A 142,530-nucleotide genomic window follows, 5' to 3' on the forward strand; every position below is an offset into this window, starting at 1 on the left:
TTAGAATGTTTTTTTATTAAAATATTAAATACCACTAAAACAATTACTGAGCATTCAAAACTGTATATTAAAAAGTTTTTTTTCAGACTTAGCGTATTTACTATTTACGTAAAACGTTAATTGTAGCTAGTATAATTCTATGTAATTATGTAAACATCAACTCAATTGTGTAGTAATTCTTTTATTATTTAGTCGAATAATTAGCAAAAAACGGGCTCTAAAATTTTAGTCATCGGGTCATGTTATTTTGCACAGCCACGAGTCCTTGTATTTAATTGGAAATTAAAGTTACAAGCAGACCCGACTTATCTGAATTAAAATGCAACTTAAGTATAGCCATTATTTATCATGCGAAACAAAACTAAGTGTGATATGTTCTGCAATATTAATTTAAATGTATTACAGTTCGTTCACTCGCATTACGCGATGATTTCTTGTTAACGTTAACATGGTCAGTTATGATGTAATTTAGAACCGATTCAATACCAAAATGAATATACGAGTTTACTTACGTTCTAAACAATGAAGCATTTTATTTTGCTTCAATTTTTAAGGTATCCTGATACTGATGCTGCAGAAGTACGATTCACAATGAGTATCACACATATAAAATTAATTCACAAAAAATCGTAATATTAAACTTGTTGTGCCATAATCTACATAATCTACGGCGTTCCGTCATCCCACTCGTTGTTTAGAGAGAACGATACAAATGAGCAAATTCACGATGCGATAACGCGATATCCATGACACGATGCGAGACCACGATTGTCTATATAAATTTTGCGATATTGCATCGTGTTCTTGCAAGTTCGCATCGTGATCAACTTATCTCGCAAAGCTTTTTGGCGCTGTCGACCTGTTTATGAAAATGGATATCACTTAAAAAACGATGCCAAAGATCGATATTCCTAAGCGACGTTGCGAATGATGATGCGAGATTTCGGTAAAACGATTCGAGAGCACTATAATAAGATCGCGATTTCGTGTCGTATTCTTGTTACCTTGACTGATTATAGGTCGGGAAATATGTAACAGATAATTGATCGTTTATGGATAATAATTAAAAAAGAAAACATCGAACGCATGCAAAATAAGCGTATTTAAATATTGTTTAAGATACATCGACCTTTCAAACGGTCGGCATTTTCCAGTAAAGGCGAGTTGGGATTTCCTTACCAATGATCAAAACACAGCAAAGGCATATATTTTTGCAAGCATTTTACCGGTACTCCTTCTTTTAAAATTTTTAAATCAATTTTAAAAGTATTAAAATGGTCTTAATACAGCACATTTACAGTGTCCGACAAATTTCTTATTTTTCAGGTAGCCCACTGGGCTACCAATAAAAATATTTATTTAATGTGAAAGAAGGTAAGTTGTTTAGACATATAAAGGTTCAATTCAGTTACCCTATGTCGCGTACATACAATCGACCTATTGGTTGTTTATTTTCATCCTTATTTGTTTCCGTTTATTAAATTAAATTTATTCTGAAAGAATTTCAATTTCTGAGAATTTATTTAACTAAAATGGTCGCGAAGAAGTGCCAATTAGAGAGATTTTTGTGTAACCACATACCGAGCTCTTAGATTGTGTTCCACTACCGAGTTCGTTGTTAGTAAAAACAAATAATAATAACAACAATATATTATAATATAAGGAAAAATGCCACGCCCCTTGGACATGTTTTTCAAGCAAACGTAACCATTTTCGAATTCATCCATGATATCAATAAGACAAATCTTCTGACCATATTTCATGAAGATTGGACAATAAATGTGGCCTCTAGAGTGTAAACAAGGTTTTACTATAGCCATATTAGGAAAAATGCCCATTTTTTATCAACCAAAGGGCATCATTTCTGAACTCGTCCAAGATATTATTGGGATGAATCTTCTGACCATGTTTCATAAAGATTAGACAATAAATGTGGCCTCTAGAGTATTAACAAGATTTTACTATAGCCATATAAAGCCATATAAGGAAAAATGCCCCGCCCCTTGGAAGCCATGTTTTTCAAGCAAAGGTTACCATTTCTGAACTCATCCAAGATATCATAGGGACAAATCTTCTGACCAAGTTACATGAAGATCGGAAAATAAATGTGGCCTCTAGAATGTTAACAAGGTTTTACTATAGCCATATAAGGAAAAATGACCCTCCCCCTGGCGGCCATGTTTTTCCACCAACCGGCATCATTTTCGAGATGGTCTAAGATATTATTGGGATGAATCTTCTGTCCAAGTTTCATGAAGATCAAACAATAAATGTGGCCTCTAGAGTGTTAACAAGAATGGGGACTTGTATTACCCCCTTTTCAGTGACATTTAAGAGAAGTCGTATTTTTATCGATTGTCAAATATAGTTTGCATTGTTATGCATTATTATGTAAAAGATAATATCTTCAAATGTACAATTGTTCGTTGTAATACTCATTTATTGTTGCGTTAACACTGTACTGTGTGGAGTGGAATGCCCTCAACCCCACACATCTATTCACGAGGATAATAAAATATACTGAACGGGAAATAATATTTTCTAAACCCTCACGAGCCTATAGTATGTAGGTATTACAAAAAATGCGTGTATCCGTCTTATTTTATTCAGATTATTCACACAAAGCACAAGAAACCAATATAAAAGCAAACACATCCACAATGGTTTATGTGATATGCTAGTAATTGCATACATAAATAATACATATCAAATTCAACTTTTTAATGTCGTTTTTTTTCGGGAGCTTGCTATTTTAGAAGTTTTTATGTTAATTGAAATAATTTCCCATCATCTCAAAAATAGCTTTGTATTCCTTATTCATACACAAGTCAATTGACTATAATGCATCATGATTCAGGAATAAAATCAATAAAAAAAAAACGCTATTCAATATAATTTGGTAAAACTATATCGGTTGATCAAAAGAGGCCTTCATATATAAAAATAACTTTTCTACTGTTATTACGGTGATGCTGGAGAAAGAATGGTAAAACTTGTGTCGATTCCTAACATGGCTTCGTAAAGGTTATTTGTTGTAAATGGACCGTGCTATGTGTAAAGGGGGTTTCATGCATGTGCGTAAAGTGTCGTCCCAGATTAGACTGTGCAGTCCGCACAGGCTAATCAAGCACGACACTTTCAGCTTTTATTTTATTTTACGCTTAAAGATAATTTCTTCTTCGCAGAAATCTAGTTTAGGCGAAAAGTGTCGTCCCTCAATAGACCGTTCCATAATTTAGTAATTACCCAATTATCTCCCCTGAATACTCTCCGCGTCCGCCATTACACTACTGCCAAACAACCGGTAACATATATAAGAGAGCACCGATTATTCAACGGGTGGATTCTTTCTTTTTGTAAAACTTGTTTGTTTGTCATGCAAATTGTATGAAATAAAGTTTTTCTGCTAGAGGAGATGTTAAGTTAGTGTTATAACAGAAAAATGTTTGAAAAACGTGCATTTTTTTAGGTATTTGTCTAGGAAAATAAACACGTTAACACATTAAAAAAAAACATTTAATTAAACTAAATGCAATATTTATCATTTGAGTATATGCATCAATCTTAAAATCGCGTAATCCTTTGCATTCCAGTGTTGAATTGCCCGTTTGTTCTGCATAATCCGATTATCTCGTTTTGATCAGATATTATCCAGACTTAACTAACAACATGGCGTCATCCCGGGGTGTCATAAACCACACTGGGTGGCAGATGACAGTCTGGTCATTAAACACAATTGATGATGCCACCATGTCTTCTCTTTCTGGTAGTATTAAGCAGTCATTTGGTTTAATATTTTACCTCCGACATACTTAACAGTTGCGTTCATTAGATATGTTACATATTGTACAAATTAAAAGTTTATCCAATATAGAATATCAGAAATTGTACACCGTAAAGATACTAGCCCGTTTAATCCCTGGTTTAGTTTATATAAAAAAGTATTTGATAATTATAAAATTTACCTAAAAACATAACATTTAACGTATTAAGCGGGTATCGGTTAATTAAAACTACGTCATTTCGTATGAAGATTTAATGTTACGGCAATGCACGAACGACATCATAAAACAAGAAATTACATTTGACACAAACGGGGGTAAATATTGTTTAAAAAAAATATTAATATAGATATATGTGTGTTAAAATGTTAGATATTTGCCACTCATACTCACTAGTAACGAGTTTTCAATATACATGAATACACAGTTCAAATTGCATCATGTAAAGTTGTGTTTTTCAGTTGTATGTTTATATTCCTCAATAGCGTCATTCTCTGTACAAAACCCATCAAATTAAAATTACATGTTAATACTGTCATGCACTTCGCTTTTAATAGGGCTTTGTAGTACGTTTATTTTCAATGCACCCCTTATACTTTCTATTACTCACGTGTTTATCACACTAACGTACTCATGCAATTCATAATTATATTTTTATAATTAGATGTATTACTATTGTAATTTATGGAAGCTTTTCTGCAAAAAATATTACGGCTTATGCATAGAGCTCTTTGTTGTGTCAAATTGTCGGCCTTTCAGTCTTCAGATAATCTTTAATTTGATGCTTATGCCGCGTTTTTAAAGTTGCAAATAAATGTATTAATAAATTCGTTTGGGGCTTAATAATATATTTTTGAAATATTATTTAGGTGTTTTTTTTCGGAGTTTTTTTGTGTGGATTAATTGACTAAACATTTGGTGTCGTTATCCATATGTTTTGCGTTACTTCAAAGACCTATAAAATACATTTTTTAGTATTTTTTAGCTTTATAGCTGTTAAATGATTCACAGATGAAAATATAGATATATCACATAGATCACATTCTCTTCATCTTCCGAATAATCACATAAAAGATCGTCAAGATCAATATCACTCTCTCATAATAAAAAGCTCGTTTTTTAACGTGACAAAATTCCATAATTAAATATAAATCCAAACCACAATTTTTTATCTTTGATATCAGTTAGAACAAGAAAAATAAAGGAAGGCGTATCAAAAATATCATACTTAATATAATATGTTATGATTTTGGAATGTAGATTTTTACCACATGAGACCAATTACAAACAATTAGCGGTAATTAATTGCGCGAGAATCTTTAATAAGTATTAATTAAAATATAAACTGTTTGATGTTGCGGCTATTAAAATCAACACAACAATACATGCGTGAATTGTTTGTGAAACGTTAAAAGTAACAAGTCTAATCAAAGACATAGTATGAGCGACTGAACCGGCAAATTTTCGCCGATGATTACCACTTCATTACAGATATAAAAAAAACAAATACACGAAAGCATTTTAAACATTTTATTTGTAACAATCAATCTCAACTTCAAACAATCATTTAAACAACAAAAATGTGATAATCGCCTCACATTAATTCATTAAGTAATTTATTTATCCGACAACGGTTAAGCGGGTATTCTCTACGTTTTTGGCTTTTGGAATCGCAGTCTCGCACCAGTTAGCAGCAGTGTAATGGCGGACAGTCACGTGACTGACAATGTGGCGGCGGTCAATTTATCGATTATGGAACGGTCTATAGCCTGACACTTATCGCACATGCTTGCATTAAACCCGTTTTTTCACAGAGAACGGCTCAAATATATATTGGGCACTAACTAAGTTATCACTCAATATTAATAAGTGACCATTTATCAAAAAAACAAGTGTTCCCGAATATTCGCAGAATAGAACCTTTCAAGTAATGCTCGGTGTATTTTACAAAATGAATAAATAAATGTATTATCTGTTGAATTCGACAAGCAAACGTAGAGTGAGCGGTATACACGCTATGGGCAATTAGCTCTAATATATACATAACCTTTATAGGTAACATTGGCTTTATGATATTTTTCCTTTAAAGAAAGTATTTTCTTAGCAAAAATCTAGTTTCGGCGGAAAGTGTCTTTCCTGATTAGCCTGTGCAAATTGCTGAGGCTAATCTGAGACGACAACTAACGCACATGCATGAAACCGCATGTTCACAGAGCGAGGACCATGTGTAGTTAATTGCAATGGATTCACTACTTTTTACATTCAATATTATAATAAATACTATTGCATAATAGGCTTGCTTTCAAACAAATAGGGTTTCGTTTTAGAAAACTCGTACGAAATGACACCAACATTATTAGTAAATTGAAGAAAAAAAAACATAATATTTATTTAGGGACATACCACTACTTTTATGTGAACCTTACATATTAATGTACGCATGCAATATAATATAATGTATTGTTTATTGTCTTATTTATAACTGCTATTAAATATAAGATAATATATACTTTCGTACAAGTGCATGACAGGTGTTATGTTAATACCATTTGATTGGTTTGTAATCGATTGTATAATATATTGCAATACACATATAAAACAATCAAAATGCGATGCATTGTAAACGTTGGATTTTATGTTTCACATGATTGCTTCTATATTGAAAAGAACTTACAAAAAGAAGAATGTTGTCATGTTGCCTACATTCACTTTTCACACATTTTGAAAGGTTAAATTGAATTAAATATTCAACCGGCAATTACAAACATGTACCACCTTTCCGTTTTCGACCGCCATACATACGTTTCGAATACTTTAAAGTGGGCATGCACGATTTTGTCAAATAATTAAGAATTTATATAAAATGTGTAAAACACTTATTATACATATATTCCAATAGAAATTAAAATAAAAGCTAAGAAGATCATGTGTCAAAAAATGCGAAATAAGCCAGATATTTAATTCTGAAATCGAAAATGTCTGTACAGTCGGAATCGCCAGCATGTATATAATGCATGCACGATGTGAATCTAAATTTAGTTTTACGGATCATTTTAATATCCTGCAACGATATCTTTTCATACGACACACGAACACTAACTTCGATCCTAATAAAAAGACGCATGCTTCGGTTATTGTAGGAAAATGTGTACGAAATATCTTCGTCCCAATCGGCTCGGGCGGTAATTTGTCTTTGCTGCATTTTATGAAATTCGTATTCAATTTATAATTTTTCTTGCCTATTTTGTGTTATTGTAATATATTTTTATCAATATACGACCACTTAACACATAGAATAATTGTGCATACCCACTTTAAAGCTCTAAAAAATAATTGCAGGAATGAATGTTATGGATCTGACGTTCATTAATATTGAAGACAATTCGCAATTACATAGTCCGCCAATCACGATCAGTATTTAAGTCGAAAAGCTACTGATTTGTTTTGAAGTAGTTGGATGTATAAATGTTCATGAATTATGTTTCATATGCTGTGTAGTCCAGGTACTAGCTTTTATGCCATTGTATATTGCCATTAAGACTTGTATATTGGACTAAATTAACATTCTTGAAAACATAACATATACACAAGATTATAAAGCTGGTAAGCAAGTATATGTTTAATTGATTTAAATTAACTTAAATTGTCAATGACGCGCTTTGCAATAGTTTGCCAACACACCTAATATGAATATTTTCTACGTAAACACACCATACGATGTCGTCGTCATTTATTGCATCATTTTGTAATGCTTCATCATCACAAAATGCATAATTAGGGATTGTCTGCTACGCTTAATTATATCGATATTGATATAAAACACGCTTTGAAACAACTACTCTCTATGTGTTTGAGTGTTAAATGGTTCGAATGTCCTCCTTTACATGAACGTTGTGTTCATAATGATGAACAAAGAACAGTGATTAGTATTAAATTGTTTTAACAAATGATTATCTCCGTAGACGTTTCTTTTTTTAAAGTGTTCAATAGATTTGAATTTTGTTTAACACAACAACAACAACAACATTTATTAGCTGTAAAGCATAACAATTGCTTATTTGCCAAATGCAAAATACGTAAGTGTGATGACATGGATGCTAATAATACCGAAAATTAAGTAATGGTAGAAGTTAACAAAGATTTAACTGATTTACAACATATGATATGTTCCTTTAACATCGATAATGATAGTTTCTAATATAAAACTAAATAGGTAACATTACGTTAAATTTAAAATATCTTGTTTTCGAACTTCGAAGTTTATTCTTATATTGGAATATTGTTTTAAATCGTAGCCTTACTTATCTAGCTCTGTATTTGTATGCAAAACCTTATACTGTTGTTAAATTTGATTTTTTTTAATAAATACACAAATCATACTCAACGTTTCCAGATATACACATTCTCATATTTGTTTTATAAACAGTATTTAGAAGTAAACTGGCATAAACTAAATTGCGTTATCGTTAATATTACCTTTATTATGAAGTGCGAATATATCCATAATGTGCTACACACCAATACAGCATACGTATTTATAGGAAACTGAGTATAAATTGGCTGTTATATTTTAAGTTCAATGCATATGCGCATAAATTGGTGGTTATTTCTTATGTATCATTTATGTGATCTCAATAGGTTAGATAAACACGAATGGTTGAACACTCGTGTACGAGGACAGCCAAAATATAATAACGCCTTATAAGTGGATTTCAACAAAACACGATTGATGTGTGACAACATTATCTTCGTGGTGGTATGACAGTTTGAATTGCAAAAACATCTTATATTTAGCGGTTTGTATAGTAGTTGTTAAGTGCAGGGCAATAAATTGTAAGATACTTAAAAGGAAATGAGAAATCCAGTAGCCCGGTAGGATTTTCACATCATTAAAGTGTTGATAGCATCTGAAATTGTCGCTATTAAAATAAAATTAACTGTGGCTACACAAAGACGCTGTCGCCGTCGCACATGACTTCTACCTGCTAATATATCTGATTAATCATAATATTACAAGTTTTTTTATCATATTATTTCGTCTATTCGTTTCAGCCCTCTTGAACGCGGTGAACCTTTGAAATGTTGATCCATCCTACATCGTTCATCGTCCATGACGCTTTCAATATTGAACAAACATACTTCAATTAATTAACTAAAATATAATACCAGTTTGATAAGTATTAATACCAGGTCCCACAAACTTAAATAACAAAAGCTTATTTTATAACCGTGTATTGTAATAAACACATGCACAAAGGTGTCTACACAATCAGGAAACATGTTTCCTCATCAAATGCCTCAAATCAACTTAAGCTTGATAAAGATGTTTATTATAGTAAACAATGATTCAACCTAATCAAAGTAATAGTATGTGTCAAAGAAATTTTGATTGAAACATTATCACTTTAGAATTATGTAGAAAGTACAATATATTTTATTTTTCGATTTTAATATTTCTTAAATATTTTGTCGCATAGTTTAAAATTATATCACCACTAACATAGTAGTCATTTTGTAACCAATAAAACAAAGTATGTTGCCACTAAGAACCGCGCCTGTTTTTAGCAAAACTAAAAAAAAAACGCAGTCAAAACTTCGTACACTTAAATCGTAGCTGTATATTAACGATTAGAGTGCAAACACACATATTGTTATATCATCAAAATAGTTTAATGCATACATTCCAATATATCATACAATGATCGTAAATATATCAGGGTATCATATGAGCGTATGTATATGTCAGTCATCATCATTCTAGGCTTAGATGCTAGCAGGCGCTTGAAAATGATGTATGTATATTTAGTACATACATGGTAACGTATGGAGATGCAACTCACTTCGCATAATTTGTGTGCGCGTAAAGTAATAGTCAATCAAAAAGTAATACTAAAGACCAATGACAGCTTGCGGGAAAACGTACGTACTTAAAAATTGGTGTTATCTTTCAAACAACCGTGTAATAAAAATAAAAATATTTGGTAGCCCATAAAATTTTCCTACAAAATTATAAGAGGCAGGTTTTCATCTTTATTTTATTTCTTCATTTACATATACATAATATGTATACATACATATACATAAAACAGCAAGTAGTCTGATGTACACAGTCAATATCAGAACAGAACAGAACTTTATTTGTTTTCACAGGTTACAAAACAATGACATTTTGTAATAACATGTGAGCATATGTATAAGATAATTACACAGATATCAAACAAACAGTATTATATACGATAAATCATAGTAGATCAATTGGGAAAGTGGTTGTCATGTGAAAATTCTCCAGTAGAGGGTCAGTAACATAATGGTTATTTAAACAATATATTGTCTACAAACAAAAGAAAATTTGGGTTTCGAACCCGTAGGTGTTGGATAATTAATAGTTAAGTACGTATGTGAATTCGTTCTAATTACAAAATAATGTATAGTGATCACCAACAACAACATTTGTTATAATAGTACTTCTACAAAAGTAACACAAACAACAACATTAAATAGTTAACAGTTAGTGGTGGAATATTTATGTGGATACACTCCATATTAAAGAGTAGGATTAATGATTTACAACAACAGCGTTAGTTATAATAATACTTCTAGTAATAGTAACAACAACAACAACGACGCTAATAATGATAGTAATACTGATAATGATGATACTAGTAATCATGATGATGATCGAGATGACGACAATGGTGATGGCCATGATGATTATGATAGTGGTGATTATAAAGCTAGGAAGAGCAAATATTACGATTACACTTACCATAAGACAGGGAACATAGTTCTACCATTTTTTATATTATTATTTATTTATTTTTAATCATTTTTTTTACGTGACATTTTCTTTATTTAATACATACAAGAACATGCATTCGAGTAGTGAGTTTTAATTTTTGCAATATCCATTTTTTAATGTGATTTTATGGTTGAACGTAGGTAGGTCTTCCTAGTATAAATAGAGTACTCTCCCGTCTAATAAAATGAGGGAGGGTAACCGTCGGGGAACTATTAAGCAATTAAATAATTCGGTTAGACGTTTATCAGGAATTTCAGTTCATAAAATGTAAACGGTAATAAGCGTACAACCCTCTATGGTGCCCCTGCGTTGTGTGGATTGTCGATAGAAGCGATAACTGGCATTTCATTGACGGGAGTGTTATATAAACGTGATGAGACAGTGTAGCGTAATATTTCATTGATGGATGAGTTGGACTGTTTGTAAACGTAATAGAGTGGAACTTTTAACAATGGCAATTGGATTATTTCGTGCGCCATAGCGAGGTAGGTTTTATATTATTATGTGGGTCATTAATTTTAGAGTATTAGAGGTATACTTCTCAAAAGAAAATACTGTGTCTTTAGGTACGTGTATGCAACTATTTTATTACGAGCGCCGAAAGGCATTGATTAAGTGTTTCATAAATAAAGCTGTGTTTTTAAGTGTGACAGGATTGTTAGTGCACATTAAATCATGGAATTTAATGACGTTTGGACGGAGCGTATAATTAGAAGGGATTAATTTTGTTCTTTTTTCTTTGAAGTGAGGACATAATAAAAGGTAATGCATTTCGTCCCCAATGTCGTTTGTATTACAGAGGTTGCACTTTCGATTCTCATGGGGTATGAAGTTTTGAGAAAAGCGGCCAGACTCAACTGGGAATAGATGGTTGCCGGTGCGGAAATGCAGCATACTTAATCGTAGTGATTGAGGTAAGGCTGTAAGATAATGTTCAAAGTTGGTATTATTTTTAAATAATCCATACATTTTGCCTTTAGATGAACATTGTATCTGCGCATTCCAACACTGGATAAACTGATCAGTTAAAGTTGTCTTGACTTGCTTATGTATGTTATTTGTCGAAATGTTCTCTTGCTGTAACCATAAAAATGAAAGGCCAGTAGAGTTTAAGATGCTGGCAATAAAGTTAGTCCATTTATTGTTTATATGTGAGTTTATCATAAATTTATACATCAAAAAGGAAAATTTAGTGTGTCTGCTTGTTATTATCTTGTTCCAAAACCTTATCATTCTTGTTTTTATAATTATATCCAGCGGGTATCTTCCAAGTTCTGCATATAAGCAATATCTTGGCGTAGATTTTTTAACTTTAATGATTCTTCGTAGGAAAGAACAATGGACATTCTCGATTATGTCTAGATTCTCATATCCCCATACTTCACAACCATATGTCGAAATAGGGACTATAGTTTGGTCAAATAGTTTGATTTGCAGGTCAATTGGTAAATTAAGATTATTTATTTTTGTGAACACGTGGAACAGTGCCTTGTTGGCTTGTTCTACGAGATATTTTCTACAATTTAAAAAACTTCCAGATGAAGAGAAAAAGACACCTAGATATTTGTATTCTTTGACTGTTTCGAGCAATTGGTTATTTATGTAGAATTTATATTTGGAGGTTTTAGTTGTCCCAAAAACCATAACTTTAGTTTTGGAATAATTGACATTTAATTTCCAAGTTGTGCAGTAGTTATAGAAGCAATTCAGTTTGTTTTGGAATTCTTCTTCATTTTCACCGAGGATTATGGTGTCATCTGCATATAGTAAGATAAGTAATTTTAGGAAGTGGATGGCATCATTTATATTAACTTCTAGACTTATTCCATTATTCCAATATCGTAAATTAATGTTACAGTACAGTCACCGTGTACTTTAATGTAAATGTACCAAAGAAAATCATATGCTACATGTAGATATTACATGTATGTGCACATGTATGTGTACTTAAATTCGGACAGCACGTTAAGTCGTAAACGTAAAGATGATCAATACGATTGACTCGTATGGTGTTAATCAATGCAATTGCCCTTTTTAACAACAAATACCGAGTTTCAAGAAATCAAGAGTATTAAATCATGTATTTACTTGTGTCCGACTTTAAGTACTGTCCGAATTTACGTATTGCATCCGTATGTTACGACACTTGTGTGCAGTCAGTATACAATACAATAATTTTTTCAATAATGAAGGAACTGATGCAGCGTAACGGTAACGATACAGCGTGTTTACATGATATTTTATTTAGAGAAAATGTCAATGCCAAATAATTCGCGAGATACCCCGGTTCTTTAGTTGAAATTCACAACGAAACTTTTAATGGAAATAAAATGATCTTAATGTTGTATCGCTACGAAATTTTTATTTACAAATAAATACACCCACGCCAATTTTCGCGCGCTTTTTATCAGGACAAAGAAATTCATTTCTTAAATGTAGAATTTTGTAACCTAAAATAGCTGTACACAACGCGTGCAAACCGTGGCAGGTTATTTACGCATGTTGCAATACAACGGTCATGATTGGGAGCTTATTTCATCATATCTTTAAATAGAACCATATGCCGAAATTCATTTGACACTTTAGAAAATTTCAAACGTTTGTGTTTATGACTCTTATCGTCTACATTTTTACAACAACAACAACAACATATTACCCACCCATAATTTGGTTTTAAAAATACAAATCGGGCATATATGGGATTATTAATTAACAGTCGATTAATCCAATTATTAATTGACAATGCAAACTAATTAGCAGGTGTTAACCGCGTTCACAAAGTTGTCATTAATATTTATTTTCGGTTTCATTACCGTTTTGAAGAATCCGCTATTGTTTTGATTTATTTAATATTTGGCGTCCTTGGATATTTAACGACATCAAAAACGTTGTCGCTATTACTCATTGTTGCGGTAAACAAAGAATTCCAAACTGCGAAATTATGTTGCATCATGTGCGCCAACTATCCAACCGGCTCTCATTATATTATTAGCAGACGACAAATGTTGATTCTGATTGGATGATTGAAATACACTGTTACTGTTTAAGACATTACCGCAAGTGATCGGTGACTGATTAGATAATTGATTGCACTTTGTTATCGGATTATAAGCAATACACAGTGTACAAACACATGGTCAGCGTGTTTATTCTACGTATGTATGTCAATAAACCGGGCTACCGCTCTTATAGATTTATAGTAGCCCGGCGGGCGTCAGCTGGAAAATTTCAGTAGCCCGATGACAAATTTCGGTAGCCCCCGGGCTCCGGGCAATGGATTTGTCGGACACTGTATATATATATATATATATATATATATATATATATATATATATATATATATATATATATATATATATATATATATATATATATTATCTTCACAGTTTAATAAATTTTTACTTTTGTTCGCCGACAGAACAAATAAACATAAGTACCATGGCTAATCACTCAATTCTTTTCAAACTTTGATAGTTTAGGAATCTCTCCTTTGTTGATTTCCGGAAACAAAAGATGTCAGTTTTGCTCATTAGGATTCCGTGTGTGATAACCAGCCCAGTGGGCACCCAACGTTGGTGCAAAGTTGTATTTAAGTTGCATTCAAACGTTGCAGTTTGGTTGTCACAATGGTGTCTATGAAAGTTTTCCTGACGTGTTTTTCCCAACGTTGCAGCAACGTTTTTTTTTCAAACGTCTTTTAAACGTATTTTCCAAATGTCATTTAATATATTTTTAAAAACGACTTTTTTTTTAATAAATCCTTTGAATATTATTATCCCATTAATGATTTTAGTATGTATGCATGTGCTGCGATTTGAACTGCCGATAGGCGTTTTTTTCTATTGTTTTCATTTTTTTTATTCAAATGAATTATATTTTATATAGGGGCATTCAATAGCCCCATATTATGCTAAAATCGTGTTCTCGCATTTTTTCTCGCATATTAGACCATTGCAAAAAACAAGGGCGAAAACACGAGATTACGATGCGAAAACACGAGATTTCGATGCAAGATCGCGATATTGTTATCGTTATATCGCATCGTGATCTCGCGTCATGATCTCGTAGTCTAGCAACGAATAAACGCTCATTCGTACCGTATTTTGGAGTTCTTGAATTGCAATCCAGAGATCGAAAATCCAAAGAATGAGTGGCTTAATGGAACGCGTATTCAAATGTTTTAGCCTTATCAGCGTCTGCTCAGCCAATCGTAAGCGGTTTAATTGTTACATGTTTAAATGAATGCTATTTCTGCCGCTACATTTATTATTTTATTTTACTGAACTAAATATTTATCACAGTTCTTCATGTGTGAATATAAATACATACATATTTTAATCAACACAAATTATCGATACTGTCTAAAATTGATAAACAATATTGGGTTGCACTATTATTAGTAGGTTATTATTAATAAACATACGAGTTGGTATAGTTAACGGATTTAATTGGTGAATGAAGAAAACTGATTTGTTTTATTGAACTGAATTCCCAGATCCGTTTCCATTCACTTCGAAAGCATATTTAAGTCAAATATGAATTGTAGTATAAGTACGGTAATTTAAGACAATATGAATTAGTTTTAGTCAAATCATAACGTTTAAGAAATTTTAGTGTTGTTGGATGAAAATAAGAGCAATTTTATATGCTTAAATGCTTTGTATTTGATGTCAATACGTGCATCTTAAAGCAAGAGGGCATGAAAGGCCCAAAGTCGCTCACCTGAGATAACAAGATATTATTGGGAAAAATCTTCTGACCAAGTTTCATAAAGATCGTAAAATAAATGTGGCCTCTAGAGTGTAAACAAGGTTTTACTATAGCCATATAATGAAAAATGCCCCGCCCCCTGGCAGCCATGTTTTTCAACCAACCAACATCATTTTTGAACTCTTCCAAGATATTATCGGGATGAATCTTCTGACCAAGTTTCATGAAGATCGGACAGTAAATGTGGCCTCTAGAGTGTTAACAAGATTTTACTTTAGCCATATAAGAAAAAATGCCCCGCCCCTTGGAAGCCATGTTTTTTTCGACATAATTTTTTTCGAACTCATCCAAGATATCATTGAGACCAATCTTCTGACCAAATGTCATGAAGATTGGACAATAAATGTGGCCTCTAGAACAAGGTTTTACTAAAGCCATATTGACGAGTTAATTGTTATTGTTTGCATTCGGGATTTTCCGCGCATGCGCACTGACTGGTTGGCAAAAAACAATGGTTACAGAAACGTAAAATATGTATAAAGGGCATTTGTTTAGTGAATAAATTTGATACTAAAACCGAAATAAACATTAAAACTTTTAAATAATAGTGCAAATATATCATATTTGGTACCAAATAAATGTATATTCACAAATAAAATGTCATCTTCATAAAAATACGAAGTAGTTATAATTAAGCATATAGAGTAACCGTGTTCGGAAGACCAAATACTGACAATTCCACAAGACAAAACAATAAATTAGACGTATTCTTCCTGATAATAAGACTTGATTAAATTATATTTTAACACTAATAAAACATATATTAAATTTATTATAATTATATGTGGTGTGGATAGTGGTAATTTTCATCAGCGATCGATAGCGTAAGAGGCGCATTTGATCAATTGACCAGTCGCCAAAATATCGATCGCTCCGCCCACATAGTCACGTGGTCTAGTGATTAGAAAACTCCGACAAGGAGATCGCAATTATAGCGGATTACGTGAGGGAAATTTTATATTTGTAATGATGTATTATGCTCTCTTCTATAAAATAAATTATTAAAGCCGCACACTAAACTTAACTGCTTTGTAAAACGTTAATACAATCATAAAAACTTTAGAGAGAAATGGCGTAATCAAAATAAATGAGTTAACGGCAGACTGACTATCAGAAACGTTTCTTATACATATTATATAGGGAGGTGATGAAAAATCCGTTGTAAAAATAAGCATTTATTTCATATTGATTTTGAATTTGTATTCAACCGTCTGACAGTGAACCCGGTGGCTATTCATATATAATTTTGAAAATATTTTTATTAAATTCAACTGACATATCCATATCATGATGGGTTTTTTGTTAATTAAAAATGTATAGATCTTTGTTTTATTGTGTTATTTTAAAAAAGACACCGATTTTTTTTTTATTTAGATATAAATTAAATTTTGATTGTAACCATAATTTAATACAGGCCTGATTTCGTGGTTTCATTAACAGATAGTCTAATATGCATTTTATTACATTTATGTTTAATAATGCGAACCTGTTACATTTCACTATCAAAAAATGAAATGTTGGTATTACGGTGCTGTTCACGAACATTCGAATTGAATACATTTAGCATTTGCTTATTTATAACAAGATGGCCCTTATATGTTAATTGCAATTTTCACATTTCTCCCCGTATCAATATATGTTGTATTAGAAATGTTGTTGTTGTAATATAAGCCGTACATTTTACACTTGAAGTCGCTTTAAGCTGGCTAAGCCGCGTTGAAATCACCTTTTTGTTGTTTTTACTTTAGTTAAAACAATATATTAGTTAACAATTTATAATGATTTCCCTTGTTTATGATTCACAGAAAATAAATATATAATTGGAAATCATTTAAGTAATTAAATAGTTTTCTTTTCTTGTGTACAGTACCTAACAATGCCTTAATGTTCCTTCATTCTGAGATCCACGCAACATACTGTTATTTATTAATCATCGACAATTATGCTGAGATTAATAAGCACGCGTGGCAATTATTATGTTGCCCAAACTGCTTGATAATATTGTGCATCAAACGGTAAAACACGTTTTATAGAACACACACCTGGTGTGGTTAAACTATTTATTGTGTTTGTTTTCTCATTACTCGTTCATATGATCAAGAAATAAAGATAAAATAATAACCTTTTATAAAGTATGTATAGTACCTACAATTTTGAATAATGAATGCATTTATTTAATTTATTTAACAAAAGTAGTTTTTACCCTTTTGTGATTGCTTGTGTTCATGATGGTGTTTCGTAGGGGTGCTGGACGTTTCGTGCCACTACCAGTTCGTGCCACTGATATTTGTGTAGACTCCAGTAATGTAGAAACTTTACACGTAGATCTAATAGAGGAGTTTACTTTTGTCGGTACCCGTTAAATACCTGAATTGCGTAGCAGTAAAATTTAACAATATTTAAAATGTATTGTTATTTAACAATCTATTCTTATGATTAAACTGGCTAATCGATATAAACACTAGTTCCTGTTAATCCATTTCCGAAAAATTTCTCCATTTTTGTTAATGTTAAAATATTTTCATTGTAGCAACTGATCAGTATTTTTTAGCTTTAAAATTTGACTTAAATGATTGCTCAATATGCCGAGAGATGACATGGAGGTATCGTAACTTATGTTTACTGACCCGACACTCGTCTGCAACATGTGGTTTATGCAGAGATCCAAGTATAGGTCCCAGGGTTTATGACACCATGTTTTCTTTGTAATTGTCTGGACAGTATCCGATCATAGAACAGAACAGAACAGAACAGAATATTTATTACGACTTGTACATAGTACATCGTCAGTGTTAACCATACTATAATAGATATATCAATAGGTCATGTGAAAAGTAAGTGATAATACAGAATTTAGTAATGAACATATATAAACATAATACATGGCAGTAGTGGGAATACTTAAAAAACAGTGACTACATTTTACAACAAAAAATATGCGAAAGGGTGGCAATCAGCTATTATGCTGTTAACATATATGAAAAGGGACTAAATACAAATTAGTCATTTTAAGTATTTAATTTGCGCTGTTATGCTATTTAATAGAAGGAAATAGCCAACATATATTGCACTGGCTATATAAGGCAGCAACATGTATAATGAAACATGTCTGTTACACATTTATAGAGATACATTTTTAGTTCCGTACAATAAATGTTAACAATAGAGTTTCTAAAAAATAAATAACATAAAGCTATACATAGGTATTGAGCATTATGCTTATTATATTAGAAGTATTTGTGCAGATTTGATATAAAATATTATATACATACCATTTAACAAATTATTGCACAAACAAACATACAATAGAACCGGCGGATATTGGCACTCAGTTGGTTGTATTTGTATTCTGAACAATATTCAATATGGACTTTCTGATCAACAGTGCTTCTTTAACAAAAACAGATAATTTAATAGCTTCTTCTTTTTTACACAGTCTCATAAGGCTTAGAAATTTATACACTGATGGTCGCTTGAAAAAATAAGGTTTTATGTATTTTTTCCTGATATCGTTATAACAAGGGCATATTAAAATAAAATGATATTCGTCCTCTATATCACGTGAGCTACAACAAATGCAATATCTTTCTTCCCTAGCAATTCGATTAGTACTAAACCTACCCGTTTGGATTCTTAGTGGGTGACTAGACATTCGTAATCTACATAAGTAAAATCTGAGACGTTTAGGTAAAACATCTAGGTATTTTTCATATTCAAACGTTAATTTAAATTCTTTGTACAACATTAAAACAGGACTTTCAAGCGAGCGTAACCAATCTTGTTTAAAACAATCTATGACTCGGCATTTAAATTCAGCCAAGAAAGCGTTTTTGTTAATATACTGATAATTTTCGAACACGTATGCGAACCCATAATCATTTAGGAGATGTTTTACATTTGTTACCCAATTTCTTTTCCCGTTAATACAATCTTTGAGAGCCTCGTTATAAACAACATTTAATATAATATTATCACTGTCTTTGATATTAAACCAATATTTAATTATTCTAATGTATCTATGGATATAGAGTGGATATCTGCCCAGCTCACCATAGACTGCAGCAGAACACGTATTGCTGTTTACTCTTAATAGTTGTTTACAAAATTTAAGGTGAATTCTTTCTATTTCCTTTGATTTGGTATAACCCCAAACTTCACAAGAATAGTTAAGTATGGGTGTTACAAATGCATCGAATAGTTGGCAAAATATTTTGGGCGAAAGGTAAAAGTCGTTGCATTTGCAAACTAGAACATTTAAAGCTTTTAACGCCTTTCCATTGAGATGTTCAATGTTTTTACAAAAGTTTCCAGTGTAATTAAATACAGTACCTAGGTAGTTAAAATCATCAACAACTTCAATTGGCTGGCTATTATAGGTCCATTTTTTCGATTGTTAATAGCGCCCCACGTTTTCGAAAGACCATTATTTTCGTTTTTGTTATATTTACAGTTAGACCCCACGTACAGCAATATGAATACAAAAGATCTAAATGTTTCTGAGTTTCATCAGGAGTTTTACCTATAATAGCCATATCATCAGCAAACAACAACAAAATCACAATTAAATCATCAATACTTAAGCCTGCATCAATATTGTACTGCAAATAAAGCTCTAAATCTTCAACAAATAATGAAAATAATAGAGGTGACATAACTTCTCCTTGGCGTAAACCAATAGCGTAATTAAAGTATTCAGAATAGGAAGAGCATAATTTAACACAAGATTTAACTTTTTGGTACATGTCTTTAACAATTCTAAGTAGTTTCCCATCGATACCAGTTTTGTACATTTTTAACCACAGTGCATTTCTATAAATAGAATCAAAGCATTTCATCATGTCCACGTATATTACATAGAGTCTCGTATTTTGATTAAGATATTTTTGGACAAGTGAATGTAAAATAAAAATAGGGTCTACTGTTTTACGAAATCCGAATTGCGCATCCGAAATACTGTTATTGTCCGAGCAGAAATTTTCTATACGTTTATTCAAGACTGTGGTAAATAGCTTAGACAGGCAACTAACGAGAGTAATACCACGATAATTATTAACATCATCTTTGTGGCCTTTTTTATGTAACGGAATTATCAAGCCTTCCATCCAGCTTTCTGGGTAGTAACCTGAATTTAAAATACCGTTAAAAAGATCACATAAATGACTAGCAAGGATATCAATACATTCCACGAAATACTCGTTTAATAATTGATCATTGCCAGGAGCTTTGTTACGCTTGAGCGATTTAACTGCACTGTGAATTTCACTTACGGTAATAGGCTGGTCAAATTCAGTATTACATGTGGATAAATTATTAAAATCATGATGTGTACAAAAATATTCCGCGTCTTCGTTGTAGCAGTTAGATAAATCATTACTCAGATTAGCAAAGTGTTCTTTAAATGCATCAATAGAAATACCAGCATAGTCTGGTTTTTGCTTACTTTTAAAATATTTCCAGAATTCTTTGGGTTTACATCTTTTTAGACCTTCAATTTCTTTCATTTTTTGTTTGTAACTGGCATTTTTACATTTTCTTACGATTTTCTTGTAAGATGATTTACGTTCTATTAGGAGTACCCTATTTGCGCTATTTTGATCTGAATTGAAAATGCGTAGTGCTTGCATATATGATTCTCGCGCAGAATGACATTCTTCATTAAACCAATCTGCGTGTTTTAGAACAGTATCCTTTGAGAAAAAAGGTTTGTTATTGAAAAGAAAGCACTTAGAAAACAACGGATTAGCCACGGCCCTAATAGTTTCAGAAAACTCTTCAACAGTTTTATTTATAGATTCCCTGCAAGAGATATCGATATTTTGGGTAATATTGTTAAAACGCGGTAAAAATCCTATAATGCCTATACGAAAGCGCTCCGCGTTTGCCTCGTTCCATTTGTATTTGATTTCGCACTGTGGATTATCTTTCTGAGCAGGTTTTGGGCATAATAATGAAAAACGCAACGGTGCGTGGTCACTCCATTCATTAAATGGTTCAATAGTAAAATCATTGATAAGTGAAAAGTGGCGTTCATTCATTAAAAGATAGTCTATAACAGAACAACCGTTATTCGAGCAAAACGTGTAATTACTTGTATTAAAAATTCGACCATTAACAATACGTAAAGACGAAGATTTGCAAAGATCTATCAATTTAACACCATGACTATTATGAACATTATCGGCTGAGGCCCGTACGGGGGTACAATCAGGGACATAGTCAGGGTCGTCAAATGAATTATTTACATAATCATAAGGAATAAAATCACATTTTGTACCAACTCTACTGTTTAAATCGCCACATATAATTACACACCCAAGTGAATTAAATACAGAAATATCATGTTGAATAGTATCAAATAAATCAATGTTAACAAAATTATTGGCCGGCGATTCCTCTCCCCAAATATATGCCCCGCACAAATACACATCTTCAACAGTATTAAAAAACAGGTGATCTAATTTAATCCAAATAATGGTGTCATGGTGATTTTTAACAATTTTGATGCCATCTTTTAAATTATCTTTATACAACAAAATAATACCTCCACTATTTCTTCTTGCTTTACGATTTTGAAACTTTCTATAAAAATTGTGTGAAATGTAACCATTTAAGGAAATTTTACTTTTACAGTTGGTCCAGGATTCATAAAGAAAGCAAATGTCGGAATTAGCAATAATATTTACAAATTCGTTAGATTGTTCTTTCTCCTTAGACAGTCCATGAATGTTCCATGAGAGAATCGACAGCTCACCCTTAACGTCCCCCTACTCCCTGACCGGTTGGCCGTCCACGTACAGAGATAATCGGTTTGTGATAACAAAGGTGCAATTAAACACCGGGATATAAATGCTTCAACGAAGAGTGTTACAATTAGTGTGAACAATTAGATAATACAATTACATTAAACAAGAGAATTTATTTAATGTGAAAGAAGGTAAGTTGTTTAGACATATAAAGGTTCAATTCAGTTACCCTATGTCGCGTACATACAATCGACCTATTGGTTGTTTATTTTCATCCTTATTTGTTTCCGTTTATTAAATTAAATTTATTCTGAAAGAATTTCAATTTCTGAGAATTTATTTAACTAAAATGGTCGCGAAGAAGTGCCAATTAGAGAGATTTTTGTGTAACCACATACCGAGCTCTTAGATTGTGTTCCACTACCGAGTTCGTTGTTAGTAAAAACAAATAATAATAACAACAATATATTATAATATAAGGAAAAATGCCACGCCCCTTGGACATGTTTTTCAAGCAAACGTAACCATTTTCGAATTCATCCATGATATCAATAAGACAAATCTTCTGACCATATTTCATGAAGATTGGACAATAAATGTGGCCTCTAGAGTGTAAACAAGGTTTTACTATAGCCATATTAGGAAAAATGCCCATTTTTTATCAACCAAAGGGCATCATTTCTGAACTCGTCCAAGATATTATTGGGATGAATCTTCTGACCATGTTTCATAAAGATTGGACAATAAATGTGGCCTCTAGAGTATTAACAAGATTTTACTATAGCCATATATAGCCATATAAGGAAAAATGCCCCGCCCCTTGGAAGCCATGTTTTTCAAGCAAAGGTTACCATTTCTGAACTCATCCAAGATATCATAGGGACAAATCTTCTGACCAAGTTACATGAAGATCGGAAAATAAATGTGGCCTCTAGAATGTTAACAAGGTTTTACTATAGCCATATAAGGAAAAATGACCCTCCCCCTGGCGGCCATGTTTTTCCACCAACCGGCATCATTTTCGAGATGGTCTAAGATATTATTGGGATGAATCTTCTGTCCAAGTTTCATGAAGATCAAACAATAAATGTGGCCTCTAGAGTGTTAACAAGATTTTACTATAGCCATATATAGCCATATAAGGAAAAATGCCCTGCCCATTGGCATCCATGTTTTTCAAGCAAACGTAACCATTTTCGAACTCATCCAAGATGTCATTGAGACCAATCATCTGACCAAATTTCATGAAGATTGGACAATAAATGTGGCCCCTAGAGAGTTAACAAGGCAAATGTTGACGGCGCATGACGGACGACGCACGACAGACAAAAAGCGATCACAAAAGCTCACCATGAGCACGTTGAGGTCAGGTGAGCTAAAAACACATTTTCCGACAAATAGTGTGTTTGCTTCAAGATAATTATTTTATTTTATGCCAAAAAACCCAATGAACATCCACGCAAATTTTCAATAGCTTTCATGTTCTTTTGTTACCTTCATAAAAAATTATTCAATAGTACGTAGTTGAAGCACTTAAACATTGTAAAGTTTGTAAAATATACAGATACCTTTATCATCGCTGTGCTTTTAGGGGGGTACGGACATTAGCCCTCTCGGACATAAGCCCCTAGGACATTATCCCCTTCAAAAAAGTGAACGCTCGGAGATTAGCCCTCAAGTGTTTTAAAACGTTAATAACTTTTTTAAAGTAAGTACTTTTATTCCAGTTGTTTAATTTATATGTAAATACATACAATTATTTATATGTTGAAGTCTAATACATATATTTTTTCAATATATAGCTTGTACCACACACGTAAATTTTAGTGTTTTTTAACAATTTCTTTACTATTTTACTTTTACCATTGTTGGTTTATTAATTAACTATGAAGTATTTTTTACTTTGAAAGATGTTCATATTTTTGTTTCTTCTTTGACTACAAGATACAATGAAAATTGCATATTGAAAGTAAAACATGGTTTTATATACATATACTAAGTGCTCTGTTTGTTACTAAACATCTTATAATTTCATCTTGATATTTATATCATTTTCTACCTTTTAATTGCATTTCATTTTTAAAAAGATAAAATTAAATGCCTAAAAAATGATTTTAAAAATAGGTAGGAGCTAACGTCCTAAGGGGCTTTTGTCCTAGGGGGCTAATGTCCTAGGGGGCTTTTGTCCTAGGGGCTATTTTCCTAGGGGCTAATATCCGAGAGGGCTAATGTCCTACACTCGCTTTTAGGATTCACCGTGTGTTATTGGACTAGCCAAGTCCATTTATGGACGGAAATTCAACTGATGAAAATAAAAATATTACCTGTGGGCGGCTTTAAACTTTGTCGATTATAAACCGCTATCTGGTTGTAACATGTAGCAAGCTTTTTATGAAATAAATACTCATCGACAGTCTTGAAAACAGATGAATAAAAAACTAATGTAACTACCAAACAAAACTTTGTTGAGGACATATACGATGTAACATACCAAATATCCGGGAAGTTATTTTTAATATCTTAATATAGGTAACTATGAAGTTATAGAATTTCTAAGTCAGAAAAGGAGCATTGCTTTTGTTATTTTAAATAGGATGATACAAATGGCGCTAGAACAATTTCATATCACTAGTAGCAATCCCTTAATTCTTTGGTTGTTTTTGTTTGAAAATTTAAGGTGAATGTTGGCGGAGGGACAAACAGCCGGACAGACGTCAATGGCGATTGAAGTACATTCACGTTACTTTGTAACAGGGTGATATTTACACAGCGATTGAAGAACATTCACGTTACTTTGTAACAGGGTGATATTTACACAGCGATTGAAGTACATTCACGTTACTTTGTAACAGGGTGATATTTACACAGCGATTGAAGTACATTCACGTTACTTTGTAACAGGGTGATATTTACACAAACGGTTTGAATGCTCTTCGAATCAAGTATAGCTCTAAATGTGTGTGTGTGTATATCAGAGTTTATTTTCAGGTCCTACCTGCCTCTTCACGACGTATTTGCGGCCCAACTTGCCAATGTGTGTAGCTCTAAATATGTTTCAAGTGACCATAAATACGATAACGGTACATAGGCATAGGTTAAAATCGCCCAGATGTAACAGTTTTGTTTTCATTGGTTGAATTTCCATGCTGACTTGGGCATTGACCCAATGCACAAAATTTCTGATTATAATTAATTCATGAGAACGACGCTTTTCTAGCTAAATCACAGACATGGTCGATCCAAATAGCATTCTGATGGTAGGCATCTGTATATTTCACCCTTTGCATGCTGGGAAATCTGTCGTCTGCTAAAATGTCGTCTGCTGAATTTCTAAAATTTGCATTTTCTTCGATTTGTTTCAAAGAATACTATCAGAATAGCAAACAGTTTGGATCCTGATGAGACGCCACGTTTTGTGGCGTCTCATCTGGATCCAAACTGTTTGCAAAGGCCTTCAAAATTCGGTTCCAGCACTGAAAGGGTTAATTAACTTTATTCCGGTAAACAGGCTGGACATTTTCCTCCAGTGCGTTTTTGCCTATGTGTGATTAGTTCATGATTTACACATTAAAACAAGATAAATAAAAAATTAAACCTCAGATCAGCAAAGGCTGTGCCTATAATAGGTCTCGTCCAGAAAGGATTATCAAAAGTATGCAAAAGTTATTTATATTGATTACACAATTGCAGTTAGATAACCTCTCCATAATTAATAACAAGAGCTGTCACCATAGGATGACTTATGCCCCCTATAAACGCTTGATAGAAGTAATGAGCTTTTTTCGAAACCTAAACGCAGATTTCGAAACCTAAACGCGGACCCTCAGTTCAAGGTCAAGGTCACAGGGGTCAAAATTTGTGTGCGTATGAAAAGGCCTTGTCCGTATACACATGCATACCAAATATGAAGGTTATATCTCAAGGGACATAGAAGTTATGAGCATTTTTCAAAACCTAAACGCAGATTTCAAAACCTAAAAGCGGACCCTAACTTCAAGGTCACAGGGGTCAAAATTTTTGTGCGTATGGAAAGGTCTTGTCCATATACACATGCATACCAAATATGAAGGTTATATCTCAAGGGACATAGAAGTTATGAGCATTTTTCGAAACCTAAACGCAGATTTCGACACCTAAATGCGGACCCTAAGTTCAAGGTCAAGGTCACAGGGGTAAAAAAAAATTTGCGTATGGAAAGGCCTTGTCCATATACACATGCATACCAATTATGAAGGTTATATCTCAAGGGACATAGAAGTTATGAGCATTTTTCGAAACCTAAACGCAGATTTCGAAACCTAAACGCGGACCCTAAGTTCAAGGTCAAGGTCACAAGGGTAAAAATTTGTGTGCGTATGGAAAGGCCTTGTCCATATACACATGCATACCAAATATGAAGGTTATATCTCAAGGGACATAGAAGTTATGAGCATTCTTCGAAACCTAAACGCAGATTTCGAAACCTAAATGCGGACCCTAATTCAAGGTCAAGGTCACAGGGGTAAAAATTTGTGTGCGTATGGAAAGGCCTTGTCCATATACACATGCATACCAAATATGAAGGTTATATTTCAAGGAACATAGAAGTTATGAGCATTTTTCGAAACCTAAACGCAAAGTGTGACGGAAAGACGGACAGACATACGGACGCACAGACGGACTGACAGACGGACGCACAGACGGACAGTCCGATCACTATACGCCCCCTTTTCTTCAAAAGGCGGCATAAAAATTTGACCAATTTGATTAATGTTCGATTTCAACGCTGCATACATTATTGCAAGAAATGTTATGTTAGAAGTTTTATAAAGCTACGCTGAATAAAAACGTAAATATATTGAGATAAGAATACATCAACAATTTTATACATAACAACCATATGAGTAACACTCACATATATACATAAATACATATTTATTTATTTTTGTTTTTAATTTTATTAATACATGAATCATTTCTCAGAACCTATATAAAAATACATCACACTAAAAAAACAAAAATAAATACACAAAACATCACAATTTTAACCTGTCCAAGATCATGTTTTTGATCAACTTATTTAATGACACCATTAAATCACAGTCCCTATGTCTCTTTCCCAGTTGTCAGAAGATTCAGAGCCTTGGTAAGATTGTCTATGGCAGTGTTCGCGTCCTCGTACTGTAACGCGCTGCTGGCAAATTTGCACAGTTTCATGGCTCTTTGATACTCCTGGGTCCCTAATTGCACACCCCCTAGAAACAGGGATCAGTAAGCATAAGCAGAGAACAACAATTTTTTAAATATCATTATTCAAGTACTGGGCCCTGACCTATCAAAGTACTTATGGCACGTCTCAGTTACGACTGAATTATGATCTTACAGCAATCAGACATGTATGATCAGTATGTTCTTATTGAAAGGAAATTAACATAATTACTAAAAAATAAAAAAAAACAAGTTGTTGCTTAGTTATTAAACTTCTTCTCAAATTGCATCGTTACTTAAATTTGTCATAAAATGTTTAGAGATTAATAAGATGGGCTCCTGGTAGTTAAATGTCTGATAGTACAGGGCGTAATTTAAAAGTAATCATATGTTGAAAAAGAGAAGGGAAAATTGAAGGAACTTTTATACTTTTGACAAACTTCACTTAGACTGTAATATTAAGGTTTAAATAATTACAGTAAGATTATAGGAAACACTAGTTTTAAAATATTGCCACTTCTAATATTCCTTTCATTCCAAAAAAATTATCATCTACTCATTAAGGTTATGCAACTGTAAAATTGAAAGTGATATCAGCTCATTAGATAAGGAGAAGTTAAAACCATAAGCTTCAGACATCTTTATATCACATACAGGGGTATGGGGTAAAACCACAAAGAGCCATCATTTTTCAGATTATTGTCACATCCATAATTCTTTTTTTTACAATCATCTACACCTTAACATCATTAAACTGTGAAAACATAAGTGTGATCCTTCCAGTAATCAAAGAGGAGTTAGAAACACAAGCTTTGGGACATATGGGTAGACATTAGGGCAGACAAAAAGAAATGTAAAATGCCCCTCACCCCCACTTTGTGGGCAAATTAATATGGTATACTTTTAACTATTATTCCATAAAATACTAAGCAAACCTGTTGGTTTTGGTGGCTTCCAAGCTGTAGCAGCAGGCAAGGGCTGGGAGGGCAGAGCCTTGGCCCCGTGATTGGGCTCCTGTGGGGTGGTGGGTGGGGCATGGGCTCCAATTGGGGGTCCCCCAGGGATGTGACTGTTTGGTGTGGGCAGATTGTGGTTGCTGCCTGTGGGGCTTGGTATATAGGGGCCGGTCTGGGGAATGTAACCACCAGATGACGGTCCTGGATTTTGGTGTTGTTCGAAGCCTATCGCTCCTCCACTGGCTTCAACGCCACTGTCACCAACTTTAGGGTGGTAAATAGAAAAATAAAATAATACATTATTATACCTGTGTAGCTCACATTCAAATAAAATTGTGTATTTTGCATAAAACAAAATAGCAATATAGAAATAATTTTTATTATACAAAATCACCATATTCATTAGCAATATTAGCAATTTTAGACATGATCATATTTTATCAAAAATTGCCTGGCTTGGTACAAATACTACTTTTATGTATTATATGGCATTATGAATGTGCAGTGAATAAAATCCAAACAAACAATAATTTTGCTGTATTTAAAATTCATGAAAAAAATTACATCAAACTTTTAATGATTTGCTTGTTTTTACTCTATGTTGACCAAAAAAGTAATTTCATTAGGACTCTAAGTTCAAGGTCAAGGTAACAGGAGTCAAACTTTTTGTGTGTATGGAATGGCCTTGTCCATATACACATGCATACCAAATATGAAGGTTATATCTCAAGGGACATAAAAGTTATGAGCATTTTTTTAAACCTAAACACAATAGTGTGACGGAAGGACAGACAGACAGACGGACAATGCGATCACTATATGCCCACCTTCAGGGGCATAAAAATGATATTTAAATTCTAAACTTTGTATCTTATTGTACATGGTATTGTAAAATGAAGTGTATATTGTTTTGTAAATTGTTTCGCATTGTATTGTATATTGTATTACATATTGTACTTCATTTGTATTGCAGTGTTGTTGGATTTTATTGCATTGAATTAAATTGAGCCACGCTCTGTGAAAAATTGGGCTTAATGGATGTGTGTAAAATTAAGACGGAAAGAGTCATCCCTTATAAGCCTATGCAGACTGTATTACGCGCAGTTTTTCAATAAATTGTACTAAATCACCTACAGTTAAAGCCCCCCTCTTCCCCGTCCTCTCCACCCAGCGGGCCAGGTTCAGGGGTTTCCCCATTCTTTAAACATCGATGAATATATGCTGCTTTCCACTTGGCATATTTGCGATTCTTTTCAATCTGTATAAAACCATATAAGAGAGATAGGAAAATGTTACATGTACATATATTTAGATTACCAAATGACAGTTACAGGTTTTTTTTCTCCACTTTTTGGGAAGATAGCCCATGGCTTTGGAATTGGGAATTTTATCGGCATTTTCATGAAATTGGGAAAATAAATTCATTAGCCTTTTTTTCCACACGAAAAGTCCACTAATTAGGGAAATACTAAATTTGATTTAACTCTTTACAATCATTCAAATTAAAAGAAAAAAAATCATATAAAACTTTGTTAGATGTAATTGAATTAAAATTGAGATAAAATACACATAAGACTATTTTGTAAAAAAAAATATTATTTTTTTTTTTTTTTTTTGAAATTGGGAATTTTTTGCCACATTTTGGGAAAAAAGTATACTTTTTGGGATTGGGAACATAGCCGAATTTCGGCTATAAAATCGGGCCAAAAAAACCCTGAGTTATTACATCATTTTCACGGTTGTTTAACCAAAAACAAAACTTTAAACTTTATGACAAAACTGAATGTACATTGCAATATTTGAGAAAAGAGTCAACAAGACAGTTTAGAATTTATTGTTTATTTCAGTATGTCACATTATTCTCTATAATGGTTTGATGCTCTTAAAATTTTACTAAACAACAAGCTACAAAATGAGTACTTGTTATTAAAAATTGCGAACATTTTTTACAAACCGGTGAGAACAGTGATGAAAGGCAAATATTTCCAGTGATACATGTAGCTTTTATCTCAAATGGAGACAAAATACTTTAACAGAACTTCTTTTTACGTTAAATTTAATAATCTTTAATAACAAAACTTACATCTTCACTGAGCTCCCCAAAGACAGAAAGGGTGTCAAAAAGCATGCCAGCTGTGTAGAAAGATTTCACTACATTCCTGTAAAAATAAGGTATAAACATGAATTCACATGTGATCACAAAACTCAACAAACAGACTTACAACATTACCAAATCATTCTTGAACATTTTAGTGTAGACAAATACAAAAAAATAGTAGATAAAGACAAACAGTAAACAGTAGTTAAACAAACCAATAAACACAACCCAATATTTAGAGAAGAAAAAAATCAGATTCTTGAAAAATACAGTTCTCATTTTAATTGCAAAATGTTCGTCAAATCAAGCTTGATAGTTTTCAATTTATAGTGCGTAGAGGCCAATAAACAAATAATTTTTAATTCATATCGATGGAGTTTAAAATTCTATAAACAAAAGTTTAAATCAATATTTATTATCCAAAAAATAATGATAAATCAGAAAGGCTATAAACAATATGTACCAACATTTAAAATTTGTGTTAATAGTACTATACATATCATCACAAAAAAATAGAATTACACAAAGTGAAGTGAAAAAGGCTTTTGCAACCATCATAAAACCAGAACAGCCTGCGAGTAACTAGTTCAAGTTTTATGCTGTTTGCTGCTCATCAGTATCTAAGGGTTAGAAATGAAGCCTTTAAAACTTGAATGCAGTAAGAAAGGTCTTTAATTAAATATAACTTTCTAACTTCTAACTTCTAAGGGACCACAAAGGGTCAAAATAAGTGGTAAAGGGTTAACTCATAATGTGTAATGTAGACACGGGACAAACTTGTTAAATCTCGAAGCTCTGTCTTCATTATCAGCATAGAGGAAGACCTTCAAGGCATAGCTTTCCATGTGAGCCTGGCCAACCACTTCATTGTGAATCGCCTCGTTGTTTACTTCCTTCTTCACCTAGCAACCAAAAATCATATGCCCGATTGTTTTCAATTTCTGCGGTTTTCTTGATGTTGATTGTCTGTGTGTTGTTGTTGTTGTTATGTGTTGTTGACTTTTGTGTTTCTTTTTTTTTTTTGGAACAAATTTATGCAATTTCACTATTATCTGTATTATTTTCATGAAGATTCACCACACAAGAAAATGTTGTTTTTTTCTTATTTTCTCAACTTCAAGGCTGCTTCTCACAGAAAGAATTAAAATAAAAATATATTCAGATACAAATAAAACAGTGAAACTGATGGATGCTCCTGAAATGATGCTTTGGCGATATATGGGTCAATTGTGCAGGAAAAAAAGGTGATCTTGAGAAAATCTATTATTAGCCTCTGTGACCTTGACCTATACCCCAGTGACCTCAAACCTCATCAAAAGGTAGAGGTCCATGCAAGGTACCTACATGCCAAATATGTAAGAGATAGGTAAAATATTTAAGGTGCAATGAGAATGTAAAAGAAGTGTGGCGGAAAAAAATCTATTATTAGCCTCTGTGACCTTGACCCCAGTGACCTCAAACCTCATCAAAAGGTAGAGGTCCATGCCAGGTACCTACATGCCAAATATGTAAGAGAACTGTAAAATATTGAAGGCGCTGTGAGAAACTGTATCAAAGTATGAGAAACTGTAAGAAAAGTGTGAAGGAAAAAATCTATTATTAGCCTCTGTGACCTTGACCTTGACCCCAGTGACCTCAAACTTCATCAAATGGTAGGGGTCCATGCAAGGTACCTACATGCCAAATATGTAAGAGATCGGTGAAATATTGAAGGCGCTATGAGAAACTGTAACAAAAGTATAAGAAACTGTAAGAAAAGTGTGAAGGAAATAATCTATTATTAGCCTCGATGACCTTGACCTTGACCCCAGTGACCTCAAACTTCATCAAAAGGTAGAGGTCCATGCAAGGTACCTACATGCCAAATATGTAAGAGATCGGTAAAATATTGAAGGCGCTATGAGAAACTGTAACAAAAGTGTGACGGAAAAAATATATTATTAGACTCGGTGACCTTGACCGCAGTGACCTCAAACCTCGTCAAAAGGTAGATGTCCATGCAAGGTACCTTCATGCCAAATATGTAAGAGATCGGTAAAATATTGAAGGCGCTGTGAGAAACTGTATGAAAAAGTGACGAAAAAATCTGAGATAACAAGATATTATTGGGACAAATCTTCTGACCAAGTTTCATGAAGATCGGAAAATAAATGTGGCCTCTAGAGTGTTAACAAGGTTTTACTATAGCCATATAAGGAAAAATGCCCCGCCCCCTGGCAGCCATGTTTTTCAACCAACCAACATCATTTTTGAACTCATCCAAGATATTATCGGGATGAATCTTCTGACCAAGTTTCATTTAGATTGGACAGTAAATGTGGCCTCTAGAGTGTTGTCAAGATTTTACTATAGCCATATAAGGAAAAATGCCCCGCCCCTTGGAAGCCATTTTTTTCAAGCAAACATAATTATTTTCGAACTAATCCAAGATACCATTGAGACCAATTTTCTGACCAAATTTCATGAAGATTGGACAATAAATGTGGCCTCTAGAGTGTTAACAAGGTTTTACTATAGCCATATATAGCCATATAAGGAAAAATGCCCCGCCCCTGGTGGCCATGTTTTTAAAGCAAGCTGCAACCAAAACCATTTTCAAACTCATCCAAGATATCATTGGGACAAATCTTCTGACCAAGTTTCATGATGATCGGAAAATAAATGTGACCTGTAGAGTGTTAACAAGGTTTTACTATAGCCATATAAGGAAAATAGCCCCGCCCCAGTGGTGGCCATGTTTTTCAACCAACCGGCATCATTTTTGAACTCATCCAAGATATTATTGGGATGAATCTTCTGACTGAGTTTCATGAAGATTGGACTATAAATGTGGCCTCTAGAGTGTTAACAAGATTTTACTATAGCCTTATAAAGCCATATAAGGAAAAATGCCCCGCCCCTTGGCGGCCATGTTATTCAAGCAAACGTAACCATTTTCGAACTCATATAAGATATCATTACGACAAATCTTCTGACCAAATTTCATCAAGATTGGACAATAAATGTGGCCTCTAGAGTGTTAACAAGGTTTTACTATAGCCATATAAGGAAAAATGTCCCGCCCCCTGGCGGCCATGTTTTTCAACCAACAGGCATCATTTTCGAACACGTCCAAGATATTATTGGGATGAATCTTCTGACCAAGTTTCATGAAGATTGGACAATAAATGTGGCCTCTAGAGTGTTAACAAGATTTTACTATAGCCATATAAGGAAAAATGCCCGCCCCTTGGCAGCCATGTTTTTTTAGCAAAGGTTACCATTTTAAAACTCATCAAAGATATCAGTGGGACAAATTTTCTGAGCAAGTTTCATGAAGATCGGAAAATACATGTGGCCTCTAGAGTGTTAACAAGGTTTTACTATAGCCATATAAGGAAAAATGCCCCTCCCCCTGGTGGCCATGTTTTTCAACCAACCGGCATCATTTTCGAACTAGTCCAAGATATTATTGGGATGAATATTCTGACCAAGTTTCATGAAGATCAGACAATAAATGTGGCCTCTAGAGTGTTAACAAGATTTTACTATAGCCATATATAGCCATATACGGAAAAATGCCCCGCCCCTTGGCAGACATGTTTTTCCAGCAAACGTAACCATTTTCGAACTCATCCAAGATATCATTGAAACCAATCTTCTGACTAAATTTCATGAAGATTGGACAATAAAAGTGGCCTCTATAGAGAGTGAACAAGGCAAATGTTGACGTCGCACAACGGACAACGCACGACGCACAGCAGACGACGCACAAAAGGCGATCACAAAAGCTCACCATGAGCACGTTGTGCTCAGGTAAGCTAAAAACGTGACGGAAGTAAGGACAAACTGGCAACTATATATGCTTCCCATATATATATATATATATATATATGTATATATTTGGGGAGCATAAAAATATTAAAATACAACTTTTTAAATAAGCACTCACAAACGCAATTGCTATATTGTGAAGTAAGACATTCCAACAAAAGGTCAAAAACAAAACTACTGACAGGGCTCAACATTAACAGTTGTCCTAATGCCCCTGGCAAGTAAAAGTTGTCACTAGAATATAAAGTAACTTGCCAGGACTCTGAGTCCGGGCAACATACTTTATATTCTAGTTGTGCGCCCGGGCAAGTGCAAAAAAGAACAAAGCATTTAATTTAGACTTTAATTAGACTCTAATTGCTTTACCTGTAATCATTTTGTTAAATGTGCAAAAATAAAAAAGGTTTTGTGGTGTATCATTTTGATTGATTCTTTATTAAAAAATATGAGGTTAACAGTTAATGCGATATTTCATGTTTAAGCAAATGGATTTACATTCAGGGCAAGTAGTTTTTCTAAGTACTTGCACGGCAGGGCAAGTTGGTTTTTAGGTTAATGTTGAGCCCTGTACTGATGAAGGCAATGGCTGAAATATGTGTAGTATTTCAATAATTTAAATAAACAGTAAACACCAACCTTATCAAACAATAAAACTAGCGTAGAAACATTTACCTTCTCTAAATAATCCATCAAAGCTACATAAAACATTCGACATTCTGGCGACTTTTTGTCAATTTCCATTCCACTTTGTAGTGCATACAGTCTACCTAGAAAACCAATAAAAGACAATCAACATCAATTTAACAAAGAACAAAATCCAAGTATTGTGCAAGTAAGCCAAGAGATGAGGTCAATATTTTACTGCTTTTTTATTATTTGCTATATATTTTTAGATTAGAAACAAAAATTATTAAATCAATAAATGTGATGTGACATGAAGTGTATCCGAAAATTTGTCTACTGCTTAGACCCACAAAAAAAGGCATGTCGTCAATCAAGCTTCTAAGTATTCTCGTACAAAACCAATGATCAACAATTTATGAAAGATTTAATCAATCATTTAATACACATTTACTAAGAAGTTAAGTAGCCTAAAAACTTTGGTAGTTATGCTAAACATTGTGTTTAAACTTTTATAATGAAAAATACACAAAATTGAATAATTAAGCCTACAACTATAATGAACCTTAGAATCAATAACAAGTTACTGTGTGAACCTTTAATATTTTTAAATTCAAAAATTATATTTAGCTATGGAATTGAGTGATATCATCATCATTCATCTGCAAGTGTCAAAACTGACAGAACACTTGATTTAATTGCAAAGTCAACGTGTAAATGATAAGTATCTTTGTGCAGAGTTAAAAAAATAAAAATGTTAGATCAATTGACACATTAGGAAGTTTTTCCATAAATTTTTGACCTAACGTATATCATCAATTGAAGAAGTAGCTTAATATTGGTTATACCAAAACATGTTTATCTATGCCTATTGTTTCAACAATATAATTGGTCATTGGCATTTAAGATGTTCCAGCAAATATATCGCCCTTCGCATTTTAACTCTCATTTGTTTAACTAGCACACTATTATGCTTTTGGCTTATATAAACCAAACAAAACAACTATTTTAAAACGGGTTGTTCACATTAATGTACGATATCATGACTATTAGTCATTGTATCCGAAAATATCAATATCCGATATTACGACAATTACGAAAACAACTACTTAATTTCAGGCTTACAATAATACGAAACCACCGGATCCCTCTTGTCATGTTCTGTCGCAGTCTTCAGGTAATGCTGAATTTGTTTTAATTGCTGTGGAAGCGGAGGAAGCCCCGCACCAGACATGATTTATGAAATTTTGCAATGTTTTCGTTTTCTCGTGATTGTACTACACCGTACATTGTAATTCAAGGTTACATTACATCGATTTTGTTCGCAATTTGTCACACTCCACTGTGAAAGGGACTAGGTAAAATCGAGTAATAGCTGGGGCATCTCCTTAGAAAAATCTGAGTTTTACATAATTAATAATGGCAAATATAAACGACTAGAACAAGCTATGTATCAAAAGAAAATAGTTCAAATTTGTCGAGCATTATGTGAACAAAATCATTTTATAATTTAATACCTGTATATTTGACACCTTGAATGTTTACTTCGTCTTGTTGACCATACTATTGTGGTTATTCTTGTATGTATATAGGTTGGATATTTTCTAGTTTCTTCTAAGAAATATCTGAATTTTACATTATTAATAATTGCATTAAAAAATAAAACTAGCTATGTTTAAAAAGAAAATAGTTCAAATATCACGTGCATTATGAGAAAAAATCATTTTATAATTTGGGGCCTGTATATTGTGTACTTGTTGAACGTTATAATAACATTTCGCTTATTCATTATGTTTATTTGTTAGATTATGTTTATTACAAAGCATGCACGTGCAGCTGGTCATAGCGATGTCCACGATCAAGTTGTCTTAAATCATGAGATCGATTCCTACTTGGGGTTTTCTTTTTTATTGGGACAAATATCCTTATTTTCTTGGCTCAAGTTTCTCATTTTGTATTGTTCAATTAATACTCATGTGGTTTAAAAAATCCCGTTCCATATGTGCAGTTATGATAGGTTACATTTATAATGTAATTGTTTCTCAAGCAAATGGATAACGAAAATAAGGATCTTAATTTAAATCATATGACATCTGCAACTAAATTAGTTCACCGTCATGCAAACATATATTTCCTAGTAGAGTTGTTCTCCCGTGCTTATATATCGACTAATTTAATGAAACAGGGGTTATGTGGATGCATATAAACAGGTTTTACTTTTAATTAAAGGCGCTGAACCAAAATGGACAATAACGGAAACATTAATGCGTTACCGGTTAATACGCGAAATCATCGGATCATATCGTTATATAAACATTGTAAAATGCGGGACATTTCGAGTATTCCTAGTGAAAATGTCAACAAAACCACGCAAGTAAGCCAAATAGTGTTGTTCACGGAACAAAATGGTATATCAGCTAATGTTAAACGCCAATGTGACAATAAAACAGTGTATCAGTACGAATGGAAAAAAGAACCACAAAAAAATAGGCAACTACAAAAACGTGAGCATTTTTGTTTAAAAAGCGTCGCATATTGATTTCATCGGATAACAGATTAAACGATGACTACTTGCACAGGATAAAGTCAAGTTATACAGCACGGAATAATACACGAAAACAAATGATATGTATTAAGATTTAAACCTGTTTTTTTTAATATGCTTTCTGCTTAAAATTGCATATCGTGTGTGCAAACGTTTAACACGGTAGTTGAAGTTGATGCACAAGTGCATATTATGTGTCTGTTCGCATTGTATCTTTTTACATTTACTCTGTTTTGTTGAATTTTCTTTCAAATAGGACTTGTGCCAACTAAAAGATAGATTATGAAGATTTTTTTCGGAAAGCCTGATATGACATTAACGATGGTATATTGTATGTGCGTGCGTCCGATCGACCTTGCCCCACCTAGGCGCCTTGGATATTGTAATTCATCATGCATTTTTTTTAAGCTCACCTTGTAAGGAAAGCTTACCTTTTAAGAAAGTCTTGCAGGTATTGCACAATAGGTAGAAAATCACTCATGAAATGTCATTTGAAAAGTACCTGTCTTGTATTTAACTTACACTTACCTGCAAGTTCTTGACATTAAACTTTTATTCTTAGGCGATGATTAAATTGTTGTATTATGTTTGGGTGTTGTATTTTTTTCTTTTCAGAAAAAAAGAAAGCTGATTCACTTTTTAAAGCGTGCAAAGCGACAACTAAAGTCTGAACGGTCTGAAGTTAGTAAACCGCATAAAGTCGCAAGGTACTGTTTGCCAATACGCTAATACCACAATTTTGATTGATCGAAGATTGAAGCATCCGATTTCTCATCTTGGCCTAACAAAGCATCAAATAAAAAATTAAATATAAAAACATTCATATGTTTGTCATAAATATTGTTGATGAAAAATGTCCCTTTACAAGAACATGCTTTCTAAAACAGAATTAAAAAAGAACCAATTTAATGTGTTATCTTTACAACCAAGTTTCAATAATCTATTTCAGAGCAGAGTAAAAACAATCATCCTGTCAGATAAAATGCTCATTGCCGACGGTGAGGAATACATTTAACATACATAATATATACATTTGATGAGCATGCAACCAGTTTTAGTGGTTGTAGTGGTTGAATGGTAAATATATTATATATGTTGTGACCATTTGTTCTTGATCTAAAATCTAGACATTCTTTCAGTTTTTACCATATCAGTAACATTGAATGTATACCTTAACCGTACTCAATTCTAATATTTTCGTCAATTATTCGGTACATTATTTAAATAATTATCCAGGCGAGATCCATCAATTGACAGATACAATATTTGTTTTTATACAAACTAAACTGTTCTACATTATGACAATCACTTCCCAAGAATTATGTTACATTCAACAGGAATCTGGCTCAAAGGTATGATGATCTGTATTTTACTATCGTTTCCACAAATTTAGTGCATGAACGGTTGGCACGTGTAGATTTCCACAACGGATTGACGTTTTTTCTCTGATTACGAGCCTCAAATGTTCTGAATGAATGCCCTAGTAGTTCATTGGAATTATGTTTGGGTGAACATGCAAACTTTAACACATGATTGATAAACTTACAGAACTCACCTAAACGTGTTCTTATATGATCCAGTGCCGTTAAGAGCATTTGCCAATAACGCAATTAATTCCGGTATTGTCCGTTTCGGTTAGGCGCCGTGTAAGTTATCTAAACAAACAAGACCATCTATCCGCCCTATTTTGTGAACTTCGTGTTAAATTGAGTTTCCCCTAATGTAGAGCACGATAAAACCCTTTCAATAGAGTACTGGGTCAACTCAGCAATATCTTCGCCTAAACTGTCGTCTGCGCTACATTTAAGGAGTGAATAATGAACGGTAAGATGCTTGTATTGTTTTAAGCAAATGTAGTTTCATCGTACGGTTTTGATACTAAAAGGTGTCGGCGCATCCTGGCACTTTTTTGAATTAAAAAAAAATAAGTGTAATTATTAACAACACTGTAATATTTAGAATAGTGATAAATAATGATAATAACAGCAAAAAACGTTGATTAAAAAAGTTTAAAAGCCTCGTGAATCGAACCCGGAACCTCAAGATGCAAAAGCGTCATTATTACATCTGCACCACATGGTCATTTTTAATTGCGGTTAGGTATAAGCACTGGTATCTAGTGTTGACTTTAAATCAAATTATCGTAGTTTTACGCACATATTCGGAGACCGTTCGAGGTGACGGGGATGTTCGCGATAAGGCGATAGTACACTAAGTTTATTAGAGGGTAATACCTTTAACGGGTTTTCGTCGTAGCATTCTTAACCAGGTTTTTGCATTAATTTACCTTTACAAAGAGCCGACAAAATGTTTGAGAAACATTTTCCGCCAGTAGTCCCGAATGAATAACTGGAACTTTCGCATTTGTGAATAATAACTTAAAGGGACCTTTTCACGTTTTGGTAAATTGACAAAATTATTTAAAACAAGAAATATCTTTAAAAAAGATATACGGCGTAAATAGTTTAATGAATGAGATCAAGGATAGCGAATGTCTTTTTCTGTGCAGTTCTTTGCTGCATCACACGCAGTACGGGATGTTACGGGGAGTTTTCGCGGCTTATTTTACATTATAACATATTGCTGGTCATAAACCTATAGATACAAAACAGAAAACCAAAAGAAGAATGGAAGTGAAATTTAAACATATGAGTCAACCGGCCACACGAGAAGTATCCGTATTTATAGGCGCGTTCTTCGAACAAACCTGTTTTAGTGGTTTGTCGGGCATTGCTATTTGATTCGATTATTAACAGTATCAATTATCATCGTGCAAATGCTTAAAGTGATATTATTGGCATTTTGCACTGTTGAATTGAGCTGAAAATAATTAACAGGTCAAAATAGTTAGTTAAAATGTGGTTACTGATTAATTATCTGCAACTCACCTTGCTACCAGTTGTTTATAAAAATATATTTTATATTCGATATTCTTACGTGACCCACCCAGTCCTGTAAGCTGACATGATCCGTAAAACAATTTCGTGTCTTTGTGTCGTATGAACAAATTTGCACTAAAACTAAATTTAGGTTCAACTCTAAACGCATGATCAGTTGTCAAACGAAAGTACGGTTGATATTCAAATGCATTATTTTTCTCTTTCTGGTATATTGTTTTAGTATGATGATGCTGCATTAATTAATATAAGTGTATATGAAGTAGAAACATCAAAAATAATCAACGGTTGCGATAGACACCTATAAACTGTTACATGCTCATAATATCACTTTAGTACATTAGGCAATATGGACTAATAATTATTGTTAAATTTATCAACAATAATATTTATCATTGTATTGTTGAAAACACATTAAGAATCTATTATTTACATACCATAATTATATTGCTGAATATCTTCATTTAACATATTTCTGGTCTAAAGAAAATTCCAGGTCACCTAGTTCACGGATAGCGTCTTTATTATATAACGATTATTTTACTGGCCGCCAACTCCGGTGATGACCTGTATAAAAACTCTGAATGTCCGCGAATTGACCCGATATACCTCGCGGGTTGAAATGCAATGCTTTAAAGTGAGGCCTCGCTTCCATTGCTCTTTATACTTTTACATGTTAACATGTTGACAGGAATAAGGAAGTAAGTACTAAACATGAGAACATAGCCTTTTAAGTATAAACGCTCTTGCGCTGGTAATACTCTGAAAAAAAAGTGGTACGCACAAACTGTATTGATGTCGAGAATTGAGTGTAAAACTGTTCTATCTATTAAGCCTTTTCATTCGAGATAAAATTGTTTCATACAGTAAAACAGTGTTACAAAGACGCGGATATGTTTCCAATGTTCTGGTGGTATACTCAAATCAGCCAATGGAATAAATTAAGTGTATTCATTCGTACCTAGCCGCGGGAAATTTTATTGGAATTTTATTGGACACTTACAAAGGTCAGGCTAAGGTGAAAAGCTGGCTTAAGACAGCTTACGCCGAACAAATTCTCGTTGTAGTTATATATTTGTGAGGAAACAGTTGTACTGAACATTTACCATGCTTTAGAATATAGATAATATGCATTTTTCAAAGATTTTAAAACCTGAAAGTTATAAAGCGTTACAACGCGAAACGATTGAATAATTTGGAGAGTTCTGTTTTTGTCGTTATATTCTGTGACACTACGAGGATTGCTTCTTAAAGGATAAAATACACCACTCTTTGAATGAGCACGGATGGCCGAATGGTCTAAGCGTTAGACTTTTACTGGGGTCAGTGGTTCGAGCCTAATTGAGGGTTCCTTTTTTCTTTCTTTAATTCTATTTTTGTTTTTTACTAGAACTTTTTAGATCCAATGTTTACATTTATTAATATAAGCATTTGATGGCAAACTTCAAGACATGACAAAATATGTGAAAAGGTCCCTTTAACTAAGAAAACTAGACAATGTTCTATTGTCTTTAAAAAGTGTTCAATTATAATATGAAAAACTGGTTTGAAATCTTTATTGTGTAGTGTAGCATAAAGATGCACGCCATTTAGAAATCCACCGTACTTCTGTAGATTTGTTCTAACGACGGATAAACACATGTTAGGTTCTGCTTCATGTAAGAGTAAGCGGGATTATAATAACTCACGGTAATAATGTCGAAATGTCAACATCGGAGCCTAATTAAGGTGTACTGTCAGTTCGCAAAAACATATTCAGGTCTTCAAAGCAATGTATTTACATCCATATTTGAATGAAGGCAAAATGCGATATAAAGACCATATACAGATGTATTATGTTGATTAGCACGATGTCATATATGAATACTTGTGGAGTCGCTGAACCAATTCTTATTATTATCTGGAGTGCTCAACGCATTTTACAAACAATCTTTTTTCCCCAAGCTTGTTTTCAAAAATTGTAGTATTTGTTGTGCGTTTCCATTCTCGGATTAAAGGGGCCTTTTCACGTTTGGGTAAATTGACGAAATTGAAAAAAGTTGTGTCAGATTCGCAAATTTTCGTTTAAGTTATGATATTTGTAAGGAAACAGTTATACTGAACATTTATCATGCTCTAAAATAGCCATTATATGCATCTTTTGACGATTTAAAAACCCGAAAATTATAAAGCGTTGCAACGCGAAACGAATTAATAATTTGGTGAGATCTGTTGTCGTCGTTATATTTTGTAAAACTACGAGGATTGCTTATATAAAGTATAAAATACATCTAGTATGTTATTCGGAAGAATGGCCGAGTGGTCTAAGTGGTAGACTTTTTACTCCAGGACTCAATGGGTCAGTGGTTCGAGCCCTGCGGAGGGTTACCTTTTGTTTGTTTTTTTTTTAAATTTTATTCTTGATTTTTTACTGGAGCTTTTTTTGTATCCAATGTTTACATTTATCAATATTAAGCATTTAATGACATACTTCAAAACATGCCAAAATCTGTGAAAAGGCCCCTTTAAGATTGTAAACGAATCTCTTACCCGCTGAATAATATACGGATGTAATGGCATATTATCGGGCTAAGAATTGTACAGAAAAGCATACGCGACATTGGCACAATTCTTTGTTTTTATTGACGATCATTTTCAACCACGAACAACAATTAACATCAATGCCGTATATCTTTAAAAAATAAACAATTATTGTTATATGTAGGTGTGCATGAGGTTGTTTATATTTCTCGCGTGACATTTTAATAATGAAGTACGTGTACAGTGTAAAACGTAACTTATTAACATCGTAACTTTTTGCGTATGAAATGGTACTCATGTGGAAACCAATTTGTGAGATAAGGGTAACAACTTAAATTGTCATTGTAAAACGGGCACAGGTCTGATAGAAGCGCTGGCTAATGGCGGGACCCTGGTGGTGGCGGAAGGATACATGTGGGAAATCGAGAGGCGCGGCTATCTTCAGCTTGGGAACTATCTACCGGAAGTCGTTCTTGATCATCCGGAAGTGATCAAGCAACTCCACGAGGAATTCGCGCATGCCGGAAGTGACGTCATCGAAGCTTTTACGGTGCGTGTCTAATCATCACCTATCAAGAAATATTATCTTTCTCAACACAATGGCATTTCAGTTGGTTTTGTTTTGAATATCGCATGCGTATTAGATTTATATCGCATTCTGTGTAATATCATCTGTTTATGATACATTGTATATAAAGAAAGAATTGAACTATATTGTGGACTTATAAGCACAACTCTCTTCTCCATCAAGACTTCAATTCCAGTTTTAAGAATGGACTAAATACTAAATCGAAGATTTTTCTTGCCAAATATGTTTAGAACGTTACATGTTAATTCCAGTACTACGCACATAGAGAGATGTTAAAGCTCCGAGGCCGGGAGGAGGATCTAGAAAAGCTCAATCGCACGGCGCTCAAGATGGCGCGAGAGGTGGCGGACAGGCACGGGAAACTCATGGCCGGTAACGTCTCCAACACGCCTCTATACGAGCCGGATGACCCGAAGACCCACGAGGTCATCTACGCCATGTTCAAGGTACCTCTCTCTAAGTACGGTATCCTAAAATTGATTTTTAGTCCCCTACCGGTTTCACCGGAGAGGACTTATGGTTTTGTCTCCGTCCGTCCGTCCGTCCGTCACACTTTTCTGGATTCTGCGATAACTTTAAAAGTTCTTAATATTTTTTCATGAAACTTGGAACATGGATAGATCATAGATGGCAATATGGACATTATGCACGTCATTTCATTTCGTTCCTACGTCAAAAAATCTGGTTGCTATGGCAACAAATAGACTAGAAATACTGCTGAAAATGGTGTTTTTTTCTGGATCCTGCGATAACTTTTAAAGTTCTTAATATTTTTTCATGAAACTTGAAACATGGATAGATGGAAATATGGACATTATGCACGTCATTTCATTTCGTTCCGACGTAAAAAATTCTGGTTGCTATGGCAACAAATAGACTAGACATACTGCTGAAAATGATGGTTTTCTGGATCCTGCGATAACTTTAAAGTTCTTAATATTTTTTCATGTAACTTGGAATATGGATAGATGGCAATATGGACATTATGCACGTCATTTCATTTCGTTCCGACGTCAAAAATTCTGGTTGCTATGGCAGCAAATAGACTAGATATACTGCTGAAAATGGTGGTTTTCTGGATCCTGCAATAACTTATAAAGTTCTTAATATTTTTTCATGAAACTTGAAACATGGATAGATGGCAATATGGACATTATGCACGTCATTTCATTTTGTTCCTAAATAAAAAAAAATGCTTGCTATGGCAACAAATATATATTTTAAAAAATCTGGAATTTCTGACAATGGTGGAGCCGGTCGGGGACTTATATTGCTTGACAATAGTCTTGTTTAAAATACTTTTTTAAGTACACAATAGCATATGAAACAACGAACTATCTCGTCAAACAGAGTCTGGCTTATTATTGCTAGAACTTATATCCTGGTAAGTACTTTAATAGCATTAGATTAAATCAAACAAATTCCGTTATAAAAACCGATTATATGGACGACATGCCGAGCGGGCGGACGGGTGATGTGCTGCCGTAAACAAGTTGCGTCAAAGTTTAAGTTTCCTTTCATTCTAGGTATAGGTCATCTACATTTGTACTAAACGAATTCAAATGGTTCCGCTCCGTTTCACGCAATGGAAGCAAGAGATAACAATCAAACTATGTAATCAATTTTACCATGTTTGCCATCTTGAATTTTATGTTAGGTCAATATTAGGCCTATGCATATACGCACAAACTGTTAAAACATTCAAAGATCCTTCAAAACTTAAAATCAGCGAATACTTCGTAAAATAATGGTAACCCATAAAAAATTCAGTATTCCTTATAGTAACAGCACAAGTTTCGACGCTAGGTCTGGTTTGGTAACATTGATTTTACGAGATGCAAAATGTTCTTGTTGTTGTTGTTAAAATATACTAGTACTCAATTTGAATTTCACGCGACGAGATCTGAACATTTACGAGCTAACGCGCGATTGGCTTCTGGCAGCGTATGAAGCATGACGTAGTTCTCATGAATAATCATTACCGGTATGTTATTACTGAGCGGAGCTCAATCGAGGGCATCATGCTCCTAGCGATTGAGAAAGCGAAAAAAAGAGAAAAGAGAGCGTGCTAAAATGAAAGAGTATGTGGGGTAACACATAACTGAATGGAACTGAGCAAAGGAATAAACGGGATTTTGCCATAAGTTTGAAGTTGCCCGTTATTTATTATATTAGCGCGCGGACCTTATAGAAAATACAGGCAAGTTCGCTACAAATTGTGCAAATTAACGCAAACCGAATTAATCCGATCCTGATTCGAGATCATCCGTAAAACGAAGCAAGATGACATCGTGAAACGATTGTTAGGTTCTAAAAAGTTGCAGAATGTATTTTAACGTTTTTATACCATTCTTGTTTAAAGGTCGTCATATTAATTGTAGTTATCATTCGTGTGGCACTTTTTGTTGTTTGAAGTCTGTACATAGCAAAATAGTATTGGGAAGTGGCTATTGGTCTTCAAGTAATTTTGTCGATTACATTCAAAGTGTTGGCTAAAGCTTATTTGTATTGTTGATTTTTGTTTAGCATAAAGTATAGTCATAATTTATATGTACAAAGACCTAAAGCGTGTGATATATTTTTTAATCCATCACATTTAAAAGCACTGACTTGTATTTATCTGGCGTCATAATTATACATTTTCTTCTTAATTTGATATCCCCAAAGAGATTACTTACGCAATAATCAATCATGGAAAAGCTCTTGTTAAAAAATACAAATATTTGCTTACTTGTTCTTGTCCGCGCAAATTTCATTTAAGCAATATTTTCCTTAACAATATCATGATCAATGGAGGAAATTTCATTTGAAGGTCACTTTCGTAAATGACCATATGCAACTTCGCATGCAGGCACAAATAGTTTATGCCATCCTTCTAATTAAAATGTTCCCCACTTTATTATGATACACAATATTTGTTCAGTCTCACCAAAATGCATACATTTTTTATATCTACATGAAACTTCTAAACTACGTCACCTACATTCACTTGTTCATGTTTTTCCTTCAGCAAAATAAAATCTCCGTGCGTTAATGATTTTACATTACAAACTAACCCGTCAATGCTTTGATTTCATACAACCAATTTGATTATCATTACTTTGACTGCATATTATTAACTCACCCGTCAATTCTTTGATTTCATATTACTATCTCGCCTGTCAATGCTTTGATTTGATAGTACAAACTCATCCGTCAATGCTTTTATTTTATCTTGTTCATTCACTTTTTATCTTCTCGCATTTCGAATTACTTTATCACCTGTCAGTGCTTTGATTTTATACGTTATACAATAGTTTAATTTTAAATACTCGTCATATTTCAGGAGCAGGTTCAATGGGCGGTGGAGGAAGGGGCGGACTTCATCATCGGAGAGACGTTCGGTGCCTACGGGGAGGCGGAAATAGCGCTCCGGGCAATCAAAGACTGGGGCAAAGGTATCACCAGAATGCAGAATGGCTTTTTGATCCGCGAGCATGTTAAACTCTGAATAATAAATCGCGTTTTAAGGTCCGCTAAAGCGATTTCTGATGCTTTGTAGACAACGTATCATAATATCAACGTCATTTCTAGGGCTTCCAGCGGTCATAACCATAGCCGCCTATGTCCCGGAGCGCACCACCGACGATGTCCCCTTACCGGAAGCTTGCAAGAAGCTACAGGACGCCGGTGCGGCGGTGGTTGGTCTTAACTGTTCCAGAGGACCGGAAACGCTCATGCCTCTGATTAGGGAGGTTAAAAAACTGTGCACGGTATGGTTTGTGTGTGAATTAATTTGTTTTCTTCATTCAATCATTTTTCAAGCTTAATGTAAATATGTGAACATTTCATGTTCTTTACATACAGTGTTCTTGGTACGGTTTAAAACGGGTGTGCGACCGACCCTCACACATCAATTGAAAAACCAAAAATAACATACATGCATAAAGAACGGATTTTTAGTGTTTTCTTAGTATGATACCAACTGCATGTTTCTTGTCCTACCCAGGTACCGATAGCTGCACTGCCGGTTGCATACAGGACAAATGCAGAGGAGAAAACATTCTTTGCATTGCGGGACCCGAAGTCAGGTATGCCATAATTATAAACCGAAATTATTTATAAATGAAACGACTAAGGTAAACGTGTTTTCTTAGCAAATTTGTATAAGTGTTAGATCGGTTAGAGCTGGTGAAGCGCAGGAGCGCAAGACTGTCAAGCAAGGTGTCTTAAGCTCAATCTGGTCATGCAGTATAACTTGTATGGAGATTGGGCATGAACAACTTTTTATGGCCAGAGTTTCCCCCTACTTTTGATGTACAAAGTTTGTGTTATTCATACTGATTTCAGTACTTTAGAAATTTTCATGATATATAAACTTGACCCTCAGTATTTTGAAAATCAGATTTAAATATTGGCAACTTTCTGTAATTCCTATCATGGATATAGCCAGGGCATTCGTCAGTCACCTGCATACGTACATTTACGAACGCCCCGTATAAATAATACAACGAAAACAATGGATTCTAGATGTTTTCTTTCCCAGGCAAGCGCGTTTATCCGGACAACCTTGACTGCGTGCGCTGCAGCCGCGAGGACGCCCGAAAGTTCGCAGAGGAGGCGCGTGCCGCGGGCGTCCAGTACATTGGCCTCTGCTGCGGGAATGCGCCGAATCTCACGCGGGAGCTCGCCGAGGTGTACCGGAAGGAGCCACCGGCGTCGCGGTTCCGGTCTCGCATGGAACTCAGTATGGTGTTTGGTGACAAGGCCAAGGAATACGGAGCCGAGATGTCCACGACGGCGAAGTGGATGACGGGCGATGGCTTATAAGTTGGCGTTGTTGTTTTTGTTATTGTTTTAAATGTGCAATTCAAAGTTGTTTACCTTTGCAGGCAATTATTTGCTACGATGCAAGATAAGACAAATTTGAAGATTTTTTGCCGTAATCCAGTTTGCGCTGTTGTTGTTTGTTATCTAAAACAGGTTTCATGCATAATAAACATAGGTAAACGTAAATGCCGCTGTTGGTTTAACCCTCTAAGAATTTTCACCATGCTCTTGTTTTGAATTTGACCTTTGAGTGTGACCTTTACGAAACGTGAAAAGGACTTGCGCGACATGCCACTTAAAAAATAAAATTGCTCGATGAATGACGAAGTGAAAGACAAGGCAACTGTATTATGACCAAATTTGACCCTTGAGACCTTGATCTTTGATGTTGGGAGACGGATGTCATATTCGATACGCCGTCTTCTCATGGTAAACATTTGTGGTGAAGTATTTAAAAATTGACCAATTAACGCCAAAGGTACAGTCTAACAAGAGGGCCATGATTGCCCTGTATCGCTCCACTGCTGAAAAAAGGCTGAAACAAATATTCTCTGCATGTGCAAATACTTAAATATAGGCCCTATTTAAGCACATGTACACTTTTGTGACCCCCTGGGCTGGGTCAAATTTAACCCCAGGGGCATAATTTGAGCAACCTTTGTAGAGGACTACTATATCTCACTACATGTACATACAAAATATGGTAGCCCTAGGTCCTAGAGTTAAGGACAAGAATATTTTTGAAAGTTTTCACAAAATAAGCAAGATATAAGCGTATACTGTATAATGTTCAATTTTGTGACCCGCGGGGTCAGGGTCAAATTTGACCCAAAGGGCATAATTTGAACAAACTTGGTAGAGGACTATAAGATGTTACTGCATACCAAATTTGGTAGCCATAGTCTGAATGGTTTTCAACAAGAAGATTTTTAAAGATTTCACAAAATAGGCGCTTTATAAGCGTTTATTCAACTTTGTGACCCCCTAGGGCAGGGTCAAAGTTGACCCTAGAGGCATTATTTGAACAAATTTGGTAGAGGTTTATTAGATGTCACTACATACCAAATTTGGTGGCCCTAGGTTCAATGGTTATGGACAAAAGTCTTTTAAAGTTTTCACAAAATAGGCCCCATATAAGCGTATGTTCAGTTGTGTGACCCCCCGGGCAGGGTCAAACTTGACCCAAGGGGCATAATTTGAACAAACTTGGAAGAGAACTATAAGATGATGTCACTACATACCAAATTTGGTAGCCCTATGCCTTATGGTTAAGGACAGAAAAATTTGTAAAGTTTTCACAAAATAGGTACTATATAAGCATATTATCGATTTTGTGGCCCCCAGGGCAGGGTCAAATTGGACTCCTTGGGCATAATTTGAATAAACTAAGTAGAGGACTATACAATGTCACTACATACCAAATTGTGTAGCCCTAGGCCTAATGGTTATGGACTAGAATTTTTTTTAAGTTTTCACAAATTAGGCATTATATAAGCATATGTTCAATTTTGTGACCCCCGGGGCAGGTTAAAATTTGACCCCAGGGATAAAATTTGAACAAATTTGGTAGAGGACTATAAGATGTCACTACATACCAAATTTGATAGCCCTAAGCCGGATGGTTATGGACAGGAAGATTTTTGAAGTTTTCACAAAATAGGCCTTATATAAGCATATGTTCAATTTCGTGACCCCCCGGGGCAGGGTCAAATTTGACCCCAGGGATAAAATTTGAACAAATTTGGTAGAGGACTATTAGATGTCACTACATACCAAATTTGATAGCCCTAGGCCCGATGGTTAAGGACAGAAAGATTTTGAAAGTTTTCACAAAATAGGCCTTATATAAGCATATGTTCTATTTTGTGATCCCCCGGGGCAGGGTCAAATTTGACCCCAGGGGCATAATTTGAACAAACTAAGAAGAGAACTATTACATGTCACTACATACCAAATTTGGTTGCCCTATGCCATACGGATATGGACAAGTAGATTTTTAAAGTTTTCCCACAATAGGCCTTATATAAGCATATGTTCAATTTTGTGACCCTCGGGGCTGGGTCAAACTTGACCCCAGGGGCATAATTTGAACAAACTTGGTAGAGGACTATAAGATGTCACTACATACCAAATTTGGTAGCCCTAGGCCCAATGTTTATGGACAAGTAGATTTTTAAAGTTTTCAAAAAATAAGACCTTTATAAGCATATATTCAATTTTGTGACCCCCAGGGCAGTTTCAAATTTCACCCCAGGGGCATAATTTGAACAAACTAAGAAGAGAACTATTACATGTCACTACATACCAAATTTGGTAGCCCTATGCCATACAGTTATGGACAGAAAGATTTTTAAAGTTTCACAAAATAGGCCTTATATAAGCATATGTTCAATTTTGTGACCCCCGGGGCAGGGTCAAATGTGACCCCAGGGGCATAATTTAAAGAAATTTGGTAGAGGACTATTAGATGTCTCTACATACCAAATTTGATAGCCCTAGGCCCAATGGTTATGGACGAAAGATTTTGAAAGTTTTCACAAAAAAGGCCTTATATAAGCATATGTTCAATTTTGTGATCCCCGGGGCAGGGTCAAATTTGACCCCAGGGGCATAATTTGAAGAAATATGGTAGAGGACTATTAGATGTCTCTACATACCAAATTTTATAGCCCTAGGCCCACTGGTTATGGACGAGTAGATTTTAAAAGTTTTCACAAAATAGACCCTATATAAGCATCTGTTCAATTTTGTGAACCCAGGGGCAGGGTCAAATTTGACCCCAGGGGCATAATTTGAAGAAATTTGGTAGAGGACTATTAGATGTTTCTACATACTTAATTAATTTGATAGCCCTAGGCCCAATGGTTATGGACGAGAAGATTTTGAAAGTTTTCACAAAATAGGCCTTATATAAGCAAATTTTCATTTTTTGTGACCCCCGGGGCAGGGTCAAATTTGACCCCAGGTGCATCATTTGAACAAATTTGAAAGAGGTTCACCCCAGGAACATTCCTGAGAAATTTCATCAGAATTGGACGAGTAGTTTAGGAGAAGAAGATGTTTTAAGGAAAAGTTAACGCACGCACGACGGACACAGGACCATGACATAAGCCCCGCAGGCCTCTGGCCAGTGGAGCTTAAAAGCTTTGAAACACATACTTTTAGCTAAATCGAGCTTTCTACAGACACACTAAAGATAAACAGCCCTTTTGCGTTTTTATAAACAAAGAAGCGTAATAAGGCAGCGCATAAAATTGTATAAAAAATAACATTCTTAAAGCGAGATATTTTGTCACTCGCTCATGTTAAGTGCTGTTTACCAAAACTGTGCACAAAATTAAAATCAAGTAATAAGAAGACATAACGTTATAAATAAGTTTTATTTGTAACAATTGTTATAAAAAGGTTATATAAGCAAAGCATTTTATAAACATTCAAGGGATTTCATAAGACGAATAATTCCAAAAAAAGTGCAAATCAAAACAATGTCATGAAGTTTGATATACAATCTGCAAAACAAGCATGTACATTGTATAAACAACTTGTATAAGGAAAGGTGTTTGTCCATCCTTACACAGTAACTTGGTCGTTTGAACGTCACCATCATGAGTACATTGATTGTGTATACCATTATATGCTGTGCGTGCATTAGACTCATACTGACACAAGTGGGCTCGAAGGGCGGGCTAATTATTTCAATGAGATTTGAATGGAAAAAAAAATACATTGACACTTTGAAGACAGAAGGTAGTATTCCAAAACAAAAGCTGTCCAAAGACAGCACGCTAAACTATTCATCTTCTTTGATTGAATAATGTCCATTTTCTGTCATGACACCATATATTTTAGCCACAAAAGACATATTTGAAGTTCAATAATGTAGCAGTTATATAGTTACGGTAAAATTGATGATTAATTAAAGCTGACAATTTACAAATAAAAAGAAAAGAAATGTGACTGCCAAGAAACTAATTTTTCAGCTATGAAGCAATAATTTTAGTTGAATGAAATTCAGTTTGAAGAAAGTTCGGCATGAACACCACCCAATAAACACATTAAAGCACAATATCTCCATAAGTAATTTCGCGAAAACCTGTTTTCTATTATGTAAGTATCAATGACCTTAATCCCACGGGTCTAAAATGATTTCCCAGTATAGGTCTGCATGTTCGATACAACAAACAACATGTTATGTTATGTACGACAAACAACATAACAGCACAGCGCCTTGATCCAAACTAAAGTTAGCGAGCCAATAACAGTGACCTTTACCCTACTGGTCACAAATGTGATCTCAATCTGCAAGTAAAATACATACACACAAAATTTAATTTCATAAAATATCTCCATCCTAACTGAACATATTGAGCTTAGTCTTTATATCTATTAAAAGCAATAATGACCTTGACCTTGCAACTACTGGCTCTAAATGCAACCAAACGCTAGGTCTGCATTTCAACTATAAATAGTAGTAGTTGAACATAAAACACTTATTCGAATTTTCTTAATACTAAAAGTTCAATAAGGGGCATAATACAATTCTGCTCAAGTGCAGCTAAGAGTAATTGGCCTTGGTCGATGACCTCACACATCTCAAGTCATGTGTAAAGTTTCAATTAAATATCTGTAGTACTTACTGAGATATGTACATGTTATGTGCAAATTTTTAAATGAATTTCAACTTGCATGCAAAATTTAGTCTGACATATAATTACAAAGTGGACACACTCCCTCTTTAAAGCAGGTCACATGTACACGTAGGTCTTGGCATAACTATATAACTTGCCAGTCAGAGTTAAAGGACTTGGTAAGTGACCTCACACAATGACCCTGAACATATTTGTAAAGTTTTGAGTATTAAGCTTCGTAAAAACTGTGAAATACAAACGTTGCACATTGAGCTTATCCAGAGCATTACCCCGACCACATTTTGGTGAGTCATATATCTCAAACTATTCAAAGAATAATTAAGCTAAAAACTGAATTAAAGTAAAGTCCTATTGGTTAAATGAAATACTCCAAGTACTTCACAACATAGACACTTTGTAATGGACCATGTTCTGAAAATATGTATGTACTCACAACCAGTTAAAAAACAATAGCAAACATGGTTAGATAATTTTTAAGACGCTTATTTTTATATTACCGGTATGCATAAGATCTAGTGATAAAAAAGTGTATATGAAGAAACAATTTTAAAATGAGCATTGTGCAGCAATCAAATAAGAAGTTTTTTGTACTTCTAGTATGTATTGCACGCTGTACATAAATAAAGAACATCTTAATCGACAATAAAATCAATAATTTACACATATAATCCACAATGAAGTCAACTATGTATAAAAGATATCCACAAAGAAGTCAACAATGTATACAAAATATCCACAATTAAGTGCACTAGAAATTGCGTTTGCTGTCAACTGATTATGGCAGTGCCATAATCAACAAACAGAGCCGCACACACGGCAAGCGTATACAAGTAATGTAATGAAACAAACACAGCCGCACACACGGCAAGCGTATACAAGTAATGTAATGAAACACAGCCGCACACACGGCAAGCGTATACAAGTAATGTAATGAAACAGAAATGGTTAATCTCCACAAAACATGATTATATTTGTAAAAAAATCCTTGTATAAAAATAAGGCATGAATCTCTGTCACAATTTAAATATATATCCATTTTGATCCTTTACGCAAATATATTGTATATCACAGTCTAAACATGTAGAATTCATTGTTGAAAAAATATAAGTATCATGCAGAAGCATTCAAGAAGACAGAGCTATATAAAAATGATAAATAAAACAACTATTTATCACATACTATGCCTAGTTTCACTTTGCCAATATTCTTATCAAATATATATATTAACAAGACAATGTTTTTCTTGGACTGACCAATCTTCTTATCAAGTTATTAAGTTGAAATAACAAAAAAAATGTTCTCATTTTGTTCAATGTTGCAACAAGTTTGGTGTCATTATATGGCAATTGCGGGTGGTACCTGATATTAATGGTGTTCCAATCACACTCCCAGAAAGCTTTATTTCAAATTGATCCCGATCAATGTTAACAAAGGCTTTACAATTGTAAGATCAATGTCCCTGGAGGTTTGATGGTGCTACAATGTCATTATCAATGATGAAAACATCTTAATGGTTGGACAATTAATTTTGCCAGAGACTTGATGGTGCAACACTGGCACCGATCAAAATTATCATAGGCTTGATGGGGCTTCACTAACCCTCGTCAAAGTTTTAATAGGCTTAATGGTGCTACACTGTCACCGATCAATGTTGACAAAGGCTTGATGGTGCTATAAAGATACTGATCAACATCGCAGAATGTTTACCGTTTGATGGTTAAAAGAGCGTTGCCCTTGCAGGTGTGATGAGGACATCTGGATGCTGACTGAATATCGAAAAAAGTTACACAGCCACAAATCAGTGTGGCCAAAAAAATGATGGTTGTTCACATGCCATTAGAAATTGTACATAAAAATTAATGGACTAACACAATCAATTATCCAAGATGCCTAATGCTTGATGGTGATACACTGACCCCGATCAAATCTGCATCTAACTGCATAATATACAAGTAGTATTTCGTATTTGTTGATCTTTCAGTCATTTAAACTCACAAATATTAGTGCATTATCTTATGTTCTGTTGAAAATAATGCATGGGCTGTTTTTGTATGAGAAAGATGAACTTCTTAACACATGGCACCCAAGGGCAATGAGCTTATAAATATGAATATGATAGTATGTTGTAATCACAGCTGATCTGTTTGCGTTGCTGATGCTATCAGATACACCATGACGAACGCGGCCACAGCCATGAGAAGCACGTGTATCACAAGAACACGCTGCAAAAACGGGGTATTGGACTCCACCTGAAACCATGAGCATGCATGTACATATATTAAGTCTGCAGTTCTAAACCTTTTACCAAAAGATATAAACAACTACAAAAAAACTTAATACAAACACTTTTTTTTAGAAATAAATACATTTACAAACTCTTACAAAAACAATATAAAGATTGATCTATTTGCGAAATTGCAACAACTATTTTCATTCAGATATTATATGCATCGACTTACACCTGTAATGCATCTTATGAACAAGAATCCCCTGTATTGAGTACTTGATACTTAGACATTTACCTCAGTAAAAACACACACAGAATTCTGTAAGTGTACACTGCATTTGTGGGAAATAAGGTTTTGCAAAACTCAAAATGTGCTAAATGCTGCTAGAAAAATAAGCCAATATTAAAGCAAATGTGAACAAGAGTTCCGCGGTCGGAGATGACCGCATTGAAGCCGGATTTTTGATTTAAATGACAGGAAAGTACCTTTCGTGTTTTTGTCAATGCAATACTTAAATTACTGAAATATTGTTCAAAGGTCAAAATGAAATGTAAGTACTTTTCAAGGCATGAGCAAACCTTGTGTAATGTTTTGAATGCATGCATATACATGAACAACAATAACATTTAAGGTCACAAATATGAACTTGAATTGACAATTAGGAAAGTTTGATCTCAATTTTTTTATTAGCAAATTAGTAACATATTGTTTGAAGTTTCCATCAATTTCATTATCAAATGTAAGAACCTGGCCAACCTTTATGTCAAGTTTGAAGACTCTAGGTACAAGCATACCAAAGTTATAACATGGAATAAGAACTTTAACATTTTTACCTACCAAAGTTATAAGAACTTTAACATTTTTACATTCAAGGTCACAGTGACCTTGACCTTAGAATGAATGACCTTGAAATGACCAGTGGTCATCTAAGTGTGCTTGCAAACCTTCATGTCAAGTTTGAAGACTCTATGTCCAAGCATACCAAAGTTATAACAATTTTAACATTTTAACATTTAAGGTCACAGTGACCTTGACCTTCAAATGAATGACATTGAAATGACCAGTGGTCATCTTCTAGTACTGGCCAATCTTTATTTCAAGTTTGAAGACTCTAGGTACAAGCATACCAAAGTTATAACATGAAATAAGAACTTTAACATTTTTACATTCAAGGTCACAGTGACCTTGACCTTCAAATGAATGACCTTGAAATGTCCAGTGGTTACTTACTAGTTCTGGCCAACCTTCATGTCAAGTTTCAAGACTCTAGGTCCAAGCATACCAAAGTTATAACAACTTTAACATTTTTACATTCAAGGTCACAGTGACCTTGACCTTCAAATGAATGACCTTGAAATGTCCAGTGGTTACTTACTAGTTCTGGCCAACCTTCATGTCAAGTTTCAAGACTCTAGGTCCAAGCATACCAAAGTTATAACAACTTTAACATTTTTATATTGAAGGTCACAGTGACCTTCACCTTCAAATGAATGACCTTGAAATGACCAGTGGTCATCTGTTAATCCTGGCCAACCTTCATGTCAAGTTTGAAGACTCTAGGTCCAAGCATACCAAAGTTATAGCATGAAATAAGAACTTTAACATTTTTACATTCAAGGTCACAGTGACCTTGACCTTCAAATGAATGACCTTGAAATGACCAGTGGTTACTAACTAGTTATGGCCAACCTTCATGTCAAGTTTCAGGACTCTAGGTCCAAGCATACCAAAGTTATAACAACTTTAACATTTTTTATATTGAAGGTCACAGTGACCTTGACCTTCAAATGAATGACCTTGAAATGACCAGTGGTCATCTGTTAATCCTGGCCAACCTTCATGTCAAGTTTGAAGACTCTAGGTCCAAGCATACCAAAGTTATACCATGAAATAAGAACTTTAACATTTTCGAGCACGCCGCCACCCCCGCCCGCCCGCCCGCCCGCCCGACAACATCAATCTATAAGCCGAGATTTTTTCGAAAAAAATCCGGCTAATTAAAACAGTTGGAATACTGAGAGGTTCGAATATGGTATTTGTTGGATTATGCAATCCTTAAGTACCTTAAGAACATTACGGGTAGGAAACAAATTGGGGAAATTGTTGATATCAATGGCTCGCACCTTTTGGACATTGACCGAGGATCCAGATGTTTTAATGGACCGATTGTTATCATTCTGATGAATGGAATAGTATATTGAACGCATCTGAAGAGAAATCTGACAAGAATTGAAAGAAATGTTAAATCCTTCAATGCATTCGCTAAGTTAAGTTAGAATATAACTTTTTTTACAATGCAGTGCTGCAGATTAATCTTTAACCGCAAAATATATCATTGAAATTATCAGATTCCTGTTGTTGCCACACAAGAGCATGACACCATCTTTAAAGAAACCCTTGTGTTATTGAAAACAAAGATAAGTGCTTCTTACGTTAACATTATTGGTAGATTATTCCTAATTCGTTTGGTCGTTGTGGAAGTTAGGTAAGAAGCAAGTCAACAACAACAAACAAAATCTAGTGGTTCAATAAAGGGCTATATTTTGACAACAAGATTCTTTAATGTGACATTTCACCTCAATGCATGATCTTGATCTTGAAGGTATACATCTAGTTCTTGTGCTCCGCAATTCGTCTTATAATAATTCACAGAAAAACGGAAATGCCACGAAACCAGATTTACATATATTACAATATTAATTTAATTTTCAAATGTATGTAAGGCACAAACATACACACACAATTTCAGCGCAATTCCCAGCTATGCTTGCATGTACGCTATAAGTATGCAAAATTTCAGAGCAATACCCCAATTAAAATGCAAGTTATTGAGAGGAACAGTATAACACTCCTTTTTTAATATAAGTGACCTTGACCTCAGCATGGAATCCTAGGCATGTAAGCTGCATACATACACAATTTCCGCACAATGTCTCCATTCAAATTAAAGTATTAAGCAAAAACAGATCTTTTACTATTTTAAGTAAACATTACCTTGAACTTTAACTTACTAACCAAAAATGAACTGCCATGCTAGGTTTGAATATTAGCATACACAAAAAATGTCAGCACAATACCCCCAATAAATATGTAATCAGAAACTATTTTTCAACTTTTAGTACCAGTGGCCTTGACTTTGACCTGACTTGACCCAAATGCCAAAAGCTACTTATACAAGAAAGCCTGTATCTAAACTGTTGTAAGTTATTAAGCTTATACCATTTTTTGAACCTAAAGTTACATTGACCTTGACTTTGACCCAACTTGCTCCCAAAACAAGTCAAGTTCAGGTCTCCCTTCAAGCTTCCTATGTTCAAGTTTCATCATGATGGGATGGGTTAATGCAAACTTAAGTGTTTGACTAAAAACAATATGTTTGCTGTTTTACTATTTTAAGTGGTTTATTTTGTCTCTCAACATACAGGGCATGGGGCTTGTAGTTTTTCTAAAACAAGAGGGCCTGAAAGGCCCAAAGTCGCTCACCTGAGATAACAAGATATTATTGGGACAAATCTTCTGACCAAGTTTCATGAAAATCGGAAAATAAATGTGGCCTCTAGAGTGTTCACAATTAAGGTTTTACTATAGCCATATAAGGAAAACTGCCCCGCCCCCTGGCAGCCATGTTTTTCAACCAACCGGCATCATTTTTTAACTCAACCAAGATATTATCGGGACAAATCTTCAAGTTTCATGAAGATCCGAAAATAAATGTGGCCTCTAGAGTGTAAACAAGGTTTAACTATAGCCATATAAGGAAAAATGCCCCGCCCCCTGGTGGCCATGTTTTTCAACCAACCGGCATCATTTTCGAACCCGTCCAAGATACTATTGGGATGAATCTTCTGACCAAGTTTCATGAAGATTGGACAATAAATGCGGCCTCTAGAGTGTTAACAAGATTTTACTATAGCCATATATAGCCATATAAGGAAAATTGCCCCGCCCCTTGGCAGCCATGTTTTTCAAGCAAAGGTTACGATTTTCAAACTCATCCAAGATATCATTGGGAAAAATCTTCTGACCAAGTTTCATGAAGATTGGAAAAATTCCGAAAATAAATGTGGCCTCTCGAGTGTTAACATGGTTTTACTATAGCCATATAAGGAAAAATGCCCCGCCCCCTGTCGGCCATGTTTTTCAACCAACCGGCATCATTTTCGAACTCGTCCAAGATATTATTGGAATGAATCTTCTGACCAAGTTTTATGAAGATCAAACAATAAATGTGGCCTCTAGAGTGTTAACAAGGTTTTACTATAGCCATAAATATAGCCATATCAGGAAAAATGCCCCGCCCCTTGGCAGCCATGTTTTTCAAGCAAACGTAACCATTTTCGAACTCATCCAAGATATCATTGAGACCAATCTTCTGACCAAGTTTCATGAAGATCGGAAAATAAATGTGGCCTCTAGAGTGTTAACAAGGTTTTACTATAATAGCCATATAAGGAAAAATGCTCCGCCCCCTTGCGGCCATGTTTTTCAACAAACCGGCATCATTTTCGAACTCATCCAAGATATTATTGGAATGAATCTTCTGACCAAGTTTTATGAAGATCAAACAATAAATGTGGCCTCTAGAGTGTTCACAAGATTTTACTATAGCCATATATAGCCATATAAGGAAAAATGCCCCGCCCCTTGGCAGCCATGTTTTTTCGAACTCATCCAAGATATCATTGAGACCAATCTTCTGACCAAATTTCATGAAGATCGGACAATAAATGTAGCCTCTGGAGTGTTCACAAGGCAAATGTTGACGGCGCACGACGCACAACACACGACACACGACGGACAAAAGGCGATCACAAAAGCTCACCATGAGCACGTTGTGCTCAGGTGAGCTAAAAAAGCAAGGAAATTGTGTTGTTCATTTTTGCTAACAAATACTATAAAATTGAGAATTAAAGTGTTTCAATAATATATTTATTACTTATAAGGCAGATATGGGTGATTGAAATACATAATTTACTTTTGTTTCTTTGGAAACCTGCTATTGGATTCATAGCTCCAAGCAAACCATCAGACCGAAAGTGCCATTGACTGGTGCAATGCTTCGAAGACGATTCATATCAAAATGTTATTTGCATTACTGAATAAATGTAGAACTTACAGTTGTGGAGGAGGAGTCTGCCATGTTATTGAACTTTATATAGCCACTCTTCACTGAAACACAAACAGATGTATGGAACTCAAATTTAGTACAACTTAAAACTTTGTATTTGAATACATTTATTATATTAAATTAAGCAAAATAACTTTTTCTTTCACAACTTAATAGTAAAAATTAATTAATATCTTGTAGCAGTGAATGCATCTACGCTTTTCAATATTTTGATAAGATTTACACATATTACCAACTTAAAATGGCTAATCACGAACAAGAGTTATTTGGAATTTTAACCAGACCAGTCACTTTAGAAAATATAGACCATGTAACTTTCATGACAGTTAACACTTCCCTCGTGTTATTATGGATGGGTCGGACTCCTAAAAAAATAAAACATACCGTTGTATTGTTTGCATGAACCAATTTACACAAGTGTACATCAAGTTAATAGCAAAAAGCTTGTTCTTACCTGAGCTCTGTCTCTTGTTGTATATTTCCATTGCAAGGTGTACTAAAACGAACACTCCGACGTATACGCCCATCACAGCCATAGCCACGTTGCTGTTCACGTTGGCCTTTGTGATATTCACACCAATGAATATGGTAATAACTGAAAGAGTATAAAACAAGCAAAACATTTCAATGTGATACAGGTAAGAGAATGCACTCTGAATATTGTTTATAAAAGAATATTTAACACTTTTATGATTCAAAAGAACGAAATGTTTCAATATATATCATACATTCACCTAAATTTATGAATTTATAAAACACATAAATTATTTTTAAGACCTCCACATGTTGACTTTTCGTGACCAATTTAGCCCCTGACCTGCCAATATATGAGCACTGGTTCCCACAAGGAAGTGGGCCCAGTTAAACAGGAAGCGGTACTCGCCGTCAGGAGCCGGCCGAATCAGGGCCATTAGAGGCTGAAACATATTGAGGTCTCTTTGAAAGTAAAATGGGGAACCTTTTGTAAGAAACTATAGCCCTGTCACAAACATGACTCAGAACACCCACACCTTTTTCAGTTATGTTCAAAAGCAAATAACTCAGCTATGAGTGGATTACTGGATACGTCTTTACTTCATGATGATTACATATTTCAAGTTTCAATTACATTGTATATCAATTGAGAAATGTGAGAATGGTTAGTTTCACTAACTGATAATTTAATGCGGAAAAAAAAACGTCTAGCAAAGTGACTACAATATAAAGCCTGCCAATATGAGTTAATGGCTGTTAAATTTAACTATGTTTAAACATCGATTTGTTTTAGTGTGAAAGAAATTAAGTTTTACAAATCTGTTGTTGGTAATAAAAAAACAATATGAGTCTACTGTTATATTTTAATCATTATTGTTTTTTGCTTGGAAGCCAAATTAAAATCTTTCATGAAATGATGTCATGTAACCATGATTTGTTTTTTTTAATCTTTATAATGTTTGTAATTATTATAAGTCAAAACACGTACATTGAGCACAGTCAGAGCTGTAACTATGATGCCCAGTATGGGGTGTGCCTTTGTGAACGCTTTACCAGGAGCCGCCGCAACCTATATAAAACAACAACAACAACATTTATTAGCACTTATGCACACAATTTTCTTTTCAGCAATATACACAATAACATAATGTAATTACATAGATTATAAGAATCATGAAACTAAGGTTATGATAGAAGGTAACAAAGACAATACCAGAAATAAAAGGGCTTATCAAATGGTCCATTCTCTGTGAAAAGGGGGTTAAATGCATGTGACTAAAGTGTTGTCCCAGATGAGCCTGTGCAGTCTGCACATGCTAATCAGGGATCTTTCCGCTTAAACTTGATTTTTGCCAAGAAGAGACTTTCTTGAAACGAAAAATATCATAAAAGCACATGCATTAAACCCCCTTTTCACAGAGCACCACTAAAATGATAAAGTTTATGATAAAGAAAGACGAGGGAATGATGGAACAGCTTAAATGACCTAATGAGATATACCCTCTAAATCTTTGAGTTTCCAAATAGCCATGTGTGCTTGTCTCATTTTATAAACACGGAGATTTAGACTTATATTATGTGTAATATACTTGTACCTCATTTTCATCAAAAAATATAAAGAGATACATTTCCATGCAATATTCTGGGATTAGTACCGGTATCCCCGAAAATACTTATGTAAATATTCCAACTCAAGTTTGACTTTTTTCAATTTTTGGCTTTCGATTGACCATCTTGTTCATTGGGGGTATACATTTTTTTCAATTTGAGTCTAACAAAACCCAGAGTTTAAGCAAGTATATATGACTATATCAAAAAAGTGCTAGGCTAAGAGGAAACTGTTATCTTTTAATTTAAGTTGAAATAAAAAATTGAGCAAATTCATTATACTCGGTTAAGATGTATTAAGGCGACCTACTCACCTGACTGTAACCGCCCACCTCGATGAAAATGACAACGAAGGCAATGATCACACACAGGGCAGCGCACAACATGAATGAGCGGTGGATCTGAAAGCAACAATAATGAGCATGTATATATATCACTGTATCTGGTCACCTGGGTACCGTTTTACTAAGCAACTTACGCAAGTCTTAGACTTAAGCACATATTTTAAAATAATTTAATTTCATTTATTTCAGATTGAGGCAAACTAATTTTTACTTCGAATGTAACATTATATTATGAATTTCATTTCAAACATACCAAATTTTAATGTAGCAAGAATTTAAAGGAACTAGACTGAATTTAAAATATGTGCGTAAGTCTACGATGTGCGTAAGTAGCTTGGTAAAACAGTACCCTGATCATATGGAGTTAAAGTTAAAGTGAAAGGTGTCATCCTGCATTAGCTTATGCATTTCAGTTCAACACTCCATCAATCATACAGACATGGTTGAAACAGAAATCTGCATAAAAGTGTCTGTTCCCCTTCTGATCAGCCTCAGTAATCAATTTCGACAAGTAGTTCAATTACATAGGTGTGTGAACTCAAGTGAAATTTGTCGGGGTTTTTGGCATAAGAAGTGGGTTCACTGCAGTATGAATAACACGTCAGCTGAACAAAAATTATATGTACATTTGCCAACATTTTTAATTGTATACTGGTACTAGTATACAATAAACGTCTTTTGCATCAAACCTCGATCGTAGTTGTGGTTCTATAAATACAACATGGGCATGACCACTAGTGGTACATACAGCAAACCAGTACTTGACCCCACACATGGTCTCGGATTCTACGAGAGATTTGCAGTGCCTGGCAACCAGTACGCCCACACTGGAGAAGAACACCCACGCAATTACCATCAGAGAGGCTGCAAACAACATCAAGATACATTCATTCAAGGATGCAGGCATAGGTATACTCAACACAATCAGTTTATAATTGCATTTCACTCTTTGCCACAAGCAAAAAAATGTTTTCTCTGATCACTCGTTTGATAAAATAGAAAATCTACTAAATTAAAAAAAGATCAAATACATAACATAGTTTAACAGAATGGTTTCCATTCATCAATGTGCTTTACATGCTAGTTTACTATTGAGGGATCACCAGGTTTAGCAATCAATACATAAAAAACAAGAGATGCGTTCGTTAGAAACACAATGCCCCCTATTGCGCCGCTTTGAAAAAAAAAGTTTGTTTTTTTTGGACCTTTGACCTTGAAGGATGACCTTGACCTTGAACTTCCACCACTCAAAATGTGCAGCTTCATGAGAACGTCACTTTGAAAAAAATAAATAAATAATTACCTTTGACCTTGAAGGATGACCTTGACCTTGAACTTCCACCACTCAAAATGTGCAGCTTCATGAGAATGCCGCATAGAAATTCTTTTTTTTTTTTTTTGACCTTTGACCTTGAAGGATAACCTTGACCTTGAACTTCCACCACTCAAAATGTGAAGCTTCATGAGATACACATGCATGCCAAATATCAAGTTGCTATCTTCAATATTGAAAAAGTTATGGCCAATGTTAAAGTTTTCGGACGGACAGACACCATATATTTGACATTTGACCTTGAAGGATGACCATGACCTTCACCTTTCACCACTCAAAATGTTAAGCTCCATGAGATACACATGCAGACCAAATATCAAGTTGCTATCTTCAATAGTGAAAAAGTTATGGCCAATGTTAAAGTTTTTTCGGACGGACGGACAGACTGACATACACACATACACACATACTGACATACTGACTGACGGACAGTTCAACTGCTATATGCCACCCTACCGGGGGCATAAAAAGTTATGGCCAATGTTAAAGTTTTTGGACAGACGGACAGACGCCATATATTAGACATTTGACCTTGAAGGATGACCTTGACCTTCACCTTTCACCACTCAAAATGTGCAGCTCCGTGAGATGCACATGCATGCCAAATATCAAGTTGCTATCTTCAATAATGCAAAAGTTATGGCCAACGTTAAGTTGTTTTTTTTGGATGGACGGACAGACTGACATACACACATACTGACTGACGGACAGTTTAACTGCTATATGCCACCCTACCGGGGGCATAATAAAAGTTACATAAACGTTTAATCATCAGTTTCAATTAAGAATGTTTGTTATTTTGATCGGTATAATCATAAATTTCCACTAAAATCAATATCTACAAAATAATATCAGCACAGTTCTGGATTAATGACTTAATAAGAGAAGGTAAAACAAGTTGAGACCTAGACTTCAGTTGTAACAGCAATAGTGTTTGAAATTTACATTGTCCAGATCGAGTTATTCCTCACATATTTTATTTATTGCTTGTTTTTATTTTCAGAAAAAAAAGGAATAAAACATGCATGAAGAGTATTTAAATGATTTACATCTATATTGAGTTAGGACATAAAGTACTGACCGTGTAACTTGACCAGACTGGACGTGGTATCCCCGGTATTGGGCACAGAGGCCTCTGAGAAGTTCACCCTATATTTGCTGACCACCGGGATACTGGAGTGTGGCTGAAGAGCACCTGTATGGTCAAGTGAGTTATTATTGCAGCTTAACCATTCCCGACTAAGTACCATGCCCGTTTAGACTTATGAGACAGGTTTTGCTGGTTAGCAGTTTTTAATTAATTCAGATTCCCATCATATATGCCATACACTTCACAGGAATGTTATCTCTTAACTCTTTCAGTGCGAGAACCGAATTTTGAAGGCCTTTGCAAACAGTTTGGATCCAGATGAGACGCCACAGAACGTGGCGTCTCATCTGGATCCAAACTGTTTGCTATTCTGATAGTATTCTTTCAAAAAAATCGAAGAAAATGCTAATTTTAGAAATTCAGCAGACGACATTTTTGCAGAAGACAAATTTCCCAGCATGCAAAGGGTTAATTTATCTCACCATCATCAAAGCCAATCCACATGGAATAAACTGAGCTTGATTACAGCATTGGTGGAATAAACTGAGCTTGATTACAGCATTGGTGGAATAAACTGAGCTTGATTACGGCATTGGTGGAATTAATCTGGTTAGTGCAGAACAGTGACATAATACAATTGGTTGATTTTTTCATAACGTCAAATGACATTTATCGCCGTTTTTAAGTAATGGCAGGATAAACAGAATCACGTGAAATAGTAATAAACAGTAATGTTTATTTGCTTGAAATCAAACATGAACCATCCTCTAAGTCTTGTGAGTCAGGCTTTGTAACCCCCATTAAACAAACTGAGATATATTTTACATTAATACTTTATGCGTAAAGATATATTATAAGATGCTAATCATTTTTTTAAACTGAAAGGGCCAAAGTCGCTCACCTGAGATACAAAGGAACTGACCAGCTCAATTCAGCCCCAAGATATCATTAGAACAAAAGTTCTGACCAAGTTTCATTAAGAGTGAACTGTAAATGTAACTTTTAGAGTGCTAACAAGGTTTTACTATAGACATATAAGGATAAATTCCCCGACCCCTAGCAGCCATGCTTTTCAACAGACGGTTCCTGTCAAACTTATCCAAGATATCTTTAAAACAAATGTTCTGACCAAGTGTTATGAAGATTGGACAATAAATGTCACAATTACAGTAATTACCAAATTTCAATATAGCCATATAAGGAAAAATGTCCTGGCAGATATGCTTTTCAACTGACCGGAACCATTTTCAAACTCTTCCAAGATATCATTTGGACATATCTTCTAACCAATATTCATTAAGATCAGACAATGAATGTGGCCTCTAGAGTGTTAACAAGGTTTCACTATAGTAATATACAGCCATATTAGGAAAAGTGCCCTGCCCCATTGCTGCCATGTTTTTCAAGCAACCGGAACCATTTTTGAACTCGTTCAAGATATCATTAGAACAAATGTTCTCGGAGAACATTTGTTCTAATGATATCTTGAACGAGTTCGAAAATGGTTCCGGTTGCTTGAAAAACATGAAATTAAATTTATCCTTATATGGCTATAGTAAAACCTTGTTAGCACTCTAAAATTTACATTTATAGTCTGTTCTGACCAAGTTTCATGAAGATTGGACAATAAATGTGATTTTAGAGTGTTAACAAGTTTTCTATTGCTATATAAGGAAAAATGCCCTGCCCCTTGCAGCAACGTATTTCAACCAACAAAAACCATTTTCAAACTCTTCAAAGATATCTTTGGAACAAATCTTTTGACCAAGTTTCATGAAGATAGGACAATAAATGTGGCCTCTAGCGTGTTAACAAGGTTTTACTATAGCAATAAATATAGCCACATCAGGAAAAATGCCCCGCCCCCTGATGCCTACGTTTTTTCAACAGACCAAAACCATTTTCCAACTTTTCCAAGATGTCATTGGGAAGCATGTTCTAACCAAGTTTCATGATGATAGGACAATAAATGTGGCCTCTAGAGTGTTAACAAGGTTTAACTATAGCCATATTAGGAAAAATGCCCCGCCCAATGGTGGCCATGTCTTAAACCAACCAAAATAATTTTCAAACTCGTCCAAGATATCATTGGGACCAGTCTTCTGAATAAGTTTCATGAAGATGGGACAATAAATGTAGCCTCTAGAGTGTTAACAAGATTTAACTATAGCCATATATAGCCATATTAGGAAAAATGCCCTGCCTCTGGCGGCCATGTTTTTTAAACAACCGTGACAATTTTCGAACTCGTCCAAGATATCATTGAGACGCATCTTCTGATCAAACTTTATGAAGACTGTGGCCTTTTTAGAGTGTTTACAAGGCAAATGTTGACACTGCACGCCGGACAAAAGGCGATCACAAAAGGTCACCTGAACACAATTATCTAAAAACATTTCTAAAAAAAATTATTTAAAAAAAAATCATGATAAATCATATTCTACTTTGAAAACCATTATACATAACCATTTTAGACATTTGCTCTCTGCTTGTAAACCCACCTTGCAAGAATGGTCCAGTGCCAACCACAAGGTACAAGAGTTCCGAGAGGTCCCAGAAGTTTGAGTCGTTGGCACTCCTCTGACGGACGTACGAACAGCTGATCTCAGAACCAGATACAGAACTGTGTATCAATGTTAGGCCAAGCTTCGGCTGCAAATATGTACACTGTGACTGATGACATTGTCTGTATTGTTTTCAAAAATATAGAAGGGGGGGGGCCATTGTCTGGATATATATTTTTTAATTTTTAATACGGAGGGAAAATAAAATTGTGTAATCAATGATTATATATTTTGGATTACACCCTTAGATCACACACAATGACACAAAGTCTTCGAAAGTTTTAAGTGGCTGGTTCTCTTCAATGTTTTGTTGTTGACAGTGTTTTTACTGTTAGTTTTGCTTTGCTGCTTTTCTTATTGTTATTATAAATGTCTTTGGTTTTGTTAAATCAACCATAATTTTGGTGGTTGTGGCGTTGTTGTTGTTGTTATTTATGTTGTGAGTTTACAGTGGGTAGATTATAAATGCATATCAGATGCTTAAATACTGTGTAGGTTTATTTTTAAACAAGAAAACAAGCCTTCACTTATCTACACATTTTTAACATGCATAAATGTTATTTTCATTACAATTATGTATCTTGGTAGAAAGGATGCTGATCAAGCACGGGTGGTTTGTGTATAGGTATGATAATAACAAGTAAATAAAAAGACAAATAATATAAAAATGATGACAAAGAACTTTTCTGAAAAACATTACTGTCACATGTAAATATTATTGAGTCACATTCCAGGAGAATTTTTCATATAACTAAAATATTCACAGAACCAGTGATACCATAATATGTTGTTAAACTTTTATAATATTTGTCATTTATTATGGTCGTTTTACTACTTTAGTATCAAACACACATTTAACCAGATGTGGCTCATCACTCAAATCCTTCACTTACATTTGTATATGGTATGTTCTGGTGGTCCACGTTATGGGACGACAGTATGTCGACAGCCTGCGCCTCGTTGGTTACACAAGCCGCAACGCTTGTTTTATCCTGAAAGAAATAAGAGGATTAGTTTATTTTTAGGCTATAAAGGCTAATAAATATTTTTGTGTGGTGTTTCATATCAGTAATGGGAAAAGGGAATAAATATTTTCACTAAAAATTGTGTCCCTAAATTGAGAAGGATATTTAGAATTGTTTTCACAATCATTTCTCCAAGATGACTATTTGTTTGCATTAAACAAAAACCCTAAGCAAATAAAAACAGATTATTTGACAGGTATTGAACCCACAAGTACTTATTACCATCTTCCCTGTTTTCGAAAGGCCAACAGCTACCCATAATGAGGTCGTCTGCTGCACCATCATCTTAATATCAAACTGAATATCTCCATTTCGATTGGTCAAGGGCGGTTGCCATGACACCAGGAAGTCACACCCACTCGGACATTTCGGGAAACAGCCGATGGTTTTACCACATTGAGCATCGTAAGGTATTTTAGACCCGGCCTGAAAAAAGGACATAGATGTTTTAGTCGATTTACTTTTTCAAATTTTCAGGCTGTTGTTGTGCCTTAATTGTTATTACTGATGTTGTTGTTCGTGTTATAGAAAGCACATGAACTAATGAAATAACGTGATGCTTTGTAAAAATCATCTTAGAGGCAAGATTTTATGAAATGTATGTATACATGATATATATATAAACAAAATTAACACTGGTGTAAGTCAACTATGTAGTTTTGGCGTATTTACTTTGAAACTAGTTGTTCAACTAAATAGATTAAAGATATATAATATATTGTCTACTTGTTGATTTAATATTTTGTTTGACAAACATTAAAAGGAAAAATATTTGTAAAACAATTGAATAATCGTGACCATTAAAATCCCTGCTTTAAAAATGGATTTATACTGTAGTAGTTAACTCCTGTGTTGTTGTCGTCATGTGTTGGGTGCTTTCTGTTGATTGGTTGCTAGGAGGCGTACTTCCTGTGTTCGGTGGTGTTGTGTGACCGTCACATCCGGGATTGTCAATGTGCTTGGCACAATCCTCCAAGACAGCCGAGAAAATACGTAGCCAGTATCGGCTCACGTTATAGGACTCCACCACTGTCAAACTAGCGTAACAAAATTAATAAAGAATACCAGATTAGTGTTAAAATGTTATTCTAACACGGCACGCGACTTGTTTTCTATAGACAAAGAAGAAAATCAAGTGTGGGTTATTCTGCAATAACTTATGGACGGCGCTTAATATTTCGAAAATAGTTCCAAATAAATAAAGAAAATATGGCAGTAAAATGCACGTGCTAAAACCCGCTCTAAAAAATATGTAATAAATGTAGCATGTAAATAAATGTAATGAAACAAAAAATTGTATATTTGGTGATAAATGGCATAACCACGCCTACAAAGAATGTTAATTGTTAGGAAACGTAATTCAGAAAACATTTATAGCATGTCAGCTTTTCAGTAGCATCAATAAACTTGACGTCATTCAGTTTCTACAATTCCACGATTCAATGTAAGTGACGTCATTTGCAAAATATTTATGAATGAAAACGACGTCATGTGTTTGTACAATTCAATGACGTCACTAAATAGTGAACTTTGTACTAAGAAGGGCGGAGTATTGAAAAAAATAGTTCACGTCCTAAAGCTTGAACCAAATCAATCAGAATCGTGTTAGAATCGAAATAATATTTTTCTATGATGGTTTGTTGTCGAATAACCCACAGTAAGTTGTATAGATGCGTGTTATCAAATCACTCGTGCTTCGCACTCGTGATTTAATTCCTAAGCATCTATACTCCTTTCTGTGGGTTATTCGACAACAAACCATGATAGAAAAATATTATTTCTTAAACATATGATCTTGTTAAACATTTCAAAACAGATTAGACGTTGATGGATTACATCATAAAATGCAAGCACATAAGAAATAGCCATGTTTGTGTAATATTCAACTATTTGTTTGTATTCCAGTAATTAAGTTACAAAGGAACTCCAGATATAGTTTAAAATTATATTTCAAAGTTATTCCATTTATAAAACGTGGGATCCACACATATTGTCATCAAAATTTTGGTATAGACACTTCTATACTGCAACCTGTGGCTGGATGAAAACAACTAGAATGAAATAAAAAAAATCAGCAGATGTAAGCCCATTGGTTCAAATTGCTTCAACAGAACAATCGCTAATAATTACATAAAGATGAATCATCTGCCTAGCTATTGTGTAAATAATAAGCCCAAATCAGAGAATACAAAATTACCGGAAGTTGATATCGCCAACAGAAGCAGGTGGGGCAGTCCAACTGAAGTTCACAGACGTCTTGTTAGTATTACTCACATGTGTGAGGCCTTGCTTGGAACCCTGGTGATGAATGCCAGAGAATTGCTGTTTTTTATGTATTACTGTATCATGATTATGGCATTAAGGTTAATTCTTTAAACATTCTTTGTTGTAGTATCAAATCTGTATTCAAGTGTTTTAATAAGCTTTGAGCATACATTACGATGGGACTATGAAAAGGTTCAAAACTAAACCTGTATAAAAAGAATAATTATTTTAGTTTTTTTCATAAAAGAAATTACTATATACAATAAGACAAAAAAAGAACACAAGTACACTATTGGGATTTTTTTGGCGAAAAACCAATAACTTTAATATCAAGGAAGAATTATATCGCACATTTACAACATAATACATGCACATATAAAAATTAGATTTACAAATGTACTTCTTTAAAAATGTCATCCTTTCCAGGAATTGCTAGCATGCATGTTTCACATTTTTAGCTGCATAGACTATAAATAAAAATTGTTTTAAGACACATATTTGTTGCACTAGTGTAACCATGAGTTTGAAATCCACCTATACCTCACACACACCACATACTGGTAACATGCTCGCTGAAACTGCCAATCAGTCCCATATTTTGACAGACAATCACTTTAATGCAGTAAACAAACACTCTGGTGCCAGACTCCATTGGTCACAGGTTTTATCTTCCAATCATTCCTAACCTACGGATCATCTTTCCAATGAGACATTTAATGGAGGTGCAGTGAACTATGTGCTTAACATCAGGCACAAAATTACCTAGGGACGTCTCTTAAATATGATGTCTTCCGATTTTTGCATCCGATCTCAGTAACCCCAACTATTGAGTCTGTTAGGATTATGCGTTGCAGATTCTTGATTACAATGTATTTGTAATCATACTCATACACACATTTAAAGACCAACCAAAATACACACATAAAAACATGAACACTCGCCCAATAACACACACACATGCACACTTACGCATACATGCACACACAACAGATAAAAACATTTAAATGAAGTTAATGTTTACCATTCCGCACTGCGTCTGGGTATTGGAATCAATCACACTGAAGGTCCCGTAAGGGTCTGTGGACGATGCGTCCTGGAGACGGGCCTCAATCAGGAAGCCCCTAAACAGCACACCCGTAGGCGAGTAGATGGTCCCTTTGAAAGATCATAGTTCATTGTTAACATTGTGGACAATGATGGGAAAAAGCACTGTGCTCTGTGAAAAGGGGGTTTAATGCATGTGTGTAAAGTGTCGTCCCAGATTAGCTTGTGCAGTTCACCCAGGCTTATCAGGTACGACACTCTCCGCCTAAACTAGAATTTTGCTCAGAAGAGACTTTCTTTAACCAAAAAATATCATAAAAGCATAAAGCATCATCCCTGATAAGCCCAACTGCACAAGCTTATCTGGGACAACACTTTACACACATGCAGTAAACCCCCTTTTCACATAGCACAGCCCATCCTTATATCTAATCAGTCCATTCAAAAAAACGTTGTCCCACTTTTGTATATGAAAGGTTGTTTCAGTCAGATAATGGTTTACTATGGATAAAAGATTTTTTAAATGTTTTAGCTAGGTTTGAATCCTGAGAAAAGTGGGGTATTCCAAACATCTAGCAAAATCCTGATCATAAGTCATTTCAGTTATGAAATTGCTTTTTGTTTATTTCCACTAATACAACTGCCCGTCAAGTAAGTGTCAACCTAAACCTTTGTTTAAATGTTTGCTAAATATGATCATATTAACACAATTATTTTTTAATAATAAAAAAACAATATGTTGCAAAGCGATACAGAATATTTTTGTCATTTTACAACCTTATAAAATTGGAATTTGGCTTGTGTTCAGTAAAAAAAAAGATTAACAAAAAAAGATACAGGTTTGGTCCTCCAACCTACACTTCATTTTTATGGAGATTTTAGTAGGAACACACCACTGATTTTTTAGCCTCATATATCATTTTCAAAGCCGGATATTTTAATTGATTTTTAAATGTGTTCAATTTGAACAGGGCTATAGATAACAAGCCTATTTGCGTTATTATGAAATTAAAATAACCAAAAACATAATTAAATTCAAAAAAGAGCATACAAAAACGCAAATACAAATATAACAAGGGCTGTTTGTAAAACATGCATGCCCCCCATATGGGCTGTCAGTTGTAGTGGCAGCGATTGTGTGAATACGTTTTTTGTCACTGTGACCTTGACCTTTGACCTAGTGACCTGAAAATCAATAGGGGTCATCTGCCAGTCATGATCAATGTACCTATGAAGTTTGATGATCCTAGGCCTATGAGTATTCTTGAGACATCGTCCGGAAACAATTTTACTGTGTCGAGTCACCGTGACCTTGACCTTTAACTTAGTGACCTGAAAATCAATAGGGGTCATCTGCGAGTCATGATCGATGTACCTATGAAGTTTCATAATCCTAGGTGTAAGCATTCTTGAGTTATCATCCGGAAACCATTTTACTGTGTCCGAGTCATCGTGACCTTGACCTTTGACCTAGTGACCTGAAAGTCAATAGGGGTCATCTGCGAGTCATGATCAATGTACCTATGAAGTTTAATGATCCTAGGCATAAGCGTTCTTGAGTTATTATCCGGAAACCATTTTTCTAAGTTGAGTCACCGTGATTTTGACCTTTGACCTAGTGACCTGAAAATCAATAGGGGTCATCTGCGAGTCATGATCAATGTACCTATGAAGTTTCATGATCCTAGGCATAAGCGTTCTTGAGTTATCATCCGGAAACCATTTTACTGTTTCCGGTCACTGTGACCTTGACCATTGACCTAGTGACCTGAAAATCAATAGGGGTCATCTGAGAGTCATGATCAATGTACCTATGGAGTTTCATGATCCTAGGCGTAAGCGTTCTTGAGTTATCATCCGGAAACCATTTTACTATTTCGGGTCACTGTGACCTTGACCTTTGACCTAGTGACCTCAAAATCAATAGGGATCATCTGTGAGTCATGATCAATGTACCTATGAAGTTTCATGATCCTAGGCCTAAGCGTTCTTAAGTTATCATCCGGAAACCATCTGGTGGACATATATACGGACGGACCAACATGAGCAGAACAATATATCTTCTTCGAAAGGGGCATAAAAACGTAATTTCCGTAAAAAAACCTTGCGTCACAAAACGCAATTCTTACGAATGCCGGGTGTATTTTTAAGACTGGTTATTTTCCGTACAAAAATGTACCGGATAGTTTATATGCCGTCCTATGAAGAAAAGAAGGCAGTCTTTCCAGTGGTTATCAATCTTTGGGGTATTATTGTAATTATTCGTAGACCCGTCAGATTTCTTCTTTCATTTTCAAGGTATTCAACCCAAAATGACCAGAAAACGCTTTGAACAGCCATAACTTCATCAATTGTGCAGCGATTTTCACGAACTCGGTCTTATTCAACGCAAAAATGAATGAACTTTGATCAGAAATTCAGTAATTGCTTGTTGTTATGTACAGGTACCTTTTTGAATTCCATTTGTATAAATTATACAGTAATCTTTCAGCCTTTGTAGATTTTTATTATATCATATATGTCATTCCCTAAATTACCCAATTGAGTTAAAAAAAAAACGGGGTTGAAAAACCCAATTAAGCTCAAAAGTAGGGGGTGAACATTTTTGCTAAAACTCTATTGAAATTACGAAAATCCTATTGTTGTCAAAAACAGGGGGTGAATAACCCAATATACCCCAAAAGTTATCTATAGTCCTGATTTGAATGACTTCCCTCTTTTTTCAGTGGAGAGAAAAACAGGCACATTGTTAGAATTAAGCATTCACACACAAAAATTGGCCCGTTTTAATTGCAATGTCTACTAATATCCAAAGTCCAAATCCTAGGAATATACATCCTTTATTAAACTTCATTTTTTATGTTATTTTAATCTACTCCAGAAATATTTTTTTAATAATAATGCTATCATTTACATGTTACAATAAAATACAAACATCTGTGAACAAGTCTCTTTAATGATATTGGAGTTTCATTTATCCTACATGTATAGTAAGAATATGTTCACACATAACTTGCCTTTGATTTCTGAGCCTGGTTTGTAAAACGTCTGAGTGATCTTGATTGCAAATGGCGGTTCACCGGTAGTGGTCGTTGGTGGATGGTAAGGTCTCATCTGCTCGCAGGCCACAATGGGGGCACCCGTTGGATAGCCGGTCACGTGATAGGTCATAGCACCCAGGAGAATAGTAATCAGAAACTGAAAACAAATCAGTATCTAAACAACAGGTCATTAAAATCGAAAAAAAAGCTTAAATGTACAGTAAAAAATTCACTTCTGGAATTTTAACTCAACTTTTGTTGACGCCTCTTAAAACTTTAAAATTTGAGTTTACAGTACTTTTTATACAGTAAGTGTTTAGCAAACAGAACAGTCACAAACAGTAATAGTTGGAAAGAAACAATATTTAAGTTAAGAGTACATATTTTACAGGGCTCTTGTAAAGAGGAGTTTCCGCAAAACTTCATATGTTGATGATGATATAATGCATATTGTTAATTTATTAAACTTTAAACAGACATATCCATATGCAAGCCTATATTTGTGTACATGCTCCTTAACTGATTAATTTTAAGAAAACCATGCAGGACCTTTATTTGATGTTTCATACACAATATTAAAGCTCTGGGAGGTGGGGTTTAAGAGATGATTTATTAAATATGAGAAAAAAAGCGGAAAATGTCATCCCTGATCAGCCTGTGCGGACTGCATAGGCTAATCTGAGATAAAACTTTACGCACATGTAATAAACCACTTTTTAACAGAGCACGGCTCATATATCTTTTTAAAGATATTTTACTGTATAAGTCTATATTACAAATCAGGTTACAAATGGGGCTTGGCAAGCTTTGAAATCAGGGGCATCATTTGAAAAAACCTTTTTAAAGGATCTGTACATGCATAAGGTTTTACAAAAAAAAATGTAATCCCCATCCCCTGTGATTTCTGAAAATTAAATTTATTTAAAGATACCCTATTATCTTTTTAAGTCCTTAACTTATTTAAAGAGAAAATACTGAAAATAAGCAAAGCATTTTCGATTAAAGCTATTCTATGGTACGCATCAAATCTGACCAATTTGAGTAAAATTCAAATCGGTTGCATTTACAATATGCATGATGTTGTATTTCTTTGTGTTTTAAACATTTTAATAGGACAAAAGACCCAGATATGCACATTCAGAGGTCAGAGAAATGGAATTGCCGATAAGCCACACCCACTCAATAGACCATCACATGACAGATATTGAAACTGAATATTGATCTAGAAAAAACCTCCCGTAATTACTCATGTTTTCGGACACTTCAAATAATTTTTTTTCTTCGTGTCCCAAAACTCAGATACGAAAATTATTCACAAGATACAGGTGTCCGAAACTTGAAGTGTCAGAAAATAGCGTCAATTGTATCAACGACTACCGGTAATAGCATGCGCTTGTAAAATACCATGCTTAATTTATTTGACAGAAAGTTACCACAAGGTTTTAATTTGACCAACGAGTTAAAAGATGAGCATGTGATGTACCGGTACTCGCTAGTATGAACCTGTAACTAACGCAATAAAAAAAGCAAACTATGAATTCTTTGTTTGTTCATTTCCGATAGTTGTTGTCTAACACCTTCCATTGTTAGTAAAACTTGCAATAGGGTGCATCACACTTTGAAGCGTTTAATATTTGTCACAGTTATTATCCCCTGCCATAGGCGGAGGGATATTGTTTTGGCGTTGTCCGTCCGTCCGTCTTTCTGTCCATCCGTCCGGAGCCATATCTTGGAAGTGCTTTGGCGGATTTCATTGAAACTTGGTATGAGTATATATATCAATAAAAGAATGATGCACGCCAAATGGCATTGTACACCATCTGTTAATAACGGAGTTATGGCCCTTTGTATCTTGAAAAAAGACTTTTTAATATAAGCTTAGAGCTTTATCTCCATTAACACATGAGCCAGAGCCACGAAACTTGTCTTAGTTGTTCTCAATCATCTGGGGGTGCTTCACATTCAACAACCATAATCCTAGGGGCTAAGGTAAAGGTCACACATTGAGGTCAACGGGTGTTTTCCATCCGTCCAGAAAACTTTTGTGTCCAGAAGCATATTGGCGGGGGATATCAATTCAACGAATTTGCTTGTTTTACTGAGAAGGGGTAGTACCGTTGCGGTAGATAATTGAACTGTTAATTGGCACTACCCCTGGTAATTGTCATAACGCTTATGCTATCGGGCGAAACCCTTGTTTAATACCGGTTAACAAGGTTATTTACCCAATAACGCAAATGTAATGGTCTGTTGCCCTTAGGCATGCGCCTGTCATGTTTTATGATGTTAATCTGGTTGTAAAAGATATAAAAAAAGGACCGAAAATTGGTAAAATAGCGCTGTAAAATATACTGTCCGAAAACTTAGAGACATTAATTATGGACGAAAACTCGTGTGTCCGAAAATTAAGAGTCTCGAAAAATAATTATTTTTGCTAAAATAAGGGGTGTCCGAAAACTTAGAGTGTCTGAAAACAGAGAGTAATTACGGTATAAAACAAATTCTAAATATATCCATCCCTAAAATTGTATTCATGTCCAACAAAAGCAGATTGTTCGTCATACAATTATGAATCTAGATTATTACACCAGTTAGGCAGTATTGTATTGTTCAATGGTATATACGGAAACGTTATAACCTATAGCGGAACAGAAAAGTAGTATTGAATAGGGCGTTTTTTTGTTTTTGACGAAAATGACATTTTCAAATAAGCAAATTGTATCACGATCATTCAATTTTATTTGCCATACAACTGAATGTGTTTCTTTAATTGTTCAGCAATAAAGAGTAAATAACTTACGAATTTGAGATCCATTGTAAACATGGAAGTAAATTTTAAGTTATATAACCGGTATCCGCTTATTATTGACACATCGACATGTTTTTTTTAGTTCTCAGAATAATGGCAAATATCTTACAAAGGGAGGTTATTTTGTCCATGGGTATAAGTGAATAGCGGAAAGGGCCCTTTTCCGCGGAAAGGACTTCCGGTGTTCGCAAAGGGCCTAAATTAATTTATTTTCAATGTTTTGAAAACATTTATTTTGCATTTTCGATTGGTCATTGTCGGCTCGGGTACTACTTAAATGTACCCCGGGTACTCCTAATTATACTTAAATGTACCCGGGTACGGAAAATATACTAACACGTAACCGGCCAGTAACCGAATTTTATTCCCGCCCAAAATCCGATGTCGTAAAACGCGCTACATGATTCCAATCAAAGTTCCCCTTAAACAAAATCAGCCTCAACAAGCTTATTTGAGTAAGAGTTTCGATACTTTTAAGGCCTTTTTACAGAATAATGACGTATATGAACATAATTAATTTGGAAAAAACGACATCGACCAATTTAGCGCTAGAGTTCCCGGGTACGTTATATGATATTGCCCATTAAAGTATATACTAAAGAGTATCCGGGGTACATTTAAGTAGTACCCAAACCGATAATGACCAATCGAGCGTCAGTGACCGACAACTGCCCACATTGAATCAGGTTAATGAAGAATGACAGGAAAAATGATTTAATGATCAATCATCTCACACCACGGATTCTAGATTACACGGATAAGAAACGGGACCGTTACGCCAAATATCTTGTTGTGTCTAAGTCACGTGACCGTGTCGTAACTATCGATCTTTTATCGAAGCGCCGAGGTTATAAATTTGATGTACCCACTCACGTATTTTGTTAAATTATAGTTTCATTTCTAGGCCGATTTTGACAAATTATATATCATTAGAAAGCTTACGTAACGTAGTTTTCAGATATATCAATATATATTAAGTTTTTCTTCTGATTTCGGCAGCCCGGCGAGTTATAACTTTAACTTTTGCAAATAACATACCGTTTTGGAGTTTTAGAATCTAGATTTACGGTTGACATGTTCGTACTTTATACCGATTTGTAGCGTTTATATTTGGAGTTCAGTTTTAAAAATAACATTTTGCTTAGGAGAATAGAATTCTGTATACGATAGAAAAAAAAATTGTTTAAAAACGAAAGTAATTAAGAATGAAGGCGGGAAAATGTAGCGCGCGTTCCTAACGCACTGAACTGATGCTACGGTCTTTGCGATTATGCTTTTGTTTAAATACCGGCCATTGAATTTCCTTTGCCATGATTATTATATTTTTTATGAAATATATTGAAATATTTTGTTCTAGAGACATATCCATAAAGCTAAGTATTAATGAAGCTTAATAAATTTACGATTTCAGCTCTTGATTATAACACAGAAAGGGTGTTAATTTTATGATGAAACAGCGTATACAAATGTTTAGCGGACCCTCTTGATATTTTTCGGCTTTGCATACTTCAAATATAATGGGTGTCAAAACATTCATCGTTTGTTGTTTATTATCAAAAAGGTAATTATGTAAAATTATATGAAAGGTTATTAACCATAAATTATCAATTAATTAAAATTATTTAAAGATTCTTGAAAATCACGGTCAACTGTCTATGCATGTATATTGAAATATCTTTATAAGTTAACAGAGTTATAAATATATAGAATTCTAAATTAAAACTCTGTATTATTTGTATTTTCGGAAAGATTATTTAACCCTGTTGTGGTCAAATGAGAATGCTGTTTTTAATTATGTTGTTCCGTACACTACCATAAACTCTTTATAGGACTACGAAATGACGGAGTTTTTTTACCGGTACCCGCTAAATACGTTAAATGTTAAGTATTAGATTTTTTAAATGTTTAAAATGTACATGTATAGGTATTAAGCACTTATAATTATTGTGATTTAGCTGGCTGACATCTATACAGTATTAAGTTTATGGCAATCTGTATGGGCAGATGGCTATAAATGTTTTCAATACGCTACATATCTTATAAACGCAAAATTGAGTATTTGGCGTTACATTACTCCAAGAAATGACCACTAATATCACGAGAAGACATGGAGGTATCATAAAAAGTGTAATCTGACCAGACATTGCCACCTGTGGTTAGGGACCAATATACAAGTATAGGTCCCTGCTGTGGCGTATGACACCATAGTGTTATTTAGTATTGGTCGGCACAGTATCTGATCATAACGAGATAATTGGTTTGTGCTGAACACAGGGGCAATGAAACCACAGATCTATCAATAAACAAGATTATTGAGATATCTTTTTTTGAACACCGCGATAAAAATGCTCAAACCATGGACTCTAGATTACACGGATAAGAAACATGGCAACATTCTCAGAATCATCACTGCTATATGTGTAATCACCTAACAATTCGTCTAAAAATAATTTATATATTTGAGTTGAAGACGATGTACTATTGTTTAAGTCTGAATAAACTATATGTCTGCCTGTCTAAATCCAAGCCGTCATCGTCCCGGTGGAAAAAAATCTGATTTTTAATAGTTGGACATGATGCCCTGATGTCAAAATACGAAATGACCCGCGTAACACGGACCGTGATTTTCAAGAATCTTTAATAAATTGATAATTTAAGGTAAATAACATTTCAAATAATTATACATAATTACCTTGTTGATAATAAACAGCAAACGATGAATGTTTTTGACACCCATTTTATTTCAAGTATGCATGCAAAGCCGAATAATATCGAGAGGGTCCGCTATATATGCTGTTTCATCATAAATTTTACACCCTTTCTGTGTTATAAACAAGAGCTGAAATCGTTAATTTATTATGATTCATTTATAATAAGCTTTTTTGATATGTTTCGTGAACAAAATACTACAATATATTCCATAAAAAATATAATAAGATGGCAAAAGAAATTCAATGGCCGGTTTCTAAACAAAAGCATAATCGCCAAGACCTTAGCATCAGTTCAGTGCGTTATGAACGCGCGCTACATTTTCCCGCCTTCATTCCTTAATTACTTTCGTTTTTAAACAAAAAATTTTTTCTATCGTATACAGAATTCTATTCTCCTAAGCAAGATGTAATTTTTAAAACTGAACTCCAAATATAAACGCTACAAATTGGTATTAAGTACGAACATGTCAACCGTAAATCTAGATTCTAAAACTCCAAAACGGTATGATATTTGCAAAAGTTAAAGTTATAACTCGCCGGGCTGTCGAAATCAGAAGAAAAACTTAATATATATTGATATATCTGTTTACTACGTAACGTAAGCTTTCTAATGATATATAATTTGTCAAAATCGGCCGAGAAATGAAACTATAATTTAACAAAAGACGTGAGTGGGTACATCAAAATGTATAACCTCGGCGCTTCGCTGTACGCTAATCGTAAAAGATCGATAGCCACAACACGTTAAAACGCGCGGTGGTAAAACATAAAATGTGTATTTCTTGTGTTTAACTCGCTATAAATCCATTAATAACAACGGGAATATACTAAAAGTTATATTTTTTTAAAGAGGAATTAATAAGCAACAAGATAACGTATAAACCAATAAAATCGGATGAATAGTTTATGCATAAGATTGAATTTACTACAGTAAGGGTCAAATACTCGATTCATCTCCTGTCAATATACACTCCGTGCTCACACGTTATGTGGCCGACGCGGGGATCGAACACGCGATTCTATATTTTTTAGTCTAGCGCTATATCTACATAAGCAAGATCCATGTGTATGGTAAGAAATACATACAAACACAACTCACTAAATAATCCATATCTTGTTATTGCCCACTATTCCGTTGATTAAAACCACAGCGTGTTATTGAATTTAACAACTAGTGACGAAAGTCAAGTGGTCTGCATGGTTAATATATATATATATATATTCTACACAAGGATGGCTATATATGAAGATACATAGGTTGATATATCTCGTGACCGCAGCGAAATCGGTACATAACCTGTGATACTTTGTTGTCTTTACTCAAATGATTGGTACATGCGTGTTCTAATTATTACTGTTGATCCGTGTTGATAAAGGAGAAATCTAACCTGTTCTATTTCATAGCCTCATTTGAAATGTGTGTCTGTGTGTCCACTTAGGCCGTGCTCTGTGAAAAGGGGGCTTCATGCGTGTTCGTAATATTTCGTCTCAGATTAGTCAGTGCAGTCCGCACAGGCTAATCAGGGACGACACTTTCCGCCTTAACTGGATCTTTGCTAAGAAGAGACTTTCTTTAAACAAAAAATATCATAAAAGCGGAAAGTGTCGTCTCTGATAAGCCTGTGCGGACTGCGCAGGCTAATCAGGGACGACATATTTCGCAAATGCATCAACCCCCCTTTTTACAGAGCACGGCCCATATGTATGTGCTGCACACATGCACAGCACACACTTAAGGTCTATGCTAAAGAAGTCTCTATACCTTCTTAAAATCTTAGTAATTCACACATGTTGCAAAATGTTGTATTTCGTCAAATTTAGTAAAATGTTGTAAATTAAGATAAACCGAGGTCCATGTTACGTGTTTGGTGATGCTGATGGTAATGATGATGTTGGTGGTGGTGGTGGTGATGGCGAAGATGAAAAAAAAGACGAATATGATGACGACGATGGCGGTGACAATGATGATAATGATTGTTGTTGTGGTGGTGGTGATTGATGATGATGATGATGAGGAGGAGGAGGAGGAGGAGGATTTCCGTAATAATAACTGTTCGTCACAGTAATTCGGTGTCTGACAATAAAGAACGCGTGTTGCACTTTGAGACATATGATAACTGCAATATTTGTCAGTCATATTAAGTTTACTAATGAGAACATACATGGATGTTCATCCGAATCATATAAAACTGTATTGATAATGTAATGTTACCATGTGAAACCCACTTTTAGAAGTTTTGCTAGGGGCGGTTCAAGAATGTTCAGTTGTTGGATTGGCATTCAATCAATAAAGCATCAAACGACACTGGAAAATGGTGTCAATTATGTCTGCGCTAAATATACATAATTAATAAATTGTCCTCCTCTACACCTACCGAAGTTGAATATATATTTGGATTTGACCTAAAACACTCCGACCACTAGATTTTCGGAGCTGATTTGTTTCGGAGTGTCTTTGTTACGATCTAGGACTAATCCGTGGGTGATAGTTACGCTGCTGCAACATTATTGAGCATTCGATGGAAGATCGGAAATGCAATTCGAAAACTTCGAGTGGAAATGTTTAACATTTGGATGCTGATTGTTCAACTCGGGATGATTTTGTGTTGTTTGTCCGTGCATGGGCAATTATTCCGAACGTTGCGGAAACAATCGATATTGACTCAATATCGTCTTAAAGTCTTCTGTCAAAAATGTTCATTTTACATCCACGCGGACAGATTTTCAGGATGTAAAATGAACGACGGATTTCGAATGGAAACGATCTGTCTCAGAAATACGCTGGAACCTGTTATGGGGACCTAGCATCTACAGATAGGCTTCTTAATGATATATCCACACTGAGCGGACCATAGCTCTTGCATTTGTCATCTTCGTGGAGCTTTTCGCTGTCATTTTCAATCTTGCAGGATCTGCTAAGAATGGAAGCATTAAAAACATTGACAAAGGCTTTTCAAAACGTCGTGAACGGTTTTGGAATTTGCGGAAAGTTCCGAAACCGTACTTGATGAAATCTCCGTCGTCAAAAACATTCATAATTGGATTCATCGAATAATCACGGCGTATAAATTGGTGAAAACAGATTATATGGGTTACAGGCCAAGCGAGCGAGAGAACGGGATGGCGATGCGATGTTGTACACAAATGTCGTTAACATTTGACATTTATGCCATAAGTGTAAAAGCTCTTGCTTAATTTATAGATCATCTACAACTGAACGAAACTAACTCAAATGGTTCGGCTCCGCTCCACAGAATGGCTGCTTGTGATAAAAATCAAGTTCTGTGTTCTACTTAACTCTGATTGCCATCTTGTTCTGGCGGCCATCTTGAAATGTATTTTCGACCATCTTAGCTATACGTTTACACACACATTCCTAATACGTTCAGTTCGAGTCGTTGTTGCAATGGCATTCACAATTTATAAGATAAAGCTGATTTTTATTTTTTACATGAAATACAATCATGGTTGATATTAAGCAAACATTTATTTATTGTCATTATCATAAATTGTCTACTGCAATATGATCACTTACGCATAAATGTTATTAATCAATTATGTAAATGCTCTTGTTTAAATTAAAATTTATGTACTGTTATATTTGTGTCCAGCAATTTTCATGTAAGCACCATTTTCCCAACAATAGTATTACCAATGGAGGAATTTTACACAAAGCATAAATAATGATATAAATATACTGATTGAGCTTATAATAATCTGAGAACTATAGCCAGGTCAATTACGGACTTAAAATACAATTTTGTGTCCAGATTTCATGAAGAAATGACCATGCATGTCCTAGATTTCAAATTCAAGACCCTGGTGTGACACATTGGTAGCATTACCGTTAAACTGTTACCAGGCTTATGAAATTAGTTTTTATTGAACTTTCTAAGGAAATCTAAATCAGGCACTGATTTTTCTTGTTTTAATACAGTCATAGATCAGTTGTGGCCTCTGGGTAATGACCAATTTTTGCTTACTTGTCACACCCTTAAAACTTTCCACAAGTCTATAATAGCAAAATAGGTGATCTTCAATGGTACATTTAAACTTTAGCTCTGTTACAAGAGTGCTGGTAAAGTCCAGTCACATATTTAAATCTAGGCCATGTCAAAATCAAAGTGTCAAAGACAAATGAAAGATGCGTTCATTAATTATTGTCCAGTTGTTTACTACTGCTGTAAGTTTTTATATAATATGACTGATGAACATCATGTGAGAGAAAATTCACATTATCATTGTATATCAAGTTTAGCAGCCTTTTAGATAACAAAGTATGCTAGTTTTCAATGTCGCTTCTGGGGATCAAACCCGTAGGGCTTTTAGGAAGATTCTGAAATTTTCGATCCCTCGAGAGCAACCAAACCAAAAATCAAGTCAAATATTGCCGACTCGGTTTTTTGAGTCGGTTCATGAGGGATAATGGAGCTTGATTTGTCATTGTCGGCTCTGGTACTACTTACATGTACCCTGGGTACTCTTAAGTATACTTACATGTACCCTGGATACTCTAAGTATACTTTCATGTACCCCAGGTACGGTAAATAAACGTAATTGTACTCGGTCCATATTAGACTGTACCCGAGTTGTATTCGCGCCCAAAATCCGATGTCGTAAAACGCGCAACCGATTATCCTAAACACACTTCTCTTCAAAAAACACTGCATCAGCATGCTTTTTGAGTATGTGTTCCGATAATATAGAGGCCATTCTACAGAAAATTGACATAAATGTGCAGGGCTAAACACTAAGGCACGTCCGAACGACATTCACTGCCTGTAGCTGTACCTTGGTCCGGGCTAGCCAATGTCCCAGGAACATGCCCGACCGGTCGTGTGTATTTTGGGCGGGATTATATGTTATATATCAATAAACTGCGTTTTAAATAAGCTTTTCAAAGATGCAAAAATCTTAATGCAGTACGATCAGATGACAATTAAATCCCAGAGTGAGTTCGGAGACAACAAACGGATCGTATCTAGAAATAGATTCGGAACCCCCTGATTGCAATAAACAAGAGGCCGACAATTCAGAAAATCCCGGGCGGTTTTCCTGTTAAAACACGTCAGTACCTATTTTTAAACGGAATGCCGCTAGACACGGTTTTTGATTGGTTTCCTCGAAGTGACGTGTTTTCTCAATGAAAATACGTTTGAAACTAAAAGCCGGGATTGCCCAGGATCGTCCGGAATGATGAAGGTATAAAACTCGACATTAGCACAAAGAAACTATAAAATTAATAGTTATTTATCAATTTTAAATAATTTTGTCATTATGGAAAAATTATTCCATCCTTTAGACGATTAATAAATCCATTTAGAGGAAGATAGAGACTTTATTTAGATTAGAAGTGTTCTGACAATATTTTTTCCGCAATTCAATTAGCAAAACTAATATTAATGGTCGATCCCGGCTTTTAGTAGAGAGTTAACCCTGTACAATTGTTACAACTACCGTAACACGTTATTTTGCTAAGATTCACTTACCATTTCTTGTAAGACGGTAACACGGCAATCTATGTAAAAAAGGTTTTAACGTTCATGTCGTTGTTTAAGTTTGGCTTTACGGGTGGGGATGGGGTTCCTCGGATACGAAAAGAAAAGGGAAGGAGGAAAGTAAGAGAAAGTATGAGGAAATAAAAAAACAAGAAAATTTCTCCAGAAATGGCGTGAAGATTACAAATAGATGTCTTAAATAGATGAATATTGAAATCAATAGCATTAGTAAGACAAGCTAATAAAAATGATTTAATCATAATTGCGCATCTCCAAGCACAAGAAAATACAAGTTGAATGATAAATATATAGGTTTTTATAATACTTGGGTCAGGGCACATGAAAGATTGGTCAGGGCTAGTAGGTTCTGCATTTACTAGCCCGAACGGGCTAGTTAAAAAAAAGTTAGTGTTAAGCCCTGATGTGTATATATAATTATTACAAAAAAAGTCGACAACGACTGATTTAGGGTTAAATTTCCCGGGTACATTTTAGTATATTTACCGTACCCGGGATACATGTAAGTATACTTAATAGTACCCGGGGTACATGTACGTAGTACCCAAGCCGACAATGAACAATTGAGCGATACTGGAAGGTGCAACATCTCTCACGCCCCCTAGCATCGCCTTTAGCAGTACTCACTTCTCAACAGGAAAGTGCTGGAGTCATTGATCCCGAGGGACAAGAAAAACAATTGATTAATGTTCGAAATAAATAATTTGATTAATGACAATTCTATTATTTGAGCCAGGTCACAGGAAAAGCGCAGTCAAATCAGTATCCAATTAAATTATTTGTTATTGTCAGAAAAACGCTTTTAAGCAAACAGCTTTCAAGCGACTGCAGGCTGATCTAGATCTAAACTGGCCACAATCGCCTTAATGTCTCTTTTACTGTGACACAGTTCATTTAACTTTAAAATGATAAAAAGTACTAACACTAAGAAAGAGTATACAAACCAGTAAAGAGTTTGAAATCAATGTTGAATTTCAGGACAGCTTGGTGATCTGCAAATCCCCGATGAAATGTTGATATCAAGTATCATAGTCATTCAATAGGTCGCAAAATGCTCGAATACAATTTATAAAGCACAATGTGACTTATATTAATAACTAAAAATACCAGTATGCCAGTTTTGCCGTGTCAAGCTGTTACGATCCAGAAAGTCCTTCATTCACATCGAGTATATATCCTTCGAATTCCAACTATCGTTGTCATAAGCGGAGATTTAGTGAATAAATAATTCATATATCCTAAATGACAGCTTCTAAATAGCGAAGCAAGCCAATTTATGCAGTAAGAAAGTTTTGAATCGAGACTCTCATGGTGGCGGCCATTGTTGAATGTTGAAACACGAACGACTACTCTGCTAGGAGAATGTTATCAATGACGAGCAATCTCCTACGCAGTTGCGAATGCAAAAGGGAAGTAACCCAAAAAAATCGAGTTATCTCAATCGGACTGGCTCGGTCTTTTACATAGATCGCCATTGTGAAAAAAAATCATGTTTATGATACCTTGGACGATGCTGTTCGCATCCTCAATAAGGCCTCACGGTGTAAAGAAGTTTTATTTGTAACACGTTTAAGAAACAAGTTAGTTTTGCAAAGCATACATTTTTAAGGGGTAATGCCTAAGAACAAAATATCAAATAAATGGCAAAATCAAAACAACGTCCGTAAGTATGATATGCAATCTACAATATATGCATGTATTAACAATCTAGATGCATTAATACGCAAGCGTGTTTGTTCATTCTTACATAGTTACTAGGTCGTTTCACTTCACCATTATGAGTACATTTTATGTCCAGAGTACATGTGATACAAACTAGCAGAGTAACCTCGCGGGCACGACAGTTATCTTTATTGGGAGGATTCTAAAACATCATAGGCACTTTTAAGGCAGGCTGTGTATTATAATACAAGACATGTTGCAAGTCAGCACGCTACACTATTCTCCCTTATTGAAAACATAATATACATTTTTTGGTCAGTAATCTGATTTAATGATCACAAAGACATATTTAAAGTTAAATATTGTGGTAATTATATGGTTTATGTGAATTTAAAGCTCAAATTTTATAAGTCAAAACAACAAATGTGCCCATGCCAAGAAACTTGATTTTAAGCAATTTAAACATTTACATGTACATGTATTTATATGAAAAAGATAATAAAATCAAGGTCTGCACGTAAGCTTCCTACTTACAGAATTACGGTAATACACCTTAAACCACACTCGTATTATTGTGCGAAATCCATGTTTTGATTTAAAATAGGAATGACTTTGACCGAATTGGCCCCAAACACAATGTATATTAGTAAGCTACAACGAAGTCAATAATATATATTAGTAATATACAATGAAGTCAATCCTGTACACTAGTAATCAACACTGCAATCAACATTAGATAGTAGTTATGTAAAACAAGAAACCGTCGGAGTAGTTGGGGGGACAAGAATTTTTTTATATAAAATTTTAAAGGGCCATAACTCTGTGGAAAATCATCCGACCAGAACCCGCTTATAATATGCACATCTCCTCTTGGTAGTGAAGCTTCCCATAAAGTTTCATTGAATTCCGGTCATTAGTTGCTGAGAAATAGCCCGGACAAGAATTGCACTATATGTACAATTAATAGAAAATTTAAAAGGGCCATAACTCTGTGAAAAAACATCCGACCAGAACCCGCTGATAATATGCACAACTCCTCATGGTAGTGAAGCTTCCCATAAAGTTTCATTGAATTCCGGTCATTAGTTGCTGAGAAATAGCCCGGACAAAAATTGCACTATATGTACAGTTAATGGAAAATTTCAAAGGGCCATAACTCTGTGAAAAATCATCCAACCAGAACCCGCTGACAATATGCACATCTCATCTTGGTAGTAAAGCTTCCCATAAAGTTTCATTGAATTCCGGTCATTAGTTGCTGAGAAATAGCCCAGGCAAAAATTGTGCACGGACGGACGGACGCACGGACGGACGGACGGACAAACGAAGCGGCGACTATATGCTACCCCCCCCCCCCCCCCCCAAATTTTGTTGGGGGAGCATAATAAATTCAACAATGTAAACTAGTAATGTACAATTAAGTCAATAATGTATACTAGTCATGTACAATGAAGTCAACAGTTTATGCTAGTTATGCTCAAAAAAGTCAACAAGGAATACTAGTAATGTGCAATAAAGTCAATAGTGTATACTAGTAATGTACAATGAAGTCAATAATGTATACTAGTAATGTACAATGAAGTTAACAACGCATACTAGTAATCTACAATGAAGTCAATAATGTATACTAGTAATTTATAATGAAGTCAATAATGTATACTAGTAAAGTGCAATGAAGTCAATTATGTAAACTAGTAATGTACAATGAAGTCAACACGGAATACATGAAGTCAACAATGTATACTAGAACTGTGCAATGAGGTTTATTATGTATACTTGTAATGTGCCATACAATCAACAATGAATACTTGTTATGTACAATGAAGTCAACAATGTATACTAGTAATGTTACACAATGAAGTCAATATAATGTTAACTAGTAATGTACAATGAAGTAAACAATGTGTACTAGGAATCTACAATTAAGTCAACAATGTATATTAGTAATTTATAATGAAGTCAATAATGTATTCTAGTAATTACAATAAAGTTAATAATGTATACTAGTAATGTACAATCTTGTTAATAATGTTTACTAGTAATTTACAATGAAATCAACAATTTATACTAGTTATCTACAATGAAGTTAATACTGTTTACTAGTAATATACAATGAAGTTAACAATGTAAACATGTAATACACAATTAACTAAAAATGTGTACTAGTAATATACATTGAGGTCAACATTGTTTACTACGTATTGCCTCTGCTGTTAATTTTTTTTTATATTTGTTATGTATGGCATTGTCATATTGAATAAACAATGCCAAAAATCAACTCATGGCTTGCGTATGCAAGTAATTCAATCAAACTGACATCGGTAATATCGACATCATACGATTGCATTTTAATATTCGGTACAAACCTATAAGGTATAATCCGGTTTTAAACAATACACGTATATCCATCTTGATCTTTCATGCAAACATAACGTCACATAAGCTGTATTTCACAGTCAAAACTTATAATGTACAATTCACGTTAGAAACAAAGTTACGTAATATAAATTGTTTGCATTCTAATGTCAGTGCTATAGTAAAAGAATAAATAAAGCAACTGTGTAACACTTGCTATGCTTTGTTTACCGTGTAAGAAAACCACTATCAGTATTGTTATCTTAACATGTTAAGAAGATAAAATTTGAGCGTTTTCATTCGCTATTTGTTCAGTTATTAATCACATTATAAAGTTATGATGTTGAAATGACGTTGACAAATGCTTTATGAATGTACGATCAATGTCCCTGGATACTATAAGGTGCTACACCGTTATGTTTTATTGTGGAAAGAGCAATGTCCTTGCAGACGTGAAGTAACGTCGGTTGGCTTACAGAATTACTATGTTGCACGAAGTTTTATGGCCGAGCACATTTCATGTATTAATAACAATGTTTCAGATGAGTGACGGTGTTTCACTGACACAGATCAGTGTTGCCAAAGGATTGATGGTTGCTCCCATGCCACTATTTATTATTCATTAAGATGAATGGAAGAACAAGACCCGTTATTAAAGTTGCCGCATGTTTAATGGCGATACACTGAACCGATCAATACTCAAATAGCAGCATAATATAGCATTTTGTGTATGCTACACGATAAGTGCGTCTTGCACTCCTTGAACATCACATAACAAATAACGAATCACAGGTTGGCTCTTTTTGCAGGGTGATGGTCGTGTAGAATTGCAGATTTATATAACTACGATTTATATAAGTGGAAGCGTATATACCAAGCTAATCCCAGATCAAAATTTCTGCTGGTCATCTACAGTAGCTGGAATATATTGAAATCACAACTGATCTGACCGTGTTGCTGTAACTATCAGATACACCATGACGAAGGCGGCTACCGCCATGAGAAGCACGCGTATCACAAGAACACGCAGCAAGAACGGGGGATCGGACTCGAGCTGAAAAGCACATTAATGATAATGGCATTTTATTATATTTTTACTTGTTTTGGACATATGGAATATAATAAAAGCATGCAAACTATTAATTTCATTATTTATTTAATGAAATATTCTATATTTAAATTGAAAAGAATGAACCAACCTCCTGATTAAAAAAATGTCCTTACATTCCTAAAATTACGCTTTGATATAGAACAAGAAATAGCCCTAAAAACGATAATCTCGAACAATTTATACAATTTATCAGATATTACTTGACGGTTAGTTTTGAGCTTAAAGCTTTTTTATATTTCTTTCTTACTTTTACTCTTTTTTTTCTTTTCGTATAGCAAAAAACATAAATAATTACCAATTGTTTAACCACAATTATCGCTTATTTTCATACAGATTAAGTATATTTTAAACGAAAAATATTTATTAAAAATAAACATTCCATTGTACGTGCATATACGACAGTAAATTGCATTGTTATCTTCTTGAAGGAAAAATGTTTATAATGTATGTACATTGTTAATGTTTGTTTTTTAGTAATATTAAATAAAAAAAATAAAAAAGAAAAGCACAGCAAGCGTTTGTTATAATAAAGACAAAAAATCACTACCGAAAAACTTCGTAGAAACACAAACTTTACCATAAATAAATAAATTTACACTGTGCATATACAATATGTAGTTTTAATTTATTTTCGAAATAGTCCAATGAACACTGCATAAGTATAACATTTCGATAAAATGGACATTGTGCAACGACTTGTTTTGATCAGATATTATAAGGATCGGCTTACACTCGTAATACTCGTAATATAAAACAAAAATCCACGACTTTGTATACTTGGTACTTTGACATTTACTTCTGTACAAAACAACAAATGTACTCTTCATTTGTTGGAAATAATATACACACACACTTGAAAATTGAAAATGATTCAAGGGTCAAGGTGGAAGAGGGTTTTTAAATTATATCGATGGCCGAGTATGTGCATTAGTAAACACATTTATGCAATGAAAGACCTTTCACTTTCACAATATGACACGGGCTTTTGAAGCGACTCTAAACTTGCAATACGATGTTGGTATATCGAGAGGTTTTAACGGAGCAGTCATTACGTTCTGGTAACGTTATGGAATAGACACTTTTGGGGTATGGTTAATATTAATGACCCACACCTTTTGGAGATTAATTGCAGATTCCGACGTTATAACGAACCCGTTATTTGCTTTCTAAAGGACTGGAATTATATATACAACGAATCTTACGAAAAATATTTTACACTCATTAAATGCATTCGGTATTCGAGTTAGGGTAGGTCTATTTTGACAATGCGATTCTTTAGTTTTACCTTTCTTGCCCCGTCTCAAATGATAAAACTGTATGCAGATTAATTAGTATATTCAATGCATGTAAAACAACTCGGATAATCTTTTTATTGACAGAACAATCCTCTTAAATTTTACCTTAAATATCAAAGCATGCTGTTTTTTATGCAATGCTTTTCTTAAGTGCTAAGTCTACCACAGGTTTACCTTTTGTTTTCTTATTTTGACCTTTAACCTTAATGAATAAACTTGACATTAACGATAAATATAATAAATGTGCAACTTCTAGGTCAAACGATCCATTTGAACTAATCATGGTTTACTGTAACAGTTCAACTAAATTCACGTCTTTGATCTTAAAGGTTACCATAAAAGGTTGCAGATCGACTCATAAAGGTTACAAGAAACATTCCAACACAACGAAACGTTTCAGTTATTTATTTCAATTAAATAATTGTGCAATCCAATATATGAAAGCTACATGCACACATAATTTCAGCACTACACTAGTAATTAAACTCAAGTAATTTAGCGAAAAACAGTTTATCTGTTTTTCGTAACAGTGGCCGTGACCTTTATCAAACTTTTCCTAAATAAAATTGCAAGGTAGGTCTTCATACAAGCTATCAACATAAAAACATTCTGAACAATACCCGATTTCAAGCTTTTCGACGGACAAAGTTTTTTATTTTAATTAAAATTGAAATTGACCTTTATCCAACTGTTCTAAGATGATATCCAAAAATAGGTAAGCTACCTAAGCACACAATGTTAACACATTCCGTTCAAACGGAAGTTTTTAAACAGAACCCGTTTCTTCCTATGTCTATTAACAGTAACCTTGACCTTTACGCGACTTCATTTTGTTCTATTTGAAGTGCAATGCCTGTATAAAAACGTATGTTATTGACTGTATCCCATTTTATACATTTTGCAACAATAACCTTAACCTTATCTCGACTCAGGTAACCATGTAAGAGAGCTATATACACCGTTTCATCCATCCAAACGGAAGTTAGTTAAATTAATTTGTGCTATTTTCTATTTTTAATAGCATTGGCATTCATTTGACTGGGCCCAAAGCAACTCGTAGCTTTATCTGTTTGTAGGCTACCTATACACAAAATTGCACTGCAATTATTCTATCCAGACTAAAGTTATTGTGCGATAATTCTGTTTTTGCTATTTTAAGTCCCAATCGACCTTGACCCGACTCGCCCCAAATACAATCACTAGCTAGGTGCCCATGCAAGCTTGTTATATTCAACATTGTCTTAATATTATTTAATAAAAACTCAAATAAATTAAATGAAATCATAACATGCACGGGACATTATAGCGCGACAAGACAAATGTCAGTAGGACATGGTTTCCCTCAACATTCCACTTTCGTATCATACGCAGATCTATCTTAAATTTGACATCCCCTTGCTCTTTGAACTTAAGCATTGGCCATTGACCGGACTATTTTCTCTCAAGCAATCATCATACCAATGTACAATATCATAGATCCAAGTAGTCTTCATACATCGTGCAGAAACGGAATGATCAACAGTGTGACCGACCATCGGATCGACCGACCGACGGACAGGTGTTAATCAACTTACGTCTGCTTCTTCGGATACGGAGGCATGTTAAAATGTTATCTACCATTACTAACCAAAAGTAGAACCTACAGATATGGAGGAGTTGTCGGCGATTGAACCAAACTTTATATAACCGTTGTTCACTGTAACACAAACATACACGCAAGTATAGTACCGGAATTGAATACATTGTTTAATTTAACAATGCATTTAGTTAGTTTAATTTAGTAGTGTAACTTTTGAAACAACTAGTATTATTTAAAAAATGAATATGCTTTAACAATGAATGCATTGATGTTGTTAAACATTATGAACACACACTGTATGAATATCGCTATTAATAATCAGTAACAAGTTTAAATCGGTATGTTTTCACTCCAGTCGTTTTAGTAGATAAGGACCATGAACCTTTCCTGGCACTTAACAGTTCCCCAATGGTCTTTTAGATGGGTCAGCGAAAAACTGACTTAAAATAACCAAATAAAAACGTTGCATTTTTGTGCACGGACACGCCAAACTATATAAGTGTACATCAAATAAGCAAAAAAAACAACGTTTTTTTTACCTAAGCTCCGTTTCTTGTTGTATATTTCCATCGCGAGGTGTATTAATACAAACACACCGACGCAAACCCCCATCACGTACATGGCCACGTTGCTATTCACGTTGGCTTTTGTGATATCCACACCGATGAATATGGTATTAACTGAAAGTGTAAAAATAAAAGCAAATTATTTCAATGCGAAGCGGGTAAATGCATATTTGCTGAATTGAATTGAAATATTCTATTTAGAAGAATAATTTATATGATTTATAAGTATATGATTATATGATTTAGATGAAATAAATGAAATAAATGTATTCATAACACCACATTACTATTCTATTCCGACAACGATATGTTTATTTGTCGCTGAAATGAGAAGTAGCCCGGATGTAGAACGTCAGTAGCACATGTTTAATGGCTGATGCTATAAGCGTTGTGTTTTTCGTTGTCAGTTTTTTAAACGATTTCTTGCGTGCTATATATTTTCTCGAAGTGTCCTTTGTGGCCATCGAGAGTTTTTAGATCGGGAGTGTATATTTATTGCCTCTTGATTTAGTATTTTGCGTACTTTGACGCAAATTGTGAATTTTGTCGATTGGTGCGGGTGGCTATGGCGGACAAAAATAACAACGAGGCCATGAAAGGCAATACCAAATTAAACACTTCGAAAGGGAAAGCGCCCGCAAAAAGGACAGCAAAGTTCAAGCCACACCCGCGACGAGTTCGGCTAGTACCGACTCGTTAATTTTGCAATATCTTCAAGACATACAAGCTCAGCAAAAGGGGTACGATGGGAAAGTAGAAAGTCTCATTTCTCGTGCCAAAGTGATTGAGGATACACGGCGTATCAAGACGAGTATGCCGATGATTATGGTTACTATCAGGATTTCGAAAATGAAGAAGAGTGTGAGATTGTTTGTTTAAATAACAATGAAGATGCATTGCTATCTGGGGCAAATAAACATTAAATCGATGAAAGTTCCAGTCTTATGATGAATGGCTAAAAGTGTCAAAGGCAAATAAATTACAGATGTCGCGATTGATGACACTGTAGCTGTTAATGTGAACTGTCAAATGCAACAGAAGCATATGGGATTTGTGCTTTTAAAATGTGAAATTTGCAGATAAGAGAATGCAAAATGCACAGAATTCTTTGATTAAAGGCTCCATTTTGATAGCTAAAGCTGTAAACAAAATGGCGCAAGTAGAAAACGACGCCAATGACAAAGGAATAGATATCAGTCCGGTGGTTGATCAGTGCAATGATTCTTTGTCTCTGTTTGGACATTGTAATAGACAAATGTGTATGATAAGACGAGAGGTTATTAAACCGGAATTGAAAACTGAATACAGCCAATGCCATTGAACCATTGAACTCTTGGCCATTCTTTTTGCATTGCAAGCCTTTGAGTCGGTAATTTCAAATAAATGGGTAAGCAGTTTGACTGATTCCACAACAGCTGTTATTTATGTAAATAATTTTGGAGGAGTCAAATCTCAGATTTGTAATCAAATAAGAAAAAATATGTGGCACTGGTGTATAGATCATGATATGTGGATAACTTGTTGTCACATTCCTGGGGAACATAACATTGCTGATTAGCCATCTCGGCATTTCAATGATCGTCTCGAATGGGAATTAAATGAAACGGTGTGTAAGAACATCTGTTGTTTATGGGGAGTTGCTAGTCTAGATTTGTTCGCTTCAAGGGTTAACAAGAAACTATAAGTGTTCTGTTCTTGGATGCTTGGCCCAGATGCAAGCTTTAATGATGCTTTTAGTTTGGACTGGAGTATGTTTAATTTAGGTTATATTTTCTCTCCGTGCAGCCTTGTCGGACGCTGCATTCAGAAAGTAGTATAGTACTTGTTAAGTCTTCAGCACACAGACAAAAACATCCTTTGGCGTATTAACTTCTGATGATAGCATGCAGAGTGTCAGGAGGCAGTTGATTTTCGAAACAGTAAACCAGAATTATCAAGGCGAGCAGGAGAACAGCAACAGAACGCGAGTATCAAGTATATATTCGTTCTGTGGTGAAAGAAAGATCGATACCCCATTTTTGTTTTTATAAATGATGTTGTTGAATTTTAACAATTGAATTCAAGAAGCGATTATCATATAGATCAATTAACACTGCTAGGACAGCACTGTCTTCTTTGGGTATAACATTAGAACAATTCTCTGCAGGGAATAATCTTCTAGTAATACGAATCATGAAGGGAGTTTACAATCAAAGTCCACAATCTAACAGATTAAACAGGATTTGGAATGTTGACATTGTACTGAAATACTAACTAAAAATTGTCACATATCAGAACCCTTAGTTTGAAGAATTAGATATTAAAGCTTACAATGTTGATGGCACTTGTGAATGCAGCCAGGACACAAACTTTGCATTTGTTTATTGTTAATGGTTTGCAATACAATTGTTCAGAGTTTATTTTACAGTTTGATGATTTGTTGAAGCATAGCAGACCTGACTTTGATTGTTCAAGTTTTCATTTCAAAGCCTACCCTATAGACAGGAGGTTGTGTGTCTATACTGTAATGAAAGAATATTTGAAACGTACTAAGGACTTAAGGTGTGAATCTGAGCACAAGCTATTAATTAGAAATGTTAAACCACAAACAGCTGTGTCACGCGATACTGTGTCGAGATGGATAAAGATAGTGATGTAAAGGTAAGGTATATACACGGGAATTTTAGGAGCTCATAGTATGCGTGCAGCAAGCACATCCAAGGCTAAGAAAATGGGTGTGCCAATTTCCGACATCATGAAGAAAGCTGGCTGGTTAAGCAAAAGCACTTTTTCGAAGTATTATGATAAAGAAATTACATTGGCAGAAGATGTATCAGAGTCCAAACTGCGAATGTAGAAGTAAGTTTCAGTTTTACTTTGCTGCAGTGGTGAATGTTGTTTTTTGTCATGATGTTGCTTGGAAGTCTCATTTCAGCAACGAATAAACATATCATTGTCGGAATAGAATTTAAAAATAAAACGAGACTTACATGGGAGTCGAAGTTTGATGGTAATTCTAAGAGACAACGATATGATGAGGAGATAAAATGCCTCCCTCCCACCTCAACAACAAAGAGGCAGTGCAGAGCTAATTTTCACGTTACTTGTTTATCATGACAAAACTTTAAATACTGACTTTCTACATCCAGACTACTTTTCATTTCATCTCCTCATCATATCATTGTCTCTTAGAATAACAATCAAACTTCGACTCCCAGGTAAGTCTCGTTTACATTTTAAATAATACATTAAACCACATTAATTAAACTATTAGAGACACTAATTATTAAAACATTTCCACATTTAAAAAGGATTAAAACTATAAAGAATTATTAAAGAAGTCCCAAGTAAAAAAACAAACATAATATATGTAATTAGAAACCCATGTACATCATACGTTGATAGGAAATGTTATACATGATGTATGTAAAATAATTCCCCGTTATGAGTGAATGGTTCAGCTATTTAAATATGAAAAATTATACATTTTGTTTGGAGACAGTCGACATCGCAATTAATTTTATTCTATCAAAAGTATTATTAAATTCTGAACCTCCTCTTGTTATTTTAAACTTATAGTGACCGCTCTAGCCCCTAACCTGCCAACACGTGACCGCTGTTCCCACCAGGAAGTGGGCCCAGTTGAAATGGAAGCGGTACTCGCCATCGGGAGCAGGCCGAATCAGCGCCATAAGGGGCTGAAACACATAGGGGTTGCTTTAAAAGTAAAAAGAATAACATTTTTTGCGGAACTACAGTCTTGTCAATGCATTACTCGAAACTCTTGCACCGCTTTGCCAGCTATGCTCAAAGGCAAATAACTGAGTCTCAAGAGGATTACTGGATACACATACTCTTTATGGTAATTTTTACATTTTAAATCAATCGCTTACAAATGGTTGATGTCGGTTCAAGTAAATTATATTTTGATGGGGACCAACCGAACAACATTGTTACTACAATAAAACTAACAAAAACTTCGTTTGCGGGTGTCTGATAAATGATGATAAATCTAAATTTACACTAACATGTATAAATTTACACATCAATGAAGTTTTTTTTTTAGACAGAACTTTAAAATAATAATTCTTTTATTGGTATTTTCTTAAACAAAACCCCAAATAATATAGTATATTATATTATTTAAATAATTATGGTTTCCTTGGATTGGAATTCAGATTAAACTTGAAATGAAGTCATTTAATCATGTGCTGATTTCTAAAGATACCGATACTTACAAGTCTTAAACAAATATGAGTGTCTTGTGTTTTTTATTAAAGCGGGTATATACGATTTTGTCAAATATTTATGAATTTATATAAACTATGTAAAAAACGTATAATATATATATTTCAATATAAATTAAAATAAAAGTTAAGAAGAACATGTGTCGAAAAATGCGAAATAAGCCAGATATTTAATTCTGTAATTGAAAACGGCTGTACAGCCGAATTTGCCAGCATGTATACCATACATGTACGATGTGCATCTAAACTTAGTTTAACGGTTTATTTGAATTCCTGCAACGATATCTATACATACGGCACACGAACACTATCTCCGATCCTAATACAAAGACGAATGCTTCGGTTATTGTAGGAAAATATGTACGTCACTATCGGCTCGGGGCGCTAATTTGTCTTCGCTGCATTTTATGAAATTCGGCTTTAACGTATATTTTTTCTTGCCTATTTTGTGTTATTGTAACATATTTTATCAATATATTACAATTAAACACATATAAAAAATCGTATATACCCGCTTTAATGTCATCGTGTTAAGTTCCCCCACCTTCATTGAGCACAGTCAGAGCTGTCACTATGATGCCCAGAATGGGGTGTGCCTTTGTGAAGTATTCCAACGCTTGACTGCAAGAAAACGTTCCAAGCACATCCTTTGGAATTCCCAAACGGAGACACACCATATACACCCATTGAAGAAGCACACACACACTAGGTACATTAACGTACACACGATAGACTCGCCCGCACGAAGTGCTAACCTGACTGTACCCGCCCACCTCGATGAAAATGACAACGAAGGCAATGATCACACACAGAGCAGCACACGACATGAACGAGCGGTGGATCTGAAAACAACACAAATTGATAACCGGTACATACATTGGCAGAATGTAGAACGATGTTCAATACGAAAGATTTTCTTGGACACCTCTGTGTGCATTAAATGTATGTTTAGAGGCGTCTTCTTTAAGTAAAAATGCCGTAGGATGTTACATTTCAAAAAGTAGTAAAAGTAACATAAAACTATTTATTTCATCATTTTGATCATGTTCGGTACTCGATGATTTCAGTCATTCAAGTCAAAATAAAACTCCAGAAACATATTTAGGAAGGAAATTTTGGTAATCATCCGCCAGTCATTTATTATTTGTAATTGACCAATTGTGTAGACAACGATGTACAGTTTATACGACATGACGTAAAACATAAAAATATTAAAGAAAGGATCATAGCCAGAATTACCAATGGAAACAATTTGGGCTTTAAACCGGTTAAAAGGCATGCCAAACCGTACACACCAAAAGATACTCACAACAAACCAGTACTTAACCCCACACATTGTATCAGATTCGACGAGAGATTTGCAGTGCCTGGCCAGCAGTACGCCCACACCGGAGAAGAACACCCATGCAATCACCATCAGAGATGCTGCAAACAACAGCTGGTATATTGTTTCAGCACACATTATAGTAAAATGTTTAGGTCCTAATTAACATGTTTCTACTTTATTCACAACTGATATTATTTATTCAATTAACTATTCATTAATAAATGCGTCAGCTGTAATATATTTAAAAGACATTTATTTTACTAACACATAGTTTTAATGAAGTGAATGACTATACGTGATTACTGCTAAATGATTGCTTATTTTAGCCAATCTTTAACGAATTTGGGTATTTAAATCTGTTTAATGTCTCGATATCTAATCAATTACACTATATCACACGTATTTTATTGAACAGCCAACGAAAAACAGGCATATGAAAAATCTGACCATGTAACTTCAAGACCACACTGGACGACGTATTCCCGGCACTGGGAATCGCGACCGCCGAGAAGTTGACCTTGTCATTGCTGACCAACGGGTCATTCCAGTGTTGTTGAAGAGCACCTGTATAGTTAAGCAAAGTGTTGTTGGGTTACAATGCCAGTGCGACCGCTAAAAGCGGCCTTCTTCGAAAGTAGATAATGTTAAAGATACATTAATCATGTTGTTTCTCAAATATATTTAAAATCAGCAGCACGGAGCAAATTCCACATTGTAAAGTCGTTTAACGTGACTAAGTACATTTAAGAAAAAGGCCCCTGATGTTTCAACCTACCTTGCACAAATGGTCCGGTTGCCACCACTAGATACAAGGTTTCAGACAGGTCCCAGAAGTTTTAGTCGGTTGCATCCTTCTGACGGACAAACGAACAGCTGAACTTCAAATCGGACATTGAGCCGTCGATCAATGTAAGCCCAATCTTGGGCTGAAAATATGTTCACTTTATTCATGTATTGCGGGTATTGAAATGTTGGTATTTTCTTTTATACAGGATATATTTTCTTTAAAAAAATCATTATGTTGCTTTTACTATTTCTGCTTTTGTTATTGCAGTATTTTACTTGTCGATGTTTTTTAACTGTGTGTTATTTAATGTGTTGTTGGAGTTCGTCAAATATATGTTGTTCACATTAAGTGTAATGTTCCCGTACATCGTCGAATGGTATGTTATCGTAGCCTTCGTTATGGGACGAAAGTATGTCGACAGTTTGGCCATCAGCGGTTACACAAGCCGCAACGTTCGTTTGATCCTGAAAGAAACATAACAAGGAATTTGTTGTCGGTGTAATAGTTAGCGGCATTTTTAAAAATAGTTGTGGCCTAGCCATTGACCCCACATAAGCCATATGAAAACCAAATCGTCGCCTTAATGAAATTCATCAATGTATGACTTTCAATACAGTATGCAGATTTGCAATAACGCGAAACCCTTTTAGCCATTTAGTAACAGTGACATTGACCGCAACCCCCCCCCCCCCCCCCACACAAGCAATCGCAATATAGATTTTGATAAAGTGTATATTATTTGGAGTTTAACTGTTATACATTGTATCTAAGTAAATCCTCCAGGTATACAATAGTAACGCATCAACACACTGTGTTTGCAAACTAAACATGTTTGGGTACGAAACACTCATACTCTGGATTTAAACCTAAACTTCGAATTACCATCTTCCCCGTTTTGGAGAGGCCAACTGCTATCCATACGGATGTCGTCTTCTCCACAATCGTCTTGATGTCAAACTTGATATCACGGTTTCCATTGGTCGAGGCGGATTGCCATGATACCAAGAAGTCACATCCATTCTGAAATGCTGAGAAGCAGCCAATTGTCTTGCCGCATCGAGGGTCGTATGGTATTTTTGACCCTGCCGGAAACACCAAAATAGTTTAGTTGGTGGGAACCATACTCTGAGCTCAAAAACAACACAAAACCACGCTATTAATTGGATAGCGTTCAATAAATAGTAACTTTGTGAAAATTGCAACTTTAAATCTAAATAGGCATTAATCACGAACGCTTATTACAGGGTCTTCTCGAAACGCAGTCTAAGGCCTGGAAGAACCTTATAATCTTCGAAATTCACATAACATACAAATAAGTTCTAGCGAAGTTGAGGTCGAGCGGTACTGCACAGGCGCCAGAACTGAGGTACGATGCCCGTAAATTCCTAATGCGCTAGGAGACGTTAAACGGTGGAACAGTGTAATACTCAAACAATACACATTCAGACATAAGCTGATTTCGAATTATACTCCCACCCATCCACCCCCTCACCCCTTAAACAAAAAAATCTTTTGCGGAAGATCTCATATGGAAGGATTCCTGCGCACTCGTAAAAATGCACAATAAAGTAGAGTTATTTATAGTTATTTTTTATACTTCTATGGCAACACGCCAGAAAGGATCGATTGGTTATTGCCGGCCCAAGTATTACTTAAAAGTAAACCGGGTACTCTAAAGAATACTACACAATACCCGGGGTCCGGAACTAACAATTAAACGTTCCCCGGAGAATAGCCGGGTGTTAACTCAGGGATCCCCGACCCGGTCACATTACTTGTTTGTGGATTGGTAATGAATATCATTTGCACGGTCATCCTAACCCTACCCCTTGTTCAAGAAGGGAAGTCGACGGTAACTGACACAATTATATGAGTCGCGTTCGTAGAAAACTGGGCATAATGCATGTGCGTTAAATGTCGTCCCAGTTTAGCCTGTGCAGTACGCACAGGCTAATCACGGACGACACTTTCCGCTTTTATGACATTTTTCGTTTAAATGAAGACTCTTCTTAGCAAAAATCCAATTTAGGCGAAAGGTGTCGTCCCTGATTAGCCTGTGCGGACTGCATAGGCTAATCTTGGACGACAATTTACGCACTTTCATAATTCACAGCTTTCTCAGAACATGACCCATACGTTTTTAGAACTGGTAAACTAACTAACACAGCCCAAGTGTGAGTTAGTAAACGGGCCGCAGTTATATGACTGTAATTATGGTTGGTGAACAATATAAATAAGAAACAAACATGGTGTGACAGCTATCGGAAAGACCATGTTTTCTGGTTTGGCGTCTAACATACGGATAGACTACAACATAACTCGTATGTTCGAAACACATTAGAAGCCAACATATTGAGGTAACTTGTTGTCCGCGTAGTTTTTTTTTTCATAAGCGCAAGCAGCGAACATACGTTTTAAACAAATGAAACATGTGCGAATAAAATCATTGCGTACAATCTTGTTCCTACTGTAGTAGTAATCTCCGCTGTCGTTGTCGTAACATGCTGGGTAGGGGTTGATGGAAGTCGTACTCTCGGTTGACGGGGCGCAGTGTGACCGCCACATCCGGGATCATCGAAGGCTCTTGAGAAGTTGAACGATGTAAGACTGACCACTGGTGCATCCCAGTGTTCTTCAAGTTCACCTGTATAGTTAAGTAAAGTTTTGTTACAGTACAAGTGCGAATGCCATGTGCCGCCCGATTCAAATGGGATTGGGGGAAGGGTGCTTAAAATACATGTAGGTTGTATATATATATATATATATATATATATATATATATATATATATATATATATATATATATATATATATATATATATATATATATATATATATATATATATTTAAGCATGATTTAGCATTTCCAATAGTAAAGCGGTATTGTTCTTCCAAAACCATTTGATAACTTTGTTAACTTACCCTCATATGGTCCGGATGCGATCTCCAGATACATGGGTTCAGACATATCGAAGTAATTTGAGTCGCTGGCATTCTTCTTACGGACGAACGTACAACTGAACTCGGAACCAGACACGGACCCGCGTATCAATGTAAGGCCAAGCTTGGGCAGCAAAAAAATACATGGTATAAATATATTGTAAATTTTAGGTCATTTTTATTGTTGCGTTTTCTTTTTTTTTCTTTTTGAATATGTTATGGTGTTGCTGTTGTTTTGCTAAATCTTTCGCCATTGTATCTGTTTACTTGACTGTGTTCTTAAACGTAATGTTATATGCGGTGTTGTAAATCTTCAAATTGTTGTTATGAGTTTATAGTGAGATAGATTCAGTTTATTTTATCTACGTGTGTTCATTTTCAACAATAAAAATAAGCCATATCGTTGTAGTATTTCTTATGAACGGTTATAAATCTTTCATTAAAATTGCATGAATATATCTACCTCAACATTTATATCTGTCATGGGGATTTGATTATACTAAGACGATATAATAATGTACATATAATTATAAATTATTATATTTTGTATCATTCTTTTCGACATTACTTTTTTTTCGTTTGCATTTAAAGGAGTTTACTTGTGAATACATTGTCTGATGTTAACTCAAAGGGAAGAGTATGTAACTTCCTATTAAGATTTAATTTTACTTACATCTTGAAATGGTATGTTAACATAGTCGTCGTCTGTCCAGGACGAAAGAATGTCGACAGACGTACCATCACTACTTACACAGGCCGCAATGTTTGTTTGTTGCTGAAAGAAAGGGGTTTGTGTGTAGCCGATTGAATGACGATGGTTATCACATCTTGGTTATTTCCATTTATACTTCCATAAGCATCTGCGGCCATCATAAGATGTAATGTTTGAAATGTATTGAGCCAAACATCCTTAAAAATCATAGAAACAATAGTTTTATACAAAAAAAACATAGCACTATTGCTTATTATTAAACTAACTTTTTTAGAAAGAAATTTCTTATAATCACTTTATCTATTTTTGAGTGGTTGAGCAGGTAAGGTTTTATTTTAAATTGTTGCGACCTTGTGATTGAACTCACATAACCCATATGCAAAAAAAAAAACGGTAGAGGTCATCATAAAATGTATCTACAACATACAGATTTAGTAAGTTATGTGAATTGGCTATTAAGTGGATTTTCAAAAACAAATAATTTACAGTGACCTCGACCGAAATCGAAAACTTAGCGAGATCTTAAATTATGGTATATTATATAAGGTTTTATTGAAATGCTTTGTTATAAACTGTGTATTATACATCATTCAGGTAAAAACAGAGTAACGTATCAAAACATAGATTGAAAAAAAAAACGGGATTTAAACCTACAAACACGCATTACCGTTAGCCCTGTTTTCGAGACGCCAACGGCAATATATACATTTAGTCGTCTGTTGCACCATCATCTTGATACCAAACTGGACATCTCCATTTCCATTGGTCGAAGCGGGTTGTCATGACACAAGATAGTCACATCCACCATTCGAACATCCCGCGAGACAGCAAATAGACTCACCGCATCGAGGGTCGCACGGTATTTTAGACCCGGCCTGAAACATCCTATTAGTAAAGTTTATGGTTATCGTTTTTCGAGTTCCAAAACAGCATCAACCACATCTTAAGATGGATGGCTGTCGATAAAAATGAATTCGTTGAAAATTGTAGCTATCAAACTTTAGTTAAATGTAAATCAATCTTGTCGTTAATCAAAAATGTTCATTTGGGTGGTGTTGGGTGCGTGGCCAATTCACTGAAACACTATCAATTGGTCATAAAACATCATTTTTCATCAATTTGAAAAAAAAAATTGTCAAAGCGATGAAAAAATGTTGTTTTATGACATATTGCTAGTGTTTTAAAGAATTGGCCATGCGCCAAACACCTGTGGTGAAACAGTCAGGATCAGGATTAGAGCGCGGCATCTCATTACACGACCTCAATCGCGGAAGAACCTCGTGAATTTTGAAATATGCATTACAATCATGTTAACCCATTTGTGCCTAGCGTCTAGAAAAAAGGCCTTGGCAAACAGCGTAGACCCAGATGGGACGCCGTATGATGCGGCGTCTCATCAGGGTCTTCGCTGTTTGCTTACAGGAATTTCTGTTAGAAATATTCTAAATATAGAAAAAAATATACCAGACATCCCTAATTTTGGAAATAAATTGATCCAATTTATACGGATGGGAGAGTCCACTAAGCATAAATGGGTTAATAATCTGAGCGAATTTGTGATCGAGTGCTACCATCTAGACGCCAGAACAAATGACGCACAGTTTCGTTTTCCCGTTAATTCCCAAAGAACTAGGAGACATTAAACGGAGAAACAATAAACTAGGTTTCCGCACAAAACAATTTAAGACACAAGATATTTTCGCAATATACCCCTCGACCCAATAATAATGTTTTCTGATAGCTATGGCAACATAAGAGGATTTATGTACACTTGTTATAAATGTACAATGTTTGTATGTTCCACAAAGCTTACATATTTTTTAAAGAAATGAATTATTGATGAGTAAAATATTTGCTTAAATAGTTGTCTTACTGTAGTCGTTAAATCCGCTGTCGTTGACGTCACATGCTGAGTACTTCCAGTGGAGTGGTCGCTAGAAGGGGTGGTCTGACCGTCACATTAGGGATTGTCAGCATGCATGGAGCAGTTCTCGACGACGTCCGAGAAAATACGTAACCAGTATCGGCTCACATTGTATGACTCCACCACCGTCAAACTGTCAGTACAACATACATGGATTATACCAATTGGAAGTTGAATAAAGGTACCGGTAACTGTGTTTATTTAGGCTAACAAAACGTGTAGCCTAAGTAAGCCTTTGCGAGTTTTCTGGCCGAGGTTATAGTACTATTTACGGATACATGTACATCAATTTATTATAAATGCAGAAAAATACATACCAAAAACACAATAATCCATAAAATGACCAATTTTAATGGTAAAAAAGCCCTGGGCGTTTTTTCTGTATTCAACAGTTCGGGAAAAAACTATGGGTGTCCCACGAAAAGGTATTTCGTGAATATATGTCTGGCAACAAGGAATAGTCGGAGCGGAATATTCAACGAAGAGGTCTTTTTTAACTGGCCGTTAAATATTTATATATATTTTTTCAAACGTGACTATAGAGCGCGTTATGATGTAATTCTGACCAATATAGTTTGCTGTAAACTTATTCGAATAAAATTGAACACTATGAGACCTTCAATACAAAGCCTTCATCGGTATAAATAACAACAGAAATGCTGATGGTGCTGAATACCCTGATTACAAATCAATTCAGAACTGTAATTAAAAGTATACAGTATTACAACAAATACATTTTGTTCGGGTACTGTGCTTAAAAGTAGGAGCAAAGAGGTGAACATCAATTTCTAACAACTTATCATTTACAGTATGTGATCAACGTAGGTATGAAAGGATAGGCGGACAGAGTAGGGCAGAAACAAATATTTTATTGAAATCAGACTTATAACGGGCAAAGCGGCGACAATAATATGCTCCACTTTATGATGACCATATAAACAAAAATCGGAAATTTTAATATTCCGGAAGTTGATATCCCGGACGGAAGTAGACGGCGCCGTCCAACTGAAGTCTATAGACGTTTTGTTGCTGTTTGTCACGTGCGTAAGGCCTTGCAAGTTACTCTGGGGAAAAAATGAGAAACTTAAAAACAAAACTTGCTGAGACGTTTTTTATTTGCAAGGCATTTTGTTGTTAAAAAAACGTTTTTCAAGAGTGCCAGTGTGTAAGCTTTTTCAAGCAAAGAGCTGAAATAAAAAAGTCTTCAATATTTTTGCTTTCTTCGAGTTATACATAAATACAAATACGATTATTGACGTAAACGCGCATCCCATCGTGAATGAAATTACCAATAACACGATTATGAATGTATAATAAAACCGCGTAAGTTAAAGACTCACACATGAACATTTATAATATAGTTACACTGGTTATTGCTTCACATTAAAACACGCTTTGAGTTTAATACAACAATACGAATTCAAGTAACGTTGCAAAACTGGACTCGTCTTGAATATACGTTTCGCTGAAGTTGTAATGAAACAGACACGAATCAAATGATGATTTTAAAATATCTAGTTCTATCCCTGTGCCCATGCTGTATCTGCAGACATCACGTGCAGGCATAAGTGAAACATTTGAACAAAATCATTTACAAAAGTGAAAGAAAAACCTTCTTGCACCAAAAGGAAGAGATCGCAGATTCCCCCCTTTGACTAGTAATTTGCATGTAACCTAAACTGAGTGCAGAATGCAAGGAGTTTCACACCAGACACTAATCTTGCGTACCCAGTTCGCAAGTCTTTTCGGTGGTGGGCGACGGCCAAATCTGATGATACTGATTATATGAATGTAATTCACACATGCACACACAACAAATAAAAACATTTAAATGTAGTAAATATGTACCGTTCCACACTGCGTCTGGGTATTGGAATCAATCACGCTGAAGGTCCCATAAGGGTCTGCGCTAGAGGCGTCCTGGAGACGGGCCTCAATCAGGAAGCCCCTAAACAGCACACCCGTAGGCGAGTAGATGGTTCCTTAAGTGAATGGTTATTCATTATTAGATGGCCACCATCCCGATTTCCAGAACTTTAACACAAAATCTATTACGTGCACAAACAGCGCTGACCCCATGCATGTGCCAATTGTAAGAAGAAGCAGTCTGCAAAAAGGCGGTGAGGCATGGTATGTTCTCTTTATGTTTTTTATCATTTAGTCGGTATTGATTCGACGGATTGCGATTGACATGGTTTTCCTAATTTATAATCTTATAAATATGTTCTTTGTTTTTTCGTGTTTCGACCATTTCAAAACTCCATTGTAATTTAAACGTATTTTCAACATGTACACGAGGTCGATAATGAAGCATAATTTTTGCCGAGCCATCAAATCGTTAAGTTCGTTTTGTCCTTTGTTTTAAAGCTCGTCCATATGTCATTGCATGCTTAAATAAAATAAATTTTGCATGAACGGAACAACTATTATTTACGTGAAAAAATATTTATAGAAATATATTGATTTACGATTATGCGCTAGGTGCGAATGGAGTATTAACGTTATGTACGCTAGTGTACTCACTCGTTTTACTGAAAAGACATCACACGCATCGCGTGCACAGAAACAATGCCATCAATACGCGTTCGACTGATTTCATACAGTGTTTTGTAGCTTGGTCTGTAATATGTTCATTATAATCAGGTTTTAATGTTGGTGATCTCAGTGCCCCAGTTAAGCTGCGTATCTGCGTTTTTCACCCTATTAAAATGTTTAAAAACGCAAAGAAATACAATATCATGAGTATTGAAAACGCAACTAATTTGACTTTTACGCAAATTTATCAAATTTGATGCGTACGGTACAATAGCTTCAATCAACTGCTTTGCTAATTTTCGGTATTTTTTATTTGGGATTATTAGCGCAACGCGGCGACGCTTTCATTAAGCAAGCGCCTGGATAACAGGGCAGGAAAAAAGTCCAAGTTATCCAAATGTTCCGCGGACTAGATTTCATAGTTAAATAAAGCGTATGACCAAATTATTTACGATGACATACATCATTTTCAATATGACTTAATCCGTCGTTCATTCTGCATGTATTTGTTAAGCGTCTGTACTTTCAATTTCTATTACGATGCTTAATAAAAATGTCCAAAAGAGGTCCGAAGACGTACGCGATTGTTGGGCCAAAATATCAGTCGATCGCAAACTTTTTTGAACCAAGAAAGCAAGAGCCAATAAGTGCCGAATCATTCGTGTTATCGAAAAAAAAATATTTTCAAGTTTATATTATGGACAGTTTCAAGGTTAAAAGATATTATGAACCATCAGTTTATTAAAGTTAATGATGATAGTTTACAGTTTTACTGAATAAATAAAAGTGTGCAGCTTCAATAGAAGTAAAGAAGCAATGATTTTACGGTATGCATTTTTATAACTCGATTCACGCTATTTCAAGGATGAAATCACCCTATTTTTCAAAATCAATTGGTGAAAACCCTATTTTCAAAATAATTATCTGGGGCACTGTGATGTTTGAGAAAGGTTAATACCCGTTATCAAACGAAACTCGGTGCGTGTAATTGCATCAATACAGTACATTCCTATAATGTTTATGTAACGTGAACTATTTGTTGAAACATATCGGAACGAATATTTATCTGTTCATTTATCTGAAACCTTAAAACGTAATACAGATATGTATGCAGACTCTTAATCAAGTGTACCACATAACCGAGTGTGTAACAGTGTACCCAGTTTTTGTACCCAGTTTATATAAGCTTAGGTCAACCATAACTGACTGATAATACGCTTGTTTAAATTCAATTCTTCAACGATCCGCGACTTTTTGTTTAAGCAGAAAAAGAAAATTTAGTCAGAGTTTTGCAGCAACAAACCACGGTCGAAGCCTTATGTTGTGAAATAAGTTCTAAATTCCCAGAATGATTGTCAAAAAAAATGATTAACGCGCGATCTACTAAGCGTTTGACAAACAAAAGCTTTCTGCATCATTCTTGAAAATAAAAATGATCTCGTTTGACTTACTTGGTATTTATTTTTCATTAATTGGTCCAATGTTCGGACATTGCCACGTACAGAATCCCAAATCATTCCTATGCTAAAGAATAAAAACTGTGACAGACCAAAGAAAAAAATATGCAACAGTATATACGACAGCAATTTTTGAAGTGAAAACTTCCAAAGTTTTCACATACAAGTTTGCAAATGAAAAATAAACATCTAATGCATGAAACACATGACGTATAATAGTTGTAGATAGTATCCTAATATATGTTGTAAAAACTTCATGAACATGTTTATGTCGCGTAAATCGGACACAATTCTAAGTGATATTGGCAGCGAAACTTCACAAATAATAACAACACCAGTCAGTAGTTACAAATGTTTTCAATAGTTAATTATAGCCCGCAATTCACTTTTGATTTCCGAATCGGGTTTGTAAAACGTTTGCGTGACTTTGATTGCGAATGGCGCATCACCGGTAGTGGTTGTGGGAGGATGGTAGCGTCTCATTTGGTCACAGGCAACAAGGGGGGCACCTGTCGGATAGCCGATCACGTGACAGGTCATAGCACCCAGGATAAGGGTTATCAGAATCTGAAAAAAGGTATTCCCTTACCTAACATTTAAATGACGCAATTTATCAGTAAATGCATTTAAAAAGTATGACATATATTTTGATCTACGTTAGCATTAGATATCTTGCGACATTAAATGATATACATTTTAAAACTGATAACTCTCGATAATAACTTTTTACTTTCATTTTAAAATTAAAATGGCGAGTTCAGTCTGGTTTCTGATAAGCGGTGGTAGCAAAATTTAACCTGCTCTTGAGTAAACACACGTGGTTTAACAGGGAAAATCAGAAAGGACTAACATTGCAAGATGAAACATATTGAGAACTTTTTCTCATGGGAGGACAAATATTTACCAAAATATACAACTAATCTAGTTTAATTTATGTATTTAATGTACATTTACATATGTGCACTTGAAATTATGAATACAGTTTATAATCCAAAATGCTACGTGTACCCTGTAATTGAACACAACAAATTTGCAAGTGATGTTTAAAGAAAAACAAGGTGTAAACACTAATCTAATGTAAATAATGAAATAAGATTTCTTCTACAAATTCGTATTTACTTGCTAGAAATGAAAACAGACTTTGAAAAGCAATGTTTTTCTATCCCATAGCAATAAACCATGCAAAGAGTCTTTTAAGCTTCATTTCACATTGCATGACATTATGTTTGTGTTTTTTTGTCTGGTATTAAAACCAAAATCAATCAATTTATTAAGTTTTCATACAAACGATAACTATGTGTAAGACATATTGTGACGTTTAAGAAAAAAACGAACGCGTAAACAAAATTGTTTTACTAAAATAGAATTGCTTTTGACTAATTTTAGTGTCAATTTAATAAAAAAATACAAACACTTTCAAAACAATTTAATGTTTAAAAAGACAGTAAGTATATTGCGATATGCATATTTAGTGTTCACAGTATTTGTAACATTTGTTGATACAAATAGCTATAGCGTTTATAGGTTTCCATTAGATTGCGTTACTTAACACATACCCTTCAACGGAGAGGTTTCGTTGCAGGTCTGTAGAGCTAACTCTGCTTGTTTTCCATTGGACACGATCATAGTTGTATTGGCTTTGCCAAGAAAACAGTATTTCTTAACACATCTTATAGAGCAATTACAAATTGCGACAAGTGATGAATGTATAATTTAAGAAACACGTATGGTTTATTTCCTGTCATCAAAAGCCATACCATCAATTTGGCAGCGTGTATTATTTTCAGCACATAAGGTAGTGGCGCAATTTGGGTCATTGTCGACCTGAAATGGCTTGAAATTACCCGGGGTGACTGGAGGCCGATTCTTGTCACCCTGGGGTGACTTCAAGCCGATTCCAGTCACCCGGTCGGCTAGAAGTCACCCCAGGGTGACATGAATCGACTTGAAGTCACCCTAGGGTGACATGAATCGTCTTTAATTCATCCCCGGATGACCACTTCAAGCCATTTCTGGTCGACAAGTGGCGGTAATGGCAATTGTTCACATTCTGTGTCTGGTTATTTCAGTATAATATTGCAGCGGTATCAGCGTTTTAAATGTGTTCTTATTAATACGTACGTACGTACGTACGCACGCACGCACGCATGCATGCATGCATGCATGCATGCATGTATGCATGCATGCATGCATGCATGTATGTATGTATGTATGTATGTATGTATGTATGTATGTATGTATGTATGTATGTATGTATGTATGTATGTATGTATGTATGTATGTATGTATGTATGTATGTATGTAGTATGTATGTATGTATGTATGTATGTATGTATGTATGTATGTCTGTCTAGTATGTATGTATGTATGTTGTCTGGTATGTATGTATGTATGTATGTATGTATGTATGTATGTATGTATGTATGTAGTATGTATGTATGTATGTATGTATGTATGTATGTATGTACTGTATGTATGTATGTATGTATGTAGTATGTATGTATGTATGTATGTATGTATGTATGTATGTATGTATGTATGTATGTAGTATGTATGTATGTATGATGTATGTATGTATAGTATGTATGTATGTATGTATGTATGTATGTATGTATTTATGTACGTATGTACATGTACGTATGTACGTATGTAGCTGAGCGACTGCAGAGGTTTCTATCTACGATTCAGTGCAACAGCACTCTAGCAGCTGATGTATGTAAGGGCATTCACATGTTAGAACGATTGACAGATCTGGCGCATGTCACCAAATTGATCACAACCATGTAATCAGATCGAAAAAACATGGTTTACTATTATTTGTCGAATGTGCAGTATAGAACTTTATAAGAATAATTTTGAATTCAAGCATGCACATAGTTAATTTAAATTAAATTATTGCAAGTAGTATTTTACTCATCATCATAAAGCCATCACACATTATAATTGCTCTGTAAAAAAGGGCGGTTTATGCACGTGCGTAAATTGTCGTCCCAGATTAGCATGTACAGTCCGCACAGGATAATCAGGGACGACGCTTTCCGCTTTTATGATATGTTTTGTTTAAAGAAAGTCTTTCCTCAGCAAAAATTCAGTTTAGGCGGAAAGTGTCGTCAATGACTGCGGACTGCACAGGATAATCTGGGACGACACTTTACGCACATGCATTAAAACTCATTTTTACATGTTCTCAAGATATAGTTCTCACAAAAACGTCGTTCTTCCGATACTACCCGACGCCGGTCTCGAGCTTAGTTCCGATGTTTACATTTATCAAAATGACAAACTTCAGTACGTGCGAAAATCTGTGAAAAGGCCCCTTTAACATGAGTTAAGATTTCCCTATGGAGTATCGTGAATACCGGCTAATATGTATATATATATAGAGAGAGAATAACAGGTTACTGCCTGATCAGGCAAGGCTTAGAATAATATATAACGGCGAGGCTTGCCGAGCCGTTAATTTATTCATGCCGAGCCTGATATAAATGAAATACAAAAAGATCAGACAGAACCTGTTTTTCTGTTTATCATACCTCTATGTCCCCGATTTTAAAGAAATAATGAAAAAAATCGCTAAAAAAGCTGCAGTTTTAACGGGAAAGAATTAACTTTTGTCGCTTGACGTGTTAATACTGACGTCATTAGCACGCGGGCTTAATATTTGTAAAAAATATTTTTTGCTGTTTGTGTTGCATTCTGTGTTAAAAATATAAATAACATCTTGGTATCAAATTGTTTGTTTTGTTGAATCTGAGTCGATTATCTGAAATTGATTACTTTGTTGTTGATTCCGAGTAATATGACCATCCTACAGACATTACTGACATAGAAACTTACTGTTGACCATAATATAACAAATTTATCAGGCGACCTAATATCAGGCAGATATCAATGCGGTGGTATGATAAAACTGGTTTCTTTCAGTTGATGATATGTTCATTTACGAAAAAGTATCGCTTACGTAAACTGAGAATTACGACCTGGCACCATATTGGCCATTTAACCGACCGTGTAAAGCGGATTAAGGGTCCCGGATTTAACTGCTCGTACGCTAAATTTATCAGACAACTTGCCAGCATTTTATCCAAGAAACGCTTTAAGTGGATTTTCTCCGAACACAGCAGTCGATTTTATGGAATACATAGCAACATGCGAAAGCATACTATCATCGCTGCGTTGACCATTGTTGTGGGTTTGCTGTTGCACGTAATAATCTATACATGTATCAATCGATTTCGTGTATAATACAGTGTTGTGTTTCCGGACTTTATCCGGTGCCAGTATTTTGTGGTTTCGTGTAATATCCGGTGCCCGTGAAATCAACATGCGATCTTTTTAAAACGCAAATACTCACGTCTTTGAAGTTGCCAGTAATTTCCTACAATTTCATTATAATTTTTAATGATTATAGCAACAATGTAAAGTAGTAGTATTATATGTTTTTTTCTCCAGTTACAAAAAAGGCAAGTATTTTAAACTATTTCATGACTGTGAGGTAGGTATGGTTCATTTGTTTTCGTTCGTTTTGATAAAATGTTTTATTTACATAACGAATTTTGAAGTAAACCATAAGCTGAAATACCATAATGTTCCGTGAGCAATAGTATATGGCATTTAAACGCAGTATTGTGGCAAATTTCGCTTCCAATACTAGGCGCATCCTGCATTTTACCTTGTTTATTTTCCGATATGATCCGTTGCCGTTTCGCGTATTTTCCGGATTAGTACTATCCGTATAGGTTAGGCACCGTGTTATATAAATGTGAACGCTGTCGAATCGTAAAATCATTGGCTGCAAGATATTGAATAGCGAACGAATGCTTTACGGTAAGTTTTGTTTAAGGAACTTGTAAACGTAAAATAACACTATGTTATTTATGTATTTATCTAAGTATCAATGTATTTATGAATATTATATTAATTATTATTATATTTATTATTACATTTATTATTATTATTATTATTATTATTATTATTATTATTATTATTATTATTATTATTATTATTGTTATCCTTTTTTTGTTTGAAAAATAGATGCAAAATATACGAAATAACTCAGTTTCATACTAGTGGACGAGTACACGATTTAATTAAACTTGGTTCATGGCAACTGTTTAAAGGTACTTTCCAGACGAGTTCATTTATCCATATTAAAGCATGTTCGCTTGTCTTAGATTTCCATAACTGATGCCTCATATTATTAAATCAATATAAAAAAGGTTTTTATGATTTACTTTGGTACATCAGCTTATTCTCTACATATTATAGAAAATTTTAGTTTTAAAATAAATCGTGTCGTTCAAATTATTTAGTAATGGTAATACAAGAACAAAAAAAAACACAGTTGTTTTTAATTTAGGCGGAACTTAATATTTAAAATTGAAAATTAAACATACACTAACCATATAATTTTTTCATATAGAGGATATCTTTGTATTGATTATGGGATCATGACATGTTCATCTAATCATCTTAACGTTTTTACTTTAATTACGAGCAATATTGATTGATCTTTTACAACTAATACTTATTATGAATGACATAGAATATCTCTACAACTTTTTATCAAGGACAAGATGTAGGTAATATTCGTTTTAATTTTATTTCATTTTCCTAAAATAGTTACCGTTCCGTTGGTCTGGTTGGCATCATATATGATTCAATAGTTCGATGGTAATAAACTTGAAATAAAATATCTTTAATTGCTATTTTATTTGAATAATGATCTTCTGTCTCGTGAATGAGTGAATAAATGTGAGCCAAGTTTGAGATTTGGAAATCTTTAAAACCGGTTTAAACTATAATTGCTTTTTCATAACCCGTTCCCCCAGCTTAATTTATAGTAATGCGTTTGTTATGTAATTGTGTGTCATAGAATTGTATATGTAAAGACCTGAACAAATGATTTCACTTTGCCTACACTATACCACGACGTCAATTCAAATAAATTGGTTTTTATCAGTGTGTGTATTTAAAAAAAATTGGGGTTGCCGACAGGTACACACAAACAGTTTTAATGCTCTTTGCTGAATGTTTTGTAATTAAAAGAAGACATTGTTATGCAATTAAAGGGATTTTGTTCGGTTTTATATAATGTAAACGTTCTCAGTTTTGTAATGATACATATATGTTACCTAATGACAATGATGTTTCCTTCGATGCTTCACTTAGTCTATCGAATATCTTTGCCTTATACTCTCGATCACTCGAAAATGAACAATGAACAATGACAAAACAAATCATATATAGATCGGCTCCAAAACGTTATCCACACAATAAAAAACTAAATATAAACCAGTCTGGTGCAGAACATACTTCAAAATGTTGAAGTACTATTTAATATTGATTTAAAGAAAATGATAAACATAAACTTCTCCAGAAAACTTGCAATATGTCATACATTTGGAACAGAAGAACATTCTGAATCATAGAAAAGTTATCAATTGTTTTATCTCTGTTACATTCCGCTTTTACACACTCTGGTTATAACTCATCCTAGTACTGGCGAACACGCATTAAAACAAATCGACAACCTGATTTTGAATTATGTGTGGCCTCGACCCACACAAATAAAAAATGCTATTGCTGAATTACATATGAATTTTGAAAAAAAGTATGAAGCTTCAATGGCTAAGGGCATCGTTTCATGTAATGGAAAACGGCTCAAACTGGTATATTCTATGTGTTATGTGAGGAGAATGTGTATAGATGAAACGATGACATTGGGAAAATTATGACAAGTTTTCGGAGAGATATCAATACATTCTTTAGGGACACTATTTATAAACAAAATGTAAGTAAGTGTGAAGATATCCTTGATATGTCGTTATGTTATAACCACACGTTTAAGTTAGGTAGTTATTGTGTACATTGTACATAATAAAAATATGTATGGCACGGACAAATGATATGCCAGAGATATAAAATGCACAACTGGCCACTTTGTAAAACAATCTGTAGTAGAAAATGTTATTGGTGTAAAAACTAACTTCCTATTGTTTTAAGGTTAAAGCAAGGATGTGAGGGCATTTATCAGATGAGCAAGCTTGTCAGTTATATAAAAGAAAAATTTGCTATGTGAATTAACATAAATTGATTATTGAACTTGAATAACATTGTAGTTGGTTATCATCAAAACACCACGGTTTAGAAATGTTAGAATGAGAATACAGATATACCAACTTTCCACTTACAATCGAACATACACTTTGTTACATCGTTGACTGGATTACAAAGCGTACAATTCTTTTTGTTATACCTAAAGATACACAACTCACTCAGTGGTACCAAACAATTATAGCTGGAACCAAATGTTTGTTATATTAAAAGGTCATTGTTCATGACAAGGTATGCTCCTTTTGTGATGGAAATGAAGAAACTATATTATATTTATTCTTGGATTTCAATTTTACAAAGATAATTTATTCTATTGAATGTTTAGGGTCACATAATGTGCAAAATATACGGAAAATACGTTATTTGTTAGTACAAGCATCACTATGACTGATATTAATATTCTAATAATAGGAATAATCAAAGCGCTGAAGGCACTGAAGTTGTTCGCTATTGCATAATTTAAGACGCAATTCATTTTTCAAAATTAATCGCAAGTTTGAAATGAACACTGGCCATTCACATTTATAAAGAGAGTGTCATAACGCACGGGTCGAGCTTTGTGTGCACTTTTTATCGTCCTATTTATTCCATGAGATAACTTAGACAAAATAACAACAACATGAAACATGGTCCTTTTTTCTCTATATGTATATAGTGAAAACATGTGAACACAGGAGAAGTCACATTTTTGGCCCAATTTTCATGAAATTTTCCCAGAACATTTGTTTCCGTCATACAAGAGTTGAGTTCAAAAATGGTTCCGGTCAGTTGAATAAAATGGCTGCTGGGAGGGGGACAGTTTTCTCATTATGCCCCCCCCCCTTTCGAAGAAGAGGTGGTATTATGTCCGTCCGTCCACCAGATGGTTTCCGGATGATAACTCAAGAGCGCTTATGCCAAGGTTCATGAAACTTCATAGGTACATTGTTCATGACTCGCAGATGACCCCTATTGATTTTCAGGTCACAAGGTCAAAGGTCAAGGTCCGGAAAATGGTTTCCGGATGATAACTCAAGAACGCTTATGCCTAGGATCATGAAACTTCAAAGGTACATTGCTCATTACTCGCAGATGACTCCTATTGATTTTCAGGTCACTAGGTCAAAGGTCAAGGTCACGGTGACCCTAAGCAGTAAAATGGTTTCCGGATGATAACTAAAGAACGCTTATGCCTAGGATCATGAAACTTCATAGGTACATTGATCATGACTCGCAGATAACCCCTATTGATTTTCAGGTCACTAGTTCAAAGGTCAAGGTCACAATGACCCGAAATAGTAAAATAGTTTCCGGATGATAACTCAAGAACGCTGAGGGCCTAGGGTCATGAAACTTCATAGGTACATTGATCATGAATCGCAGATGACCTCTATTGATTTTCAGGTCACTAGGTCAAAGGTCAATGTCACAGTGACCCGAAATAGTAAAATGGTTTCCAGATGATAACTCAAGAACGCTTATGCCTAGGATCATGGAACTTCATAGGTGCATTGATCATGACTCGAAAATGACCCATATTGATTTTCAGGTCACTAGGTCAAAGGTCAAGGTCACGGTGACCTGAAAAAGTATAATGGTTTCTGGATGATAACTCAAGAACGCTTATGCCTAGGATTATGGAACTTCATACGTACAATGATCATGACTCGCAGATTACCCCTATTGATTTTCAGGTCACTAGGTCAAAGGTCAAAAGTCACGGTGACCTGAAATAGTAAAATGGTTTCTAGATGATAGCTCAAGATCGCTTATGCCTAGGTTCACGAAACTTCATAGGTATATTGATAATGACTCGCAGATGACCCCTATTGATTATCAGGTCACTAGGTCAAAGGTCAAGGTCACAGTGCCAAAAAACGTATTCACACAATGGCTGTCAAGGTCACGGTGACTCAACTTAGAAAAATGGTTTCCGGATGATAACTCAAAAATGCTTACGCCTAGGAACATGAAACTTCATAGATACATTGATCATGACTCGCAGATGAAGTAATGATGAAACTTGACCAGGATGTTTGTCTGGACAATATCTAGGTCAAGTTTGACATTTGGTAAAGATTGAATGAACCGACTCCTCTCAGGTGAGCGAACTAGGGCCATCTTGACCCTCTTGTATACCTACTTACACTAATGTATGGTTTGACAATACTAACACACATTTCATGCGGTGAATATGCAATTTACAAGTGAAAAAAACACAATAGTTAAACTTTTGTTTTCATTTTATTTATTTATTTAGAAAAGTAAATTGCAAACTTTATTTAAAAGTCAGCGTTTTCATCGACTACATTTTTAAAAGATATTTCTTGTTATATTTAGTTGATTTCGGTTTTAGCGATTTTAAAGCATTTTTGAGACTGTCTATTGTGTGCCTGTAGTAATTGGTGAACTCATGTCCACCGTTTTATAAATTGAGAATTGTGAATATAAACAAGCTTAACCTTCTTTCATTGCGTTGTTAGCACCCGTTTATACAAAAGATCGCCGCTATCTGTTGAGAACAAAAGAACGTTTCCCAGAAATCCCCGCTGTAGAAGCACGAACTAGTTTACGAAACAGATCATTCGTGTTATATTTAATTGTTTGTTATATTGTTTTAGCGATTATGAACCATTTTTGTTGTTATATATCGTACCCCTGAAGTTATTGTTGAACTCATGTTCAACGTTTTATAAATTGAGAATATAAACAAGCGTAACCTTAGACTATTGCATTGTTTTCCCCAATCTATTAATAGCCTCAGATTATGAATGACATGTACTACCTCATTAAGACGCAGCAGAAAGTGGACTATTTTATTCATTCATAAACAATCTCTTCCGCGACAATGAAATCATTGTTTATTGATTCTTGTGTATATAAGCTCCGTTCGAAACTATTACATTTAACTCGATATTCATATAATGTTTCCACTTGTGAATTAATAAAGTTGGTGAACTCAAACCTTTTGCATAAATTATACAACTGTTTCTCGCGCGGATACGGCATGTGTGGCGGGTAGTAGGCTCTCCGTAGATAAGCCGAACCGTCTTGAAATTTTGAGTAACAACATTAGCTGGTCGCTACGCGACCAACTAAAAACAGGGTTGAAGAATAATCTCTTTTTTGAATGGAATGAAAGCTTATGCCAAATTAAAAAAAAACACGTCTCAACTGGTCTATTGTAAATAAATCTGTAGATAATGAGTATAATCTTAAATTGAGTTTTTAGCTTAAATATATTATGCCATGGTTATTTGATGTGTCTATGATTAATTTTAGGTATATTTTTTGTGGACGTCCACAGTTTACTTTTTATCATATCATGCATTTGCGTAAGTGTCTGTGTGTGTTAAATGTTTGTTTATGTCTGTAGAATGATATGCCTGGCTTTTATCTACTTTATTTAAGCAACAATTTTAATATATCACGCAATGTTAAGAATTATTTAAAGGACTAATATAATGTAATATCAAATAAACAATTAAACTAACCATACACTTTGTAAAAAATGGGTTTGAATGAAAGCTCATTCAGAAAAAAGGAATATATAATAAAATAAAAAATAACTAGAGTTTGTGTTAAAAAAAAGTCGCACCATACTACATACTTAGTGCAGTTATATTATTCGTAAGTCAAGGCTCTACATGGTGATTTACTGTGTAAGTTTGTTTCTTTAGACCTGTTCAGTTCTGACAATGGAACTTATTGCACTCCTATACTTTTTTTATGGAAATTAAGACGAAAAAATGAACCTTATAGTACACCTCAAGAAATTTTTAGTTAAAGTCATCGTAAATAGTGTAAACGTGCTTTTCTATGTGGATTGTTTTGTATTCAATGTTTATACCCGATGATGGCGTATATAAAGTATTATATAATATTTCTAGTTTTGTCAAGCTTGACATTAATTGAAATGAATTGAAACAAAGTGTGTATAAATGTTTGCACTAACTATCTTCTTCTCCTTGTTTTTGTTACATGTCGCATGATTTCGTGTATATTTTGTTAATCTAATATCTTAATTAAGCATCCACCCAATTGAGTGGCCATGTTTTGCTAACAATAATGCCCATGATATGCCCATCTGTATGAAACATAATTTAGCCAATATATTAATTTATGTAGAAATACTAACGTTATAACATACAAGTTGATTACATTTCACACAATCATACGCATTACACTGTGCTTACATTGCTTAAATGACAATGGTGGACATTTACATATTTTTTTGCAAACAATATTTCAACGCTTACAGCGTCTCGATTGAATGTGTTCATGTCGACCGCATGAGCATGCTTTGAGCAGTAAAAGAGGGCAACACGATATATAAATGCGCGGCTTTGACCTTTCGGAGAAGTTACACACATATGGACAGATATTGTGTTTGAAGCCCAATGTTGACGACATACGATCAAAGACATGCGACAAAAGACGCCGGACATCCAAAACAATAAGAAACCACGCGCCAATCACTAAGTTTGGTACCTGGTATTCCTGCTTGGTTAATCTGCTTGTTTATTTTTAGCTTACCAATATTCGTTATGTTCACTTTTATTTCAGGGAAACTTTCACGATTTGCATAGGGGCGCAAAAATAAAAGGTTACTAAAAGGATGGAGAACGACACATTGTCAATATGCAGTGCTACAATCAACGTAACCTGCTGGGACACACGAGTACGGGAACTGAACGCAAATGATGCAGTCGTAAAAACACCAATAATTGCGATGATGATTTTGTTAATGGTAGTCGGTCTCATGGGTAATACACTCGTGTTGTTTGTGTATGGAAGTCGGGGGAATAAAAAGTCGGACACACATTTTTTACTTCTTCTCGCTATCATGGATTTGATTGCCTGCGCAATTATCCACCCGTACGCGATTTATAAACTGTTCCTTCCACATAACCAAACATGGGAGATAACATGCAAATTCTTTGAGTTCTTTATTCACTGGAATCTGTCTATGTCTGGACTTTCCCTTCTTCTTATTGCAATCGAACGATATTTGGCCATATGTCATCCTTTGAAATACCTGAAGTTTGATGATCATGTAAGCAACGGCATATTCTCAATAACTGCGTTTTCTTTTTTTATGAGTTTACCATTATTTGAATTTTACGGTTCAACAATTAATGAGATCAGAAAGGATAATACTACATTATTTGTGTATCATTGTCACTATAAAGTAGAGTATCAAACATCATTAACTCTTGCGGCATTTGGAGCACTTATTAAGGGCCTGTTTTTAGCAGAAGTTGTCGCTATGGTAATACTATACTGGAAAGTAGCTGTCGTGGCATATAGAAGACGGAACATAATACGACCACTGATCGCATCCAGCAGTACCTCACATGTATATCCAAGCACATCCCGAGAACCAATCGAGTTTTTAAACACCTATCACACCAACAATGACTTTTTAACGGTGCCACGTTTCGAAAATTCCCGGAAACATAACTTTCCTAATAAAAGAAATCAAAGTGTAGGTGTATCTCATGCGAACATGTTGTCATCTACACAAACGATAAGAATAAATGTAACGCCATCTCAAAATGTACATGATGGCAACAATACAACTGAATCCACGACAGGAAATACCATGCTAACGGGTACACACAGTATGGAAAGCCGGCTTAAAGCAGCTAAAATATTATTTTGCGTCACAGCAGTTCTGTTCCTTTCTTGGATGCCATTCTTGATTGTTCGATTAACAAATACAATTTATGGAGACATTTTGAAAGAGGACACAAACTTTAAGAAAGTTTTGGGAAGTTTTATTCACCATTTATTTTACCTGAACAACGCTGCGAATCCTATCATTTATACTTTCATAAATAGAAACTTTCGAAATCAATGTAAATCTGTTTTGAGGAGAAGTTTTCGTTTCTGTCCTTGTGTATATTAATACTTGTAATATTTCTTAAACTGGAAACGCTCTATTACAGACTCAATATATTTTTTAGTTTTATTGAGTATGTGTTGTTATATGCGTAAATAATAAAAATAAAATGCGCGTATAAACCTATTAAGCATTGTACGATGTACATCATTACGATTAATCAATCATCAATTATGTTTATCTGAATAAAAACTTTTATTTGAGTTGTAAACAACCTCCTCATTCTTATTTCTCGCTCTCCGATGATAAAGTAAATTTTGCAAAAGAGAATAATTCAAGCTGCACTGCGAAAACATCGCAAATGACTTAATTCATGTGAGCTATTCGACGTTACCTCGAGAACAGGTAGAAGGTGATCACCCAGAGCCAATATATATTAGTTTAATGTAGCAAGTAGGAAAAATGCGGATTTGGTAAAACAATATACATAAACGAATGTATATTTGTAATTGCTTAAAAATGAAGGTGAACATGTTAGATTTGGAAGTTATTTAATAAATATTCATCAATGACGAATCTAACATCTTTACAGAATTTTTTTTGACAAAAAACGGTCTTACCGTTTATGATGTTAAACACTGAAAACACATATTGAATATTTTCTATAATGGTATGGTGTTTAGAACCATTACATCAATATATAGAACATTTTTCAACAACGAGTTTCCAAAGTTACTATATGTAACAATGATTATGATATTTCATGCATGTTTTCATCTCCGATACAAGTTTGATTGCTATACTTTTTTTCATTTCAGTTCGTTATTCATTTAGATTTTGTTGTATACATTAAGGGTATTCGGTATTTTCCTTGATCCTGTTTTATCAATAGACAAAATATCTATACAAAACCATTACAATTAATTTCGAATATGTATTTTATACTCTTACTTGTATATATTTAAAAAATTGTGGTAAGATTTTCATAAACGAATGTTTTCATACATTTTTGGCATTCCGAGGCTTATGCGTATGTTTGGGTTGTATACACTGTAGCTTGCATATTTTTTACAAAAAATCGTGCGTGCTAATGTTGTTAATGTTTTTTGTTATGATATGAGTATTTTATTTAGTATGGAATATTATAGATTATACTTATATTGAATATTGTGCAGGTGTGCATAAAGTCTTGATTGTATGTTTCATTCTATTGTAAATCCAACGAAAATATATGTTTTCTTCTATGTTGGAAACATTAAAATCAGTTAAGAAAACTGTGCGGGAATACCTCGGTTTGAGTTCTTGGTGTATAAGTAGAGACAAAACACGAAATATTTTAATATATGCTAGATATGATAACATTTTTTAGTTTTCGGAATAAGATCATACACAAGTATTAAATTGTATCACTTATATGCGTTTGCACAATCCTTTTATTATATCTGAAGACAGTCGTTATTAAATACTTGCTAGTTATCGCATCTAACACACGGAGAGGATACAAATAACCTTACAGTAGAAGTATAAAGTGGACTACAGTAATTTCTATTATATTCCGTGTGGTGTATTTGTAATTTCTGTCTCTGCATATATGTTTTTCTTTATGCGGCTACTGAACAGGGAGAATATATGGGTTATAAACAGGAAAAATATATCTTATTTGTGTTAATTTAAAGGAACTGCCGTCGTTACAATTCTTATTATGGTTTATCAGTTGGGCAATGTTTCAGGATCGCATCGTCTGATTTTATGTACTGGAGTATTAACAATTAATTGTACCTTATTAACAATTTCCCGTTGTCGACGTTATTTATACCTACATATGTAAATGGTGTTGATGTTAAATAACCACAGGTGTGAACAATAATTGCGAAGTTGTTTTGTGTTGTTGTATTTTCATAGTCATAGCATCCACGGAACACCACGTGTATTTGGGGTTAAATAGCGACAAAAAGTACACCCGCGCTTTTCGAGGAATAGTCGAACAACACTCAGGATTGAATGTAGACAGAACTTAGATATTTACTTCAAAACGTTTAAACAATCATTTTTCAGTATTAACATTTAACAGAACTTTGTCACAAAGTTACTAGTCCATGTCAACAGCATCGTTCTGTCAGCTATGCTCAGTGGCATTGTTTTATGAATGTGTGAACCCATGGGGTTGAACGAACACGTTTTATACACGTTCTCACCGTTCAACATACAAACTGACAATCACACTCAAGAGAGGGTATCAAAGAAAATAAAACCATATTTGTACTCAAACAATCATCAAAATTACTAACAAATTATGACTAAAATATCGTCACGTCAATAGCAAACAAAAGAAAACCGCATTGTTTTGATATTGTTAATTTAATAGACGGTATCATTTTGTGTTGAACATGTCTTATTATATATATGCAATTTATTACAGCGGTAAGATTGTTGCTACTTTGTCTGCGGCATCACTCGAAAATGGGTTCCAACGCACTACTCAAACAGTATTTCCTTTATGTTTATCTCCACGTTTATATCAATTTTAATTTATTTTATGATGAATAAACTTCTAGTACTAAATTCATATAGGTGATCTATTAACAACGTTAATACATTTAAAGGTTAATTTTCCATAAGAGACCATCATTTAATGTAAGTTGTTTAATTAAAGATCACAAGTCCTCACTTCTGAGCCGGGTACACGCTAATTCAATCAAATAACGAGTTTATTTCTTTAGTATCTGATTAAGCATACTCATGCAAGAGATATTCACGAGGCTGCAATATTTGTGTGATGTTGTATAAGACTTGTTTCTACTCAATATTATCAAGTTCACGTAAACATGCTCAGCACCCGTTGGTTGTGTTTTCATGCTGTCCTGCAGCGGAGTTATTGGTCATAGGAAGTAGTAAACATATGTTTGACTACCCGTACACTTGACAGTATGTCTTTTTAAAATATTGGCAATTATCTTCAATGTGTGACGTAAGTTTCTACAATTTCCTAAATGATTGTATTATTATTAGTATCTCAACCTTTAAAGTCAGAATACTTTGAGGATGAAACTCATTGTAGATCTATACCTCATATAAACAGTGTATGGTCACGTATTTGCATTAGAAGGCAAGTTGAAGGAACAATAGCTTTTAAGTGTGAATACCTTAATTGAGAATGATTTTTTGGGTTCAATTTTCATAGCATTTAAGCCGAATAATATGTGCCTAATTAAAAAAAACGATTTAACCCATAAGCGCCTGCAGAGGGGACGAAAGCTTTACTAAGCTTTTCCATGTTTCGACTCGTTTCAATCTCTTCAAGTAAATTAATATTGCTTTTGCAGTACGTAACCTTCGCATAATTGCTAATTTGCTTCGTTGAGTTGAACATATAATAATCAGAAAAAAAGATGTCAATTGTACAAAAATGTCAATTTTACGAAAGCGAATCAAATAAATTGATCCACAGGAAAAATATGGTAAATATATGAGGTGACTTCACACAAACAAGATACACAGAATATCATGCAAACGTGCTATATCTTGCATCTAAATAAAAACAATAAATGTTTTAACAAAAGACAATCGGAATCGAAATTCATATTAAGATTTTTTGCACGAAATAAAGAACAAAAATACCAATATAATAGGTGACCTTATTTGTTCAGTCCCCATATTACATATTTCACACAGTTAAAATACGTGTAAGTAGTATTGCGAATAATGTATTCATGCTAAGTAAATGAAGAAATGTAACCTGGAAACCATTTCTACGTTAACCACTGCCGTTATTTCATATAAACTTGCAACGCGATGTTGAACAACACTCTTACAATATAATATCAGCTACTGGAAAATGTACGAAATTATACATAATTATATAAAAATCAGATGTAATTTGCTTGGCTCAGCAACAAATCAGAAGAGATCAAAGGCTATGCCGACATGCGCAATTATAAGAATTTATACGACGCCTTGAAAGAAATGTATGGCACCTCATCCTCAGGGTCAAACCCACTCCTTAGTTCAAACGGCAATGCTCTCATCACAGAGAAAGAAACGATAGTGGAAAAGTGGGTTGAATACATTGATAATATTCTGAACTGCTCTTCCACAATACATGACGAAGCCATTTTTCGAAGTGCCTATCAACGAGGGACTGAATGACCTTTGAACCTTTCTCAAGACCCTCGAGAAATATATATGCCTACTCTCCAATTGCAAGGCGCCGGGTTCTGAAGCCATCCCAGCTGAGGTCTACAAGGAAAGAGGAACGGCTGTAACTGCTAGGCACAAGCATATGTTTCTTCAAATATGGGACAGGAGACGATACCCCAGGAATTCAAAGCTGCTCCCATCATACATTTGTAAAAGCACAGATGAATAACATAGGCCAGGTACAACCTTAAAGGCATATGACTTACTTTGTTGCAAGGGAAAGTCTTGCCAGGATCATGCTCTATCGCCTCATTGCTTACCTTGACCAAGGACTCGTACCTAAAAGTCAGTGAGGATTCCGCAAGGAGCGAGGGAACATCAACATGGTGTTCTAGCCGGCAGCTTCAAGAGGGGTGTCAGGAACAAATCACTGACCTGCTTTCTACTTATGTCGACCTTACGAAGGAATTTGACACTGTCAGCAGAGACGGTCTGTGGAAGATCATGGCTAAGTACGGATGCCAAAGGAAATTCATCACTCTGGTACAACAGCTCCACAATGGAAGGCAGGCTTGAGTAAACGGCAGCGGAGGTTTATCTGACAAAAACCCGTTACAAACGGGGTCAATCAAGGCTGCGTCAGCTCCATGTTTTCCGCCAAGCTCAAAGACGCTTTCAGAGACCATGATGTTGGTGTCAGCCATAAATACCTCCATAGATAGAAAACTGTTCAACCTTCGAAGCCTTTGTGCAAAAAACAAAGACACCATTAGCGATGTGATGTTTGCTAATGACTGTGGCCTAAACACTGTCTCAGAAGCCGATATGCAACGCTGTGTTGACATGTTCTCCTGCACAACTTTAGTCCTACTGTCAGCACAAAAAAGACGAACGTCCTCTATCAGCCCGCGCCAGGACAGCCTTACGTTCAGCCCAATATTTCTGTCAGTGGTCAGGGACTCAAAACAGTGGATCGCTTCTTTTATCTTAGTTGCAGACTATGACAGCATGTCACCATTGATAATAAAGTGCAAAGCAGCATAACCATAGCAAGCTCCACTTTTGGCAGACTATACCTGAATGTTTGGAACAAACGAGGCACTACCATCCAGATAAAGCTGAACGTATACAGTGGAGTTGAGAGTATATCATCGTCATGCCAGGAAACTGAACCATGTTTACAACAACTATCAGGAAGATACTCGGCATCAAGTGGAAGAACAATACTCAAACCACTGAGGCATTTGGTCAGGCAGGTCTTCCCAGCATCTTCACCATTTTAATGTAGTACCAATTTCGCTTGACAGGACACGCAGCCCCTATGCCTGACTGCCCAACAGACTTTTCTATTGCGAGCTGCTGCATGACCAGCGGTCCCAATTTGGGAAAAAGGAACGCTTCAAAGACACTCTCAAAGCCTCACTGAAAGCGTTTGTATTTAACCCAAACACTTGGCAGCGAACTTAAAGGGATCGCACCAACACCCAAACTCTTGGGAGCGAAGTAAAATGGCTCGCACTAACGCTCTTATGTCTATAAAGGCGCTAAGACGTAAGACGCGAACAGAATACCACTCGCAAATGGAGGAGAGGCTATCCCGTTAAGCATGTCTTGCAAACGTTCCTGCTAAAGACGTTCCGCTCATCCCATGTCGTAATTGTACAAGAACATTCCATGCCCGGATCGGCATCAGCAGCCATCTGCGCACACACAGAAAATCAAGTCTCAGCGATCCTTTGGTTTAGATGACGAAAGTGGACTTCGTCGATTCGTCGGGCGAAACAGCAACAATTGAGTAAAAATGAATATACACAGCATCCGTATTTAAAAAAGGCATGTGTTGATCATCAATTTGTTTTATTTATTCTATTGTAAATCCTTCATTGAATATTGACTGTGTTCTCTTTTGCAGCATAATGGGTGTACCATTACCAAGTTTCCATATCCATTGCATGACATAAACAATATAAATTAATCAGGTCAATATTTGAAACGCCTCATATTATACAATTATTAAGTCAATTATTAATGTTGAAAGATATAATAATGATTGTTGACCAAACAAATGATACAAAACAAAATTAAGGTTAGGCATATAAAGAAACATGATAATTTTACATATATATATATATATATATATATATATATATATATATATATATATATATATATATATATATATATATATATATATATATATATATATACCAGCAAAGACCTCGAATCTTTACATTAACATCCACCAAATCAAAAAATGACAGAACTGGCTTCTAAGCCATAAATGCCATTGACGATTTCCTGTCTGTTCCAGCGGTATTGAACAAAACTAGAACGTTTATGCAATTGCGCGTGATCACGAAAGCCTTAATGGATGCCATTATTTTATCGTTACCGGTTGCATTTTTTGGACATAAAAACCCACTCTTCATCCAAATTCGTATTGTAAATTATTGTAAAGTAGACACGTGTTCAAACATTATACCAACATCAAGAGCACTTTTCTGCATATAACGTTTGTTAACATAACATTGTGTAATCAGGAAAAAGTATATAAATTAACGATTAATCAACGGCGAAGATTCTATTGGGACCGGCAATATGAATATTACAAGGAAACAGGTATACATATACATTTCTATTCTAGTTTTAAAACTCAATTAAACTCAATAAATATTGGCGTATATATGTTGACTCAATAGACAAAACTTATATTTAGTATAGTATGGATGAGGCTGTTTTCAACCTAATATAGGACTATGGCTGAAATCTTTTTAAATAGGCATACCGACTGTTTATTAATATAAATATAGACATTTATTTTACCTGTGAAGATTGCCTCGGTTCTGGTATATATTGTTTATGTATTAAATCATTAAAAAATAGTTTAACATGCCCAAACAAAATTGTTAAGTGTCTCTAGTGGTATTCGAACTCATGCATGGGTCACTCGTTTATTCCTTGAGATTTTTACAATTCCATATCTCTAATGGACGCGGTACATTGTGTCTATTAAATAAATAAAGATTTACCACAAACCCTCTAAGAGTGTCCACTAATAAATAATAATCTTATTTCTGAAAATAGTTTACTATTTTATAAGTCAATATGCAGTGTTAAAATATTTCAAGCGTTTTCATTGTGTACACTGTTTTGACTGATAATATGACGCTTTTTTCCGTCTCTTCTTTAATTATTGGATCTAAAACAACCTTCACTATAAAATATTCGTCATTTATTTTCAAAAATGCATTACTTTGAAGGGATTTTTAGTTTAACAATTATAAGAAAAGCTTTCTGTACCTAACATTAAAGGGATCTTTTCACGGTTTGGTAAATTGACAAAATTGAAAAGTGTTGTTTCAGATTCGCAAATTTTCGTTTTAGTTATGATATTTGTAAGGAAACAGTATTACTGAAAATTTACCATAGTCCAATATAGCCAATATATGTATCTTTCGACGATTTGAAAACCTAAAAATTATCAAGCGTTGCAACGCGAAACGATTGAATAATTTGGAGAGTTCTGTTGTTGTCGTTATAATTTACGAAACTACGAAGATTGCTTATATAAGGTATAAAATACTTAAATTGTGTATACCCGGCGGATTAGCCGAGAGGGCTAATGCGCTTTTACCTCAGACTATCTCCAGGACTCCGGGGGTCACTGGTTCGAGCCCTGGTACCGGCTACTTTTTTTACTTTTTTTAAATTTTATTCTTGATTTTTTACTGGAGCTTTTAAGATCCAATGTTTACATTTATCAATATAAAGCATTTAATGACAAACTTCAAAATATGCCAAAATCTGTGAAAAGGCCCCTTTAAAGTCAGATGTGAAAACATATACAAACAAATAAAAATAAACATGCTTTTAAAATTTCTCATTAAACATTAATAAGCAAGTATTTTGTCAATAATGTCATGGAAACGCTGAACAGTGCGTCTATTAATAACTATGGCAAGTTTGTAATCTTGACAACGATAGTATTTAAATAATATTGATGGCAGTTGAATGCATGTTTTTTTTTCTTTATACCTCTGATAATACCTGACATTTTTCTAAAAAGTTTGTAATAATTAAACATTTACTCCATAGTCAAACAAGTCACAAGAATCATCAACCAAAGCCACAAACAACTAAATGGAAATGAGCTTTTAACAAATGTCTTAACGAGACAATCGCTTTTGAAATACATATATAGATGGTGTGCTCTGAATAGATTAAAAGAGGACACAGATGATCAGTAACGGGACTTTTCGGACACCGTTTTACTGTATAAAACTTGTCACGGGTATTGAATATAGTGTTTGCATTCATATATTGGTTTATTTTAAACAATCAAAGTAATTTTGAATTTTCTAAATTCAAAGAATGTTGATATAGACGGTTGAAATTGAATATCCCCGCTTAACGCGAAAGAAAACAAGGTCAAATTTGAGCACAGACTTTTTCATCGAAATAATCACCGATGTATAAATTATTTCAAAACTAAACGACATAATTCAGATACTAACAAATATGTATATGTGTGCTCAACAAAAGCTACAACGCACAAAACAGAAAATTTCATGTTTTTCTGTATTTCAATTGCACCATGATCTATAGGGGTTATAAATAAAATACCCATACCTGTGTTAGAAGTTTTCTGAATCTAACAAAAGACACAAACAGAGATCCAAATGGATCAAGAGAGTACATAAGTTGCAACGTGTAACAATAGATCGACATAATTGATAATAATTGCTATTTCACATTGATTGTTGTTCGAATGACTTTGGCCAAAAATACCGCTAGTTTGAGCGAACAAGCGAATTAAAATTAAAAAGATGTTTCGATAACAGCCAAAAGCGCAGAAAAGCTCTGTCCAACCATATGGGCCTTGTTCTGAGAAAACTTGGCTTAATGCATATGCGTAAAGTATCGTCCCAGATTAGCATGCGCAGTCCACACAGGCTTATCATGGACGACACTTTCCGCCTACAGTTGATTTTCGGTAAGGAGGGACTTTCTTGAAACTGAAAATACCATAATATGTTGAACGTTGTGAAATATATTATTGACCTATCCAGTTAATTGATTCTAACGAATTTAATTATAGTTCTTAATCGATTTTGATTGAATTTTTCATTTATTCTTTACATGTGCACATACTAGGGCATTTTCTCTGGAACAAAACAATTGCGTGATTATCTTCAATAACTTCAACAATTCAGCCGTTTTGAAGATCCGTTTTACCTTTACTTTAAAAGCATTTTAAGTAGCAGTTTTTTTGCTCTATACAACAAATCCTCTTACCTTTTTTATACACTGAACCCCATTTGGAGACGAAGCAGAGGCCGATGGGCGAAGTATTTCTGCAAAACTAAAGGATGTTTCAAAACAACTTTCATGCACTTACATTTTAAAATGAACCAAACAGCGAAATGATGCCATTTTCGAACGGCAAATGAACAAACTACGTCGTGAATCATACAACATTCACCAAGATTAATATAAAAAAGAAGACAGAACCTAACTTAAAAAAATCGGATGCGGAGCAAAATTTAACATACGTGCACAATAAAAAATTATTCAATGTATAGGTATTGCATTAAACAGTAGGTTTAAATCCGACGAATATGTTATGAGAATAATAGGTTAGTGTTGATTATAGATCAGGTTTATCAGGCGAGGCTTAGAAAACAAAAAACACGAGCCTTGGCGAGTGCTTTTTCGTTTTCGTGCCGAGCATGATAAACCTGATCTATAATCAACACTAATCTATTATTCTATTTATCCCACTGTTTATTCAGTAAACCTTTTTATTTAAACATAATTAGTTTTCATAAGTGTTTGTCGTACGTTGATAATGACTGTAGTGTAACCAAGGTCAGTGTATTACTCCGCGTTCCAAAAATAACCGCTGATCAAATAATCATTTTTTTAAATCAGAATATCGTTCTGTGACAAAGAGTCGTGCGTTATTTACAATTTTATTCATATTGAATTGCATAAGTTTTATATCATCAATATAGCATATAGTTGTTATATACAAGGAACTACATTTGTTTACAACGTAGCCTAACAACGTAGCACGTGCCGTTGATTATAGCAGAAATTTAATAAACGGGGCTTTAATCAACCGAATTCGCTGTAAAAGTGTGATAAAAATTTGTTGTTGCTTCCTTATATACAAAAAACTATACTCTGTATAGTCATCGAATAAAGTGAGTTGTTTTATATTTTGATCTTATTCGGTCGGCAATGGTTCGCTGTATTTGTGAAACCGATACGATTTACTACTTAAACGTAATTAATAACCATTCGAAATTGCGGTTAAAAATAACGTGCACAAACGTTTAAACGATGTAGACATCAATATTCACGCTGACGTACAGCGTCAAATTTTGTTGAAAACCAATCCAATTAAGAAATGTAATTGTCATTCGGGCGTTTTTGTGAAACGCACGTGCGCATGCACGTGACAGTATGTTCTCAACGTATGTCTCGTGTAACAGTTTCACACAAGATTGACAAAAGTTTATACCAATTACAAAATACGTAAATCTAGAACGTGGTTATGGTTTTAATTGTCATAAAATCAATTTTATAATGTGAAACCTAAGTTGGAATGAGTAATTAATCTTAACAGACAAGATTTGCTTCATGTACGAAGGCCTACACTGTTTTCATTATCCGGATTAATTGTGTTGTAGCCGATAATAGGCAGACTACATTGGTTTTATCCAATGTCTGCTGTTGTTGTTCTCCAGTACTCTAAGCAATTTCAGAAAATGTAAAAAGTAAGAACAATATTTTTATATTAAACAACAATTGTTGACGTTACCTGTTAAAAAACAAAGAATGGATTACCCTGTATATGTATATATAAATTGAACATGTACCAAACCAAAAAAAAACTTGATGTGTGGTACATTAACACGCAAACCCGTCTTGATTAGAGTTAAAAGTATTCTCAAACGGGACTTTATAAGGCACAAATATACTCTCAAACCGGACCCCATATATGCTAAATGTAATCTCAAATCATACTATGTGTGGAATCAATTATCTCAAACTTGACTTAATGCTGGAAAATGTACTCTCAAAGCAGACTTTATGTGGGATCTATTATCTCAAACTTGACATAATGCTGGCAAATATACTCTGAAACCGGGCTGTATGTGGGACAATTATCCCAAATTTGACATTATGCCGGAAATTGTACGCTGAAACCGGGCTTTATGTGGGATCAATTTCCCAAATTTGACATAATGCTGGAAAATGTACTCTCAAATCGGGCTTTATGTGGAATCAATTATCTCAAATTTGACTTAATGCTTGAAAATGAACTCTCAAACCTGGCTTTATGTGGGATTCATTATCTCAAAATTGATTTAATGCTGGAAAATGTACTCTTAAACCAGGCTTTGTGGGGTACATGTATACTTAAATCAGACTTGGAAACGCCATGTTACTATATTTTTAATAACAACTCAAGATTGTATAGTGGTCTACAATTTATGTGTACGTCAAACTGGGATCAAATTCGATATGAAAGTACCATAGATCTCATACTAATACTATCTTGACACATACAACATATACATGTACTTCCTATACAAGTAGGCGTTCTACTCAATAGTTACCTATAAATGCCAGACATATCGTTTAACAAAATTTAATGCTCTCTCAAACTGAACTCAATTTGCATGAATCAGACATAATGTTCGCTGAAACTGAACTTTATGTGGGCGAAATAAACTACACTGCAAAAGAATTTTTAATGGTGTATATATACTCACATACCGGACTTTACGTGCGATTAAATAACTGTTATTTTTGTGGGGTGGCATGTTCTGTCAAACCCGATTTGGAGGGAAAAATTTAAGGTATAAATGCAGACCCAAAATGGACCTTATTTGGTGTAAATGTATTTAAAAACAACAACAGTATTAATAAGCGGGAGGACAGTTAATGTTCTGGGGTGGGTGGGGGTAAGTATACACTCTAACCGGATTAATTGGTTGAGTCAATATGCACTCAAATGTATAAATTGTGTTTGAGTCTGGTGGATTTGCAAAACGTCTTTTATAAAACAACTTATTACTATTGACACATATTTAACTAGAAATGGCGCGGCAGAGGCCGACGCGTATCCCCAGGGACGCACCAGGGTAGGTAATGGGGCCATGTATAGTTGACCGTATTGTCATAAGAGATGTTCAGTTTTAATATGAAGTAAATTGGTGTAAAAATGAAGAAGTTTATGTAAAATAACCTAAAAATAAATGAGTGAAAATCTCTGACCCGGCCCCACCCCAACCCCCAAAACTTTTGACCCAGGGGTCAGATCAAAATTCCAAATAGTGCACTGTTGCACATAATTATGCTCTTAGCTACCATGTGTGTCAGTTGCAAGGTTCTAGTGCTAATCGTCAATATGCACTCAAATGCATGAATTGTGTTTGAGTCTGGTGGATTTGCAAAACGTCTTTTATAAAACAACTTATTACTATTGACACATATTTAACTAGAAATGGCGCGGCAGAGGCCGACGCGTATCCCCAGGGACGCCCCAGGGTAGGTAATGGGACCATGTATAGTTGACCGTATTGTCATAAGAGATGTTCAGTTTTAATTTGAAGTAAATTGGTGTAAAAATGAAGAAGTTTATGTAAAATAACCTAAAAATAAATGAGTGAAAATCTCTGACCCGGCCCAACCCCAACCCCCAAAACTTTTGACCCAGGGATCAGATCAAAATTCCAAATAGTGCACTGTTGCACATAATTATGCTCTTAGCTACCATGTGTGTCAGTTGCAAGGTTCTAGTGCTAATAGTGTAGAAGGAGATAGTGGCCAGGACGGACTGACAGACAGACGGCAGAGTTAACCACATAATAGATTTCGAAATCTAAACGCGGACCCTACGTTCAAGATCAAGGTCACAGGGGTAAAAACTTTTATGTGCATGGAAAGGTCTTGTCTAGATACACATGCGTAGCAAATATGAAAGAAATTTATTAAGGGACACAGATGTTATGAGCTTTTATTAAATCACGGTCGCAGATTTCGAAACCTGAACGCGGACCTCAAGTTTAAACATTTCATGCGCATGGAAAGGTGTTCAAGATACACATGCATACCAAATATGAAAGCAATATCTGAAGGTACACAGTAGGTATGAGCCTTTTACGAATCGCGGTCCCTTTCGACACCTGAAGATTGACCTTAAGTTCAAGGTCAAGGTCACAGGGTCAAAAATTTTATGCGCCTGGAAAGGTGTTGTCCAGATACACATGGATACCAAATATGAAAGCAATATCTGAAGGGACACAGATGCTATGAGCTTTTTTGGAATCGCGGTCGCAGATTTTGAAACCTGAAAGCTGACCTCAAGTTCAAGGTCAAGGTCACAGGGGTAAAAAATTATATGCGCATGGAAAGGTGTTGTCCAGATACACATCCATACAAAATATGAAAACAATATGTGAAGGGACACAGTAGTTATGAGCCTTTTTCGAATCGCGGTCGCAGATCTCGAAACCTGAAAGCTGACCTAAAGTTCCAGGTCAAGGTCACAGGGTTAAAAATTATATGCGTATGGAAAGGTGTTGTCCAGATACACATGCATACCAAATATGAAAGCAATATCTGAAGGGATGCAGAAGTTATGAGCCTTTTTGGAATCGCAGTCGCAGGAAAATCTCTGACCCGGCCACCCCCCAACCCCCATAACTTTTGACCCAGGAGTCAGATCAAAATTCCGTCACTGTCACCGTCGCACAAATGCTCATAGCTACCACGTGTGTAAGTTTCAAGGTTCTAGTGCTAATAGTGTAGGAGGAGCAGGTGGCAAGGAACGACGGACTGACGAAAGACGGAGATAACCACAATATCCCCACTTTTTCTCCGAAAAGCGTGGGGATAATAAATGAAATAATGTTACGCCGTCTCTTGGAAGTGTTATTACCTAAATTATGGGCATCTTTATTAAGATATAGAACGCTATCAGTCAAACTAATATTATTATTAAAATCGCTTGCTGGAATACAAAAATTGTGAAGAAGATGACGAACATTATAGCACGTATATCTTCAATGACAATGGTGACAAATGACCCTCATGTATTTTAATTAGCTCAAATTAAATAATGTATATATAAACAATTGCCCATGCTCACAAGGCTCGTCAGGGAAATCATAATATTTTTATTGGAAGAAAAAAACCTGTTTTAATTAATGATAGTATAGTCTTGTGTAAGAAATCAATAATTGAATTAACCTTATAAAACAATATTTTAATTGTTCACTTGAGAGCAACTCAAGTTACGATTTCCTTAAGGAGTATTGTTAATACAGGCCCATGTGTATAGAACAAATTTTTTGCAATGAATGATTTATTAATTTGCGAATCATTATTGTCATTACACCGCTTATATAACCTCAGTATAGCGACCTGGCGCCATGTAATCGATCGTGACGCGATTTACGTTCCCCAGAGTTAATTGCTCTTACGCAACTTTTACCTAACATCATGTAAGCATTTAAATGAAAGCAGCCTATTTGGAAGTTAAACACTGAACACACCAGTCGATCAAATCTTTGTTGAATACAGAACATCATGCGTATGAAGCCTTCAATCGCTGCGTTGACCATTTTAACGGGCTTGCTGCCTCTTTGTGTGGGACAAATACGCGATTTTGGTTGGTGTCCAAATGTGAGAGTGCAGCAATATTTTGATCTAAAAATGGTAAGGATTAACGTGTGTTAAATTCATTCAATGAAGGTACACAATGGTGTGTTTTACCACTTAATGTGGCGCTTTCATCAAAAGTACCATGACAATTATCGTGAAATGAATATGATGTACGTTATATTTTTCTTCGAAATTTAATATTTGATAAATCTTGGATACTATCGACAAATTTTAATGCAAAATGATTTAAACATATCTCAATTTTGAATTCAGTTAATAAATCTTGCATTCGTGCAAATATGTATCAATGTTTATTAATATATCATGGACACATATCAATAAGGAAACATTTGTGAAAAACAAAGCAACAAATTAAAATCTTCTGAACTATAAATCCATCAACAATATTAAGCAAATAAGCTTAATATTTAGACAGGTTTACAATTCGGTTCCACATACATGTACGTACAAGTCAAGTTGGTTTCTGGTTCATTGATATTTTTTGTTTACAATTATCATAACAAAGAAGTGTCAAGAAACATTTCTTTTTTTACAAAATTAAATATGTATTGTTTCATTATTTAATTGTTTTTACACAATGGAATTAATATTTGAAGTTCTTTGTCTCTAAATTTGATTAAGAGAGATTATTTACGAGCCACTTTGATAAGTTTTATATGGTATGATTGCCTTTTACACACGTGTCCCTTTGTTTTCAGTATTTGGTTATTTACGGTAACGTTAATATACATGTGCTATTTTGTTTATTGTCGCGTTAATATGCACGTGTTGGGCTGTTAACGTCCATGTAAATATAACTACTTGTTTACTACACATGTATTTACTATACGTGTTTTAGGTTGTGAACGTTTACGTTGATCAACATATTTGGTTTAATTACTGCCATGCTAATAAACATGAGTTTGGATTTTTACAGTCGCGTTAATAAACTCGTGTTGGGTTGGTTACTTTTGCGTTAGCACACACGTGTTGATTTGTTTATTGCCTCGCAATTATATACGTGCTTTAATGTGTACCCTTGCGTAAGTATACGCGTGTTGGGTTGTTTACTTTCCTGTAACTATAAATATATTAGGTTGTCTACTGTCAAATTAGTAAACGCATGGTGGATATTTGATGTCACGTGAATATACACGTGTTGGGCTGTCTAAGGTCATGCTTATATACACGTGTTTGCTATCAGCAGTAAAGTGAATACGCACGTTTTGGTTTGTTTACAATCGAGTCAAAATACGCTTGTTGGTAACGTTAATGCACGTCTTTCTGTTGGTTAACGGTCACGTTAATGCGCACCTGTCTGTTGGTTTAAGGTCAAGTTAATGTGCACCTGTCTGTTGGTAAACGGTCAAGTTAATGCGCACATGTCTGTTGGTTAACGGTCAAGTTAATGCGCACGTCTGTCTGTTGGTTAACGGTCAAGTTAATGCGCACCTGTCTGTTTCTTAGCGGTCACGTTAATGGGCACCTGTCTGTTGGTATACGGTCAAGTTAATGCGCACCTCTCTGTTGGTTAACGTTCAATTTAATGCGCACCTGTCTGTTGGTTAAGGTTCATGTAGAGGCTTCATTTTGAAAAATGTGGGACCCCTAGCATTGAACTCAAATTTGACTAAAGGAAGAGTGCCAAATTGATAATGTATACATATATGCTTTAATGGATGTTTTTTCCTTCAAGCTGCTACCAATTTTATATATCAACGTATCATAACATCCACAAAATCAATCAAAATACAAAGCGATTTTAACACTAAAATATACATTATTTTTTAAAAATCTGAATCATGTTTATTCCACGTATTTCGGCGGAAAATTATATAACTAGTAAATAATATCGACATTGACGAGGGCAAGTTACGCTTAAATAGTAAAAAAAGTTTGCATATATAGAAATATCAAAACTCGAACACATGTTATTTCATCACCATGGGGACAGCCATTTTTAAATCAATAAAATAGAAAGAAACATGCTAAAAACTCACTCATCGCCTAATTGACATTCCAAACGGTTGACGATGACAAATGCATTGGATTGTAATCTTTCCGTTGATGTTTGCAAACTGCACGATAAGACCTCATAAACACTCAAAAGAATAACTATGTAAGAAGCATTTCACCAATGTTTACAATCGCTGTCGAATCACATGTACTTTATTATTGCGCATAAAATAGTACGCTTACAGACTAACAGAAAGATCGATACGTTACTCCGTTCAATCCATCACGGTATACTATTCTATTGTTAATATATAATAATACATCGCTTTAACAATCTAAAAGTAGAAATAATTTTTTTAAACGGAGTTTTTAATAACGAAAGTGAAAACAACGGAAGTTGGATGGATATTCTGTGAGATGCACTTCGGCTCCAGAAAAACAATACAAATTAAATAAAAAAGACGTGTTGGGGACAATTTTCAGCTGGAAAATATTTGAAATATGGTAAGTGATGATATCTCTACGTGCTCATTTCTGTTATTTAGGGCGATCTCTTGCTGATTAATGTTAATAGTTGTTTTACTAGTTGCCACCCAACTGTCAAAATAAGTATGTGTTATCTCAGGTATGTGTATACACATACCCGGTTTTCTCGCCACTGCACGTGGTTTCGACCGATTTGTTTTGCACATTTTTCTACGGATCACAGCGATGGCCACGCTTTCAAATGGGTAGAAGGAATCGAAATATAAAATCAATCGTTTTGACATTTTCTTTATATTCCTTTACAATTGTATATGTCGTCTGCATTCTATTTCAATTTGAGATGGTTTAAAATTTGCAATTTGGTTGAGAGGTAAATAACAAAATTTTTAAGCCTTTGAAATAGAATTGTGACTTTTATTATCCACCATATCTGGATTTTTAAAAAGTAGTTACGTTTTAGTTATTTTTAGATCTATGTTTAGGATATTTATCCAAAAAAGGCAGTTGAATAAAAACTCATTTGTTGTTTTATGACAATAATTTTCTGTGAAATGTTGCTAACTTGACCTTGTATATGTATATAGCTTTGTATTTATTCAACTTAAGGCAGTGCATATCCTTCCTAACTTTAGATTGAGATTTTGTAAATTAGTGTAAAAAAGTATTGGTTTTAAACCAAAATATGAATTAAGCACACAAATATTGAATGTCAAAAATGTGTTTATGTTATTCTATCCGTCTTTAGCTTTAAAATGATATATAGTTTGACCATATTGTACCACATTCAATGAAGAAAAACCAAAGCGAAGTTTTAATTAATTTTATCCCCCCCCCCATGAACCTTAACGGTCAAGTTAATGCGCACCTGTCTGTTTCTTAGCGGTCACGTTAATAGGCACCTGTTTGTTGGTTTACGGTCATGTTATGCCCATCTGTGTGTTGGTTTTCGGTCACGTTTAATCACACCTGTCTGTTGGTCAATACTCAAGTATTGGGCTGTTTACTGTCTTGTTTATACACACTTTTTACTTTATTTTTTTTAGCCAGGTTCATACAGACTTCCTTTCTTGTTTACAGTCTAGTTTAAATACATGGGTTTGGCTCTTAAGTATCAATTAAATATAAACGTTTTGATTTTTTTTTACTGGAACAATAATATTTACGTGATATATTGTTTATAGTCACCTTCATATACACGTGTTGATTTGTTTATTTTTTTATATGCACTTCCGTTTTGTATCTAATTTTACATGTGTGTATTCATATTGGTTTTGTTACCGTCACGGTTGTGATTGTTTTATATACTGCCACGAGAATATTCACATGCTTAGTTTATTTGATATAGCTTTCACATGCTTATATTTGATTTATTTGATGTCACGTCCATCTACACATCTTTTATGTAATGGTTCGTTTGGGTTGTTTTGCATTCTGTCACGTGATTATAATCGTATTAATTTGTTTACGGTTAGGTTTATAAACACGCATTTGTTTAATTTATTGTTACGTCAATACACGGACGCTTGTTTTATTGGCTATCACAATCAACAATCGCGTTGATTTGCTTAGCGTCACGTTAATGTACACGTGGTGATTGGTTTACAGTACACGCACACATGTTGAATTGTTTACTGCCACGATCATATACACTTTCACCTAAATATAATCGTGGTTAGTCCTTTAAATTCACATAATACAGTTTTATTGCCAAGTATATGCCACTGATCAATGCATAACATAATATAATTAAATGTAACATGCATGTATTTCATATGTAAAAAATGTAATAAATTATTTTTTTAAAAATCCATATTTTAGTACTTGGGACGATGGTACGAGGACAGGAAGTTTTTTGCGGAGTTCCAAGCCGGCGGCACGTGTACAATGGCAGAGTACA

General features: G+C 34.7%; 4 protein-coding genes across 7 annotated transcripts in view; 2 read left to right on the forward strand and 2 right to left on the reverse strand.

Annotated features, from left to right (window-relative positions):
* Positions 1 to 26,993: 26,993 nt before the first annotated feature.
* Positions 26,994 to 104,883, reverse strand: LOC127850281 (vacuolar protein sorting-associated protein VTA1 homolog). Its single transcript, XM_052383199.1, has 8 exons — positions 104,868 to 104,883; positions 35,895 to 36,034; positions 34,821 to 34,915; positions 31,113 to 31,237; positions 30,321 to 30,396; positions 29,372 to 29,495; positions 28,217 to 28,501; positions 26,994 to 27,328 (listed from the first exon to the last, which is right to left on the reverse strand). Exons 2-8 carry the CDS (start codon positions 36,001 to 36,003, stop codon positions 27,180 to 27,182), a joined length of 963 nt encoding a protein of 320 aa, XP_052239159.1. The 5' UTR covers positions 36,004 to 36,034; positions 104,868 to 104,883; the 3' UTR covers positions 26,994 to 27,179.
* On the forward strand, positions 38,963 to 48,315 carry LOC127850279 (betaine--homocysteine S-methyltransferase 1-like). The gene is made up of 7 exons (XM_052383193.1): positions 38,963 to 39,138; positions 43,091 to 43,281; positions 43,572 to 43,766; positions 46,646 to 46,757; positions 46,894 to 47,072; positions 47,309 to 47,390; positions 47,846 to 48,315. The coding sequence occupies exons 1-7, from the start codon at positions 39,132 to 39,134 to the stop codon at positions 48,127 to 48,129; spliced, it is 1,050 nt and encodes a 349-aa protein (XP_052239153.1). The 5' UTR covers positions 38,963 to 39,131; the 3' UTR covers positions 48,130 to 48,315.
* LOC127850273 (ferric-chelate reductase 1-like) lies at positions 51,496 to 90,191 on the reverse strand. Of its 4 annotated transcripts, none has more exons than XM_052383169.1 (17): positions 89,987 to 90,191; positions 74,899 to 75,079; positions 71,859 to 71,992; positions 70,770 to 70,870; positions 69,405 to 69,609; positions 68,795 to 68,998; positions 68,441 to 68,539; positions 67,485 to 67,635; positions 64,975 to 65,088; positions 63,309 to 63,424; positions 62,531 to 62,617; positions 61,597 to 61,677; positions 60,952 to 61,051; positions 60,589 to 60,729; positions 60,123 to 60,175; positions 57,130 to 57,225; positions 51,496 to 55,027 (listed from the first exon to the last, which is right to left on the reverse strand). In XM_052383169.1, the coding sequence occupies exons 2-17, from the start codon at positions 75,050 to 75,052 to the stop codon at positions 54,908 to 54,910; spliced, it is 1,956 nt and encodes a 651-aa protein (XP_052239129.1). In that variant the 5' UTR covers positions 75,053 to 75,079; positions 89,987 to 90,191; the 3' UTR covers positions 51,496 to 54,907. The 4 variants fall into 4 exon arrangements, with proteins under 4 accessions (XP_052239129.1, XP_052239128.1, XP_052239127.1 ...); XM_052383168.1 differs by lacking the exon at positions 89,987 to 90,191 and adding an exon at positions 81,542 to 81,709; XM_052383167.1 differs by lacking the exon at positions 89,987 to 90,191 and adding an exon at positions 77,723 to 77,843.
* Positions 104,884 to 142,464: 37,581 nt separating the features above from the next.
* The window catches only part of LOC127850284 (apolipoprotein D-like), a 2,698-nt gene continuing 2,632 nt past the window's right edge, over positions 142,465 to 142,530 (forward strand). The window contains exon 1 of the mRNA XM_052383204.1: positions 142,465 to 142,530. This exon is cut by the window's right edge and continues 52 nt beyond it. Within this exon, the coding sequence (XP_052239164.1) occupies positions 142,518 to 142,530 (13 nt within the window). The 5' untranslated portion in view covers positions 142,465 to 142,517.

Source organism: Dreissena polymorpha, chromosome 11, assembly GCF_020536995.1.
Source record: "Dreissena polymorpha isolate Duluth1 chromosome 11, UMN_Dpol_1.0, whole genome shotgun sequence".
In the NCBI taxonomy this organism is placed as follows: Eukaryota; Metazoa; Mollusca; class Bivalvia; order Myida; family Dreissenidae; genus Dreissena; species Dreissena polymorpha.

Excerpts from the sequence above, each read along its gene's own strand:
- LOC127850273 (XM_052383167.1), bottom strand. The coding sequence starts at position 77,746 with ATGTTTACAATGGATCTCAAATTC. Across the intron at positions 68,999-69,404 it reads CACAGGAGTTAACTACTACA|GCCGGGTCTAAAATACCTTA; the intron begins GTATAAATCCAT and ends TCCTTTTTTCAG. Across the intron at positions 61,052-61,596 it reads CAGCTCTGACTGTGCTCAAT|CCTCTAATGGCCCTGATTCG; the intron begins GTACGTGTTTTG and ends AATATGTTTCAG.
- LOC127850279 (XM_052383193.1), top strand. Across the intron at positions 43,282-43,571 it reads ACGTCATCGAAGCTTTTACG|TACTACGCACATAGAGAGAT; the intron begins GTGCGTGTCTAA and ends TGTTAATTCCAG. Across the intron at positions 43,767-46,645 it reads TCATCTACGCCATGTTCAAG|GAGCAGGTTCAATGGGCGGT; the intron begins GTACCTCTCTCT and ends GTCATATTTCAG.
- LOC127850281 (XM_052383199.1), bottom strand. The coding sequence starts at position 36,003 with ATGTCTGGTGCGGGGCTTCCTCCGCTTCCACAGCAATTAAAACAAATT. Across the intron at positions 31,238-34,820 it reads TGATGGATTATTTAGAGAAG|GTGAAGAAGGAAGTAAACAA; the intron begins GTAAATGTTTCT and ends TTTGGTTGCTAG. Across the intron at positions 30,397-31,112 it reads AGAGCTTCGAGATTTAACAA|GAATGTAGTGAAATCTTTCT; the intron begins GTTTGTCCCGTG and ends TTATTTTTACAG.